The 143,394-nt window shown below is 44.3% G+C and overlaps 3 protein-coding genes across 23 annotated transcripts in view; 1 reads left to right on the forward strand and 2 right to left on the reverse strand.

Moving 5' to 3' along the window:
- Positions 1–3,190: 3,190 nt before the first annotated feature.
- TPX2 (TPX2 microtubule nucleation factor) lies at positions 3,191–60,523 on the reverse strand. Of its 9 annotated transcripts, none has more exons than XM_042980681.1 (18): positions 60,447–60,497; positions 57,379–57,512; positions 45,230–45,401; positions 43,247–43,369; positions 37,563–37,689; positions 30,782–30,910; positions 29,794–29,922; positions 28,142–28,263; positions 26,885–27,036; positions 24,520–24,688; positions 21,330–21,471; positions 19,824–20,040; positions 11,123–11,218; positions 9,674–9,850; positions 9,094–9,240; positions 6,470–6,581; positions 5,582–5,748; positions 3,191–4,017 (listed from the first exon to the last, which is right to left on the reverse strand). In XM_042980681.1, exons 3-18 carry the CDS (start codon positions 45,333–45,335, stop codon positions 3,907–3,909), a joined length of 2,226 nt encoding a protein of 741 aa, XP_042836615.1. In that variant the 5' UTR covers positions 45,336–45,401; positions 57,379–57,512; positions 60,447–60,497; the 3' UTR covers positions 3,191–3,906. The 9 variants fall into 9 exon arrangements, with proteins under 9 accessions (XP_042836615.1, XP_042836609.1, XP_042836612.1 ...); XM_042980675.1 differs by having other exon boundaries at positions 5,582–5,769; XM_042980678.1 differs by having other exon boundaries at positions 5,582–5,769; positions 57,352–57,512.
- A 12,029-nt stretch (positions 60,524–72,552) lies between these two features.
- On the forward strand, positions 72,553–121,809 carry BCL2L1 (BCL2 like 1). 10 transcript variants are annotated; one of them, XR_006215532.1, is made up of 4 exons: positions 72,954–73,893; positions 74,187–74,880; positions 110,427–110,580; positions 120,152–120,237. XR_006215532.1 is itself a non-coding variant. In XM_007073540.3 (3 exons), exons 2-3 carry the CDS (start codon positions 74,317–74,319, stop codon positions 120,287–120,289), a joined length of 702 nt encoding a protein of 233 aa, XP_007073602.1. In that variant the 5' UTR covers positions 72,553–72,651; positions 74,187–74,316; the 3' UTR covers positions 120,290–121,809. The 10 variants fall into 10 exon arrangements, 9 of the variants coding, with proteins under 9 accessions (XP_007073602.1, XP_007073604.1, XP_042836616.1 ...); XM_007073540.3 differs by lacking the exons at positions 72,954–73,893; positions 110,427–110,580 and adding an exon at positions 72,553–72,651 and having other exon boundaries at positions 120,152–121,809; XM_007073542.2 differs by lacking the exons at positions 72,954–73,893; positions 110,427–110,580 and adding an exon at positions 72,559–72,651 and having other exon boundaries at positions 74,205–74,880; positions 120,152–121,809.
- A 16,310-nt stretch (positions 121,810–138,119) lies between these two features.
- Positions 138,120–143,394, reverse strand: part of LOC102949741 — a 5,480-nt gene continuing 205 nt past the window's right edge. For 2 of the 4 annotated variants that reach the window (XM_042980688.1, XM_042980687.1), the window contains exons 2-5: positions 142,307–142,388; positions 140,558–140,722; positions 139,636–139,767; positions 138,120–138,366 (exon numbers count right to left, since the gene is read on the reverse strand). In XM_042980688.1, coding sequence (XP_042836622.1) covers positions 138,230–138,366; positions 139,636–139,767; positions 140,558–140,722; positions 142,307–142,388 — 516 coding nt within the window. In that variant the 3' untranslated portion in view covers positions 138,120–138,229. The other 2 variants (XM_015536653.2, XM_042980689.1) reach the window with 2 other exon arrangements.

Raw genomic sequence — 143,394 nt, forward strand, 5'->3', positions numbered from 1 at the left:
AAAGACCAGGTGTTGCTGACCTCTCTTTGGGTCCTTGGGACCTCAGGTCACTAGCCTAGGATATCATGCAGAGGACCTAGACCCCACTACAGGTCAACCTCCATGTCATTAGATTCTCCTAAGAGGCTTCATACTCCAGTCTGAGAGGAAGCCAGGCAGACATGCCCACATTAGCACCTGAACCACATCATTCAATCCAGAACACAAATGAAGAGAGCAAGGTACAGAGTGTAGAAAAGCAGGACGCTATTTGCATAAAAATAAAAGGAGAGAGGGGATAGAAACATGCATATGGTGATGTGATCTCTGCAAAGGAGCACACCTGGCAGCACGATCTCTGAGGGAACCGAGCAGCTGGGAGAAAAGCGGAGAACTTTACCTTTGTAGCTTTTGAATTTTGCACCATGTGAACGTATAATGTTTCAAAGGACAAATTAAAAGTAAAAACAAATGCAGAAGGCTATAATCTTCTTGTTACAAAAAAAGAAAAATGTTCTAGAAATCTGTGTGTGCACATAAAAACATTCTAGAAGAATATGCAACTGTTGTCAATGAGGTACTCCTGGAAAATGAGAGTAGGGAAATAAGGAGACTCGCATGGTTTATTTTATGTGGTTTGTATTTTAATTGTTTCCAAAAGACATTCGACTTTGGCAATTTTTACTTAAAAAAGAAAAAGAAAAAAAGAAACATGTTTAAGAACTGCAATCTCACCTCAAAAAGCAGGGTCTAAACTCCCCCTTTTTGTGTCTGGCGTTACCGAGTCACATCTTATCTTGTGTTACGATGCCTTGTGCATGGGTCTCATCTCCTTTAAACTCTGGGGCAGCTGCAACCTCAGCCAGTCTACCACTCAAGCTCCACTTTCCAGGGATAAAGAACCGGTAAGGAATAAAACAGCAGTCAAGATGGCAACACAACAATCACACAAGGACAAAGCGACCAACCAAAGTAAGAGTGAACCGTAATCTTACAAGTATGTTAATGATCCCAGGACTATTAGCAATGGGAAACTATGACCAAGTCAAAATAACATTGAAAACAGAGTCCTTCCCAGAAATTGTGGGAATTCTAACAATCTGCCTGTGTGCATGAGCTAGGAGATTTGCAAAGCTGCCAAGCAAAGTGTGACAGCCAGATTTCTCAGTAAAACTCAGTAAATTCCTATCAGAGGACAGGTTCTTTGTTTAGGAAAATCTCAGAATGACCTCTGAATGTTGAAAGAGAAGCTCCCTCTAGAATATGGCCTGAAGGGATAAAGAACTAGACTTTCTCTGTAAGACAGAAGTGGAGATTTTGAGCTTTGGAGGAAATGGGAAGCTGTATTAAAAATGAAGGTCACTTGAGGTGGTCCAGAGAGAACTCAACACTAGGCGGACCGTCCTGAGAAGTAGACAGCCACTGGGAAGCTGGGGAATTCTGGGAAGCAGGAGGCAATGGATGTCTGTGTCTCAATTTTAAGCTATTTGCTCTAAAGTACTATAATCCCACTCTGTTACCTCTACAGACTGTCACACATTACTACCCCGAAATGGACGTGTCTGGGTGGGATCATCCAGACTGGAGCGTATGGGGTAGAAGGCTCCCCTAAAGGTCCATAACTGTCACTAACCCTCTTTCCAGACCCTCAGCTTGAGGGCTGGATTTATTCTCGTACCTGAAAAAAAACAAAAAAAATGGGCAAAATATATTAAAAAAACTGATACCAGACGGAAATATATGAATGATTGTGAACGGTCAAAAAACTACTGATACGTGAGAGGGCGGAAAGCTACAGAGGACAGACAGACACAGAGGGGACCAAGAGATGAACAGAAGGAGAAATACCGTAACAAGAGGGGACCAGAAAAAATGAAAGCCCTCCAGGGATCCACAAGAGATATGAGGACCGCGGTAGAACTGGATTTCTCACAGGACAAAGGATGGAGAACTTGGTCTCTGGGGCCCTCCTTAATGACCCTCTTTCTCTCATTCCACGTCCAATCTGTCAGCAGATTGCCAGTTACAACTTCCAAGATACACTCAGAACCCAACCATTTCTCACCACCTCCACTGCTACCACCTAGCCCAACCTCCTATTAGCTCTCACCATCTTGTTTCCACCCTCACATGCCCCCCATCCGACCCCAGTCTACTTTCCACACAGCAGAGAAACATTTACCATGTGATGGAAGAGAAGACAGCAACTTGCTTATGGTCTGTCTGCCTTCCTAAGAGGTAAGCTCCATGAAGGCAAGTTCTTCTATTTCTGTTCAATGCTGTATTCCCAGAGACTAAGCAGTCCCAAGGTATGTACAGTTAGCACCAAATAAATATTTATTAAATGAATTACAGAAGTCATTATGGACCTGCATACTAGACTTCTGGGAAATGAGTAGAGGAACTGTATTTTGCATCAGTTTGTGGGTCTTCAGGAGGCTTAGGGATCTGCAGATCACGTCTTGGCTTTGTCATCAATTCATCCATCACTGAATCTACAATGACCTGTTCATGATGCTCACTGAATGAAGAAACAAAAGGAATATAAAATAGGTTTACTGTCTTCCTGGTGCCTAGGACTGGCCTGGGGCAGAATATGGATGCTTTTATATTCCTTAGCACAGGAGTAGATAACTAGTAGAATTCATAAACAGTATCAAGTCTAAAAGAAAATACACTACCTAACAAGGACCTAGTGAATTCTGTGCCAGCTACAAAAAATACAGAGATGACGAAGGTAATTTTTGTCTTTGAGGACTAAGAAAATTTTAGGTATCTGGGTCTCTACTAGTTTGTGAACAAGTACAAGAAACTGTTCTACTAGAGAAATACACAAGAAGCATTTGGGTGGAAGGAAGTGATCATCCTTACCTGAGGAGGTCAGGTGGTCAAGGAAGGATTTATGAAGATTTTACTTGAGTCTTATAAGGAAGTTTACCAGACAAGAAAAGGCACACTTAGGGAAGAAGGCACAGGACTATCTGAAGGCATAATAACAAACATGAGTGCCTTCCAGAGTGGTTCCTGGGAGGCAGTTAACAAAATATGGAAGGACAGAAAAAAGTTACAAAGCCTTTTCCTCTAAGAACAGAGCCTGTATTTTTCAATGTTCCAAAGTTCCTGGACCTCCTTCCTCTCAAAGTACTCATTTCCCCAGTAAGGTGTGACCTCCAAAGGGGCTTGACAGAATTAAAAACATCCAGTGACAAAATCAGGGAAGGGAAGACAAACATATTTATTCTACTCCAGTTTATTGGAGGACTTCAAACGTGTCCTGCACAGCATTCCCTGTTATTATCAGCACTGATGAGGGAAGAACGTGCCTTAACAGCAGTCCTGTCCCAAAGCTTGCCGATGGCTGCCACGAGGTTCCCTGTCAGTCCATGCAGTCTTCTTCATGGTTGTGTTATTGAGGCTTCTACCCTCGTAGTGACGGGTTCTGTAACACTAGATTCATTTTGTGCAGAGAAGAGGAAAGAACCTGATATACTCATTGTTCCTCAGGTAAGCCATGACTTAAATCCTACCTTAATATTTAACTATCTTTATTTTCTGATTAAAATAGAAAAAAGGGGGAGGGGGGCAAAGAAGCAATAGAAATTATACTGTGCTGATACAGAGACTTTAAAGTCTAGTCAGAGTTAAGACTCCTATCAAAGGTCTACTGATGGTTCACAGGAAATAACTACATGGGGTCAGAGCATGACATACATGAGTTGAGTCTCATTATTAGCTTCAATAATGTAGGAAAACAATTCTCAACAAAACTGGAGTCCACACTTGTCAGGTATGCTCTGTTTGGTATGGGCAGGTAAAAGTCTGGAGAAATGGATTCTCTTCATGCCCTGTGGCAAGGAAAGAAGGCTCCTGGTTTGATGAGAAGAGCAGCTTCTGTTCCCAGGTGGTGTCTGCAGCTCACAGCTGAAGTTAGCAGTGGAATCGAGTGGAGAACTTGGGAGAAACGGGCACAGTCAGAGGCTGGTCACTTGACTTTACTTCCACACCCTGGTACTTGCGTATTGGATTTGCCTTGTGCACCTGCAGAGTGAGGAAAGATAAAGTTACCAGTGATAAGGATGTTACAGAACTATGCTTATAGTTGTTTTTATTTTTCCTTCTTGAGAAAATGCTTGTATAATCTTACAGATGCAAGTCAAAGAGGGGAAAAAAGAAGGCAACACAGCATAATGGAAAAGCACATGTGCTTTGGAGCCCAAGCAAGTTTTGTTCAGGTCCTGCTGGGTCTCTCAGCTTGCACTAAAGAACATCAAGTCTATCTCCAGCTTGGCTGTCTATTACTCAGGTGTTAGCAGGGCTGCACACAATTGCAGCAGAGAAGAGATACCTGTTAAGAACCTGCCAGGGTACAATCTTAAGCTTACTCAGTCTTAATATTCACCAAAACCATGGACAAAAACCAAACAAACCAATAACCAGGAAGGGTTGCTGGGAGAAGGCCATCTCCCCTCCTGGATAGTCTAAAATCAATCCTGAATTAAGTCAGGTTAGTCGAGAGAACATTGACTGAACTGTGCTTCAGGATGCTGACATCAGCCTATACTGAGAATCGCTGTAACACCTCTATGATAGGCACAAACACAAGAGGCAGTACCAAGTGTTGAGAAAAAAACCAAAGAACTGGAAAAAAAGGCTGGTTTTGTGTGTATTTCTAGAGCAGGGACTGTATGGTTTTTCATCCAATCAGCAAATGGCAGCTTAAATTTTGCCAAAGAGCTAGTCCCTTTAATAACTTGTCCCTAGAGACTTCCTGAAGCCAAAGTCCTCTCTGCCAACAGCTGTATCAGCAGCTGGCCTAGCATTTTTAGGCAAAACCTCAACAACTTATATATTTCTATATTCTTCCTTTTATTAATCATATGAATTTCCATCTGAAACTCTTCTTCCTCATTAATGCAGTGAATGCCGCTTGCTGCCCCTCCTAGTGAAAAAGTCCTGTGAATTAAGCTTTCTTTCTGAATAACTTAATATTTAAATCATTATGTTAGTGTTAGCATGGAGGGTCACATGGACCAACATGTGCTATGACCCCAAGGAATTTGAGTCCAGTATTAAGAGGAAAATGAAAATACAGTTGCCACATTATTCCCGTCCTTCCCTACCTATGTATTCTTGTCTAATTATAAAACCACATTGATTTTCTTAAGTCTAAAGGGAATAATAAAAATAAATAAATAAACAGTCCTAGAAATGCATCATTGTGCATGTTACACTACATGATATCCTCCTTATGAAGACCCCTGGAGGAAATTCTGTCTGAATTCAGTATCAAGAATAAATGTATTTTTTTAACAACTAGCACATTATATCTCATGAACAGTGAGTTTTGTAACCAACAAGTTGGTTCCTAAAAAGGGCCAAAATCATGGCTCAAACTTCGATACATGGATCACAATGTGCACACCTTTAGCACTGTTCACATCACAACTTAGTCACCCTTCTTGGTTTGTGTGATTTCCTGCTTTCACTCTTCTTTTATGTGTCCTTGTAGGCCACCCTAGATTCTTCCTGGAACAAGGCAAGGTACAGGTAACACAAAACAGAGACAACTGTGGGTTAGTGAGTGCTCGTGCTGCTCAATTACCAGTTCTTTCCGTAGCCTGGCCAGCTCCTCCCTCTGCTGCTCTTCCTCCTGGTGCCTGGCCTCCTCCAACTGCTGGACTTTCTGAGCTTCTACCTCAGCCATTCTCTTCTCCAGCTCCTGCCGCTCCTTGGCTCTCTTCTCGGTGGCCAGCTGAAAAGGTTCCTGAACTAGAGAACCAGAAAGGCCCTCTGAGTACAGAAACAGAGAGAATATTGGTGCACAAGCAGAACCTGCATAAACTTAGCCTGCAAGGACGCAAGTGGTACTGACATGCAAGGCAACAGAAAGGCTAAGCTCAAGGGAAGCCCTGTTAGCAGGAAGGTGGAGTAAACCACATATAAAAAGTCCTAGAATCTGGAAAAAAGTCCTAACAGTTGGAAAACCTCTTGGAAACCACCTATTAGGAGAAAAGCAAGACTTATACAGATGAAACAGCTTGCTCAAAACTATATAGTGATTCTGAGACAGATGTAGGAGGAGAATCCAATTTTCTGACACTCTACCCAGTGCAAAGGAATTAAATGTTTTATATCTAAGGCTTGCTTCATGGTGAACGCCAGAAAGAAATCCTGGACCTTCCTCCCTCACTTAGGACTCTTTGGAGGAGTAAAGCCTATTGTAAAACAGTAGAGCTGCTGTTGAAAATGCCAGCTGCCTCTTCCCAGGCTCTTGTTCTATGAATTTGACCCCAACACATTCTGCAAACTCAACACAGCTGATGTGTTCAACAAAGACAAAAAAACTACTCTAAAAGGAGAACAACTAGATCCTCTACTAGGCAAAGGCTTCTGGTTGACACAGCTGATACTGACATAACTGAATCCCAACATCCTCCCTGGGAAGTCTGACAATTCTACCCCGATCCCCCAAGAGTACATATACTACTACCAGCAACGGATTTCTTCTCTTTCTTGGGAACAAAGGGCTCCTGGGAGATGACGGTGTTTGGACGAGCCTTGAAGCATGCTGCTTCTTTCTGCTGTTTCAGTTCTTCCTCCAGCTACAAGAAAGAGAGTCTATTAGATAAGCAACAACACAACTCTCCAGGACTACCTCCTCAGTGATTCAAGCATTAATGTTTCTAAACTGCTTCATCTAAGTAAAGATAGCAGATGGCTTCATCCAAACCTGTTAAAACCCTCTTTATAGGGGTGCCTGGGTGGCTCAGTCAGTTGAGCGTCTCTTGATTTCGGCTCAGGTTATGATCTCACACTTCGTGAGATCAAGCCCTGTGTTGCGTTCTGCACTGGCAATGCGGAGCCCGCTTGGGATTCTCGCTCTCCCTCTCAAAATAAATAAATAAACTTTAAAAACAAAAAACAACCCTTTACAATGAGTTGATCAGACTAACAACCTCTGAATCCAATGAGAACTAGAAAGTATCTTTAAGGTACTTTTAAGGCCTATCTGAACATCACAAAAATAAACATGTAGATATTATATACCCTTGGATGTGATCATCTATAAAGTATTCTTCCTTTCAACCCCCCAAAGAATCTAACTAGAATTTAATCAAGCCTCTAGATCTAACTACTCATTTATAGGAAATACAGAAGAGGTGACTGCCTGGCTAGCTCAGTCGGTAGAGCATGAGACTCTTAATCTCAGAAGAGGGGCACTTACGTGGCTCAGTCAGTTGAGTATCTGGCTCTTGATATCAGCTGAGGTCATGATCTCACAGTTCGTGGGATCGAGCCCTGAGTCAGGCTCTGCACTGACAGCATGGAGCCTACTTGGGATTCTCTCTCCCTCTCTGCCCCTACTCCCCCCCCCCCCCCCACAACATAAATAAACTAAACAACAACAAAAGAAACATAGAAGATACAGGAACGTATTAAAGACCACCATGGGAATGCAATGACCAAAATCTGGATTGTGGAAAACTTATAAGACAAATCCAGTTTATTCCACAAGTAATATATAAGTAGAGAAGCCTATAGAGAAAAAGGGATTTAGAGATTCATCAAACAAATCCATTATGTAGACCTTATTTGGACCCTGATTTGAACAATTCAACTGTCTAAAACAATTATGAGAGATGTGGGGTTATAAGAACACTATTTGTCACTATTAAGGGATTACTGTTAATCTTTTTAAAAATATACTTATGTTTGTAAAGATACACACTGAAGTATATTTACTTGCTGTTGTGAATGAAATGCGGTGATACCTAGAATTGGCTTCAAATTAATCTTTTGTTGGTAGAAATACCCAGTGTAGAGGTAAGTAGGTAGAAATATAGATGAAATAAGATTTTCCATGTTTTGATCATTATAGAACCACACGACAAGTTCATGGAAGATCATTAAGCTATTCTCTCTACTTCTGTGTATGTCTGAAAAGCTTAAAAAAAATTTTTTTTTTATTATAGTAAATGCCACACACAGACATTTTGTGTCGTGGTCCTTGAAAGAGAGATTCACTACTACTTCCAAAACAACAGTCCTAAGTTTTCCTAGGGAACAACACCAACAAGGGACGTATGTGCAGTCATATAAGCAATCACATCTCTTGAGCTTCAAGAGGGGTGACTTCCTAAAAAGATTAGCCCAGAGATCCTTTTGGACAGAGTCCAGGATAAATCATGATATAAAAACAGTGACAAACTTAGGGATTCAGGGGAATTGTTTTCCAATAGGGCAGCATTAGATCCCAATTATAACAGCCAACAATCAATTAATTGTTTTTAATCACCTGCCATCTACAAAGAGCAAATAGTACACTATGTTGAGGAAACAGCATATCATATTAAGGATCTATTTTCACCATACCGATTCTTATCAAAGCACCAACAGAAAGGAGTGAACAAGTAGTGAACAAGTCTAATAGATGAAATAGAGGAGATCTTAAAGAAACTCCTGATGCAAAAAAAGCCTGACGGTTCTCACATTCTCCAGACGATCACTTGGAGCAGAGATCAGCAAACTTCAGCCTACAGGCTAAATCTAGTTTGTAACTGCTTTTTGTACAGCCCTTGAGCTAAGACTGGTTTTTACATTTTCAGAGGGTTGAGACAGACAGACAGACACACACACACACACACACACACACACACCATATGCAACCTACAACATCTAAAATATTCACTATCCGAATTTGGGGCACTTGGGTGGCTCAGCTGGTTAAAAGTCCAACTTTGGCTCAGGGAATGATCTCACGGTTCATGGGTTCAAGCCCTGCACCAGGTTCTGTGCTGACAGCTCAGAGCCTAGAGCCCGCTTTGGATTCTGTGTCTCCCTCTCTTTCTGCCCCTCTGTCTCTCGCACTCTATCTCTCTCTCACTCTCAAATATAAAGACACATTAAAAAAAATAATAATAATACTAAAAATAAAAAAGTATTTACTATCTGGTCTTTTACAGTAAAAGGCTACTGACCTCTGATTTAGAGTGAGAGCCCCTGAAATAATTCAGGATGTTAGCTCCCAAATGAATTTCAATGTAGTGGGTCTATGTATTCTAACCAACCAACAATGAAGCAGTGAACATTTTGGCTGCTCTTCCCATCCCCCACCTGGTGCTTCCAAGTCTGTGCCTTCAGAGCACCTCTTCTGTCAGTCTCCAAGGAGAAAGGCTCAATCTGAGTTGTGTTCTTCACCTTCTTCTCTGGCAGGTTAATAGTGTCAAAATGAGGCAAAGGAAGTGCTTTGAACTTGGGCACCTAATAGAAAGGAAAACATAAGATTTAAAATCCTAAGGTCTCTCTAGCTAGAAAGCAAGAACTCCTCCAGAATATTTGAATGAATCTGAAAAATAGGAAAGGACGGTTGTCAAAGCAGTATGGTATGAACAGCAGAAAGAGTAATGGGCTCAAAAGAGCCCATTAGGGCTCTAGGTTATTCTCGAATAACCTAGGAGAATCTAGGTTATTCTCCTAATATTCTCCCAATAACTGGTAGCACAATCATGGGCAAGTCACTTAATCTCCTTGTGGCAGAAGGGTTATTAAAAACTTGCCCTATTTATACTTCATAAGGTTCTTAGAGGGATCAAAGGAAGTCAGTGATTTTCTAGTTAAAAGTGCAACATAAAAGATTATCTTTGACAGATGAAAGGATAGTATTATGTTACTTGCAGAAAATGGAAACACCTACCTCCCCTTTCTGCAGTTCTTTTATTTTCTTCTCCTTCTGTAACTGACGTTCTTTGTCTCGAGAATCAAAAGAGAAAGGGCATATTTCCACAGTTCTTGCTTCTGGGATTTGGGGCTTAAAAGGTACCCCATAATGGGGCACAGGTTGAGCTCTTATCACCACCGGCTCCTCCTCTTCCTAAGGGAAAAACTAGTTTAGACACAAGCTCTCTCTCACCTCCTCAGAATACAGAGTCAGAAAACACTACATGAGAGAAGAGGCATTAATTAAGGCAAGTCACTCAACCCCCTAGGTTACCTCGCTTCTTTTTTTTCTTCATTTTTTTTTTTTTTTTTAACATTTATTTATTTTTGAGAGACAGAGAGAGGCAGAGCATGAGCAGGGATGGGGAGAGAGAGAGAGACACAGAATCCGAAGGAGGCTCCAGGCTCTGAGCTGTTTGTTAGCACAGAGCCCGACACAGGGCCCAAACTCACGAACCGCAAGACCATGACCCGAGCTGAAGTCGGACACTCAACCGACTGAGCCACCCAGTTGCCCCACCTCGCTTCCTTTTCTATCAAAGAGGGATAATACCTAAGTTACCTACCACTTCTCAGGGGTGAGACCGGTGTGGAAACATTTGATGAAGGACTAACACAATTACTACTCTTAAAGGATCTCACGTTTTTACAAAGGAAGGTTGTAAAAATGAAATGAGATCAAACAACGTGAACAAAATGGAGAACAGAAGAGAGGTACTAACCAAGCATATACCTTGGCCTCTTCTTTGACCCAGCCTCCAGACTCCACTAAAACATGTGACTGGGAGTTAATGGTTGCCAAACCCAGAATAGGACCAAGTAAGTTGTTTGGGTTTAAGCTGGTAACATAAGATTACTGTGTATTTTAGTTTCAAATGAACCTATAAAAAGGCTTATGCTTGAGATCTGCTATAAAATTACCCTAACTCTGGATATTTATAGATAAAATGGGAGATGTAACAAGAAACTAGCCTGATCAATGACAGTTCATGTATTCCAATTTCATGAACCATCATCACCACACAGTAAGTAACCTTAACAACCCTTGGGTTGGTGGAGATTGGATAGGGCGGATGTAACTGCTTAGTGTGGATTTTAAGAGTCCCTCGCTGAATGGTGACAATAGCTCAGGCAAAATAAAATACAAGGCTTGGCAAATTTTGATTCAAGTTATGACAGGCTGATTTTCAATGCTATAGAAAAGGACAAGCCTCCAATAAGTTGCAACCAGTTACTACTGAAAGCCAGAACATTCATACCCTTACCAACTACTTTGCTCTAGAGGGGGAGCAAAAAAGATGATCTGCCACTGTTAAAGACAACTCCAGATAAGAGTGACTGCCTTTGAATTCTATTAAGTTTAAGAAAGAGGAATGCTTAGATGGATGGTGCAGAAGGAAGAAAAACCCTCCATCCCAGGAGTCACCTCATCTTCTTTGGTGGGCATTCGGATCCTGTTCTTCAATGCAAAGGCTGGTGACTTGGGGACAGTGATTGGAAGTACTTTCTTTTCAGGAACACCCTGCAAGGAGTAAGCAATTCAATTAGACATCCCAGAATAAGATCTACTAGGCTGTGTGAGAAGATTAAATCCCTTTCTTAAAGGGGAATTCATAGACCAGGAATCAAACAAAGGCTAGTATTATGTTGCTGTCTACCCAAGTAAGACAAAAGCATACTGGAACACAGTGGCACTCTAAAGGTGGCCTAAAATAATATAAAAAACATATTATGTTATATAAAAAATATAATAACGATAAAAAAATTTTTTTAAATTCTTTTTTAAATTGCAGTAAAGCCACACAAAAGTATATCATACAGCCATGAAAAAGAAATAAATCTGTTCCTGACATATTACAGTGTTCATAATGTTGAGAAGAGAGGAGGGACAGGTTGCTGAAATAGAGAATATTATTTTTTTAATATATTATTTTTTCTTTTAAAAATATATATAAGTTAAGCATAAAAAACAAAATCTGGGAAGAACAACTGTTAACTCACACATCTCTTTGAGAGTGGATTAAGAGAGGCAATGAATTTTCTATATTGCATAATTCTTTTTTTTAAATCCTTATTTATTTTCGAGAGAGAGAGACAGAGCATGAGCAGGGGAGCAACAGAGAGAGAGGGAGACACAGAATCTGAAGCAGACTCCAGGCTCTGAGCTGTCAGCACAGAGCCCGACATAGGACTGGAACTCACGGACTGCAAGATCATGACCTGAGCTGAAGTCGGACGCTAAACTGACTATAAACCCCAATATTCCGTAATTCTAATATATTCAACTACTTTGAGGATTTTTCCCTTCAAGATTCCAAAACACTGCCAACATTTCAAGTCTTTGCACACTGAATTATATGTACCATACTTTGCACAGCATTCAAAACTAACATGTTTTAGAAAGTCGTTTCATAACCATTTTCTAATTCTCACAGAATTTATACTCTATCGCAAATCTGGCAATTAATCCTAACTACAAAATGGTATCTCTTGGTCTCTTTTTTTAATGTTTATTTATTATTTTTTGAGAGAAAGAGAGAGAGAGAAAGCGAGCGCATGAGTGGGGAAGGGGCAGAGAGAAATCGGGACAGAGGATTTCTCCACGCTGCAGAGAGCCAATGTGGGTCTCAAACTCATGAATCATAATATCATGACCCACGCTTCTCTCTTGGTCTTTTTTTTAATGAAGTGGTCTTTTAATGAAGACCAGATCAATTGAAAAAATAATCAAGGGGTGCCTGGGTAGCTCAACTGGTTAAGCGTCCGACTCTTGATTTTGGCTCAGGTTATGATCTCACGGTTGTGGGACTGAGCTCCATGTCAGGCTCTGCACTGAGCATGATGCCTATTTGGGATTCTCTCTCGCTCTGCGCACACCCTCACCCCCTACCCGCTGCTCACATGTGCCCATGTGTGCGTACTCTCTCTCTCTCTCAAAATAAACTTTAACAAAAAGCAAAACCATGCTCTTTAAAACAAAAAAAAAAGATAAAAACTGCAGCATTATATACAATAGCCAAACCATGGAAGCAGCCCAAGTGTCCACTGATAGTTAAATGGATAAGAAAGATGTGGCACACACACACAAATATTACTCAGCCATAAAAAAGAATGATATCTTGCCATTTCCAACAACATGTATGGAGCTAGAGAGTATAATGCTAAGTGAAATAAGTCAGTCAGAGAAAGACAGATACCATATGATTTCACTCACGTGTAGAATTTAAAAAACAAAACAAACAAGCAAAGGAAAAAAGAGAGAGGGACAAACCAAGAAAAAGACTTAACTATAGAGAATACACTGATGGTTACCAGAGGGAAAGAAAGTGGGGGAATGGGGGTTAAAGAGTACACTTACAATGATGAAAAAATGAAATGATTAAAAAAAATCAAAACCCTAAGCCATCCTCAATCACTCCTTGTTACATTCACATGTGTATGTTGCCCACCCCCACCCCCCGCCCTCTGCTCTGCTTCCTCTCCACCAGCCGCACCACCTACTGCCTGTGCCACCCTACTAGCCTTGTAAGTCTTTCACCTTCTCATCTCACTCCTCTAATCCATCTTCTATATACAGTCAGAATTATTTGTCTAAGACACATTGGATCAAGTAACTTCCTGACTTAAATTTCTTTAATGGCTCCTATGCTACCTATAGCAGTATAACAAGTTCCTTGCCATGAAGTACAAGGCGCTTCACAATATGGTGCTCTGATTCCCCAGCCTTATCTCTCACCCTTCCCTACAGATTGCCCTCCAACCGCTACAGGCAATTGCCAAAATGTTAATGCTGGTTCTCTCAACACCTTTGTGTCATCTCTGAAATGCCCCAGCTGCTTGGAAACACCTAAGCTTTCTTTTCAAGCCTCCATGGAAGCACCTCCTCTTTTATAAAGGCTTTCAATTGATCTCTCCACTCCCAGAACCTATGAACTGACCTCTCTCTTTCCCTGTGTATGGTTCTATGACAATACATACAAAACTTCATAGCACTTGTGTGTTTAGATGTTCATCTGCTAGCCTTTGAGAGTGGGGACTATTATGCCATCAATCTCTAGTACCTAACAAAGATCATAGCAAGTATAAAGCAGTCAGTAAATGTTGAATAAATACAGTAAAAATGAAAACGGAATTTATACCTTGGACTCTACAACTCTTGGACTCAAAAAAATAAAATAAAATAAAATGAAACTCTTGGACTCTAATTTATAACTTGGGAAAGAGACTTCTTCTTAATCTCAACAATGCTGTCACTGCTCAAACCATGTTTGGAATGTCTTTCTTGGAATGGCCTTCACAGTCAGTTTTTAGGCAATGCGAGGTATACACCCAATCTTTTAAGCAAAACTTTCCACTCTATTATCTTGGACTATTTAGTTTTAGTTCCAAATTATTTAATACGCTCCTAAAAGCAAATTAATCTTTAAAATAAAAACACCTGCCATTGCTAAAGAGATCCAAAAGACTATGAGCCACAAGCTTCAAGCTTTCCCAAAAAAGCTTTGTACGGTATCAATCACTGGAAAGAATGTATACCCTGCCAAGGTGACTATTGTAAAGAGAATGCTCATTCTGCTGTGGAAGTTCTGTTTTCTAAAGAAAGCCGGGATCACTAGCACAGTGAAATCTCATTTAGCAGAACTTGTAATCATAGTGACAAAAGTCTGCGAAATGGGTTTTCAAATAATGCTTACTGTAAAACAACAGCAAAAGCCTATTGTTCTATACTGCCCTGGACAGGTGGCCACCAGCCTCTCTTACTTGAGCACACCCAGGGTATGTGGGAGCAGGAAGAATGTGAAGGAAGGAGCCAGAGGTTGGTTCTAGCCCAGTTCTGATTCCAACTGCATAACCCGGGGCACACGAGATAGCCTTCTAGGCCTTGGGATGCTTTTTTTTTCTTTTCCTAACATAAAGTAATAGAAATAAATACCTGAGAATTCATTTAGTTCTAAAATAATCCCTCTTTTCCTTCCCCCCACCCTTTCCATCCACCCAGCAGAGATGTGCATTTTATTTTCTTTTTAATTTTTTTTTAACATTTATTTATTATTGAGAGACAGAGAGGCACAGAGCATGAGCAGGGGAGGGGTAGAGAGAGGGGGAGAAACAGAATCCAAAGCAGGCTCCAGGCTCTGAGCTGTCAGCACAGGGGCTCGAACTCACAAACTGCGAGATCATGACCTGAGCCGAAGTCGGTCGCTTAACCAACTGAGCCACCCAGGTGCCCCCAAAGATGTGCATTTTAAAAGAAGAGCAATGGAAATCTCTAACAAATAAGCCTCGAAAGAGGTATTTATGAGTGGGCTCAATCCTCATTAATTGGGGGAGAGGAAAGGGTGATTTGTGGATATCAACTGTGCAGCAAATACCCACCCACACCCCATCTCCACTGCAATCAATGCCAACCAACTGGGGGCTCAATCAGAAATAAACATATACTGGGTTTCTAAAAACAACAGTCATCTTATTTTGCTATTTAAAAAATTTTTTTTAATGTTTATTTTGAGAAAGAGGGAGAGAGAGAATGCATGCAAGCATGGGAGGGGCAGAGAGACAGGGAGAGAGAATCCCAAGCAGGTTCTGTGCTGTTAGCACAGAGCCCGATGCAGGGCTCAAACTCACAAAGCATGAGATCATGACCTGAGCCAAAATCAAGAGTCAGAGGCTTAACTGACTGAGCCACCCAGGCACCCCTTGTTTTACTATTTTAAGTTTTCCTAGTTGTAAGCTCCTTGAAGGCAGGGATGTCCTCATTTACATCCCTTTGCATTCTTCACAGTACCTACGAGAAGTAGTAATTGTTCGATGAACATATGTTGATTGAACCGTGAAAGCTCTGAGGATGTGTGCTATGTTTTTCCCATCTTTGAATTCCCAGAATATAGACTGGTGCATTTCAGCTCTTACTCTTACTCAGTTACCCAACATTGGATGCTACGTGCAAGGGAATAAAAAATGAACAAGACAGACATGCACAGTCCCTGTTCTCAGGGAGCTCACTTTCTCATGGAGGAAAGAGACAATGAAAAAGTAACAAATCAGGTATTCCCTGATTTTCACAAGTGCTCTGAGGAAATCTGGCAGAATGCGGAGCTAAAGGATAACAGGGGAAGTTCCTAACAGGAAGCTCTGGGAAGGTACTGTAAAGTGATATGTGTTAGAAGTACGCAATGTGAGTAGGCAGAAGGTGCATTTAGGAAAAGCAGCCCAGGATAGGGGAGCAGGTATTAGGGGTGAGCACTTCTCCCTATGGCAGGATATGGCCCCAAATGCCCTGCCACAAAAGCAGTTAGGAAATTACTATGAAGCAATATTATCTCAGGGAGTATGGGGGGGGGGTGTAAAAAAAAAAAGCCTGCTGGTCTCCCCAAGTCATCCCTAAAATATCACTGCTAAAATTATTCCCTGGCCTCACCGACACCACATCCACCTCTGTGGTGCCCCGGTTCCCCACTAGATGTCGGCACCAAGTTCACATTTCACACCCTTGAGCTCAAGGTTTTCATCACTCCACCTCTGCCCCAAGAGCCCTTTTTTCATCTCTGCCTCACAGCCCACTGCTGCCCAAGCCCATCTCTCATCAGCCCCATTGTCTCCTTGCCACCTATCAACCACAAGTTTAAGAGCACAAGAAACACCATAAGGACACACAAAAAGAGCTTCAGCACTAGAGGGGCAAGGATGAAGAACAGTGGTGAACAGACCAGATGAATTTGGGCTCTGGGAAGCAGGCTCTTCTGTTCTGAGAGTCCAGAAGTAGAAGTTAAGGGACCTAATCTCAATTCTACCAGCAACTTTTAAAAATGATCCTATGGGCAAGCTACATTCCCCTTTCAAAGCCTCTCTTTCTAAAAAATGAAGAGGGTGAAAGAATACACCTAATGCTTCCTATGCTTTGCTTCTCTAGAAACCAAGAGTTGAAGTGCAATCACTGGAACTTTTAGAAGGGAGAGTTGCAAATGGCCAGTATCAAACTCAAAAACTGAGTTTGCCAAAATAAATGATGGTAAGTTAGCACTGTGCAGTAGAATAAGAAAGTATTCAAGGAGATGGTGGGTTCAGATCCTGGCTCTGCATACTAGATACCTCCTATTGTCTCTTCCTCATCTGAAAAACAGGAATAAAGATAAAACCTGCCTCTTAAGAATTGTTGCAAGAAGACAACAATCTACATAAAACGCTCGGCATGAGGAGAGCATGTGAGAAAATGACAGTTATTACTATTAACAACATAACTGCTTACTGTGTGTCAGACACTAATTTCTCACTGGGGCTCTCTCTAATCTATGCTGCACATAACAAATCAAAACTCCAGGGGTGGGGCCCAGGAATCTGTTTATGTAATAAGATCCCCAGAGGATTCTGAGAACCAGCTGGATTTGGCAAACACTTCCCTGGAGCGTACCACATCAATTCAGTTGCATCTTACTTACCTAGTGCTTTGCTGATATGTTTATCCAGAATTCTCAACAAGGCATAAACTAGTACAAGGCTACTCTAAGATCTCACTTAACTAAATCTTACCGAACTCTAGGCACCTTTCCCCACATACAAGTTCACCCTACCATGTCCAAAGTACAACAAACTGCCAGCCCAATTTCCTAAATCAGGGTTTCTAAAATCAAAGTTCAGGTAAGACAGATGTCATGGAAGAGGATGTTAAGTGGGATGCAGACTATTTTTTTTTTAATAGTCACATATTTCCCAAGACCTTTCTATTTAAAAAGGTACCTTCTATTTTAATACAAGAGTACAGACCCTGAAACCATATACCTAGAATCTATCCAGCTCTGCCACTGGCTAGTTAGTGATCTTGGGAAAGTTATTTAACTATTATATTTCCTAACTATAAAACAGACTGATAATAGGACCTATAGTGTTTACCTCAAAAGTTATTATGAGAATTAAGTTACTATATAAATTATGAGAATTAAGTAAGTTATTATATAAATTGAAGAGCGTAGAATAAAACTTGGCACATAATAAGCTTCATATATTAGCTGTTAGTATTATTATTCATGGCAAAAAGTACTGGTTTTCCATTTACACAATGATTTATATGCTCCCTTTAAAATTACTTTAGGGGCGTCTGAGTAGCTCAGTCGGTTAAGTATCTGACTCTTGATTTCAGCTCAGGTCATGATCTCATGGTCTGTGAGATTGAGCCCGGGTCGATCTGCTGACAGCACAGAGCCTGCTTGGGATTTTCTCTCTCTCAAAAACAAATAAATAAACATTGAAAAAAAAATAAAATTACTTTAAAAATTAGTCAATTTTAAGAATATATAAAGTCAATACTGGTAATATGAGATACAAGGATATAGTAAAAATCAAAAGGGTAAAAGTGAATTAAATAAAAACCAAAGCTTTGTAGCAGGGGGGAAAGCCAGGAGCTTAGAGAAAAAGATGTTACCAAAAGCAAGGTACTAAATGCATGTTACAAAAGCCTTGAAGAAGTAACTTCTCTTCTCTGGGCCTTGATTTTCTAGTGTGTAAAATGAAAACATTGAACCCTTCTGCTAGGCTCTAGGATTCTGAAGTTTGCATATAACCTACATTTCCCTTGTTACACTCAGAGCATTTTCCTCAGTGGGTAATGACAAAGGGCAAATGACAGCATAGGACTTGGAGAATGATCACTTGTGTGGAAAGAGGTTTCTTAGAAGTTTGTGCAACAGAGTTTGGCCTATAGTACTTGTGTGTCAAGGAAAGAAAAGGAAAAGGAAAAAGCATTGTGAATAGAAAAGAGGTCTCATATGCAGCAAGCCATAAAGGTGGGAAGAGGGGAAGAACTATTTCTAAGCATTACTGTGCTTTCTTAAAGCCTGGAAAATATAACTTTGGATTGCTTCTGACTTAGTGCTAAGAAAATGGAATAAACAGAAGTGCCTGGCTAGCTCAGTCAGAGCAGCATGCGACTCTTGATCTTGGGGTTGTGAGTTTAAGCACTATGAGGGGTGTAGAGATTACTAAGAAATAAAATCTTAAAAATAAAAACAACAACAACAAAACTAAGTACACGGACCAAGGTAATAATATATTTTGATGCAGTTTCACTTAAAACCATGGTGACTCAAAAGGGCAAGCAAAAAGAAAGAAAACAGAAAAAGAGAGTTCTTAGTACCTGGATATAAGTCAGTCCAATACAGGAAGAAGGTGTTTCCCTACCTGCACAGAAATAGATCTAAAAACCATCTTTGCACTTATGTAGATGAACCCTATTATTGATTCTTTGATTCTTTGTGGCATCTCTTCCTAATTGTATGTTTTCCCTAAATTCCTGACTATATGCCCACCATCACATTATAACCCACTTCTCTAATCTCATTTCCAGTTGCTCCTCTTGATATACTGTACTTCTTTTCTGTAGCTTAAATGAGCCACCCACCTGCTTCCCAGTAGCTACCCTGTGTTTTCTACCTTTAGGCTTTTACGTTACTTCCACTGCCTGGAATGCTCTGCCAGTCCATTTCACTTGTATTTCTACGAGTCCAAAATCTACCATACAATGGAGAGGCAATATAACGAAGTATTAAGATCATGAACTCTGGAGCAGAGTGCCTGAGTTCTTATCTTTGCTCCACTATTCACTAGCTGAATGGCCTAGGAATGCCACTTAACGTCTCTGTGCCTCAACTGCCTCATCTGAAACCAGTGATAATTACAGTAAATCACCTGAAGGCATTGTGGTTAAAATGAATGGGTTAATACACAGAAGGGGCTTAGAGGAGCGTTTAGCACATAGTGAAAGCGTCAGCTACTATGACAGTGACAACACATGATGAGGACGATGTGAAGACTCGGGTCATATGCTCTGTCCTCCACAGAGCATTCCCTGAACCTCCTGTCTGGAAGAAATCATTATCTCCTTTGAGTTCCTACAGTACTATTAACTGTCACTGCTCTTAGAATATTTCTAATTTTATATTATTTATACATGTTGTCTCCCTTACTTGACTTTAAGTTTCCTGAGAGCAAAATCCACCTCTGACTTGTCTCTTATCACCTACAGTTCCTAATACAATGCCCTGATCATAGTATCTACTCAAACATTTGTGAACAGGGAGATATTTGGTCATGAGCAGGATATTTCTGCCAGCATACAGGGCCTTAACCATTCTTACCACAACATCTTCCAAGATTTTAGTAGGGCAAGGTCTAGAATGAAATTCAAAGTGTTCATCCTCAGATTTCTTCTTGGACTCCCGCTCCTGGATTCTTTTCTCAATTTCCAAATCAAAGCCAATAGGCTGAGTGGGTGGCTTCACAGGTGGTTTCTTGGGCAAGATGGGCCCACCTTCAAGAATTCTGGGATCAAGTTCCCGTGCTTTGAATTTGTATCTGTAAGATAAGAGTTTAAGTGACACCACAAAAAAATTTTTTTAATAAAATAAAAATTACACAAACAACAAAGCAGGTCTAAAACAGAAAAATAATTATTATGATTACCCAAGCACAGCAAAATTTTGACTCATTCCACAGCCATTGTCTCTACCTCCAGAACAAAGAATAAAGGAGCCAATCCTAACACTCCTACCACTTTAAAGACTGGGATTTCTCTTCCCAGAGGAAGCTGCCCCTCCTCAAAAGAAGTACAAAAAGGAATGAAAGAAGGATACAGGAGACAAATTCCAGTGCTAACCACACTTTGTTCCAGTTTCCTCCACCAATAATAGCTGTAATGAGCCCTTGGGTAGCCATAAAGGGTGGGATCTACCTCAACTAAGTTCAGAGGACACTCCTTAGTTGGAATCCTGAGTAAGTTTGCCTACCCCCTTCGTTTTTACCACTTTATATTCCAGGATATCTGCATATTCCCACTTCTCTTTTTTTTTTTTTTTTTAATATTTTATTTTTAAGTAAACTCTACATCCAGCATGGGACTCATACAACCCTGTGATCAAAAGTCCCATGCTCTACCAACTAAGCCAGCCAGGTGCCCCCCACCCCACCCCCTTCTAATTTTTTTTTTTTTTAATTTTTTTTTTTACATTTATTTATTTTTGAGACAGAGAGAGACAGAGCATGAACGGGGGAGGGTCAGAGAGAGGGAGACACAGGATCTGAAACAGGCTCCAGGCTCTGAGCTGTCAGCACAGAGCCTGACGCGGGACTCGAACTCACGGACCGCGAGATCATGACCTGAGCCGAAGTCGGCCACTTAACCAACTGAGCCACCCAGGCGCCCCATACCCTTCTAATTTTTTAATCACAGAGGCAGGGGCACAGACTACAGAGCCTATAACTCAAATGCCATAAATTCCCATGACAAGAAAAACAGCAACTATCCCCATTATAGAACTGAAAAGAAAGCAGCCAAGGGCGCCTGGGTGGCTCAATCAGTTAAGCGTCTCTTAGTTTTGTCTCAGGTCATGATTTCATGGTTGATGAGTTCAAGCCCCACATCAGGGTCTGCGCTGACAGCATGGAGCCTGCTTGGGATTCTCTCCCTCCCTTTCTCTCTCTGGCCCTCCCCTACTTGCACTCTCTCTCTCTCAAAATAAATAAATAAAACTAAAAAAAACCCAAAACGTACATATATATGTACATATATACGCACATATATATGATTGAAAAGAAAGCAGGCAGATTCTTGGAACTCTTCCTCAAATACTGCCAGTTGGACTTACTGTTGCAGTTTCTCAAGCTCCTCAGCCTCCTGATCCGCTGCACTTTTGCAGGTCACTGGTCTTGTGCGCTGTTTGGTTTGCAGCACAGGAGTCTGTGGGTCTCTGGATATCTTGACCACAGCAGACTTGGAGGGTAACAGAGCTGTAAACCAAGATCACAGACATTCACCTAGCTCCCAAGACTCCCAGCACACTCTAGGTGCTGACTCAACTAGGCAGCCCAGAGATGACAAATCAGAGAGGCTGCCCTCCACGCTCAGCTCAGCTCATGTCAGTCAACCTGACAAACATGCAGCCCCTTCTTCCCTGTCACTCTTTACTGAGGGGTATGATGAAGGTAGTCTTTGGTTAAACTCTACTATCATCTTCTGAACTTAAAATCCATTTGTGTCTGATGGATTCCTTATCACTGCACAGGCATGTACTGCCTTTCTATTCACAATGCCAACTATTTTGCTTATTACTGACACGTAAGACTTTTGTTTATTCCAGCTTTAAAATAAGGCCTTTCTAAAGATCAAGTAATGACTCCCAATTTTGTGAATTTCCTAAATGCGTCTACATCAAAACATCACGACCTGTTCAAAGAAAGTCAAATAGAGAAAGTAAAAAGACTGCGTCAAAGCATCAATCTTAAGACCATCACTACCATTCATAGACAATATTGATTACCTGACCAGAGGCAACCTTGTCAATTTTCATAATTACGTAGAATGAGTCCTCTAATTTAGATCTGGCCACATAACAGCAGGAGATACAAACCAAATCTATTAATTTTAGAAATAAGTCAGCCTTCAAGTATACGTATAACAATTATTTATAACTACATAAAGTTTTAAATAATCATTGCAGAAAATACACCATCCACAAAAATAAACTCAAAATAGATTAAGGACCTAAATGTGAGATCTGAAATCATAAAAGTCCTAGAAAAGAGCACAAACAGTAATTTCTCTGACGTTGGCCGCAGCAACATTTTTCTAAATATGCCTGCCAAGGCAAGGGAAATACAAGCAAAAATAAACTATTGGGACTATGTCAAAGTAAAAAGCTTTTGCATAGCAAAGGAAACAACAAAACTAAAAGACAACCTATGAAGGGGAAAAGATACGTGCAAACAACATATCCAATTAAGGGTTAGTATCCAAAATACATAAAGAACTTATACAACTCAACACCAACACCAAAAAAACACACACAAAACAAACAAACCCACAAAAACCCAATAATCTAAAAATGGGCAAAAGACATGAGCAGACATTTCTCCACAAAAGACATACAGATGGCCAAGGGACACATGAAAAGATGTTCATCACTCATCATCAGGAAAACGCAAATCAAAAAACTACAATGAGAGATCACCTTACACCTGTCAGAATGGCTAAATCAAAAACATAAGAAATACAAGTGTTAGCAAGGATGTGGAGAAAAAGGAACCCTTGTGCACTGTTGGTAGGAATGCAAACTAATAGAGCCACTGTGGAAAACAGTACAGAGGGTCATCAAAAAATTAAAAATAGAACTACCATGTGATCCAGTAATTCCACTACTGGGTATTTACCCAAAGAATGCAAAAACACTAATTTGAAAAGATATATGCACCCCTATGTTTAATGTAGCATTATTTACAATACCAAATTATGGAGGCAGCCCAAGGTGTCCACTGACAGATGAATGGATATATATATAACAATATTACTCAGCCATAAAAAAGAATGAAATCTTGCCATTTGCAACAACATGGTTGGACCTAGAGAATATAATGCTAAATGAAATAAATCAAAGACAAATACCATTTGATTTCACTCATATATGGAATTAAAAAAAATAAAACAAAGGAAAAAAGAGACAAACCAAAAAACAGATTCTTAACTATAGACAAAAAAAAATGATGGTTACCTGGGGGGAGGTGGGTGGGAAATGGGTGAAATAGGTGAAGGGAGTTAAGAGTATACTTATCATGATGAGCACTGAGGAATGTATAGAATTGCTGAATCACTATAACTGAAACTAATACAACACCATATGTTAACCATACTGGAATTAAAAAAAAATTTTTTTAATTGCAGGAAATAATTTTTTTTCTATTTGCCAGGACCAAGATTCTAAAAGCAGGGCATATCAGACTCTAGAAGTCATATATTATTTGGAAAGTCATGTTTAATATTTAAATTTCCATTAGGATAAAAAAAAGACATTTCACTATTTTTGTAATCTAAAGTTTGACAAATGACCCCTGGAATATAATAACAATATTAATGCTGTATTTAAAGAAGCTTGCCTGGCTGCACTAAACAATGCCAATGCAAGGGCAGAAAACACTGAGACCTTCAAAGGCAAAACAACAAAATCCTGCTTTATCCAGAATGCTAGTCCTACATTCTAGACAACTATTTTACATGACTTCCATTTCTCAAACTTCTCTACTTTCCTTCTTGCAGTAATTATTTTCATAAAGACAAAAGCTAAGAGATTAGAATCCTCTCATGTGTTCATCCCAAACCTACAAACCCTTTGGCATTTGCACCCATTCTTCTCTCTTCTACCCTCCCTTCAAAGAACAAGCACTCCACCTGAGCTAAGTATCCCTCCTCCACCTGCTGGCACAGGGTCAATCACTGGTTATCTCCTTTCTGCCCTGGTTCTTCAACTTTTTTCACTGCCAGGGACTTCTCAGCTTACAGACATGCTCTACCTATCTCCCACATCTCTTCACTCTTGTGTGTCCCTCTACATTCGTTACACTTACCATAATCTATAGTGCTCTGTTTCTCTCACTGAATTAGAAACTTAATGTTGAGCAGCACCAAGTCCATTTTGTTCACTGCTATACCTGGTTTATAGTGGTGAAATTTGTTGAATGGTTGAACAAAAAGCACACAACCCTGAATGAATGGACTGCTTCCATTTTCTATAGTTAAGTAGCTGCACCAATACACCCTGACAAGTGGCAAAGGTACAATACCTGGCCAATTATTGACCAGGAGGATCAAGGTGGTTGATGTATATAAGTAGACAGATAGCCAGAGCGGGGAGTACAAAGATGCTCAACTGTGCACTTCTTGTCTGCATGTAGGCATATGCCATACTTTAGTTCAAAAGCTAGGATTTCAACTAAAGGCAAATTTATGTAAGCAAATGAAATCCTAGGGGAGGCTCCAACCAGCTATAATGTTGATATGAAACTTACTATCATCCTTCTTGCTCCTCAAGTGATATCTGTTAGGGGTTCGTTTATGAAAGGCTTCAACCTGCTGTGCGAGGGGCACGTACGTAGAAGTTGTTTCATCAAATGTTCTTTTCTTTCCTTGGGACAGGTTGAATGGCTTAATAATGGTGCACCCCTTAGTCACTCGAGCCTGTAAAGAAAGTTGGTCCTCAAATGAAGTGTTTTGGAAGAGCTCAGATCTACCATAAGCCGCATATTCAACACAGAGGATCAAAAGAAAAAAGGACTGTGGTAAAGTCAAGATTATTATGGGGCGCCTGGGTGGCTCAGTCGGTTAAGTGTCCGACTTCAGCTCAGGTCGTGATCTCCCAGTTCATGAGTTCAATCCCCGCATCGGGCTCTGTGCTGACAGCTCAGAGCCTGAAGCCTGCTTTGGATTCTGTGTCTCCCTCTCTCTGCTCCGCCCCTGCTCATGCTCTCTCGCTCTCTCTCTCAGAAATAAAGAAATGTTAAAAAAAAATGTTTTTTTTTAAAATAAAAAGTCAAGATTATTATTCCTAAATTTGTCAGTCCTTGAGCAAAGGTTAAAACTAGTCTGTTCCCACCTTTTAAAAAAGGGAGAAAGGGGCTGGGGGGGGCGCCTGGGGAGCTTAGCTGGTTAAGTGTCCAACTCTTGATTTCAGCTCAGGTCATATCTCACAGTTTGTGGGTTTGAGCCATGTGGCTCAAAGCCACGTTCATGGGTTCTGCGCTGACAGCATGAGCCTGCTTAGGATTCTCTGTCTCCCTCTCTTTCTTCCCCTCTCCTGCTTAAGCACCTGTGCATGCTCACTCTCTTCTCTCAAAAATAAACATTAAAAAGAAGGGAGAAAGGATCTAGGGCTTAACAAATTATCTGTTCTGTAACAGTTAATAAGGTGATTTTTTTTCTCCAAGCATGTCAGTGTTTTGAAGCCAGCAAGAACAAGTTTTCTGAAAATTAGAAGGGAAAAAAAGCTGCAAAGGTATTCCCCTCACCCTTAATCCCATTAAGAAAAAAATGATTTGGGTTCTGGGTCTGGATCAGGTCAGGCAACTGCCTGAATCAGAATCTCTGCAGACATCCTCCCCAAAACTGAGTGATGAAGGAGTCTAGTCCTTGGATGATTAACTTTCATAACATTAGTCTCTGATTAGAAACAAAACTCTTTAAGGACCTACATCTCAAAGGAAGAAGCACAACACCAGGGTTTAAGACTGCAAAGGACTGACTTCAACAAGTAATGATGCTTACTGCAAATGCAAGAAGAAATTCTTAGTATTAGAATTTTTAGGGATGCCTGGGTGGAGCAGTCAGTTAAGTGTCCATCTCTTGATCTTGGCTTAGGTCATGATCTCTCGGTTCATGAGTTCAAGCCCTGCATCCCCACATCAGTTCCTGTACTGATGGTACAGAGCCTGCTTGGGATTCTGTCTCTCCTTCTCTTTGCCTCTCCCCTGCTTGTGTGCCCCCTCTCTCTCTCAAATAAATAAAACTTACAAAAAATATTTTTTAGAATTTTTAAGTAGGATTCTTATCATTTTGTTAGATTTAAATGGTCTGCCCCAACCCCATTTCTTCCATAAGCCCTGTCATATATTGCACAAAACTTTGTTAACACAAGATTTTTTCAAGAATTTTGTAAGAGCACAAGCTGTAGCAAGCTGGCACCTACAATTTGCCACACAGAATTCTAAGTGCTTTATGTACATTCTTTTTCTATTTTTTTTTTATGTTTATTTTTGAAAGAGGCACAGAGTATGAGCAGGGGAGGGGCAGAGAGAGGGAGACACAGAATTTGAAACAGGCTACAGCTCTGAGCTGTCAGCACAGAGCCTGACGCAGTCTCAAACTCACAAACCGTGAGATCACGACCTGAGCTGAAGTCAGATGCTTAACCACCCATGCACTCCGCTTTCTTTTTTTTTTTTTTTTAAGTTTATTTAACTATTTTGAGAGACAGAGAGAGAAAGTGCATGTGTGCACAAGTGGGGAAGGGGCAGAGAGAGAGAGGGAGAAAGAATATCTCAAGCAGGTTCCGCACTGTCAGGCAGAGCTTGGTGAGGGGTTCAATCTCACAAATGTGAGATCATGACCTGTTCCAAGATCAAGAGTCAGATGCTTAAATGACTGAGTTACCAGGAGCTCCATATGTACATCCTTAAATCAGTTTTCACAGCAACTTAAGATGCTTCCCAGAGAGGCCACATGACTTCTCCAAGATCACATAGCTAATGGGGCAAAGTGAGGGTTTAGAGCCACCTTAACTCAAAAACACGCTTCTCTCAATTATAGTGACCACAAGTACTGCACCCGAAATCCTCCCTGAATTAGTAACAAGAATATCCATTTAGCCCATCAACTTACAGGAGACGGAGGATGCTTTCGCAGTTCAGATGTAAAATTCACTTCCTTATATTCCTCCTGGTTCTTAGGATGTTGTTTGATTCGCTCGTCTGTGCGGAAGTGAAAGTCAACTGATTTGGTTACCTGGCTCACTGATTTCTTCACAGGTTGCCCTGAGTAAGAAGCAGAGTAAAACACACAGGTAACACTAAGAATAGAGAATATCAGTAAATCCCCTTTATCCAGTCCTTTTGATATTTCTATCATCATGGATCTTAATATTGTTCACTCTCTACACATAGCCCCAAATTTGAATCAGTGCTCAAGGACACTACTTACTATATGTACCTTATTCATTGAGCACTACTAGTGTGAGGACCTCTGGTCAGAGGCAAACTGCAAAGAGGTAGAACAGGGGAGAAGAATCCCATCTCCTAGGTGTAGTTATAGCTCTGGACACACAGTAACTGGAATACTTTTGACAGGAAAGGCTATGAATTGTCTTAAAAAGCACACTTAACATGTCTATGAAGGAAATCCTATAAACTCCAGGGGTGCTTTTTCAACTCAGTATTCAGGGCTTTATAGCTTTGACTCCACCAATAATAACTCTATGTATGCCAGAGCAAAGCAGAACTCTGACCCTTTCGCTCCCTCAGTCCTACTTGTCCTCTGTAGCTACAAGTGGATTCGCTCAGCTGTCTTTTCCTCTGTCTAAAATTAAAATGGGAAAACAACAATAAAAAACTGGCATGCCCAATGGCTTTATCTTCTGTCTCAATCGTAATTCCTTCTTTTTCTAATACAAAGAAAAAGAATTAGAAAGGAAAAGGAGAGAGGAATCAGTTATCCTTGAAGAAATGAGGGAAATTTTCATGGAAAAGGGCCTCAAAAGATGGGTGTGAGTTCTACAGTTAGAGACAGAGAGCAACAGTGCGCTCTAAAAAAGGTCTGGTGTATGTATATAATACCCCCCCCCCATTTTTTTTTAAGTAACCTCTATGCCCAATATGGGGGCTTGAACTCACGATCCTGAGACCAAGAGTCACATGCTCTGTCAACTGAGCCAGCCAGGCGCCCTAGTCTGGTGTATATAAAACGTTCTAGGAAACAATCATTGGGATATAAAGAATATCCATGTCCAGCTTTCTAACAAACATACCTTTTTCTACTGGCTACTAACCAATAAAGACTTTTATCCTTTAGAGACTTCAAAAACCCTACCAAGATTATGGGAAGGACCCCTCATAAATCAGAATCAACCAGAGCCAAGCTGACCTATTCCTGCAAGGGCAAGTTTCTTGAATTCTTCATTCTTTTTCCGCATCTCCATCACCTCCTGTTGCATTTTCATTCTCTTCTCCAACTCTTGCTCCTCAGTACTTTTTAGAATCTTTTGCCTAAAGGGAAAATCAGTAAAGGAGGTAAGAGAGGAGAGAAGAAAGAGGCTCCTGATTCAAAACAGTCTAAAGGTATTACAGACAAGATTTTTAACCTGTGATAAAATAATCATCAAAGCCAAAAAGGATTATCTGATAAATCGATACTGACTTAATTATGTAACAGTATGAAAACAAACAAACAAAAAAAAAACCCACAAAAAACCAAGATGCACAAGTTATAACGATATTGAAAATTTTTCAAAAAGAAAGCTAAAATTGACTATAGAAGATATTACAAAAGACATAAATTTGACTATACAATGATCAGCTTTTAGGCCACAAGAAAAAGTAGGATTAAAATACCAGTAGAATGGGGAAAATATTTGCAAGAAATATGACAAAAGACTAACATATGTAAAATATACTCTGTGATGGAGAAGAGAGACTTAGGAGTGAAACCAGCTAGAGTCCAAATCCCAACCATGTCATTTCATTTTCTACCTATGTGCTCTTGAGAAAAATATTTAATCCCTCTGAGACTCAGTTTTCTCCACTGTAAAATGAGGAATATATTCATCCCCACAGAATATTTGGTGACTATTAAATCGGGTGTTTCCCAAGTACCTGACACATAGCAAAAGTTCAATTTAGAGTAATCATTCTTAACAATGAGACTATCGCTAATACCACATACAGATAAACAGAAAAGGAAATAGACAATCCACCCAAGAGGAAATATGGAAAAGATGTTCACAATAACAGTAATATAATCCTATCAGCAATCAAATAAAAATTAAAATAAGTTGATGCCATCAACATTTTATCAAGTAAATTTAAACAATTTTAAATGCAAAAAACAAATTCAATGTGGACAGGGTACACGGAAATAAAAATATTCATTCAAAGCTGATGGTATTGTAAATTCATACATTTATTTCAGAAATAAAATTGGCAATATCAACAGCCATAAAACTAGGCTTGATCAAGGAATTTCTCTTTCCTCAGCCTGAAGAAACTACTCAAAAAAAAGTCCCTACCAATAAAGATGTTCGCTGATTATTTCTAATAGTGAAAAATTGGTAACTACATTTTCAACAGGAAATGGTAAATATAATTTGATAGAGTATTTGCTATTGAAAAAGGATAAATGGGAAGATTTTATAGTATAGTATAGAAAAAGAGAAAAGAAATAGTCTTGTGGCAAGCAAAGAAAACAAATCCCAAAAGTTACTTATACACAGATTGTAAAAATACATTTTTTACTTGCGTAAAGACCTGAAGGGAGCTTGGTAAAATAGAAACTGTTCAATTCAGGTAGTAAGGACCTTTTTACTAACTTTTTCCTTTTATATTCCTTTTAATTTGCTTTAATAGTATATTTTCCTCAATGTTTAAGACTTGAGCATCCCCCAAGACATAAAACAATACACCTCACCATAGTTACAGCTTTATTAGTTTCCCAAGCTCCATGTGCTCCACACTACAGATGTACCTGCTTATAATTTTACTCTATTGACTCTAAAGTTTAAATTCAGGAAAGAAACATACCTCACAGGTGGTATACAAGACACAGTATGTCGGCCCTTGGCTTTCTCTGGGGAAGACTCATGTTTTTCAGAGGTATCTTGATGGGCACTGCTTTCTTCCTCTTCCTCTGGCTTCTTTTTTTTGTTAGAACTTGAGTTCAAAAGAACAAACAATAAATATTCTCAATTCCCTAAAGCATACACTGCTGTACTCTCCTCCCCAAATCTATCACATAAGGCTTAAATTTTCTCTTTCATTCGGACAAGCACGTCTCAATTGCAAGATTCTTTCAATAGTATGTACCAATGGATAAAATGGGTAAACTCTGAGAACACCAACAGAAGTCAAGGTAAGAGTTGTCTGATGATGGTTCAGGAGGGTGGGGAGAGATTCCAACTGCTTATCATAAAATGCACAAACGGCAGATAGCTAGCTGCCTTCCCAATATCTATTCCACTTTCTTTCTTATCCATAGAATTCTAATTTTGTTTGGGGTGGCAATGTACAAAGGCTGTACTTGTTTTGAGAGCTTCTCTTGCACTAGGGAGAATTCAAGCGACACAGTAGGGCACTGAGGTATAATCAAGGTTTCTGAAAAATTTTCACTTTTGTGATATGGGTGCTGCCCCTCTTCATCATACTCTTCTTCTTCTCTTAAACATGGATGTGATACCTAGATATATAGCAGCTATCTTGTGACAACGAGGCAACAAGCACAAGGAAGAAGCTAAGAAATACAGAGCTGCCATCTTGAGTAACAAGTATGAAAAAAAAGCTAACAATGCCCTGGCACTGTTCAGTCACTGAACCAAAGCCAACAGCAAACGTCTGTGAAGCAAATAAATCACTATTCTTTAAACCACTCGAGGTGAATAGGCTATTTCTTATAGCAAAATACATTCCTAACTGATAAAAATAAGAACAAGCACCATATATTCTGTTTGCTGTTAACCACAGGAGCAAACAGGAGTAAAACCTATGCCAACCGACAGAAGCTGTGGCTACTTACACTTTCATTTTTTTGGAGGGTGGAATTTCATTGATGATTAGAGGAGTAGCACATCTCTTAGCTTTCATTTTTACATGATGTTTTTCTTTCTGTTCCAAATCCTTCTGAGCAGAGAGTCTAGTAGACCGCCTATGGTACAGGAATTGACAAAATTTATCCAAAATGAATGTATCTACTACAGATATGCAATTGTGCCCCAGAAATGTGAAAGTATGTCAAACTGCCAATGGCTACAAAGAGTTTTGTGGTATTATTTCCACTCTAAAAACTTTTTACCTTACTGATAGCTTTTGAACCTCATCATAAAATGTTGGTACTTAAATGCAACGGATTTTTTTTCTTTTAAGACACAGGCAATCACCTAATACAACTCCCTCCTTTTAAATGTGAAAGTCGATAAAGATGAGGTGACTTGACCCTGTTACATAGCAAATTGCTATCAGACTTGAAATTTGAGATCAGATCTCCTGGTAGCTAAGGTGTTTATTTTCTCCTTTTAGTCACGCCCCCGTTTTTGGTAAAATATTTAACACATACCAAAATGTGCACAAAACAAAAATTAAGTTAAATGATTACAAAGTAAAGACTCATGAAATCACCACCCAGGCTAAGAAGTAGAACACTGGCAGGGGTGCCTGGGTGGCTCAGTTGGTCAAGCGTCCAGCTTTGGGTCAGGTCATGATCTCATAGTTCGTGATTTTGAGCCCCATGTCGGGCTCTGTGCTGACAGCTCAGAGCCTGGAGTCCGCTTCAGATTCTGTGTCTCTCTCTCTCTACCCCTCCCCAACTTGTGCTGTCTCTCAAAAGCAATAAACATCAAAAAAAACTAAAAAAAAAAAAAAAACCTTCAGGTAATATAATCAGACTACTGCAAGTATTGTTTTTCTGTCTTGTTTATTTCACTCAACATTATATTTGTGAGATTCAGCCACATTGAGTCATGTAGCTTTAATTCACTGATTTTTAATGCTGAATAACAGTCACTGTAGGAATGTACCACTATTTATCCAGTCCACTGCACAGGTGCACATGTTGCTGGCGGGTGTAGGCTTTAAGACCGTTTGTTAGGTCACAGGACGCTGGTTATATCAATTAAAAGTTGTTTCCAAAGTGCTTGTACCAATCTATGCTTACTTACACTGGCGAGTTGATATTATAGTCTGCATTGCTATACACCCTCCTGAACACTTGGTACTGTCAGATGTTTTAATTTAGCCGGTAGGCAGTAAAACCTTGCTGTGGTTTTAATTTGCTTTTCTGATTCCCAGTGAGACAGAGCAACTTTTCACATGTTCACTGGCCATTTGGTTATCCTATTTGATAAAGTACTAGTTCAAGTCTCTTGTTTGTTTTCCATTGGGTTGTCAATCCTTTCCTGAGTGATTAGTAAGAATTCCTTATATACTATGAACATAAGCCCTCTGTAGGTTTTATGTGTCACAAATATCTTTTCCCACTTTGGGGGTTGGCTTTTTACTCTCTTTATGGTACCATTTGACTAGATAAATGTCTCAAATACATCAATACCCCTCCCCATTATGGTCAGTGCTTTTCTGTGTGTATACTATTTTAAAAAAAATCCTTCCCTGTTCCAAGGTCATGAAGATATTCTCCAATATTTCATTATATGAGCTTTAGCATTCACATTTAGATCTACAATTCCACCCAGAATTGACTATTTTAGGGGCCCCTGCTGGTTCAGTCAGAGGAGCACACGACTCTTGATCTTGGGGTTGTGGGTTTGAGCCCCAACACTGGATGTAAAGAAAAAAAGAACTGACTGTTTTATATGCAAAGGGGGACCAAGTTTCATTCTGTTCTACCTGGATATCCACTAGCAAAGCATTGTTTTTAAAGGGTGGGGTGGGGGGGAGCACTGTTTCCCCACAGGTCTACAGTAACACCATTGTCATATATCATGCCCATAGATGGGTGCATGAATTTCTATTTGATTTCACTGATCTCATTAATCTTTGGATAATACCATAAAGCTTGAATTACTGCAGCTTCATAATAATATGTCTTGCTATCAACTAGCACTTTGAAAGTATCTGGCTATTCTCAGACCTTTGCATTTCTGAATAAATTTTAGCATCAGTTTATCAATGTCCACAGTGAAAACCACTAGGATTTTAATGAATATTACATTGAATCTATAGATCAGTTAGGGAGAACTAATATCTTTTTAATACTGATCCCCCAATCCATAAATATGGTATGTCCTACAATTTATTTAGATCTTGTTTAATTTCTCTCAACACTTTTTTTTATAAAAGTCCTAAACACTGTAAAGACTTATTACATTTTCAGGCTTTCATGCTACTGCACAGAGTACCAATTTTTAAGTCTTTATTACAGAGAATTTCAAGCATATTTTTAAAATAAGGAGAGGGGTGCCTGGGTGGCTTAGTTGGTTAAATGTCCAACTCCTGATTTCAAGCTCAGGTCATGATCTCACAGTTTGTGGGACTGAGCTCCGTGTCGGGATGTGCACTGAAAGTGTGGAGCCTGCTTGGGATCCTCTCTCTCCCTCTTTCTCTGCCTCTCTCCCATGCACATGTGCTTTCTTTCTCTCTCTCTCTCTAAATACTAAAAAACTAAAAGTGAGAATAAAATGGACTAGTGAGTACTCATCATTCAGTTTCAGAAATTATCAACTCACAGCCAATCCCAATCATGTATCAATTTTCCTTCCATCCATTCTATTGGATTTTGAAACGAATCCTAACTAAATGTCTACCTTTCATCTACAAATATTTCATAATCTCTAAAAGAAAGTACTCATAAAAAAATTACATGGAGTAATGAAGAGCAAATTTACTGAATTAAGGAATGAAGAAATGAATGTATTGAATGAGTAATGAAGAGTGCATATTACAAAATGTAGACAAGATACAATAATACAACCATTTGAAGGCACTGGAAAGTGACCAAAAGCAGGCAGAAAACAGAGGCACATTTATCCATGAAAAACAACTGCAAAGGGTAAAAATTATGAGTTGGTAGCTTTTTTGCCCGAGGTACTCTCCAAATGTAGCAGTTCTAACAGCAGAAAATTCCAGTCTCACTGGCTAGAGATAATAGAAGATAAAAATTCAAGGCCAGTATAACACCTAGAAATTTAGAAGAAAATCCTGAAAGTGAAAGAGCCACAGAAAAAATGTCACTCAAAATCTGAGCAAAACCTCTGCACAAATTCCTGCCTGACTGCTAAACCATGTATGTTTAGAAGACACCCATGGAGCCCAGCAAAAAGGCAAGCAGAAACTGGTGAGGTGTCCATCCTTAAAAAATAAAACCACACCACGTAAGACTGGTGAGTTTGCTGCTTTTTTTTAATAAATGTAACCCCCACTGTGCATATAGTAAGATGGCACAAAACTAACATCTTACTTGCTTGAGGTGTCAATAGACAAACATTGGAGCTGGCAGGAATTTAGAGACAAAATCTCAGAAACAAGAGAACCACAGAGAGGATGAACACTTAAACCTGAGGATGAACACTTAAACTCCACTCAAAGTCTTGGCTGACTTCTAACTTTCACAGGTCTGGGGGAGACCGCAGGGAACCAGACTAAAAAAGCAGCCAGCTATGTATGCAAATATATGAATGGCCAATAATCACATGAAAATATGGATCAACGTTATTAGTTATCAGAAAAATGCAAATTAAAACCAATGAAATATCATTAAAAAGACGGACAATACCAAATGTTGGCTAGGATACGGAGCAACTGAAACTCTCATATACTGCCAGTGGGAATGTAAATGGTACAGTCACTTTGGAAAACTTTCTGGCGTTTCTTATAAACATACATTTAACACTATGACCCAGCTATTGCAGTCCTAAGTATTTACTCAGGAGAAACATACATCCTCAAAACTACTCAGAGCAGCTCTATATAGCCCCCAAATGGAAACAACCCAAATGTCCATCATCTGGTGGATGGATAAATAAATTGTGGCATATCCATTCAACAGAACTTACTATCAGCAATAAGAAGGAACATATTACTGGGGTGCCTGGGTGGCTCAGTCAGTTAAGCATCTGACTTCGGCTCAGGTCATGATCTCACGCTTCATGGATTCGAGCCACACATCAGGCTCTGTGCTAACAGCTCGGAGCCTGGAGCCTGCTTCGGGTTCTGTGTCTCCCTTTCTCTCTGCCCTTCCCCCGCTCACTGTCTGTCTCTCTGTCTCTCTCAAAAGTAAATTTAAAAATTAAAAAAAAAAAAAAAAAAAAAAAAGGAACAAACTACTAACATGAAAGGACATGGATGAATCTCAAAAGCACACGCTAAGTGAAAAGAAGTCATATATAAAAGAGTACCATAAATTTCATTTATAAAAACATCTAGAATGGAAAAAATTAATCTACAGTGACAGGAATTAGAACAGTTTTGCCTCTGGGTAGGAGGTGAGAGAGTGAGAAGGTAGAAAAAGCAGTAAGAATTAACTATAAAGGGTTAGGATGAGAGAACTTTTGAGGTGATGAAAACGTACTATATATGTTGATTGTGGTGTTATGGTTGCATGGCGGTATGTATTTATCAAAACTAATCAGATCGTACGCCCAAGATCTGTACATTTTACTATATGCAAATTATTACCCAGTAAAGTTAGTTAACTTTTACCTTTTATAAAAAAATTTTTAGGGGCGCCTGGGTGGCTCAGTCGGTTATGCATCCGACTTCGGCTCAGGTCATGATCTCGCAGTCTGTGAGTTTGAGCCCCGCGTCGGGCTCTGTGCTGACAGAGCCTGCTTCAGATTCTGTGTCTCCCTCTCTCTCTGACCCTCCCCCGTTCATGCTGTCTCTCCCTGTCTCAAAAATAAATATTAAAAAAAAAATTTTTTTATTGTTTATCTATTTGAGAGAGAGAGAGAGAGAGAGAGCACGAGTGGGGGAGGGACAGTGAGAGAGGGAGACACAGAATCCGAAACAGGCTCCAGTCTCTGAGCTGTCAGCACACAGCCTGACATAGGGCTCAAACTCATTAACCGTGAGATCATGACCTGAGCTGAAGTCAGAAGTTCAACAGACTGAGCCACCCAGGCACCCCAAAACTAGTTAATTTTTAAAAACGGGACTGGGAATCATACAAATTAGAAAGGAAGAAGGCAAAACACATGAACACACGACCATTTTGGACATTATTTAAATTCAGCAATGATGTTAATGAAGTCAAGAGAAGAACTGCTGGGTGTCTTTAGGGAGAAATGACTGAGGGATGAGATGCCAAAAATTAAAACATGTATTTATGGTAAAGCAACACCTCCATGGAAAAATTATTATTACACACTAAGGCCTTACTGACTCTTAACTATTCTGTGTCAAAGAAGTTTTGGACATGTTTTAGCCTATCCATTGAGACCATGTGAAAATAAAATAAAATGGAATTTGTATGACTATCTACACCTTCCTATTCCATCTGCCATTCCTTTCTCGATTAGGTAACTCTGGACTCAGATAAATCTGAGATCTGAGATTAATGGCACTAATGTTTTACTTATTATGCATTTTCATAATGCAATATCGTTTACAAAGTACTGTCACATGCCATCTTATTTGGCCCTTTCTTACAAGGAGCCTGGAGGATACGATTATTCTCAGTAAACTGAAGTTTTGAGTGGTAGAAGTACCTGCCTTAAAAATAAAACAAAAAACCATTCAGGTCTCTAATAGTAGCTGGCTTCCTCTCACACTGTCATTTCCAAAAGGCATTCAGCATTCAATCAGGATGAAAGACAATTTTAGCAATCATATACATATACAGAAGAGAGAAGTGAAGACACTAAGAGTTTCCAGGATTCTGAAGCAATCTATAAGAATCTGTAGGCCTCAATTTACAATCTAAACATGGAACAGAAACCATAGAATCAACCAGTAGCAATCTCTTAAGACTCTTGTGATATATGCCTAGCTCATTGAAATTTCATAGAATTCTTTTTATTAAAATGGGCTTCTTTACCAAAAAAGTTTAGGATAAGCTTGTATGATACCAATCTCAAAAGGTAATACCTTTATACCAGCATGAGGCTTTGCAAATGGTAGTTTTATCACTTCTGAATATAAAATAATATTATCTGTCATCCTTCTTCCTTGAGGATATTCTAGGTAACATCAAAGTATAAAGCAATAAACGGTCTTACAATTTAAACTTTATGAGTGGATGGTAATTATTAGATGTTGAAAGTTTAAAACAAAAAAAACCTAACCTGAATATTCTTCTGATGAGTGCCATCTGAAGGCAACTAATACTGACAGCTCCCAAACATGGTATTTTTGTTATCAAAAAAAAAGATACTGACGCAAATACAACATTCAAAGACATTAACTGTTTTAAGTTCACCAGTGCCAAGATTGCAGCTTAACCCACCCATCTATTCATTCATCAAGCATTTAAATATTCAGTTTCTGCTCCTGCCAGACACTGTTAGGCACAGTAAGGATACATAATGCTTGCCCTTATGAAGTTTACTTGTAATATATAAATAGGAAAAAAAAAGTCTGTCATATATCCACACAAATAAAGTGCAATCCATATTGATAGTGCAAATAGCAAGGGTTCTGGAACCAGTAAACTTTAAGCAACTTAGTACCTCTAAGTCCTTATCAATAAGTTAAGCATATTACCTACAATTCATAAATGTTATGAAGATTAAATGAGGTAAAATAAAGAGCCTAATATAGTATGAGACACATAGTAGGTACCCTGACAGTAACTATTCTGTGAACATTATTAACATAAAAACCACTTTGGAGCCCTAAAACAGTCTTACCTCTGTGGCTGTGCTGGAGTATTTCTTGAGGTGTTTCCCTTGACTTCCAGGGAAGAAGCAGCATTTGATGGAATGGACTGTTCCACCAAATTTTCTTTTTCTGCCTCTTTGTAGTAAGTGTTGTCAACTGTGGAAGAGCAAAAACTAGTCAGCACTCAAATTCCAAGGAAGTAAGCTAGATATGAGAGACACATCTATATGTATGTGCATGTGTGTGTGTGTGTGTGTGTGTGTGTGTGTATGACAACATAGAATTCTAGACTTAAAATTATGTGTGTGTGTGTGTGTGTGTGTGTGTGTAAAGCCCCTCTAAGCAGTGGAACCTTTAGTTCCAGTGAAATCTTATACAGAAGATGAATTTATAAAATCTACTTTGCTTGAAGCAGAAACAAAGTATCCAGGGCCTATCTGCCAGCCTAAGTCATCACCTCAGAAAAAAGTATCTCTGCCTTTTAATGCTGATATAATCATATTATTAGGCATTATGGGTATAACCATTGGTTTTTCTCTCCTCCACAAATTAAAAACAGTTAAGAGTTTAAAAATACAGCATTTGGGAAAAGGGAATCTAAGGGTGGAAAGGGGAAGGAGATATTTTATCATAACGTATTCTGATGTTACCATGGCCATCATGAAACAGAAACAAAAAAGTACTATAAGAATAAGGAGACAAGAATAATCAAAAAAAAGTCTTCATGGAAGAAACAGCATTTTCTAGTATAGCTTATGAACTGAGAGCCTTGACAAAAGACAAAAAATTCAACCAGATAACAGGGAAGAAAAGTCAGGCTATGAAAACACATTTCATGCATTATTTATTCCAGAGAACAATCATTTGGCTCATCGCCTAAAGAAATTTTTTCCTAGAGGGAAGAAAAAGAAACAAAAAAATGATAATATATTGTGTCAAGGCTATAACAGAGGCACTTACCCCATTTAAAATCAGAGAGGATTAAATTTTAAAAATTTAATATAAAATATTTAACATAAAAAATTTTATAGGGGTGCCTGGCTGGTTCAGTAGGTACAGCATGTGATTCTTCATCTCAAAGTTGTAGGTTTGAGTCCCATGTTGAGTGTAGACATTACTCAAAAATAAAATCTTAAAATAGAATAAAAAAATTTATATTCTCCCTACAAAAAATGTTCTTAAAATATCAACACACCATGTTAACACTAATCAAAATAAAGCTGGGATGGCTATATTAGTACCAGACAAAGCAGATTTCAGAGCAAAGAAAATCAGAGATAAAGACAATCATTTCAAAATGATAAAATGGTCAATTCTTCAAGATGCGGTAACAACTGAAATATTTACGTACCCAATAACAGAGTTTTAAAATACAAAAAGCAGAAAGTACAAGGAAAAATAGGCAAATCCATAAATGTCGTCTGAAATTTCAATCTCTCTCTTCTAATTTATGGAACAAGTTGACAGAAAAATCAGTAAGAATATAGTAGTCTTAATATATGAGCAAATGTGCATGGCTGTATTCCAATAAAACTTCATTAACAAAAATATGTTGCAGTCCACTCATCAAGAAAATGTAACAGTTACAAACATACATACATATGTGGTATGCGTATATATAGATATACACACACACATACATACATGATGACAAAGCCCCAAATACATGAAGGAAAAACTGACAAGATTAAAGGGAAAAACAGTTCAACAACAATAGTTGAAGATTTCAATATCCATTTTCAATAATGGATAGTACACTTAGAAGATCAATAGGAAATAGAAGACTTGAGCAACATCAACCAACTTGACCCAATTGACATTTATGTAACTCTCCACCCAATGACAGCAGAATATACATTCTTTTGAAGTGCACACGGAACATTTACCAAGACACACCATATTCTGGGCCATGAAACAAGTCTCAATACAAAAAGATCAAGTCACACAAATATATTCTTTAACCAAATGGAATTAAATCCCTCGAGAAATCAGTAACAGATTTCTGGAACTGCCACCCCCTGCCACATGTATTTGGAAATTAAATACACACTTCTAAATAACACTTAGATAACTTGGAACTAGTAGATAAATCCTGGAGATTACAGTCAACAATAATAGTCATAGAGATTATAGTCAATACTGTATTATAAACTTCAAAGTTGCTAAGAGACAAGATCCTCATTGTTCTCACAATGAGAGAAAAGAAATAATTATGTGATATGATAGAGGTGTCAGTCACGTTGCAATATATAAACATATCAAATCAACACCTTAAACTTACACAATGTTGTATGTCCATTATATCTCAATTAAAAAAAAAAACACATGGATCAAGAAGATAGCAATAAAGAAATTAAAAGTATTTTGAATGGAATGAAAATGAATACAGAGCACACCAAAATTGTGGGATGCCACTAAAGCAGTACTTAGGGGGAAATTTATAGAAGAAAGATTTCCAATCAATGACTTCAGCTATCTAAGAAACTAAAAAAAAAAAAAAAAAAAAAAAAAAAAAGAGCATATTGAACTCAAAGTAAGTAGAAGAAGGGAACTAATAGATCAGAATGAAAATCAATGAAATAGAAAAAGCAATAGAAAAACAACAACAACGAAACCAAAAGTTGGTTCTTTCAGAAAATCAGTAACACTAATAAATCTCTAGCCAGGCTGATTAGGAAAACAGAGACAAATTACCAAGATCAGGAATGAAAGAGGTGATACCACACAGAATCTGTAAATATTAAAAGGATAATAAGGGAACATTATGAACATTCAACAACTTAGATGAAATGGACAAATTATTTTAGATACAAACTACCAACACTCACTCAAGATGAGAGTGTTAAAGAATTTGAATTTGTAGTTAAAAACCTTTCTACAGGGGCGCCTGGGTGGCTCAGTCGGTTAAGCGTCCGACTTCGGCTCAGGTCATGATCTTGTGGTCTGTGGGTTCGAGCCCCGCGTCGGGCTCTGTGCTGACAGCTCAGAGCCTGGAGCTTGTTTCATTCAGATTCTGTGTCTCCCTCTTTCTCTGACCTTCCCCTGTTCATGCTCTCTCTCTCTCTCTGTCTCAAAAATAAATAAATGTTGGGGCGCCTGGGTGGCTTGGTCGGTTAAGCATCCGACTTCGGCTCAGGTCATGATCTCACGGTCCGTGAGTTCGAGCCCTGCATCGGGCTCTGTGCTGACAGCTCGGAGCCTGGAGCCTGGAGCCTGTTTCAGATTCTGTGTCTCCCTCTCTCTCTGCCCCTCCCCTGTTCATGCTCTGTGTCTTGCTGTCTCAAAAATAAATAAACGTTAAAAAATAAATAAATAAAATAAATAAATAAATAAATGTTAAAAAAAAATTTTAAAAAAAAATTAAAAAAAAAAAAACCTTTGTACAAAGAAAAGTCCAGACCCAGATGGCTTTAATGGTGACTTCTACCAAACATTTAAGTAAGACCTAATATTAATTCTACACAAATTCCTCCAAAAAAAAAAAAAAAAAAAGAAGAGTAGGGAATATTTAGAGTAAGGTATTTATCAAAACAAGCAAAGGTATCACAAAGAAAACTACAGACCAATATACCTCATGAAAAATATATACAGAAATTCCCAACAAAAATGTAGCAAACAACCTAAAAATGTATACAAAGAAAAAATACCATCATGACCAATTGGGGTTCATCCCAGAAATGCAAGGTTGGCTTAACGTTGGAAAATCAGTGTAATTCAACACAGTAACAGACCAAAAAAAGAAAAATGATCATATAATCATCTCAATATAAGCAGAAAAGGCATTTGACAAAATCTCACATCCATTCCAAATAAAAAATTATCAGCAAATAGGAATAGATGGGAATTTCCTCAGCCTGATCAAGGATATTTATGAAAAAACTACAGTTAACATCATATTTAATGGTAAAAGCCTGAACGCACAGGAATAAGACAAGCATGTCTACCTTTTCCACTCCTATCCAACATCCCACTAAAGGTTCTAGCCAGTACAGTATGCGAGAAAAAGAAATAAAAGGCATATTTGCAGATGATATGATCTATGTAAAAATCTGATGGAATCTATTAAAAAAAACTACTAAAACTAGTGAGTTTAGAAGGTCGCAGGATAAAAGATTAATATGTAAGAATCAATTATTTTTTTTGTATTAGCAACACAAAAGAAAATTGAAATTAAAATAGAGGTATGAAAAGTGCTTTGAGAACACAGTAAGAGGAATCAGAGAAAAAAGGGTATTTGAGCTGGACCTTGAATGATGAATAGGAACTTTTCAATTACGTTAGGAATTGAATGCAGAGGCAACAACACTCATAAGACAGGTGAAAATATGTAATATGAAAGAACACAGACTCTGAGGGGCCTAAGGGGCATGCACGTAAGCAATGTGCATGGTTTTTGCCACATGACAGACCCAACAGAAGTTTCTTGCTTTGGGGCACACTGTTGACAAAACAGTCTTCAACTGAAAGTGGTCCAGACAAATTAGGTAACAGTACATACTCTTTCAATTCAAGAAGAGCACAAAGACCACCAAGGCAACAGAAAATCTGCCATGCCTAATGAACTAATGTAATTTACCTGAGGATGCAACACTGAGGCCACAGGCATTCCAAGCATGGCAAGTGAAACATGCCATGCAGTTCTAACCCCTTCTGCAATTAAGACGATGGATGCAAAAGTTCAGGGTCCCTGCCCTAATCCCAAATTCAATAGATATCATCTGTACTCATGAGTTAATTATTTGAAAGTCATCCTAGCAGCTTAGACTTTGTAAATTACAAAAGTTTGCTAGAAATACAGCTATTTCCTGGTATGACTCCTCTACTTAACGGTCTAATTGGAGCCAGTTTCAGATTCATCCATCAAGAGTAATTTTCAAATGTTCTAAATTGATTGTGGTATTGGTTGTACAACTACTCTATGACTGTACTGTGAAAAACACTGATGGAGAGCCTGAGTGGCTCAGTTGGTTAGGTGTCTGACTTTGGCTCAGGTCATGATCTCTTTTTCGTGGGTTTGAGCCCTGCATCAGGCTCTGTGCTCAGAGCCCGGAGCCCGCTTTGGATTCTGTGTCTCCCTCCCTCTCTGCTCCTCCCCTGCTTGCACTCTGTCTCTGTCTCTCAAAAAATAAAACATTAAAAAAAAATTTTTTTTTTTAAGACTGAAATGTACACTTTGGGTGATTTGTTCATGTGAATCATATCTAAATATGGCTGTTACTTCAAAAAAGTAATTTTTAAGGATTTATGATCTCTTAAAAATGCTTCTTTTGTTCTGATCAAATAGAAAATATTCTGCAGACTTAGTAACCACCAGTTTAAATGCCAATTATCTTTTAGAATCAGATACATGACTCAAAGAATTCTTGTGCAATGACAAGCAGTACATTCTTCTCTCCTACTGCTTTGTTTCCCAGCCAGACTCAGGTTATGTTATGTTATGTTAAATCTTGTCATAAAAAGAAAAGAGTTTTATATCTGGCAGTAAAAGTCTATGTTAGCTTAAGTTCCAAGAAATAAAAAAAAAAAAAAAAAAAAAAAAAAAAAGTGTAGTACATCATTAGTGTCACATTCACCATAAAGTGAAACTGGCCCATTTCACCAATAATAAACCAAAGGATACAACATTTACATAATTCCCCCAGATCCCTCAGGCCCATAACACACTGTTCCACCATTCTACCAAAGAGCTTTTTCCTAAGATGTTCTTTCTTACCTGGTCTTAAAGGTGTGACAATAGCTTGCTGAGGATTAGGCTTCCTCAGAGGGGTTTTGCCCTGAAAAAGCCCTCCTATGCCATTCTTCCCAGGAAACTTGTTCTCCAAATTGGCTTTCTCTTCTGTGAAAAAAAGAGCATCATTTAAACAATCAGCAAGGAAGCAAAATAAATCAGTCCTATGCACTTGTAAATGGGGCCTAAAGCCCCTACTAGTACGCTTCCAGCACATTTGGCAAGTACAAAGTTCTTGTGATCAAAATGAAATGAGTACACATTATACGTCAGAGATAGAGACTATAAAAACTATCACTGTAACACTGGCAACACTGAACAATGTATTACAGAAAAGGAGAAGTGCAGACTCTGCATTGTGAATAGCTACTTATCTTTGTTTGATACACATTTAGGACCATATAAGCATGAACTGGCCTAATCTACCACCTAAATACATCATGTTCCTCTTAAAGGAAACTGTAGCTATTAAGATCTGCAGGGCTTACAAGAGACATCTTATGGTCTATTTGAGTTGAGGTTCTCTTTCAACTGGTTGGTAAGAAGTGGGTGTGTGAGGATGGAACAGAGCTAGGCTCTCCCAAGGGATTTGACCTTAGGTTCTCCTGTGCCCAAAAGTGAGGGCAAAGCAGTGAAACATCCGTTCTACCAACTGCCTACCAACAAACAGAAGCTTCAGGAATGTGGTGAGCTCCAGCAATAACACTGTGCATGTACAATCAGAGTGCAACTGTATAAAAAGATATGATTATTTGGAAGAGAATTAGAAAATAATGTATTAGAACTAAGGTGGTTTTGAAAGAATGGTAGGATTAATTTTTTTCTTCGACATTGTATTTACCAGTTTCGCTGTACAAATATTTTCTATCTTGTTTTTAAAGAAACTTAGAAAAAAAGATAGACAACCCAGGGTTGTCTTCCTCAAGGTTTCAGTAATGCAAGGACGTGAGAAGATCCTTATAGGGCAGCTGGTCCTCTTCACCTTTCCTCCACACCACTTCCAACAGACCCCTTCTCCAACGGATACCATTAAAGGCCTTTTGCAAGAGAAGGGCATGTGCCACCACACGTGGACACTGCATTGTAAGTGATAAGTGCAGCTGTAATGGACTCATTTTTTTTCTCCCATCACATTTTTTTTTTTTTTTAATACAGAAGATAAGTATACGAGAAAGAATAAAATGAAGAGACCCTAGCAACTACTAGCCTGACATATCACTGGTCTCACCATATTATCCCAAAATACTATAAAAACATAACCACATCCTTATTTATTATTGGCCTGGTGTCAGGGTTTGCATCAAATCATATGACTCAACACCAGGCAATCCCATTTCTGTTTGAGGATTGGGTTCTGAGTAGCATAATCCCTCCAGCTAAAAATGAATCAGTGAGGGGAAGCAATAGGGCAGTAACTGTAGTTATAAAAAAGCAACACAAGAATGCCTGTGATGTTAGAACTGTTCAGTATCTTGACAGTGGAAGTAGATACACAAACCTACACAAGTGATAAAATTGCATAGAACTTACTACAGAAATGAGTATGAGTACAAGTGAAACTGGGGAAATCTGAGTAAGATGGGTAGACTGTATCAATGTCAGTATCCTAACTGTAATACTAGATTCTATGCCCAATGACAGTAGAGCAAGTTTTTATGTGGCTGCTATCACTACAGACATGTTTTGAATCTTAGAGTTTCACTCAACTTTGTTTCATCTGGATTTTTCCATATATCCCTAATGCTTAAATATTTACTATTCCTAACTGCAAAATAACACTGATAGCCCACTCCTAAGACACTGGGCATTTCAATTATTTCTATCATATCATAAATGATAAAATATCTTGGTGTAGAAAATAATTTATATTTTAGTTATTTTCTTGAAATTCCTACTATTTTTTTGAAAGGTACTCAGAACAAAGCGAGCTACTAACCCTTAAAATGGCCTGAAAAAGCAGACACTTACCAAACCAAGAATCTATGTTTTGGGTATCTTCCTCATCATCCAAAGAGGTAAAATTGATGAAGTCCGTGGGAGCATCATAGGAATAAGAAGTTTTAACTTGTGACATTGTCCTCTGCCTTGGCACAGAAGAGCAGGTTTTTCCCAGTACTCACTCTTCTCAACAGATCACCTTCTAATGAAAAGAAATGGTTCAGAAACTTGGTTGTGCATTAATCTAAGGTACTAATTCCCCAGCAATTACTTTGATTTTACTACCACATTTGCAATTCTGAAAATAACCTGGACAAGACACCTTATTTTTCAAACCAAACTAAAAGTTAACTTTTCTTTTTCAAAGATTTTTTTTTTTTTAAGCAATCTCTACACCCAACATGAGGCTCAAACTCACAACCCCAAGATCAAGAGTTTCATGCTCTACTGGCTAAGCCAGCCAGGTGCCCCAAAGTTAACTTTTCTTTTTTGGTAACTTGAAGATATTCCTGAAGATAAATGTGTTGGAATTAGAAGGAGGCAAAGTTTGATGAGTGCCTACAACATGCCAGGCAAAGTACCATACTAGGTGTTTGACATTCATTATTTTATTTTCCCTCAACCTACCATTTTTTCATTTCTAGCCTCTCCCACATCCCACTACTCTTTCTCTGCCCTGAATAACCCATTCTGAAACACACCATTAAATTTTACACCTACTAACTAAAATCTTACTCATTATTCAAAGTCCAATTCAATTCTCTACAAACTTTCCCAATTTCTACCTATCATACTAATTGCTACCTCTCCAAGGCCATAATGCTTTGTTTACCATTCAATTTTATATTAGTTAACTATGCAAATGCCTCTCCTAGTAGACCGTAAATTCCTGAAGACAAGGACGGATTTTATTCACTTGTGTATACCTCACCCATCAAGGTTCTCAGAACGGTATCTTATACCTAGTAAAAACTTAGTACGTTTTGCCAACTACAGGTTTTCTTTCCCTGGAAATATTTTCATAGGCACCTGGGTGGCTCAGTCAGTTAAGTGTCTGACTTCAGCTCAGGTGACGGTCCCTCGGTTTGTGAGTTCTAGCCCCACGTCGGGCTCTGTGCTGAGAGCTCAGAGCCTGGAGCCCGCTTCAGATTGTGTCTTCCTCTTTCTCTGCCCCTCCCCTGCTCACACTGTGTCTCTGTCTCAAAAATAAACAAACATTAAAAAAATTGAAAAAAAAAAAGAAAGAAATACATAAAAGGAGGCACCTAGCTGGCTCAGTCAGTAGAGCATGCCACTCTTGACCTCGGGATTGTAGGTTTGAGCCCTACGCTGGGTAGAGAGATTGCTAAAAATAAAATCTTAAAAAAAAAAAAAAACACACACACACATAAAAGGCACGACATGTAAATTAGGTCAAAGAAACATGTAAATTAAGTCAAAGGTATGGGCCCATCCCTGCTCCGGTGTACAAAGTTTTACACTCTCCTGTAGAAACCTGTGTAGGTTTAAAGTCAGCCCCCACTCTAGCCATTTACGGTTAAGAAACTATCTGGAAGTAGTTTCAAAAACAGTCTGAAGGACACACTCACTGGCAAATAATTTCCCTATGAAATCCAATGAGCCATTTGTCTTCATCCAGGGAACAACATGTACTTTAAAGTATTCTGTATCTTGGAAGAGAAGTAGATACCACTAATTACTTGCATACACATTTATTAAATTAAGTACCTTTAAGCCTTTATTATAAAAATTCATGCTCATTAAAGAAATCATAAAAAAACTCCTATAAAAAATAATAATCTACAATACCACACTATTCCAGTCTGTCTCCCTCTCTCTCTCATTTTTTCTCTATATACACACATATATTTGAAATCTGCTTCACATATTATGAGCATTTTCCATGTCAATATATATATAGATATTTCATCAACTGACAGCTATACTATAATTTACATACCCCCTATTTTTAGGCATTTTCCAATATTTTCACTTTAAAGATACTACTAGAAGAATATCCTTGTAGTTCAATTTCTGTACACATCCTTAAGTATGCCCTTAAGATAAATTCCTTTTTTTTTAAATGTTTATTCATTTTTGAGAGAGACAGAACATGACTGGGGGAGGGGCAGAGAGAGAGGGAGACACAGAATCCCAAGCAGGCTCCAGGCTTCAAGTCGTCAGCACAGAGCCCAATGCGGAGCTCGAGCCCATGAACCACGAGATCATGACCTGAGCTGAAGTCGGACACTCAACCAACTGAGCCACCCAGGCGCCCCTACCCTTAAGAGAAATTCTTAAAAATGGAATTGCTGACTCTTGATACAAACTGTAAAACCGTTCCTAAAAAGGAACTTATATCACCAGAGGTATGCCACAATGTCACCAATTCTGGGCACTAATAACCCTCAGCACTCATTGTCTTTATAGTATACAACTATACCTATGCTCTGAGATAAATCATAAGAGTAGTTACACCCAACTTCATTGCTCAGTGGTTTGGCCAGTATTTCGTTAGCTTCTCTCAGTGGTTGGGGTAATTCAGAAGGTACTTGAGTGCCTGAGAAACATTTATTCTAATAATTATTTGGTTTACATAGTGACATCAATCCACACACCAGAGAACTTCATCTTTCCATGGTCTCTCCTATGAACTCAATGCAGCCAGAACTCCACAGATACCTTTATAACAATGCCCCAGTTGAGGTACTTAGTGTAGAAACATGATTATTTTGGAATCAGAAGGAATCTTAATAACTAACTTTTGCAGTTTATAGATAAGGATTAATTACAGCAAAAAGGCTCTTCCAAGATCAACACAACAATAATACTAATGATCATGGTAAAAACAGTTACCAAAAGTACTTATACATTATACATGCCAGGTGCCATGAAGTAGTAAATACACAGTATTTCAAATACTCTCCAACAATCTCGTAAAGCAGCAATTATTATTCCCATTCTAGAAGAGGAAGCTGAAGAGAGAATGATGTGCCCAGTATCATACAATTATGTAAAGGCAGAACTAGATCCAAAACTGAGGCTCCTAACATCAACACAATGTTCTTTCCACATTGTTCTGCCCTCTCACCCTATGAATTAAAGAGGCATATTAACATAGTTATGGCCTCTATTTGCATAGAAAAGAGGACTGCATATCCAAGTAAATCCATTCTCCATAGTCTTTTGCCCTGAATAGAGGAGTCTTTATTATTCTCATTTTAAAGTTTTCACTATGTCTACCTTCATTAATCAATTTAACTCACTAAGTTATTTGTTAGCAGTCCACTCTTTTTTTTTTTAAAAAAAAATTTTTTTTTTCAACATTTATTTATTTTTGGGACAGAGAGAGACAGAGCATGAACGGGGGAGGGGCAGAGAGAGAGGGAGACACAGAATCGGAAACAGGCTCCAGGCTCTGAGCCATCAGCCCAGAGCCTGACGCGGGGCTCGAACTCACGGAGTGCGAGATCGTGACCTGGCTGAAGTCGGACGCCCAACCGACTGCGCCACCCAGGCGCCCCAGCAGTCCACTCTTATACACTCACTAGGGGCCTTAAATATGGGCTTAATGATATCGGAGCTCCTTTCTCATTAATACTCAAGTTGAGACTATGTCTTACACAAAAAGTAGAAGATCTAGTCTCAGACACAAAGGAATTTAAAATCTAGATAGGAGCTAAGGTTCTGGCGCACTCAAAAAATAAGATAGTATACAATATTTAAATTATAAACTCTAAATATAAAGAGAATTAGAAATTGGGGCGCCTGGGTGGCTCAGTCGGTTAAGCGGCCGACTTCGGCTCAGGTCATGATCTTGTGGTCCGTGAGTTCAAGCCCCGTGTCGGGCTCTGTGCTGACCGCTCAGAGCCTGGAGCCTGTTTCAGATTCTGTGTCTCCCTCTCTCTGACCCTCCACCGTTCATGCTCTGTCTCTCTCTGTCTCAAAAATAAATAAACGTTAAAAAAATTAAAAAAAAAAAGAGAATTAGAAATTAATATCACTTAAGTCAAACTGATTAAATATGTTTCATTGAACATCATCAAAATAGTAGGAAGCACACCATAACAAAAGTCACCTTTTAAGCTTAGTGTAGCCAGAACAGTTCTGGCCAATGAGAATGAAGTAGGAATCTGCTGAGGGATTTACAGAAAAACTTACTTTCCTGATATAGCCACAGCCCTTGTTCTTGCCCTTTCCCTTCAACCCTTCTTCTTGCCTTAAAGGCAAATGTAATAGCTAGAGATAGAGCAGCTATCGCGTATACAAGTGGATGGCCAAAAAAGTAACACTGGCCCTGATATTGCTGAGCTACTGACCATTGATCAAATATCAGCAACCATCTACCTCCAGACAATACTCTTTTTGAATAAGCCATTACAGTCACATTTTCTGTCACTTATAGCCCAAAACAATCCCAACAAAGAAGTCCAGAATTCTAGACCTGTCTCTGGCATTTACTACATGTATAGAACAACAGGAGAGGCACTGTATCTTTCTGCCTACTTACTTCCCATAAACATGAGAAGGCACTTCAAGTACTATACAATGCACTACTATAAGATATCACTGCCTCTCCTCCCCTTGACCATATCTATATTCAAAGGACCCTCACTGAAAGATTCCCCAGTGACGGACAGTGGTTAAAATTCCCCTGTTGCAAGGAAGTTTTCCTGTTCTTGTGAACAAACATGCTGGAAGACATGGGAAAATCTTGGATTCCCATGATCTTAATGCCTAACCCAGGTCACTGGGAACACTTCCCAGGCAGGAATGCAATGAAGACAACTAAAGCTGGGGGAGGGAAGAGGCAGGAATGTAATATGCAACAACCCCACTTAGCTTCCTAAAAACCATGATTCCACCAAAGCATGCCACTGAAAAAACCACCTGGAAAGTATTCAAATATAACCCCTCACATTCTTTTTTCTTTTTTAAATTATGGAGCTACATGGCTACCCTCTTTGGAGAGCAAGTGCATGTTTTCGATAGGTCTTGCCAAGTGTAAAACTTTATCTTACAGATATGTACTTATGCATACGTAAGTATAAGAAAGTGCACGATAGCATTGTTCATAAAAGCAAAAAAACTAAAAACAAAAATTCCACCAATAGAAGACTGTTTGAATAAATTAGGGTACAATCCTATAATAAAATATTAGAGAATTTAATATTAGATAACTTTGCATATGTGGTAATATGTACACAATGAGCTCCAAGGGCTATTAGGTGAGAAAAGTAAACTGTAGAAGTGCATACTCTCATTCATGTTAAAAAGAAGGAAAGGGGTAATATATACTCATGTATACTTTTGTACATACATAGATTATTGTGGAAGGAGACACAGAAGTGTTAACAGTATTTGGGTCTGGGAAGAAAGCTAGGAGTTCTGAGTCAGGGGAAGACTTTTCACTATATGAACTCTTTGAATACATCTTATTATATAAATAAATATCTTTTTAGTTTTTTTTTTTTTTTTCAACGTTTTTTATTTATTTTTGGGACAGAGAGAGAGACAGACCATGAATGGGGGAGGGGCAGAGAGAGAGGGAGACACAGAATCGGAAACAGGCTCCAGGCTCCGAGCCATCAGCCCAGAGCCTGACGCGGGGCTCGAACTCACAGACCGCGAGATCGTGACCTGGCTGAAGTCGGACGCTTAACCGAGTGCGCCACCCAGGCGCCCCTCTTTTTAGTTTAAAGAACTGGTTAAGCAGTACTTATTTCCCCCTAAAGTGGCATTTACAGTCCATAAGTCACTGCACTTTCTGGGATTTTTATTAAGTACCCTTGGTAATCCAGCAATAATTGTTAAATCTATTGATTTTTGGAAATAAAGTTTCCCATTTACAGGGTCTGAAATTGGCTACTAACTTCACTTATCTAAATGTTACACATTATTTCTTTTTTTAATGTTTCTTTATAAAAACAAAATGCTCCTGAGTATTGACTTAATAAAAAGTACACAAACTTGTGGGGCACTTGGGTGGCTCAGTCGGTTAAGCTTCCAACTTTGACTCATGATCTTGAGGTTCACGAGTTCAAGCCCAGCATCAGGTGGCACTGTGCTTACAGCTCAGAGCCTGGAGCTTGCTTCGGATTCTGTCTCCCTCTCTCTCTGCCCCTCCCCGCTCACGCTCTGTCTCTCTCTCTCTCTCTCAAACATTAAAAAAAAAAAAATTTTTTTAAGTATACAAACTTGAAAAAAAAAGTTAAAAATAATAGCTAATGGGGCACCTGAGTAGCTCAGTCAGTTGAGCATCTATCTGACTCTTGATTTCAGATCAGGTCATGATCTGTAGTTTGCCAACTACAGCGCAGAGCCTGGAGCCTGTTTCAGATTCTGTGTCTCCCTCTCTCTGACCCTCCCCTGTTCATGCTCTGTCTCTCCCTGTCTCAAAAATAAATAAAACGTTAAAAAAAAAAATTATAAAAAAAAAATAATAATAATAGCTATTAATTACTGAGTACTTATGACATGCCAGACACTCCTGGCGATGTTTTACATGTATTAATTAATTCACTAAATCCTCACAAAAATCCTATGAAGTAGGTACTATTGTTGTCTTCATTTTATAGACAAGGAAACTGAGGCAAGGAGAGATTTACTACTTACTCATGATCACACAGTTAAGAAATAGCAGAGCCAGCATCTGCATTCAAGTAGACCCTAAAGGATATGTCCTTATCCACTAACCTCTCTTATTTACTTAATTTTTTTTTCAGTAATCTCTATGCCCAATGTAGGGCATGACCCCAAGATCAAGAGTTGTGTGCTCTACCGACTGAGCCAGACAGGTGCCTCTTTGTGTGCGTGTAAGTATATATTTTTATTTATTTATTTATTTATTTATTTATTTATTTATTTATTTCCTCTCATATTTATTTTAAAAAATAGAGATTTATGTAGATCAATGTGAAATGTCAAGGCACAAAGGATAAAACCATTTATAGATAATAACTTCCAAATACTATTTACTACAGGCCAACCACTTTATTAGGCACTTTACATAAATCATCTCATTTGGGGCACCTGGCTGGCTCAGTGGGAGGAACACAGGACTTTCGATCTCAGGGTCATGAGTTCGAGCCCTACAGGGGGTGTGCAGATTACTTAAATAAATAAAAATTTAAAAATAAATACATTTTTAAAATTAAGAAACCATCACATTTAAAGTGCATTAAAAATATACAAGGTAGATATCATCATCACCTTTTTACAAATAAGGAAACAGGCCCAGAGTAATTAAGTCACTCCACAATCACCAACTAGTATGTAGCAGTGTTAAGTTTTAAGACCAGGTCTGTGGGATTCCAAAATCTCAGGTCGCTATAATGTACAGGTGTTTCCTATAAATATTCCTTCAAAGATGAGGTAGATAACCAAATCATACTGTCAGTCAAATGCAAAAATTAACTCTGCTTTACACAAAACTAAGCATCCTGAGAAGCTGTTCATAAAAGAACACTGCTAAATTAAAAACCCTATTCTAAATACACTGGATAGGGGGTCTGGGTGGCTCAGTTGGTTAGCTGTCCAACTTTGGCTCAGGTCATGATCTCATGGTTCATGGGTTCAAGGCCGGCGTCGGGCTCTGGGCTGACAGCTCAGAGCCTGGAGCCTGCTTGGGATCCTGTATCTCCCTCACTCTCTGCCCCTCCCCTGCTTGTGTGCTTGCTCACGCTCTCAAAAATAAACATTAAAAAAATTATAAATAAATACATACATACACCGGGAAAGCTCTGAGCTAAATCATCCCATAAAGTAAATCACCACCTCTTAATTTCTCTTTTATTAGTTTGTACTCTTGCATATAAAGTTTTTGCTATTTATAAGACGGAAGTTAGTCTGAACCTCTCGGTGGATATTATAGAGTAAAAGAAACCATGAATACAGTATTTAAGCATCAGAAGGAGAAATGTCTTCTGAGGTCTAGGAGTGCATTTGATTGATGGGGGTCAAAAGGCAAGGGGCTCAAACCTAAACATGCTTAATCTTTACTTAGGTGAAATTTTAAAACTGAAATACTATTTTTCTAACATGACCATTTTTTAAAAAAGCTTTTTGGGATGCTTGCGTGGCTCAATCAGTTAAGCATCCAACTCTTGATCTCAGTTCAGGTCATGATCTTGCAGATCATGAGCATGAGCCCCACAATAGGTGAAGCCTGCTTGGGATTTCCTCTCTTCCTCTCTGCCCCTCCCCTGCTTGTGCACACTCTCTCTCTTTCTCTCTCTCTGTCAAAATAAATAAATTAAAAAAAAAAAAAAAAAAAGCCTTCTTTTAAAAGCTATTTTTGGTCCAGTATGGCCAACTCAGGAGACCATTCCCACCTCCCCAACTCCCCCAAAAAGGGGAAAAAGTAAGCAAAATACAAATCCATTTAGAAGTCTGACTCTCTTCAATAAAAGGTGATAGCACAAGTACATGAACAAAACCAAAAGTAACTACTCGGCTATGCCAGTTTTACCACACTGCTTCTCCCATAAATAATAAAATTAAGATGTAAAACCTTCAAATATTAAAAAGCACAAGGCCTAGTGGGAAATGGAACAGGCCAGAGTCTGGGCCAACTGTTTAAATGAAAGAGACCTAGGCATGATGGGAACTGGATGCCTTCCTGCACCCCTTTATCAAGATTGAATTTCTGTCAACAGGTCTCACTGAAGAAAAAAAAAAAAAAGAAAGAAAGAAAAAAGGCACATGCGTCAACCACATTCTCCCAAACAAATCAGACTGCCAAGGAAGAGAATCAGCTTCACATTTCAAAATTATCTGAATCTACCACAGCTCTAGATTCCTGCAAAACTAGAAACCATCTGAGTGAATAGCTCTTTCAGACCAATAATCCTGCAACAGAACTGAGGAAAAAGCCTCTCCCATATTATGAACCACTTAGCTTCCTTTTAGAACTGCCTATTAAGTGCCATCATCATATCACATAGCTCATTTTTGTTTCCAAAAAACAAAGACTAAAAGCATATAAAGAGTCTCTTCCCTTAAGAAACTCACATTTGAGTGGAAAATACAGACAATTGTGATACAGGGTGATCCGTGATATAACAGAAGAAAACCAAAGGCACTATGGAAGTGCAGAGAAGGGGAACAGGAGGGTCAGAGAAGTGTACCTGGTGGAAGTGATGCATAAAAGATACAAACAGTGGTGAGCATAGCATAACCTACAGAGATGTTGAATCACTATGTTGTACACCTGAAACTCATGTAGCATTGTGTGTCAACTATACTCAAATCAAAATTTTAAAAAAGAAAGAAAGAAAGAAAGAAATGCACAAAGAACAACAGCAACAACAAGATAAGGAGATACAGACAGACCTACAGAGTTCTACAAGGATGAATACTGACTTTTTCTAAGGGAAGAGATAAATGGAAAAGGGAAACAAATGAGGGAAAAAGCACACAACCGAGGAAGATTGCAAAAGAAGCAATGTAATTTGTTTCCACATTCGTCTGAAATTAACCTCAATCATGTCCTGTCCCTCTTCACTCTCAAACCAAAAATAACTAGCCTTGACAAGCTCTATAAATCAAAAAGCACAGGTTCAGGGGAGGTGGGGGAAAACTGCAAAAGGGTAAGTTCTAAGGAAAGCTGGAACAGTGGACTGGCAGCTCCTAAATAAAACAAAGACTTTGGTGTGACAGATGCTCTCAAGCACTTCACTATCCAGTTTGGGAGCTGCATCTTAACCTGTTCCTATTGGAAGAAAAATCATGACTTAAACAACTGGTAACATAGTAAACAAAGTAAGTCAAGACTTCATTAGAAGTGTAGTTAGTAAATGGTCCCATCCCAAATGGTGCCATTCCCCCAGGGACACCCTCTCCTACTTTCACAAGGGAAAAGAGATCCTGTTACCAAACCACAAGTTAAATAGAGTTGAGTTATTTTCATCTTACCTACATTTTTTTTTTGTACATAAGGGATTAGCAGGAGTCAGTAAATGGCAACATAATCCAGCATGTCATTTTAACTGTTAATCAAAGTCACAAACTAAGTCTGAAGGAAGTAAATGGACTTTGTGTTTCCACATTTATGTTTGCTAACTTCTACGTTGAAATTGGATCTGTTTACCGAAACAGATCCATGAAGCTTCCAAAATTGGGTCAATTTAAAATCCAATGACAATCCCTCACTGTCTAAGCACTCAGAAGTCAGCACAGGACACATGGACACTTGTTGTAATTCATCACTGTCCAGAAACCTCAAGCAAATGTAGTTTTTTTTTATCGACTCTCTCCCAAACTTGTGAGTTATGGATTACAAACTCAGTTCTGCTTTATTTAATTTATCCACAGAACTTTATAAACCCTAATCTACTCTTATACAACTAATAGGACCTTGATAAAAATCAATGATGCCATTTACCAAATAATGGCAATATTATTACCAAATAATAACACAGATCTCTGTAGAATACTAAAAGGAAATCTTTGTAGAATATCCAAGTATTCTGCTGTTCCGACACAAGAAGCTGAGTTTTGTAAGGGTTGACAGTGGGGCTACAGGAGGTTACAATCCTAGTCAAACCTCAGTCACTCAGTCTTGTAAAGATTTACATCCTTCAAAGGGTATGTTTCTTGGGATGTAGATACACATGTACCTAAGAACCTCAAAAACTGATTACCTATTAAATGCCAGGAAGTGAGACAGACAGTGACAGAAGATTTTTAACTATAAATATTTTTATATTATTTTTATTTTTGTGCCACGTGAATGTATTACATAGTTTAAAAATATAAATTTGTGCCTGTGTGAATATACACTACTAAGTGGGTATGTTTATCAGCACAATTCTCCCATGAGGCAATTGGTATTATGTACCAAAGTCTTGAAAATATGCATTCTTTTCACCAAGGATTTCACTGCATAAAATACTATGGTAGAACCATCTAATGGACTACCATGTAGCCATTAAAATTATGTTGTAGCAAATTTTATTGACATGAAAAAATGTTAATAACCTAATCAGGTTAAAAAAAAAATAATGAAAGTTTTTAGTGTATGACTTTTTAAAACCAAATACAGGCACAGAAAAAAAATTGGAAAGAAATCTATCAAATGTTAGCAATAGTTTATCTAAGAGGTAGAATAGTGAATCATATTTATTTCTTTTGCTTTTCCATATTAAATAAATTTTCTGGGGTGCCTGGGTAGCTCAGTCAGTTAAGCATTCGACTCTTGATTTCAGCTCAGGTCGTGATCTCATGGTTTGTGGGCTCAAGCCCTGGGTCGGGCTCTGTGCCAACAGTGTGGAGCTTGCTTGGGAGTCTCTCTCTCCCTCTCTCTCTCTACCCCTCCCCAACTTGCACTCGCTCTAAGTAAATAAACTTAGAAAAAATAATTTTTCCCCAAATATGTTACTTTTTAAGATACATTAAACACCTTTAAAATATTTTTTTAACGTTTACCCATTTTTGAGAGAGAGAGAGAGACCAAGCAGGGGAGGAGCAAAGAGGGAGACAGAACCAAAGCAGGTTCCAGGCTCTGAGCTGTCAACACAGAGCCCAAACAGGGCTGGAACCCACAAACCATGAGATCATGACTTAAGCCAAAATTGGACACTTAACCGACTGAGCCAACCAGGCACCCCTAAAGTTAAACACTTTAAAACAATTTTTTTTAATACTTATTTATTTTCTGAGAGAGAGAGAAAGAGAGAGAGAGAGAGAGAGAGAGAGAGAGAGAGAACGTAAGGGGGGAGGGGCAGAGAGAGATGGAGACATAGAATCTGAAGCAGGCTCCAGGCTCTGAGCTGTCAGCTCAGAGCCCGATGTGGGGCTCGAACCCACGAGCTGTGAGATCATGACCTGAGCCGAAGTTGAATGCTTAGCTGACTGAGCTACCCAGGCGCCCCTAAAGTTAAACACTTTTGATGCTAATATATTAATGTTCCTCTTATTCCTTTTTTTTTTTTTAATTTTTTTTTTTTTAACGTTTATTCATTTTTGAGACAGGGAGAGACAGCATGAACGGGGGAGGGTCAGAGAGAGAGGGAGACACAGAATCTGAAACAGGCTCCAGGCTCTGAGCTGTCAGCACAGAGCCTGACGCGGGGCTCGAACTCACGGACCGCGAGATCATGACCTCAGCCGAAGTCAGATGCCTAACCGACTGAGCCACCCAGGCGCCCTACCTCTTATTCCTTTTTAATGTAACTCACTGTAGACTCAGCTTTACTTGTGGTTTAATCCATCAGTCAGTCCACCTGCCTATAGACTTGACTCAGAGTTGCAACGTACTCTTTCACCTCTCTTCTGAAGTCCTGAAGTCTAGCAAGTACTTGTTATCAAGAACCTGGAAGAAACAGAAAGGTGATATAACAGGTTCATGATCTCTGTAGTAAAGATGGTTAACAGAGAATAGGAAGGGGCTGCATAACACCAGAGATAGCCAGCCACTCTCCAAACCAAAGAGTGCTTCTGAGAGCTAAGTTCTAAATAGCATAAATCTACCCCAAATGCCAAACTTCTTAACTTGTCATTTCAGCTTAAATTTTAGTATACATTTGCTGTCTTCTGGTGTCTTTGACATTATATATTCCCACTTTAAAACTACCTTTCCAAATCTTGCAATTTAGGAACACTGACACCAAGGAGTAATAGAGTGCATTTCTATTCAAACCTCAGGACAAATAGTAGGCACACTTATAGTAAGTAAGCACACTTATAAAGTAGGCACTTATAAGTAGGCACACTTATAAAAAAACTTTTACTACCTTTTTCTATTTAAATGAGTAGATATAGTATTTTTTATATGTTTCCAAAGTAAGCTCCTTTCTCACTAATCTTTAATTGCTCCCCAATCAAGTTTCTCTGTGCAAACAAACCCAGAACCCCTCCCAGTTATCTATACTTTTTGCACCAAGTACCTTAAAACCTCTGAGCTCTATGTCTGTCTCAAATACAGATCTATTTACAGAACTGAATGGGCTGTTCAGTCTCCCTGTAGTCAATTAATTCTGTTTCCTAACTTTACTCATTGCAAAGACAATTCAGTTTGCCAAAGGGCATTTAGGTCTCTCCTCTTCCTTCCTTCACCAGCAATTCAAAAAGGATTAGGGAAAAGACCCAGGAGAGGCTGAAAGGAAAAAATATATAGGGGACATGGAAGAACTCATCATCTCCTGGCACCTAAACAAAAAATGAAGGACTTTCTCACCTAATCCTGTCTCCCGGAGAAGCTTAATTGCAAGTGCAGGATAAGTCAACTTTATTAACCTTGGAATACACAGACTTAAGCATCATTTAAATAATTTTAAAATTTAGGGGTGCCTGGGTGGCTCAGTCGGTTGAGCATCTGACTTCGGCTCGGGTCATGATCTCGTGGTTCGTGAGTTTGAGCCCCGCGTCGGGCTCTGGGCTGATGGCTCAGAGCCTGGAGCCTGTTTCAGATTCTGTGTCTCCCTCTCTCTCTGCCCCTCCCCTGTTCACGCTCTCTCTGTCTCAAAAATAAATAAACGTTAAAAAATTTTTTTTTAAATAAATAAATAAATAAATAATTTTAAAATTTAAACAAATTGACCGACCTAGCTGAAGTCATCCAGTTTTTCATATCTGCAGTTGTGTAGTCAATTTAGATAATGCCCTCTTGCCTATCCAATACAGCAGATATTAAGTGGGCAACTTCTGTGCACCAAGACTGTTCTAGTTCTTGTCTAACCACACTCTGCTTACCAAGAGCCAGTATGTGTCCTCTCTGCTTCACAAAGACACGCCTTGCTTGTCTGAAGCCTCACTGATCTCCCTCACCTCTACATTGCCAGGGCGCCTACGATACATAACACTAGAGGACTCCAATTCGGTCGCGTCTTGTTCAGATTGTCACGTGTCAATCTGAATCAGTCTTCTGTCCTCAAACATACCAGAAAACCCACGAGAACATCATACATCTGAATACCCATAGCATCTAATACCAGTCTGAGCACACGGTACACCCTCAAAAAGTCAATTAATTAGCTAAGTGAGCTGGGAGCAACAGTAACTTTTATCCCGAGAGTGGCAACTTAACGCTGAGCTAACACACCACACCAACAGTGTTACTCCAAAACAACCAAGGCTGATCTAGGGGTGGCTGGACAGGGGTTATGATAGGATACACTGACGACACAACAGAAGAATATCCTTATCATAGTAGTAAATAATTCAAATTCTGGCATCCGATGAGTGAGACAAATACAAAGAAAGGTCATAGGATGTCAAGACAAGGTAAAACGGAATGAACCTGGGAGTACATAAAGCAATGACCTCAGAGCAAGATCAGGAGAGCGATGGACGCTGTCTGGTCCTAAGCAAGACTGATTGGGGAAAGTCCTGGGTACTTAACTACTAGAAAACTGTATGTGAGACAAAGAAACCATACATCAAAAAAAAAAAAAAAAAGGGGGGGGGGCTGCTTTTTATAGTCTGGCTCACACTTTTCCTTTCCTCTCCAACCTATAAACGTTCTAGGATAGAAAATTAGAAAGGAAAGAATACCTAGTTATTCGTTACAAAGGGGGAGGGCTAAGCAGATACAGATAAAACAGGATGAATTTTAAACCCCAAACAGAAAGACAACTCCAATTGCAATTAACCTGTCCCGCAATTCTCACACCGTATCTATTACCTTTCTTTCTTACACAATAGTTTTTAAATGCAGTTGCCTGTGCCCACATCAGTTTTCCTCCACCGAAGCCACACTCCTTGAGGGCGGGGCTACTGTTGCACCCATTTCTTGAAATCTGGGCCTGTTTCCTCCTCTATAAAGTGGGGGTTACGAACAGCGCCTGCTTCATCGGCTTGGTGCGAAAATTGAACGAGAAAACGCACGCAGAGTGCTCACTCCAGTGAATGCTTATTTCATCCCTTCGTGGTAACAATGGTCGTTACCGTTATTAGCCTACAACCTCCCACCAACCCTCCTTCCCCCTATTTCCCACGGCCGGCCTCCGTCTCTACCTCGAGACGCAGCCCGCCAGCCTCGGTCCGGCCACACTTCACGGGAAAATCCTGTCACCAAGAAAGCGGTGGTCCGAAGTCTAGCTCCCTCTCGGCCCGGCCAAGACGGAGCCCACACACACCGCCGCCGCCGCCGCCTGTGAAGCCCGGGCCAAGACGCTCGGGCCGCACTACGGGCTTAGAGGCGAGCCACCTCCAGCCGTTCGAGAACCAGGCAGAGCAGCAGACAGCAGCAGAGAAAGCAGCCCCGCACCCCTAGCTGCTCCCCGTTTCTCCCCAAGGCTCACCTCACCTCAGCTCTGACAACCGAGCGTCCGGAACACCCGCCGCGGGCCTCATTCAGTACCGTTGAAAATTTGAACCCAGGCTCTCTAGTCGAATGCACCAATCAGAGGGCCAGGAATGGGCAGTCTTAGCCTCCCGATTGGCCCAGCAGTGCGCCGGGACGCCGGAAGTCATGATGAGGGACAAGCAAACAACCGGCCCGGGAGGCTCCTGGGAAATGTAGTCTCAAGCAACTGCGCGAGCCCCGTGGAACAACTCTAATAAGGAAATTACTACAAAGCCCAGAATGCTCGACTACAAATTATTCGGGAGAGGTGGTACCAACTGAGGAGATGAGGAGTCGCTTCAGGTAACAGAACGGCGCGCACCTGGACCTCCCCAAAACTTTAACCGAAGAAAAATATTTATTATTCTCCCTATAGTGGTGTATGGTGCCTTGAATGTTCATCGAAATTCTCTTCGTTCTAACATAGAGTCCCCTGTGTACAACATAGACTCGCCCTCAGCTTCTCTGCCAAGGAGAGGAGTCTCTCAAAGTCTTCCTTAAGTCCAGGCCCTGACGTTACTGGCTTAAACTCGCCGTTTATGATTGCTTGGTCCTTCCCTTTTAATTCCATTTACGTCCCTTGCTTTGTCATCCTGGTATTATAAAAGAGAAAACAAAGGCTCAGGGAAGTTGAGTGAATGTGTCTAAAAATCAATAAATGGAGGAGGTGGAATTTGAATTAAGGACATCTGGTCCTAAAGATCATCGATAATCAGTTAGAAAATAATAGAAGCGAAAAGGGGGGAAGATCGCTGTAATAAAAACTACAACATTTAAGAAAAGATACCTAAGACCTTTATCTGAAAATTAAAACCTGTAAAGCTTGGTTGAATAACTATAAAAATAAGTAAAAAATTTTATACTTTGTTAGTGGGTGGGGAGGTCCAATATTGTAAAGCTTTTAATTTTCCATATGAAGGGTTCAAGGCAATTCCGATGAAATTTCCAATATAAAACGTTTTGTCATGGAACTTGCCAAGTTGAGTCTAAAACTCATATTGAATAGGGGCACCAGGGTGGCCCAGTCGGTTAAGCATCTGACTTCGGCTCAGGTCATGATCTCACAGTTTGTGAGTTTGAGCCCCGTGTCTGGCTCTGTGCTGACAGCTCAGAGCCTGGAGCCTGCTTTGGATTCTGTGTCTCCCTCTCTCTCTGTTCCTCCCCTGCTCGTGCTTTATCTCCCTCTGTCTCTCAATAATAAATAAACATTAAAAAATTTTTTAATTCTGTTTGACAAAAGGAAAACAAACAAGAAAGACTGAGTGAAATATTTCCAACACATAGTACAAAGAATTAGAACCCAATATATAAATAAAAAAATCTCCTATGAATCAGTGAGAAAAGGACCAAAACTCAACAGGAAAAAAAAAAAAAATGAGGAAGATGGGCAGTTCTTAGAAGAAGAAACAAAATTGGCCATTAAAGATAATGCAAAGGGACACTACCTCTCTTTGGTAGATGGGATGCTGCCAGATTCATGAACCCCTTAATAAAGCCAGTTGGGGGGCGCCTGGGTGGCTCAGTCGGTTAAGCGGCCGACTTCGGCTCAGGTCATGATCTCACGGTCCGTGAGTTCGAGCCCCGCGTCGGGCTCTGTGCTTACAGCTCAGAGCCTGGAGCCTGTTTCGGATTCTGTGTCTCCCTCTCTCTGACCCTCCCCCATTCATGCTCTGTCTCTCTCTGTCTCAAAAATAAATAAACATTGAAAAAAAAATTTTTTTTAATAAAGCCAGTTGGACCTTCAAATTAAAAAAGAAAAGACATGCAAAGGTGGTTGGCCTCAACTAGTAATACTGAAATTTAAAATAAATTTAAATTTAATTTAAGCAAGAAGGTACCATTTTTCACCCATATCAAACATGTATGCCCTGTGACCTAGGACTTGTATTTCTAGGTTTAGTTCCAAGAGATATTCATCTACTTTCACATAGAGGTACAGAGGCACGGTTACTACAGCATGAATTGAGCACCTACCATGTGTCAGTCACTGTACTGAATGTGAGGATAGAGTAGTGAAAAGACAGACAAAATCTCTGTCCTTGGGAACCTGACATTCCACTAGAGAAGATAGACTCTAAACAAGGTAAATAAATGATGTAGTATATTAGGAGGTGGTAAATGCAAAATCATTTGCTCTCCAGGCCCCAAGGGGCAGATAACAATGACAGGAGGAAGGCAGGGGCTGGACAGAGACAAAGGAAGGACAGGGTCTGCCTACACTGTGGCCTCCCACTTTCAGCAGACACATCAATCACCCAGTTACTAGGGACCTGCAGGGCCACGGAGTAGCCAGGCCCAGGCTGGGGTGGAGGTAAAGGGAGCTCGCTTTACATTAGGAGAGCAGGGGCAGCAGACCTGTGCTGGGTCCAGGGCGTACTAGACAGAAGGTGCTCAGTAGGTGAGTGAGTGAATGAGCAGTGCCTCGGGCCAGGATGTGTGTGAGAACTTCCCAAGTCGTTCCAAGGGGTGAGCCTGACCCAAGGGATTCATCTCCCGTCATTCCTTCTGCATTGATGACATTCTAGACGGAGTCTCAAGTTCCCATTCTTCCTGTATGGCAGACTGTGAGGTCTGAAATCACCAAAGCAGCATTTTAGAGCTGAAAGGGCAGACACATCTGGTCCAGTCTACCCACAATTTCACCATCACTGTTTTGGCCTCCATGTGAAGGAGTGTTGTAATTTTAAGTAGGGTAGTTCAGGGACATTTGGACAAAGACTTGCAGAAGGTGAAGAGTGAGCCATCCAGATAGCTGAAGGAAGAGCATAGCAGGCGTGTTTTAGAAATAGCTAGGAAGTCAGGGTGGCTGAATCAACTGGACAAGGAGGAGAATGTCAGGAGATATTCTGGCAGACCAACTGGGCTATTGTGAAGACTTTGATCTTTACTCTGAATGAGGTGGGAGGCCTGAGAGGGTTTTGAGCATTGGTCAGCTCTCTGCTTTTAATGGGATAATTCTGGCTACTGTGCTGAAAACAGAGGGAAGGAGAACAGGAATGGAAAAAGGGAAATCAGTTAGTAGGCTACTGCATTGTAGTTGTGAGAAATTGGAAACCACCTAAATGTCCGTAAGTAGGAAGGCATTTTAATGAACTGGGTATAACATGGGATACTAAGCATCAGTTCAAAAAGAGTTCGATTGATCCGGACTGACAGGGAAGTATTTTTGAGACACATTTTTGGTTAAAAAACAAATTGCTGATTGATATGAATTCATTCTGAAGCCATTATGGTTTTGTTACATTTATTTTTTTAAGTAAACTCTATCCCCAACGTAGAGCTTCAATTCATTACCCAAGATCAAGAGTCGCATGCTCCACAGACTGAGCCGGCCAGGCCCCCCTGAAACCATTATGTTTTTTAAAAATATGCAAATACAGAGAACAAACTAGGGGTTGTTAGAGGGGAGGTAGGTGGGGGGGATGAGCTAAGTGGGTGATGGGCACTAAGGAGGGCACTTGTTGGGAGGAACACTGGGTATTCTATGTAAGTGATGAATCATTGGGTTTTACTCCTGAAACCAATACTACACTGTATGTTAACTAACCTGAATTTGAATTAAAAAAAATATGCAAAACAATGCTGTACTTTTTCTGTGGGTGTGTATAAATAATGACATCTAGCACTTACCTGGCACTTACCATATACCAGGCACTGTTTGAAGTACTTTATACTTATTAACTTATTTCATCCTAATAATAACTCTATGAGGTAGGTAATGTCCTCATTTTCACCTTATAGATTGAGGAAATTGAGGCTCAGAGAGGGTAGACAGCTTCTCTAAGGTCACACGATTTGAATGTGACAGGCCAGAATTTGAACACAAGAAGTCCAACTCCAGAGGCCAAACCCTTAACCATTGCCCTTCATTGCCTCTTCTAAACACAGATGTATGGGCCGCCTGGGTGGCTCAGTTGGTTGGGCATCTAACTATAGCTCAGGTCATAATCTTGCAGTTTGTGAGTTTGAGCCCCACATGGGACTCTCTGCTGTTAGCACAGAGCCTGCTTCGGGTCCTCTGTCCCCGCCCCCCGCCCCTCCCCTGCTTGCCCCCCCTCAAAAATAAATAAAAATTTAAAAAATTAAACACAGATGTATATATGACAGAAAGGTATGAAAGAATTCACAACAAACTGACAAATGTGGGAACTTCAGAGGGAAGGAATTAAACTGGATTGTGGACAGAAAGGATAGATAATGTGGGTTTTATCTTTGCTTTAGAAAAGAATGTGGCCATGTATTATTTGTGTGATTTGAATTTATTGTTTTTTATAATGGAAGTATGGTAGGGGAGAGAAGTCTGCGAAGGAGAGAGGAGGAGGAGGAGCCAGTGGGGTGGAAAGTTACTCAGACTCTTCAAACTCTTATTTTTTGAAAGTGAGAGAGAAGAAAACAACCAACTTCTACCTTTGCCTCCCCAAATCTGCTCCTTCATTCTGTGCCATTAGATGTCAGTCCCTCCGACATCTAACCAGTGGTCACCAAACCAAAAATCTGTACTTGCCTTCCAGCTTGATGGAGTCCTCCTACTTCGTGGAGAATAGACACCAGCCAGTCATTGGCTATGGGTGGTGACTAACTCTCAAATACCTCCAGGCAGAGTGGCTACAGTCACCCAAGAACACTTGCCTGGAGAAAGTTGCAAGTGTGAGCCATTGGTGACAGCCATCCAAAGGATCCCTGAGAAGGGGGCACCACTCTGTCTTCCATAGTTCCCATCCACCCAAGCAAAGGGAGCTCTACAGGTGTTTCCTGGTCTTTTTCTTCATGCCTGATGTGGAATTCCTCTTGGGGAAGGATTATAGAGATCTTAGGAATCTGTGATTAAAAACAACAGACTATAGGAAACAACCCAAATGTCCACCAACTGATGAATGGATCCATAAGGGGTGGTAAATCCATGCAAAGGAGTAGTATTTTTTAACAAAATCAATTGTACTGATACATACTACAACACAGATGAACTTGAAACATACAAGTAAAAGGAGCCAGACTCAAAAGGACAAATCGGTATGACTCCATTTACAAGAAATTTCCTGAAGAAGCAAATCCATAAAGATAGAAGGTAGATTGATGGTTGCTAGTGCTGGGGGTGGGGGGGAGGGAGTGACCGCTGATGCAAGGGTTTCTTTTCAATAAGCTCATGTAAAATCAGTGGTAGCGAGGCTCAAGTGGGGCCTTTGTCTTTTGGGAAGAGGAAAGAGAGAGAACCCCTTGAAATTCCATCCTCTTCATTTGTAGTGGCCACTGGCTTGGTCCGTAGGCCAGATACTTCAATATGTGAGATCTTTTCTGTTTAAATAGGTTTTTAAATTACAAAAAAAAAAAAAAAAAATGCTTATGACAGAGTGGAAGGTATATATAAGGTGCTGTACATCCATGACTTCACTTAATCTTTGCAACAACCTTGCCAGGTAGGTGCAATTATATCCAATTTCCAGATGGAAAAAACGGAGGCTCAAGAGAGGTGACATGAACGGCCCAAGGCCACATACCAGAGTTAAGATTTGCAGCGAGATCCATCTGGGTTCATAAACATACATGAAGTAAAAGTGAAAAAGCCCTATGCCTCTTACCACACCCCATCACCAATCCCTCTCCCTCAGTTAAAAAATTAGTGTTAAAAGATGAGTACGTATCTTTCAGAGATCTTTTCATAAATATAGCAAATCCTCATATCTATATCCTTACATGCTCATATTTATGTATTTTTGTATTTTTATATGTTTATTTTAATTTCTCATTTTAAAACTAATGCTTTCTTACTTGTAATATATTTCCTTCCGGTCTTTTTTTTTAGTTTAGTTTTTTTAAGATTTTGTTAAAAAATTTAGTTATTCTGAGAGAGAAACAGAGCATGCAAGCAGGGGAGGGGCAGAGAGAGAGGGAGAGAGAATCCCAGCACACAGCTTGAAGCAGGGTTCTATCTCACAAACCATGAGATCATGACCTGAGCAGAAAGCAAGAGTCAAACACTTAACTGACTGAGCCACCCAGATGCCCCATCCTTCCAGTATTTTTAAAATTGATTGTATGAGATATTGAGTAGGTACAAATACAAATATATGTATGTATAAAAAATGAGGCAACAAATTCTGAATATACATATACAATTCAATTGAATAAGAACATTTCCATTATCTTTCAAACTTTGAATCGTATCTGATTCCCCAGTTCATCCTGAGCCCACCCCTGTTAATGTGCAATGGCTATCTTGAATTTTGTGTTTCTTATTCCTTTACATTTTTTAATAATTTTACCACATAGGTATATATCCCTGCATTAGTTATCTATAGCTACAGTGCAGCTTAAAATTACAAATACTATCTTTATACAGTTTCTTAGGGTCCTAAATTCAGCTTAACAGAGTGGTTCTGGCTCAGGGTCTCAGATGAGGTTGTAGTCAAGCTGTTGGCTATAATCACCTGGAGGCTGGGGCAGGAGGAGTTTCACATGACTGTTGGCAGAAGGTTTCAGTTCCTCACCACACATGGGCCTCTCTGTACGGCTGCTCACAACATGGCAGCTGGTTACCCCCAGAGTGCGTGATGAGAGAGAGAAAGAGATAACCTAGTCTGGGAAGTGACATACCATCACCTCAGCCATTTGCCATCAGTAACATAGAACAGCTCTGATATATTGTGGGAGGGGACTACACAAGGACGTGAATACCAGGAGGGAGGGATCTTTGGGGGCCATCTTGGATGAGGCTGGCTACCACAAATCCTCCGTAGTATGTAGATTAGTTTTTCCTGTTTTCAAACTATGTATAAATGGAATCATACTTCATTATTCTCTTACAGTTTTTTCATACAACATGTTTCTAAGATTCTTTCATGCTGTATGTAACTAAATCCACTTATTTTCTGATCGTATCATATTACTATGTATAAATATACTACTATTTGTTAAACCATTTTGCTATAATGGACACTTGAGTAGTTCCAAATTTTTGCCATTATAAGTAGTACTGCTATAAATGTTCTTTTAAATTTTTTTTTTAAAATTATCTCTACACCCAACGTGGGGCTCAAACTCACGAACCTGTGATCAAGTCACATGCTCCTCTAACTGAGCCAGCCAGGCATTCAGATGCTATAAATATTCTTATACTTGAATCAGTACATGTGCAAGGGTTATTTTAGAGCACGTATCAAAGAATAGAATTGCTGGGCATCATCAATTCTACTAGGTAGTAATCCATTTTTTTCCCCAAAGTTGTTCCATATTCTTGGAACCACACTTGATTTTATTGGATTTTCTCCTTTTTGCCAGTCTGGTGGGTGTGAAATGGTATCTCACTGAGGTCTTAGTTTTCATTTTCCTTGATAACTAGTGAGGTTGAGCATCTTTTCAGATTTACTGACCACTCTGTACCATTTCTCTTTCGCATCTGTGTAAGCACTTTGTCTTTATCACATTGATTTTCTAGCCTTTCTCCTATGCATGGTATTTAGAGATGAGATTGTATCACATATCTAATTTTGTGTACTTTAAAAAAAATTTTTTTAATGTTTTATTTATTTTTGAGATAGGGCACAACCAGGGGAGGGACAGAGAGAGAAGGGGACAGAAGATCTGAAGCAGACTCTGCGCTGAGAGCAGCAAGCCCCAGGCGGGGCTCAAACTCACAAACTGCAAGATCATGACCTGAGCTGAAGTTGGATGTTCAACTGACTGAGCCATCCAAGGGCCCCTAATTTTGTATACTTTTATTTTCACTTAACATTACACCACAAGCATTACCTCATCATCTAAATCTCAGCAAACATGTTTTTAAAAACATGTTTTCCAGGGAGCCTTGATGGCTTAGTGGCTTAAGTGTCTGACTTTGGCTCAGGTTATGATCTCATAGTTTGTGGGTTCAAGCCCTGTGTGCAGCTGTGTGCCGACAGCTCAGAGCCTGAAGCCTGCTAAGGGTTCTGTGTCTCCCTCTCTCTCTGCCCCTCCCCTGCTCACGCTCTGTTTTTCTCTCTCTCTCAAAAATAAATAAACATTAAAAAAAATTAAAAAATTAATCATTAAAAAAACAGTGTTTTCCAATGAAAACAATGTAGTCATGTTAGGTAACACAGAAAAGTATTTAAAAAAAAAAGAGAATCACCCATAATTTGACTACTCAACAATAACTACCTTTTGAACTCTGGTATAATTCCTTCTACTACATCTTGCATGTAATATATATTTTTATAAATCACAATTTTTGTAATTTTTAAGTGTTATGTTTGGAGCCTTTTCCCACTATATTAAATATACCTCAGTTAACAATCTTAATGTGGAATTTAACCCATGCAAACCGTCACCCTATTTATTGCCCTTCTTAGTTTTAATGTTTCTTTCTGGTGTTATAAATAACCTTGCACAGGGGCGCCTGGGTGGCTTAGTTGGTTGAACGTCCGACTTCGGCTCAGGTCATGATCTCACAGCTCGTGAGTTCGAGCCCCGCGTCGGGCTCTGTGCTGACCGCTCGGAGCCTGGAGCCTGCTTCTGCTTCTGTGTCTCCCCCTCTCTCTGCCCCTAACCCACTCACATTCTGTCTCTGTCTCTCTCAATAATAAATAAACATTAAAAAAAATTTAAAAATAAATAAATAAATAAATAACCTTGCACAAACATCTCTGTGGATAAATCTTTGGATGCATTTCACTTCTTAAATTCAATTCCAATCAAAGATCATTTCTCAATGATCTTCCCAGACTGGTGTTTAAGGCTTTTGGTAAATATTGCAAAATTCCCTTCCCAAAAGGCTCTATCCATCTTTCCAAAATATAAATCTCTTCACGTCCTTTCCTGGCTGGCTCCTCCAGTGTCTATGCAGTGTCCTGAACACGCATTTACACATTTACATTCAGTCTCTGCTACCACCACTCCCTTCTCAGCCATCCCAATTTATTTCTAGAACACACCATTGACTCTCAGGTTAGACCTCCGTGCCTTTGCTCAGGCAGTGCCTGCTGCCTAAAATGCCCCTTACCTCCCTTCTATTCTAGGCAAAATCCTATTCTCCTTTTAAGGACCAGTTCAATAAAGCCCATGTCTCTGGGCTGGGTTGATCTGCCCTCTGCTGGACCCCCAAAGCACATCATAGACTTCCATGATGATAATTTTCATATTGACACTGGAGGTTTCAAAAAGGAAAGCAGATCACATCCTGCCCCAGTTTAAAACTCTCCCAATGAACACAATAGAAAGTTCAGAAATTGGCCCCATACACTTGGGAATGTAGATTATGATAATACAGACATATCAAATGAGTTGGGAAAAGATGATAGTCATGGGGTAACTGGGTATTATTTGGAAAAAAAAAATTGTGGATTCCTGCCTCACAGCCTATATACCAAAGTGACTTTATGATGGCACAGGATTGAAATATAAAATATGAAGCCAAGTAAAAGCTAGATGAGTACAGAGAATTTTTTTTCTAATATTGAATTGAAGAAAGTCTTCCTAAGAATGACATAGAACCTGGAAGCCACAAAGGAAAAGACTGATACATTAAAATACACACGAAGTAAAAGTTTGTCCATGGTAATAAATAAACTGGAAAAATATTTACAGCTTAGATGTAGAAAAAAAGGATAAAAATTCCTATAAATCAATGAGACAAAGCTCAATGGAAAGACCAACTGAAAAAAAGGGCAAATGAAATGAATAGAGAATTCACCACAACAAACTCCCCCCAGAAGAAGACTCATCAATACGAAAAATTGCTCGACTTCACTCTTGGTGAAAAAATAAAAAGAAGAAAGAAAAATAAAAGTGCCTCTTCGTTTTTATCTATCTCAGTGGCAACACGCTGCAGTTCAGGATGTGAGGACAAGGCACTCTCATATTTCACTGACAGGAGAGGACAAACTGGTACAACTGATGGGAGAGGACTTTGCCAATATCCATTATAACAAAACAAAAACAAGTTCGTGTACTCACTTACTGGCATTCTACTTCCAGGAATGTACCTAACATAAACTCCCACGTACGCAAAATAACGAATGGATGAGTTATAGTATTGTTTGTAATAAGAAAGGAATGGAAACTACCCAAATGTACCCAAAGAGACTATTAGGCAAGTAAATTAAGGCAGGTATTTATATAAAGTTGTGTGTTAATTTTAAAAATTGAGGCAGGGGCGCCTGGGTGGCTCAGTCGGTTAAGCGGCCGACTTCGGCTCATGTCATGATCTCGCGGTCCGTGAGTTCGAGCCCCACGTCGGGCTCTGTGCTGACAGCTCAGAGCCTGGAGCCTGTTTCAGATTCTGTGTCTCCCTCTCTCTGACCCTCCCCTGTTCATGCTCTGTCTCTCCCTGCCTCAAAAATAAATAAAATGTTAAAAATTTTTTTTTTTTAAAAATCGAGGCAGACCAAAAATGTAGAGCTCAGCCAGAAGAGCAAGATGTAGAAGTGTCTATAGCAAGCTAGCATTTGTGTAAAAAATCTGTACACATAATTTGCTTGTGAATACAGTGACCATCTCTGAAAGACTACAGAAGAAAGTGATTGATGTGGGGGGAGCTGTGGATTGGAAAGCAGACGTGGGAAGAGGACTTACTTTTCTCATTCTATGCTCTCTGTATATTTTTATTTTTTAAAAGTAGTTTTTTTAGTTTATTTATTTATTTTGAGAGAGAGAGAGGGAGGGGCAGTGAGAGAGAGAGAGAGAGAGAGAGACAGAGGGAGAGAGAGACAGAATCCCAAGCAGGCTCTGCGCTGTCAGCGCTGAGCCTGATGTGGGGCTTGATCCCACAAACCATGAGGTCATGACCTGAGCCGAAATGAAGAGTTGGTTGCTTAACCAACTCAGCCACCCAGGAGCCCTTTGTATATTTCTAATATTCAGTGTTCCCGTATACCTATTTTTAATTAATTAATTTAACACAAAACACCTCTCAATGTTTAATTTTTTTTTTTAACGTTTATTTATTTTTGAGACAGAGAGAAACACAGCATGAACGGGGGAGGGGCAGAGAGAGAGGGAGACACAGAATCGGAAGCAGGCTCTAGGCTCCGAGCCATCAGCTCAGAGCCCGATGCGGGGCTCGAACTCGCGAACCGCGAGATCGTGACCTGAGCCGAAGTCGGACGCCCAACCGACTGAGCCACCCAGGAGCCCCTCAATGTTTAGACTCAAGTCTAACTCACTTCTATGGTCAACTTTCCAACCTCCTGCCATGCCACATTTCTCCTCCCTCAACTTGCTTCTCCAGTTTCTGGAACATGCCAACATCGTCCTGTTCTGAAGAACATTCTGCATTAAGCTGTTCCCTCTACCGAGGTTGCTGTTCTCTAGTTTCTCACCATGGGTCATCATTTTCTTATATTTTAAGTCTTGGGTTCTAGGTCTCTTTTCCAAGAGGCCACCCCTGGCCATCCCACATAAGCAATTGTTGAACAAATGCCTCTCTCACTGGGCTGGCAGGGCAGGGTTTACATCCCTGGGTACCCAGTCTAAAGCAGCACACTCCCTTCACTCTATGACAATAACCTGATTTACTTCTTTCATAGCACTAGTCACTATTTGAAATTTCCTTGTTTGTGTATTTTCTTAGTTGTTTACTGTCTCCAGCTCAAGGGTTTAAGTCTTCATGAAAGCAGGGATCATGTCTTGTCTTGTTTCTATCTTCAGCAACCCAAATAATAAACATTTGTTGAATACATTTATGCAGCATATACTATGGACCACACACTGTGCTACAGATTTTACAAACAACAACTCTTTCAATCCTCACAATAACTCAATGAGGGAGGTTGTGTTTTCACCTATTTTACAGTTAAGGAAATTGAGGCACAGAGCAGTTGAATAACTTCCCCAGCTGACAGAGTTGGAATCCCAGACACAACGTTCTTAGTTATAACGCGACGCTTTTTAGATATATAAACACAGATAGAGGACACTGACTAAGTGAACGCACCGAAATGTGAATATAAACGTTGACTTTTTTGGGGTTTTTTTTTTTTTTTTTTTTGCGTCTCCATATTCCCCAGATCTGCCGCAAGGGGGCGCTCCCTCCCAGGTCTTGACGCCAGTCCTCAAGGCGCGCACTCCCTTTGCGTCTCGGGCTCGCGCGCGCTGCCGCGGCACCGGAAGTGACTGAGCTTGCAAGTTCCCCCGGTCTCTTCAGGGGAAACTGAGGCCGGCTCGTTCGGAAGAGACAGCACGAGCCGTCAGCCAGGTAGGCCGGCCCGGGTCCGCAGCGCGGAACTTGGCTACGAAGAGCCCTCGCGTCTGGAAACTACCTGGCCGATGAAGGGGGGACGTGGCCCCCCACGGCTCGCGGGGCTCGCAGGTGAGAGCACCGCCTCCCCTGTGCGTGGCAGGCGCTGCGCCCAATGAGAGCCCCCGCCGTCTCGCTTCCGTGCCGACTGGACTTACAGATTGGCTACGCCGGGGCGGACCGCCGGGGGCGAGACCCCTCCTTCTTGAAAGGGCTAGGGGGCGCCCCTGAGGGAGAGCGGTTGCCTGGCAACGGGGCGGTGGCCCGGCGGGTACCCGGCCTAGCGCGCGGGAGAAGCCACCAGGCCGCAGCCCACCCGCCCCGGGCTCCGGAGAGGTGCAGCCCCCGGCCCCCAAGGCCTCCCGGGGGCGCCAGGAAGCCACCTTGGGCCTGTCCTCAGGAAAACGTGGTCTCAGCTGGGCGGGGGGTGGGGGGGAGACGTTCGAGCAGGCCTCAGGCCCTCTCCCTGACCTGAGGAGAGGCCCGGAGCCTCACCCTCACCCCCTCTTTGTGCAGGGCGCCGGCGGCCATTGTGTCCGTGCGGGGAATGGAGGACCCGGCAATCCCCCACCACCGCCGCTACGTCCAGGGCCTTTGGGGAATTCAAAGAAAATCGGCGGTGTTTCTGGGGGGTCCCCGGCCGTCAGCCTCCCGGAAAGGCCCGGGGATGGCCTTTCCGAAGTCAGACCGCAGATCCGAGGCAGTTTCCCCCTCCTTCTGTCCCTTCTCGAAACCTTGAACCCCATTGAGAAGTACCTTCAGGGTTTCGGAAGCCTTACCCCGGGCTGGTACTTAAATAGAAACGACAACAACAACAAAAAACCTAAACCCCACACCAGCCACCTCCGGGAGAGTTCTCCTGGCTCCCAGTAGGCGGAGAGCCAAGGGGCGTGCAAGAGCGAGGGGGCTGGGCTCTCGGGTGGCAGGAGGCCGCTGCCGAGTGGCCGCCCTCGATCCGGGCGATGGAGGAGGAAGCAAGCGAGGGGGCCGGTTCCTGAGCTTCGTAATTCCTGTATCGCCTTCTGGGCTCCCAGCCTGCCGGGTCGCATGATCCCTCCGGCCAGAGCTCCTTTTTTTGCCAGCCGCCGTGAGGCCGGCTGAGTTGCCGGCATCCCGGCTGCCACCTCTTCTCCCGACCTATGTTACAAAAGATCTTCCGGGGGTTGCACCTGCCTGCGGTCGCCTGAGACGGATTTGAATGTAGGTGGTGCGGGGGTGGGGATGGGGGGCAGACTGCCCGTGCGGGTGACTTTCTGAGGAAGGCATTTCGGAGAAAAAGGGGTGGCTGGAGTAAAAAAAAAAAAAAAAAAAAAGCCTGTGTGATGATTCAGAAAGAGCCCACTGGTGCTTTCAATTTGACTTCATTGAAGTCTCCTGGAAGCTAGACCCAGACCTTCCTAAGAGCCACAAAGAAACCAGTTCTGGTACCTCCAGGGGGAATGGGATATTGTAGGGTAAATGGCATGCATATTAATTTTTTTTTTTTCCTGAAGCTCTTTCTCTTCCATCAGAACCTTATCTTGGCTTTGGATCTCAGAAGAGAACCACCAAGCAGAGAACAGACTCAGTGAGTGAGCAGGTGTTTTGGACAATGGACTGGTCGAGCCCATCCCTATTATAAAAATGTCTCAGAGCAACCGGGAGCTGGTGGTTGACTTTCTCTCCTACAAGCTTTCCCAGAAAGGATACAGCTGGAGTCAGTTTAGTGATGTGGAAGAGAACAGAACTGAGGCCCCAGAAGGGACTGAATCGGAGATGGAGACCCCCAGTGCCATCAATGGCAACCCATCCTGGCACTTGGCGGACAGCCCTGCGGTGAATGGAGCCACTGGCCACAGCAGCAGCTTGGATGCCCGGGAGGTGATCCCCATGGCAGCGGTGAAGCAGGCGCTGAGGGAGGCCGGGGATGAGTTTGAACTGAGGTACCGGCGGGCATTCAGCGACCTGACATCCCAGCTTCACATCACCCCAGGGACAGCATATCAGAGCTTTGAGCAGGTAGTGAACGAACTCTTCCGGGATGGGGTGAACTGGGGTCGCATTGTGGCCTTTTTCTCCTTCGGTGGGGCACTGTGCGTGGAAAGCGTAGACAAGGAGATGCAGGTATTGGTGAGTCGGATCGCAACTTGGATGGCCACTTACCTGAACGACCACCTAGAGCCTTGGATCCAGGAGAACGGCGGCTGGGTAAGGACCACGCCCCTTGTGTGTCCCTTTCTCTTGGCTTCTGGTCAGAGAGATCCCTAACAGCCTCTCCCCTGCTTCTCCATACTGTCGTGCCGGGTGATTATTGGAGGTATTGTTTGTTAAGGAGATGTGACCGGCCTCCTTGCACCACAAGAGGTTAGCTGTTCTCAAATACAGATGACCTAGATCTTGAAGGACCAGGCAGCTTTCATTCCGGTCACCCTCACGGCCCCGCTCTTTCATACTCGTGTTCCAGTTTCCCAGCGGAAGAAAACAGCCTGTGTGTTTATTTGGCCCCAAATCTTTGCGAGTGGGAAGTGAGTCCAGTCAGTGCTCCCCTCACCACAGAAAGGGCTGCTGAGCGTAACGCCTGTGAGCTCCTCCATTCTTACTCCCCCCGGGATGTCAGTCCTGTCCTGGGCTTCCCTCCCACAACTCAAGTTCCCCTTTATTTCAGAGGTTGCATACATGTTCCTCTCCTCTCAGAACAGGGCACGGCCGGGCAGAAGTTCCCACTGGCATGGATGGCTGAGGATGGTCAGATTCTAGGGCAATGTAAGCTGTGCCAGGGGGCTGGCCGTGTTTGCGCTGCTCCCCTATGTTCCTTTGCTCCCAAGTGTGTAACTTTCTGCATGGCTGGCCTGTTTGCCGAGCTCTTGCTGTGTCACGCATTAAGCCCGGGGACTTTGCACCTCGCTGCCTGGGGTCGGTTGGGGAGCTCCAGCTGTTCTGCCTGTTGCTTTCCGGCCAGGGCCCTGGGGCCTCTTCATGGAGCACTGTGTGCTGGCAAAGCAAGAACCCGGTCTTCAGGACATTGAGATTCAGTGACAGGCTTCGGGAACAGACTGACCTAGGCTTGAGTGCCAGCCCGGTCACTTAACCAGCTGTGTGACCTTGGACAGGCCAGTTTACCTTGAGCCTCGGTTTCTTCCACTAAAAAAAACGTGGCAAGCCCTCTTTGCCTTGTAGGATATTGTAAATCTCGGAGCTAATGTGCGCAGTGACTGGCACCAGCAAGTTTCCATAGTAGTAGTTGTTACTGGTTCCAGACGCACTTTCTAGGCCCAGGAGTCATGCCTCATTCCTTTCTTAGGGAGGAAGAACTCTCTTGCCCATCACCAAATTAGGAGGAGACAGTGGTGAGAGGTTCTTTACCAATGGTCATTGTAGGCAGTTTTTGCTCTTCCACAGTGAGATGGGTCCTAATTTCCTTGCTTCTCTCCCTGCGTAGGGGAGGTGCAGGGCTTATGAGAGGTATTGGTCCCCTCGAATACCCAGAAAATTGAGCAGGCTTTGGGAAATAAGTCATCTATTGAAGGAGCTGAGGTGGAAGGGGCCTTGCACCGGGGACTCTGGAATGTCAAGAATGCAAATTATCCATAGGCTGGGCCTAGGGCGTGGCACTTCAGTTTACCTCTGAGCAAGAGACCTCCTAGTTTGCCCTGGAACCCTTCCCCCGTCTTATTTCCCATTTCTTTGCAACTTCATTAACTCTTCCTGCTGCTAGTTCTTGTAAAATACAAAGGGGTCAAGTCAGTAGAGGTCAGATGACTGGGGTGGGGTTGGGGAGGTAAAGGTGGAGAGCTCTCCAGCTAAGGCCGACCAGACTTGAAAGCCATTCTGTAAATGAACTCCCTGGGGGGATAAATGATTAAATAGTTCCTGTTGGTTTGTGTGATGACCTCGCCGTTCCCTCCTGCTTTGATTCTCTTTGGGGGCAAATATTTGTTCAGCTGATTCCAGGAGGGATGGGATTCCAGCGCTTTAGACACACCCTCTGAGGCATCTCCTAGTAGACTTGGGCCTTATGCCCACCTTGCCCAACTATTGTCTTTGGCCAGTGGTGCTAATACCAGGTGGGTTGTTGCCAGCTATTAACAAAAGACAGTCTGGGAGAGGAGCCTGTTCCGTCGGCCAGCCTCTGCAGAGGGCTACGTGGATCAGAGAATTGCCAGTCGCCCGGTATTGTACGTAGAAAGAGGTTTTAGACACAGCAGCATAGGGTGAGTTCATCAGATCGCCCCTGGATTGAAATTCCATCTTCTGTCTCTTTGCTCAAGGATTTTCAGAGCCCGTTAGACAACATACCGTATGTTACTTCCTCTTGGTGAACAGAGGGGTTGTGTGCAGAAGAGCAAGTTATGTCAGCACCATTTCTCAGCACACATGCTCCCTGAGGCCAGGACATAAAGAACATTTGGCTGGGGATCCTTTGGATAGAAGCTACCCACCCATCCTGTTTGAGCTGCACAGACTGGCTGCTGCAGTGGCATCTCAAAACCTTCCTGGAGGCTGTGGTGGATCCACGAGTGTAGGACTTATGGGCCATTACCACCTTGGGGTATGCTCTAAATTTAGCATCCCTACCGGAAAGGGGAAGGAAATGAACCTTTATGGAGTACATCTTATGTATGAGGCATTGTGTTGGGTCTTTTATTTACGCAACCAAAATTTATTGAGCATCTACCATGAGGCAGGCACTGTGCTGGCCATAAGCTGCACGTGGTATCTTCCCTCGTGGAAATGACATGCTATTTCATAGAACCCACACAGTAACTTTCCAAGGTAGGGGGGGTTTATTCCCAGTTGACATGTGAAACTCCTGATAGCTAAATGACTGGCTCCTGGTATCCCTCAACCAGTTAAGTGACTGAGTGAGAGTTTATACCTAGGTCAGCTTGACTCCAAAGCTTGAAGTCTTTTCCATCCCATATCAGGTTGTCCTGGGAGTAATAAAGTGACCCAGACATGCTGGCACAGAAAGCCAGAGATGCAGTAAGGCCAAACAAAACATGCCTGTGGAGGTACTCACTCTGGTCTGTGATGCTGGCATTGTGCAGGTAGAACAGTGCCTTTGTTGGCCATAACAGGTCCCAGGTAGTCTGATTCTGGCACTGGTAAAACTCAAGTGGGCATTAAAGGTTTTGCCTAGCCAGAGTGACCTTCTTGTTAGTTTTTTCATTGTTAAACCCTCTCAGGCTTAGATAAGAATCGTGTGCATGTGGGGAGAAGGTGGCCTGCTTCAGATCTGTCTACTTAATTGTGGGTGGTTCCAAGGACTGGAATTTCAGTCATAGCCACACCACGGCCTTACTGGAGTCACATGGCAAGATGCTGAACCTGTTTGTCTCTGTTGTCCATCCGTCTGTCTCACCTGTAAAATAGAATAATGATAGCCACCTGCCATAGCTGGACTCTAGTAAAGGATCTAGAACAAAAGCCCTTCCTGGCCTTTAATTGTAGGATGGAAGAAGCACCTCTTTAATGAGTGGGCTCTCTTCCTCAGAAAACTGAACTTTGGCCTCAGAGTTTCTCAAGAAACAAAGCCAGCTCCTGAGATAATCATCTAGATTGGAATATGATGTGTGTGACCTTCTCTGTAGGACAGAGTGTTTCTGGGGCTTTCAGTGGAATGTGGACAGCTTTAGGGTGAGGGCCCAGGTAGACTAGGCCATTTTGGGATCTCTGTGCCTGGGAAACCCCTAAGCCTGATGGAAATACCATTGCTGAGAGCAATGAACAGTGTGTGGGGAGAGGAAGCGTAATTTGGCCTTTCCCAGGTTGCATGGCTCTGTGGTCTTCTAGTTTCTATAGGTTTCTTCTTGCCTATTCTGGCTTCTTTGGCATGGGTATATGATTAGCTGAAGCACCTCAGTGACCTTTGCAGATCTCAGCAGCTGTTGGCAGTTCTGCGGTTTTCTTGGGGAAACCCCATTAGAAACCCCAAACGTGGAAATTTTTAGTAATCTCATTCAGGTCCCAAAGTGAGGTAGAAATATCTCAGGGACTCCACCTCAAAACACCCAGTTCTTCTGGATGTGCATTGACGTTGCTTTTAAAATTCTGTCACCATCACAGAATTTTCCAGACTTCCTGGGACTAATTTCCCCAGTGGCCCCATGGAGCCCTTCAGCCTCTGCTAGAAAATTACCCAGGTGTTTTTTCAGGGGGTCTCGACAGAACCCAGAAGATTTTCTTTTCTTTTGTGTGGACAGTCACCACATTTGTTTGGGCTGCAGGAAGCAGCGGTTGTCAGCTGTCCTTTCCCCAGCAGGTATCTGTCCTGAGTCCGATGGACTTCAGCAATTTTGAGTAGCCACAGCCTTCCATCATGGGGCTTCTTTCAGCAACTATGGTCTTGTCCGGGTTTAGCCTGGATAGATTTAGGGGTAATTCCCAGTGAGCTGCTCTTCGACAGAAGCATAATCTCCTACTACCTTAATTAGCAGGGCCCTGTCCCCACCCCCAACCTCCAACCTAATTCCACAGAGTCCTCCCTCGGGACTCCCTCTTTTTTCTTTGAAGGAGTCACTCTGCTCCTGGAGCCACTTCTCTTCTGTCCCTATAGCCGACAGTCTGTCTTCCCCGTTCCCAGTTGGCAGACCTGAGTCAGACAATCCCACTGGGTCTTTTTGTTTAGCCTGGGGAAGAGAAGACTCAGGAGAATATGATCACCAGTTTCAAATATCTGGGAAGAGGGCCTAAGCCTTTTTTTATTGGTAAAATACCCAGCAGAACTCGAATAAATGAGAGAAAAATAACAGTGGTAGTGTTAAATGAGTGTAAAGAAGACATTTCTAACACAATCACATCTCTGCCAGATTTAGGAGTTTTCCTGAAGGTCAAGTCTGCGTCTTGCCCATACTTGTTTCCTCAGCACTGACCAGAGGTCTTGGGCATAGCAGGCACCTAATGAAAGAGATGCCCACTAAATTTCTGAAGAAACACAGCTATCGAACCAGAAACCAGAATAATAGTAATGGAAACTCCTTTACCTGATGGTTCAGTCATTGATTCAAACAGTGTTTATTGAGCTTCTATGCACAGGCTGTCCTAGGTACTAGGGGTACTGCCTTAAGTAAAATGAAGTTTTGCCCTTGTGATGCTCACATTCTAGCGGGGAGAGACGGACAACAAACATGTCGTTATGCGTATATAACATATCAAGTGAGAGTAAGCGCTGTGAAGAAAATAAAGCAGGTTGAAGTATAGGGCATGCCTAGCAAGGGAGGTGGGGCTGCAGTTTTAAGAGTGGTTAGGGAAGGCCTCACCAAAAAGTAATATTTGAGCCCGAACCTGAAGAAAGTGGCAGGAGAAGAGCTAGCAAGAGGGAGAGTGGTTGGGATTGAAGGGGGAGAGGTGGCCAAAAGCCAGATTGCACAGGGCATTACAGGCCACGATGAGGACTTGGCTGTGGTTGAATGAGTGAGAGACCAGAAAAAAGTTTGGAGCACGGGTAAAGTGATCTGAATTCTGCAAGGGCTGCAGCCAGGAACCCTGTGATGAGGTTGGTGCAACTGCCAGGTTAGAAAGAATAGTGGTTTGGATCAGGAGACGGAAGTGGGAGTTGTAAGAAGGGACTAAGAGCAAATGGCCAAGCTTGCACATGGCATGTTGATGGAGGCCACATTTTTTAACCGCTAGGAGGTCATGAAATCAAGGCTAAATAAGCTAGATGTTCTTCAGCGATAGTTCTGTCCAAATGCGGTATCCTGAATGGTTCTCCTCCATTCTAGCAATATTTCTGTTTGAAATGTTGTCTGGGCCTAGGTCGTAGCTCACCCACATCTAGCTGTGTGACCTTGGGCAAGCTTCTTGAATTCTCTGAACCTTGGGGCAAATGATATCTGCTTCATCAGGTCATGACAAAGACCTTATGAGGCATGCCCAAGATGTGTAGAGCCTGGCACAAGTTGTTAGCATAATTCCTATCATTTTTACCCCAGAACTCAAGTCAGAAACCCATTCAGCATGCATTCTCCTTTTTTGGGCTCCATGCCCCTCCAGCACATCCTCAGGGCAGGGTCCTAGCAGTGTTTTTGTCATGGTAGGAGTCCATGGTGTTTCTGTGCTGTGGTGGTACAAGCACTGGTCATAGAGTCAGGATCCTTGTTCTGTCATTCTGCTCTGACTCACTGTCTTTCCTTGGGCAACTCACTTCACCCCCAGGCTCCAGTTTCCCCCAAATCTGTAGGACAGAGGGTTGAAGTGGACAGTCTAGGTAGGAATCTGGTTGTCACTGGCCTTAAGCCTTGTGGCCAATTCCACCATTAAGGCATATTAATTACATTTGAGGATGGCTCTTTCCTATCAACAGCTACAGCACTTGAGCTATAAAAATTAAGTAATTCCAGTGTCAATGCAGGGTACTTTCTCACTGACCCCACAGTAATAATATTCTACATTTATGTAGCACTTTGCAACTTCCAAAGCGCTTTCATATCCACCTTGCCTTTTTGATGCATATAGCCACGCAGCGGGGTGAGCCGGAGGGAAATCAGGCTGAGAGAGGTGAAATGGCTTGCCCAAGGTTACACATCGGGAGGAAGAGGCAGGGTTTGGATCTGTGGATCACTTGACCACTTACTTGCTGTGTGACCGTGGACAAGTCTTTTAACTTGTAAATAGCCGCAATAATAGTGCCTTGTTCTGAAGACTCAGTGAGTTAATCCACTTCTTAATGTTCTCAGAGTAGTGACTGTCGGTATCAGCAGCAAACAGCAGCCACATCCTAGGGCTCCTTCTGGCTTCCCATTTATTACATATTGATTTTTGCAAATAGTGTTTTTGCAGAAAGAAACTGCCTCTGGGACCTTCTGGTACTTGGTTTCATCCCTGATGAGACTCTCAGGCCAAGCTGGAGCCTTACAGCTAGCTCCAAGCTACAAGGCTTTTTGGGCAGACTCCAGAGCTCCCCTCGGAACTAGAGGTTTTTCTCTCGCTCTTCAGGAAATGCCATTGCAATGACTTCCATGGACTGCTTCCTGTCCCAGCCCTGCAGCCGATTCCTGCTGGTGAGAGTGTAGAAACTGGAAAGTAATGTCCCTAAAGACTCCCCCCTCCCCACAAACTACTTTTTTTGGACGTGTCCCTCCCTTTCCTCTTGTCAGTTACTTTCTTTGCTCCCTCCCCCTTCACCCTTCACCTAGCTTCTCTCCCCAGCCCTTGGTCAACCCTTTAAGATTTGAAAATGCATTTCCAGTTAGTTCTGTCAGAACAGTTCTGTTCTGGGGGCTGGCCAGAACTCCATCTCTCTCCCAGGCTCCATCACTCAGTAGCAGTTTCAGTCTGGGACTCCCCCTAGAGGGACATTAAGCCTGTCACTTGCAGTGCCTTGTGTCATCCATTAACCCCGAGTTTCCCCTGAGGTCCCTACCCCCCCCCCCCCCCCCCCCCCCAACTCCATCCCCCCTGCACAGGATGGAGACTCCTAAGAGAGATCTTAGAGGTTTGGCACATATAAATCCTGCCTCTTGGAGACTGATGACAGAGGATGGAGTGAAGTGGAGTCAGCCCCTCCCCCCTTCACCTTTCAAGAGGAAGCTAGAAGGTTGAAAACCTTGTTGGACAATCATCTGAGGAATGGGAGCTAGCTTGGGAGGGGATTGGAACGCACTCAACTATGCCTCAGATCCTTTGTTCCGCTCTTGAAAGGGAAACATTCCCCTCCCTCCTCCCTGGCCACACACACGTGCCTTTGTTCCCCGGTCAGGCCAGGCGGAGCCAGGAACACAGTGTCCCTTCCAAGGAGCCTGACTTGTCTCCCCAGAGGCTGGCTTCCTGGTCAGCAGGATTGAGACTTTTGCTCAGGAACCCCCCCCCCCCCACTCCGCCCCCCAGCCTCCTGTCCTTTCCATGGAAGAGTCTTTCTCTCAGCAGCTGAAAACTTGACTACAGAGCTGTCCAGGGACTTCCCTGGAATTATTCCATGGGATGCCCACATCCCAGGATTAAACAGTCCCTCCCTCTTATTCCACTTGGTGATTAATATTATTGTTAACATTACTATTAATAGCACCTAACATTTATCAAGTGCTTACTCTATGCCAGGCATTGTTCAGAGGGCTTTATATGTATTTATTTATTCCATTCGTCTAGCTGCACTTTGAAGTTGGTACTGTTATTAACCCCATTTTACAAGTGAGGAAACTGAGGTACAGAGAAGTTAAGCAACTTACGCAAGGTAGCACAGGTAGAGGTAGTAAGTGGCAAAGCCTGGGAGAGTAGTTTCCAAGCTCCCACTTTTAAGTACTCGGCCCCTGCCCCCCATTGTACCAGTGTTTAGACAATGGTGGGTATTTATCCAGTGCCACTTACGTGACAGGCCTTTTACCAACATCATCTCTTTGTTATTGTCCTGACAACTTTACCATTATAGGACACTGAGATTTGGAGGGTTTACTTAGCAGGAGGCAGAGTCAGGATTTGAAACCAAGACGATCTTACTCCAAACCCTGTGTTCTTTTTCTCTACCCTTCTTAAAAGCCCTACAAGGTTATCTTCATTCTATGGTTGAGAAAAACTGAGGCTCGGAGAAAAGTGACACGCTCTGGGCCTCATAAGCTAATACCAGGGCGACCTGGGCTTCAAACTCGAGGTGACACTTTTAACACTTTACTGCCTTAGTAGTCTGTAGCGTGATGATAGTAGCTTTTATGTGCGTGTGAACGCTGTGTCATTTACCAGCCTCCTTTGTATACATCATTTCACAGCGAGGTAGGTGAGGTGGGTATGTTTAGACCCATTTCAGGAAGGAAACTAAGGCCAGGAGTCTTGTCCCACAGTAAATGGCAGCATCAGTCTTACAAGTCTTTTTCTGGCTTTTAAGGCCTGAATGTTATATATAATGTCTGCCTTCCCTAAGACTGTTCATTGCTTGGAGCTGTCCTTAGAGTTTGATTTCATTTGTTAAAGCAGCAAGTACTGATGAATGCTTTACATGTGCTAAGTGCTGGGGATACTGTGGGTACTGGGGTGAGTAGACCTGGGTCCCATCCCTCAGTGGTCTGTTTCCGTGCCCCACACCTGGGGCCTTGCTAGTATCCTTCTGCCATCTGAGTCAGGCTATATGTATCACCCGTCTACCCCCTCTATCGCCAGACACACCAGGCAAGGTTCATTATAGTTGGTGTGTACTGATCACCTTCCACACACCCATAGATAAAACTCCGGACTCAGACTTGAAGCTTAGCTTGATTTCTTGCTCTACTACATAAGTACTAGGCATATCAGTTTCAAGTTCTCACCTTTAAATCTGAGAGAAGTAATACCAACTCATCAGAGTAAGGGAGGCTTAAGCAAGAAAGTGAAATTTAAAAGTGCTTTTTAATAATAATAACAGATACTGTGTGTTGAGTGTTTGCTCTGTGCCAAGTGCTACATTTATGCCCTTGACGTTAATCATCTTGTTTGGTCCTCACAACTGTGTCAAGACAGAGAATCCAGAGCTTCAAGAGGCTCTATAGGGGCGCCTGGGTGGCTCAGTCAGTTAAGTGTCTGACTTCAGCTTAGGTAACGATCTCACAGTTCTGGGGTTCAAGCCCCGCGTCGGGCTCTGCTGACAGCTCAGAGCCTAGAGCCCGCTTCAGATTCTGTGTCTCCCCCTCTCTCTGCCCCTCCCCAGCTAGCACTCTGTCTCTGTCTCTCAAAAAAGAAAATAAAAATGTTGAAAAATAATAATAATTAAAAAAAAAAAAGAGGCTCTATAACATGTCCACACTAACATACCTTACAGGAGGCAGATCTGGGTCTCGCACTCAGATGTATCTGGTGCCAAAGCCTACCCTCAAGCCACTGCGTCATTGCTTCTTTGCAGGTCTGGACTGGCTTATTTTACCCTGAGTTCCTGGCACAGGGCCTGAGGTTGGGTAAGGGCTTGGCCAGCATCTGCTCAATGAACATGAGGTTATTATTAGATGCAGGTTAGGTGACAAAAATGTCTCTGTCCCTAAGGAAGCAAACTCATTTGCAGCAGGAGGAGTAGACCCGAAACACTTGGTGAATGGCTCCAGGCAAACTGTGCCAAATCGGTGCTGTCGTTTCCAGAAGCAGAAGAGGACAGACCCACTGGCTGCATCCCACAGATGCCCTGGAACTCTGCCAAACCAGGCCACTCACTTCCACCATCAGCTATTCAATTGATGACTCGGTCCAGAGGCCTCCACTCCCAGGCTGCATCATCAATATGCGCCTTCTCCCTTGCCAACTGCACTGCCAACCCAGACCCTCTCCTGCGCCAATAGTGGAAAGTGTCAGGAGGGGAAAGATCACCATAGGCTTGAACAATAGCCTTCTCAGCAGTGTGGCTTTGTGCAATGCAATGCACACTGAATCCTCAGTTTCCCCAGCTGTAAAGTGAAGATAAGAGTCATCCCTTGATGAAGATAATAGTAGTAATGTCTTTCTCATGGAATTGCTTTTTCTTCAGCCTGGGTCACTCTTCTCCTAGATCTGATCAGGGCTGTCATCTTACCATTTAAGTCTCGACTGAAATTATCACCTCTGGAGAAGCCACCCATGTTTACATGTTTACCGTCTGTCTCCTCCAGTAAAATCTAAGTCCCCTAGAGTGTAGGAGTTTTGTCTCATTTTTTTCCTTCATCCCCAGCGTCTAGCAGAGTGCTTGGCATGTAGGAGACACTCAGCAAATATTTGTTAAATGAGTGAGTGACCCTGTAGCCCACCTAGCACAGTGCCTGACGCGGTATACTCAGTCAATGTTAGGCATCATTATTACCTATTAGGAAGATGTGGACCATGAAGGCTTTCAGTAGTTGGAAGGAATGTGCAAGGGCAGCCTTGGTAGATAAGAACCACTCGGGCAGATCTGGAGGGTAGAAAGTGTATGATGCGTTTGGGAGGTAGCGAGAGGGCAGACTGGCTGAAGAGGGTCTGGGTTGTGAGTAAAGCTGGTCAGGGAAAAGGGAGCAGTGACTGATGGCAGAAGTCTCTGGGCAGAGGGATAGGGATGGTTGACAGTACAGGTGGGCCCAGTGGGGAGAGGCCCAATACCAGAGGGATGCAGCCAGGTCTCCGGTGACGCCTGGGAAAGAGAATCTCTTGCCAGCTGGGACACAGCAGGGAAAACTGCAGGGAGATAAAAGCCAGAGGCACCTGTGACCTGTGGATCAGGTAGGCTGCCCGGGTTGTTATTTTGGGGCTCTGGGGCAGGTGCAGATTCAAAGGCTTGATTGAAGCCTTTTGGCAACTCTTGTGTCAGTAGGGTAAACATCACCTGTCTCCTGCCACCTGTGGCAACAATGCCAGGAAGGTACCCTAGGAAGGCCCAAAGGGGCCCAACTTTTTTGCTGCCCTCATGGAGCAAGAAATACCCACCATGACAGGCCACTTCTTCCCTGTCGTACAACCCCCTTTCTGAAGGGCTCAGGTGGCAATAAGATACCTCCTGCCCAAGAGGCCTCCATGGTTCTGGCCCATGGAAGGCAGGGGCAGGGCTTTGGGAGCCGTTGACAGCTGGGCCCAGCTGGGGGAAGGGATCAGTTTGGGAGCAGGTGCAGATTTCAGGGAGGGCGGGGCCTGAAGGGAAGTAGGGATCTTGGTAGACTACAAAATTGCCCTCCCCATCCCCCAGCCACAGCTGGCTTCTCTAGGAACCTGATGACCTAGTTACAATGCTTAGAAATTGTTAGCTTGCAATTTAGGGCTGTACCAGTCTCTCCTTTCTGAGGCTTCTTAGGTCCAAAAGGTGCCCTGGCATTCCCCCAAGGGGGTTCCATGTGAAGGATATGCACTGTATCACATGTACGGGCTTCTTGTCCAAGAAAGGAAGGAACCAATCAGGTTTCTCCCTTCTTCCTTGATGTGCCCTCCACCCACCCAAGGGAGAAAAGACTCCCCTGCCCCCACCCATGCCCACTTCTTTCTCTCTCTGGGGGGTTGATGGGTGGCAAACAAAGGTCACAAACTTCTTACCTGGAGGTTCTGTAGAGAGGGAGACTCCTATGCCCCTGGAGATAGCTTGAGCACACCTAACCATTTCCTCCTTACCTTCTCATCTGTGTGTTGTTAAGGCTGGATGGAAGGGGGTGAAGAAGAATCTTTTGGGGGCTCTGGAGGCTCCAGCCCTGCCAGGCAGTAGCTGCTCCTGGTGTTCCTGGTGTCTGCCTCTCCATGGCCTCCTTCAGACAAATTTCATCACTGTTAAGAGGCACAAAATTTGGCAAACCAGTACTGGAGCCTACTTGCCCTATAGTTATCCTTGGACAAATTACTTATCTCCCCTAGCCTTAGTTTCCTCATTTATAAGAAAGAGGTAATAATATATAGTGCTTTTCTTGAAAGACTCTTGGGAGCATGAAAATAACTGGTAAGATACATGGAACACTTAGCATGGGGGCTGGCATATAGTAAATATACTAAGTATGACAGCTACTATTACTGCTATTATTATCAGAGTGTCTTCACAGGTGGTCAAGTTGCTGTGGTCACTATTGGCGCTACTCTCCAAGAGAAAATTTCTAGGTTGAGAGAGTATGTGGATATCCTTTGAACCAAGAGCTTGGAGATTTTAAGATCCTGAAGCTGAGGACAGTGGTCTATAACCTTGTCCTCCACCTCCTCCACAAGTGCCCCAAGTCATGCTCTGTTCACAGTAATCGTGGCTAACCTGGCATTTGGCAATAGGGCATATTTGATCTTTGCTGAGTACCTCCAGGAAGGCAGGGCCCTCCTCCTCTGCTTTATTTACCGCTGTGTCCCTAGAACCTGCCACAGAACCTGGAACATAGAAAGCACTCAATCATTATTTGTTGACTGAGTGGAAGGCTTAGTGAGTTGAATATTTAAAGTATATAGAAGTTGGGGCGCCTGGCTGGCTCCATCTGGAGCGTGTGACTCTTGATCTTGAGGTTATAAGTTTGAGCCCCACGTTGGGTGTCGATAGTACTTAAAAATAAAATATTTTAAATAAAATAAAAATAGAAGTGCAGAGAAGCACACCTAGCGCATAGTAGGTGTGTGACATGTTTGAACGATTAAACAAAGTGTTGTGAGGCCTCTGAGTTTTTCCAGGATGGCTCCACTCCTTGTTTGCTGTGTGGCCATAAGCCTCTTGCCCAAGCTCTGCCCGTTGCCTCATCTGTTGCAGAAAGATAACACCCGCCTTGCCTCCCTCGTGGGCTAGCTGTGAGGCCCAGGGAGACGATAGATGAAAAAGCACTTTGAGAACTATAAATATTTGGTCTTGTTGCTGTTCCTTGACGAGGTCACAGCCATAGCTGTGTCATTCATTCATTCGTTCATTCATTCAGCCAACAAGCATGTTTTGAGTGGAAGCAATAGCTGGCTCGCTTATCTGGCTTCACGAATTTGGACAAGTTACTTTACTTCTTTAAGTCTGAACATCCATAAAATGGAAATAATACTCTTTTCACAGGATTGTTGGGAGGAAGCCGAAAGCAAGGCCCCCTGAACTTACCGAGGCTGAAAACTGTCTCTCTCGCTGTCATCAACTATGATGAGGCCTAGCACTTGGTGGCTGAGGGTTTAGTGACATTAAGCCATTACTGCCTTCTGTAGTCAAATTACCAGACAAGGCCAGAACTCTTGAGTGTGACTCAAATGGGAAGTAGAAATGAGTGTTCCCTCCTAACCCCAGGATGTCCTCGCCTGCCTCGGCTGGACTGCTGAGTGGGAGATCTGACCCAGCCAGGATCAGTACTGCTTAAACATAAAACCATGAGGCACAGTGGGCCTCACCCCACGCTCACCTCTGATTCAGAACAAGAACATCCACCCCTCGTTCTACCCACTTCTCCGTCTGCTACTCAGCCAGAAAAATTTCCCTTTGTTCACAGCACCCACATTCATATGAAACCCTAGGGGTTACCATATCAAGGAAATCTTCAGGGAGTCCTCAGAAACAGCCCTTTGGGGCAGGGTCTAGTGAGGGAGCCCAAGTCTAAGTTCAGGGTCTCCTGGGACTGGGTCAAGCAGCAGGTGCAGGCATGAGGCCCCAGGCTGGTGGCTAAGTGACGAAACTGAGAGATGTATAGGGCCAGACAAGAAGCCAACCTAGAGGAAACTGCCTGCCTGTCCATGCAGGTGTGTGGGCACCTGGGGGCAGTTTCTGGTTTGAGTTAGTGGTGGAAGTTGGCTTTCGAAATCAGTACTCCAAACCTCAGTGAGGGAAGCCCATGGAGCTCCAGGGCAAAGCCTGCCGTTGGCACCCAGTCTGGGCTATAGAGTCAGACACAGCTGAATTTGAATCCAGGCTCCATCACGTACCAGCTGCTTGTCCTTGGGCACATTCCTCCCCTTCTCTGAGCCTCTGAAAAGTGGAAATAATAATACCTGCCTCAGTTTTTCATAAGGATGAAATGAGATCATACATGTCAAGCTCAACACAGATGTTAGAGTAATTTTAACAATAGTATTTTTTGTGCAGTTCCACTTAAGTGTTCATATGTATTAATTCTCTGAATTCTCAAAACAGTAGCACTGAGGTAGGTACTCTTATTATTCTCATTTTACAGAGGAGAAAAGTGAGGCATAGGGAAGTTTAAGGAATTTGCCCAAAGACACAGCTACTAAGTGGTGAAGTCATGAGTTGAACCCAAGCCTGCTGGCTCCAAAGCCCACGTGTTCTACCTCTGGATAAGGAGGGCCCAGTAAATGTTGCTGCTGTTACTCTTGTATCCTTCATTGTAGCTGTCTGTGGTTTTGGCCTATCTGCTGAATTCTGAGCTCAGTGAAGGCAAGAAACCCATCTTAATCACCTTCCATCCCCAAAGACCAACATAGTACTCATAGTACTCATTAATATGTGCTTAATGGCTGAGAATATTCCCCATCTTCATTAATCAATCAGTAGCTCTTTATCGACCATTTCCTGTAGGCTAGATTTGAACTAAATCCTGGGAGGAATGCAAAGTACAACTGTGTCTCTGTAAACGGAAGGTTGGGTGTGTGTATGGTTGGGGGGGAGAGGGGGAAGCATTCCAGAGCACTGTGTCATTGGCAGAAACTTCCACACAGGAGGCAAAAACAATACAGGTGGCTTGGGGATGTTTTGCAAGCTGGGATTCCCACCCCTCCCTGACTGGGCCACTCCCTCCATCTTCTGCAGAACAAGGTGGCACAGATTCCCTACTACTGCCCTAGGCAGAAACCGCTCCTTCTCTTTGCACTCCTTCTCTTTGCGCCCTCTCCAGTGAGGAGGGTGCATCTTTCTTGATCATGCAGCTAGTTCGTGGGAGCCTAGAATGACAGGGAAAGAATCAGAAGTTTGGAGCTGGGAAGGGACCTTAAAAAAAACACTACTGCCAAACCAGGTTGGGGGGGGTGGGGAGGGAGGGGGGCAGGGTGGCTCAGTTGATTAAGTGTCTGACTCTTGGTTTCAGCTCAGGTCTGATCTCACAGTTTGTGAGTTCGAGTGGAATCTGCCTCTGCACTGACCGCGAGGAGCCTGCTTGGGATTCTCTCTCTTTCTCTGCTCCTCCCCCACTGGTGTGTGTTTGTGTGTGTGCGTGTGTGTGCACACGCGTGTCCACACTCTTTCCCTTTCAAAATAAATAAATAAACTGAAAAAAAAATTTTAAAAACCAGGTCCAGATCTTACCACATTCTTGCTTGTCAACCTCTACCCACTTAGAATAAAACCCACAGTCCTTACCAAGTCTGCTAAGACTTGCATGATCTGGTCCTGGCTGCCTCTCCCATCCTCCATCCATTCCTCCACTCCCTCTCTGTACCCTGACCACAGAGGCTTCTGCTGTTCCTTGTTCCCATCACACTTGTCCCTGCCTTCGGGCCTTTGTAGTTGCTGTTTCCGCTACCTAGAATGCTCTGCCCTGGTGTGTGCCTTGCTGGTTCTTTCCATTGACTCAGCTCCCAGGTCACCTCCTCCAAGAGGTTCTCTTTGACCTTTTGTCTAAAGTAGCTGAGCTACTTTGTTTAGTCTTTTACCTGCTACATTATCTAGTCTTTCACCTGCTTGTATTTTTTGTCATAGCACTGATCTCTGACATTTTCCTTTTGTGTGTTTACTTGGTTTTTGTTTCTTCCACTGGAATACAAGTGTCATGATTATAAGGACTTTGGTTTGTTCATTATTTTATCTGTAGTTCCTAAAACTCTAAAACAGTTCCTTGCAGGTAGTAAACATTCAGTGAATGATTTTGGAACAAATGACTAATGACTGAGCAAATGAACAAACTTGAGATGTTGTTTTCATTTTACACATGAGAAAACTGAGGCCCAGAGAAGTGAAGCCAATAAGAATTGAGAGTGTTGTTTCAGCTCATCTTTTGAATGCTAAGTGCCAAGCACTGTGTTTAGTGATTTACTTGCATTATCTTTGTTGCTTCTCATAATGAGTTGTTTGGAACATCATTTTTTGTACACTATTATAGCATTTACAAGAAAACTAGAGGAGCGGCTTGGTCGATTGAGCATTTGACTCTTGATTTCAGCTCAGGTCATGATCCCAGGGTTGTGGGATCAAGCTCCATGTTGGGCTCCTCACTGAGTGTGGAACCTGCTTAAGAGTGTCTCTCAGGGCATCTGGGTGGTTCAGTCGGTTAAGCGTCCAACTTCGGCTCAGGTCATCATCTCAGTTTGTGAGTTTGAGCCCCGTGTTGAGCTCTGTGCTGATAGCTCAGAGCCTGGAGTCTGCTTTGGATTCTGTGTCTCCCTCTCTCTCTCTGCTCTTCCCCTGTTAATGCTCTGTGTCTCTCCCTCTCTTTCAAAAATAAACATTAAAAAAAATTTTTTTAATAAAAAAAAAAATTCTCTCTCTCTCTCTCTCCTGCCCCTCTCTCCCACTACTGCTCTTTTTCTTTCTCTCTCTCTCTCTCTCAAAAAAAAAGGGGGAAAAAAAACCTAGACTCTTATTTTTTTTATTGGAACCCCATTCTGTTTTACAAAGAGCTGGATGCAACTTAGGAAAATTCATGTAACTAGAAGGATTTAGCTAGAGATGTCAGGTGAAAGAAGAGTATGGGTAAGAAAACAAGAGCCAGAACTAAAATAGGGTCCACAGAAATGGATACTTGAGTCTCTTTGAACTGAGCAGTTTTTCTACTGTTGTTATGATTGATTACTAAATTATGCCCAGATTCTTGAAAATGGTTTTTTATTTTTTAATCCAATCACCAGGCACTTAGCTGGCTCAGTCGGTGGATCACGCAACTCTTGATCTTGGGGTTACGAGGCTGATCCCCACATTGGGCATGTAGCCTACTTTAAAAATAAAATCCCAGGGGCGCCTGGGTGGCTCAGTCGGTTGAGAGTCCGGCTTCGGCTGAGGTCATGATCTCGCAGTCTGTGAGTTCAAGCCCCACGTCAGGCTCTGTGCTGGCAGCTCAGAGCCTGGAGCCTGCTTCAGATTCTGTGTCCCTGTCTCTTTGCCCCTCCCACACTCATGATCTGTCTCAGAAATAAATAAACATTAAAAAAAAAATTAAAAATAAATAAATAAATAAAATAAAATCCTCTCACACACTTGACCTTGAGATTGTCCCGACTGCATATAATAGTCCAGGATTTGTTGGCTTCCTCACCACCTCATCAGCTGGACTCCTGGACTAAGGCAGCATGATCTCTTCCTTCTCATTTACCAAAAGAGCCAGTCCAGCAGGGAGGAGCCTGGCCCTTGCCTCAACCCCAACTTTGTCTCAAAGAGAGCCTTTTCCCTAAGAGATTAGTTGAGATATCACCCAATTGAAGACCCAGTTCTTTTTTTTTTTTTTTTTTTTTTTTTTTGTTATTTATTTTTGGGACAGAGAGAGACAGAGCATGAACGGAGGAGGGGCAGAGAGAGAGGGAGACACAGAATCGGAAACAGGCTCCAGGCTCCGAGCCATCAGCCTAGAGCCTGACGCGGGGCTCGAACTCACGGACCGCGAGATCGTGACCTGGCTGAAGTCGGACGCTTAACCGACTGCGCCACCCAGGCGCCCCTGAAGACCCAGTTCTTAAGACACTTTGAACCAAATTAGAGAGAGAAGACATCACATGAAAAGAGATGTTGTGAAAGCCACCAGTAAATGCTAAATGCCAAGTAAAAGAAGCACATCACAGCAGAGGGGCCATTAAAGCTGGAGCTTACCATAGAGAGGGAGAAGAACTGGTGCTCCCAGCAGGGGGTCATGTGAGCTAAGATGTGCCAACTGGGATGGACTCTTGAGAAGAGACCCATGAGCAGCAGTAGTCCAGTTGGAAGTATGTGTGGACTGGCCCCTCTCTTACTAGTTGATAAAGCCAGAACGGTCAGTTGGAGCCAAATTTGTGGAAGCTTCAAGTGCCAAGAAAAGATTCTGAGGCCCTCCTCGGCAGCCCTGGTATCCCAATAGATGAGTCATTGCCAGGCATAGATGCCCATCCTGGCTGCCTGTCGGTCCACTGATTCCCAGGTAGCAGTGCCAGCATCTGAAATGGGAGCCAGGACCTTGAATGGACAGTGAACAGAAGAGTAAGTGTGGGGCATTTGTCAGGTGAGACTCTGACCATCCTGGGTGCGTTCCTTCATTTTGGTGATTCAGCAAATGTTCATTGGGCACCATTTACATGCCAGGCTTTGTGCTAAGTGCTGGGGGTGCTGTGATGAGCAAGACAGTCAAGGACACTGCTGTCACAGAACTCTTATATTAGTGGGGAAGACAGCTAGCCTGTAAAACAAAATCATTTCAAATAGAAGGTTAAACAATGTAAAGAAAATGAAACTGAGTAATGGAGTATCTAGGGAAGCAACTTTATGCAGGGAGATCAAGGAAAGCCTCTTTAAGGAGGTGACAGTTGACCCGAGTTAACCTACTAGGTTAAGGGGAAAGAGCCAGCAGCCTGGAAAGATTTGAAGCAAAGATTTTGCAAACAGAAAAGCAAGGCAGGGGTGCACTTGGCTCATCCAAGCTTTGGGCCAGTGCAGATACTCAGCTCTGACAGCGGCGTGCCCAGTCTGGGCCTTTGTTTCCTTTTGAAATGTTGTAGATGAAGATGTTCTTCACACCTCCCTCACAGACATCCAAGGGGAATAAGGGTGACTGCCATTTATCGAGCACCTGTCGATAGCCGTGTCAGGTACTCTGTGCATTTTCTCATTTAATTCTGCCACCCAGCCTGTGTGGTACATGGTCTGTTGGCCCCAGTTTCTCTTCCAGTGAGGAGACTGAGGTCTGGAATGGTAACGTTCCACGCCTAGGATCCTGCAGCTTGTGCACAGTAGAACCTGGATTCAGATCCAGATTGGTGTGGCTCTAAAACCAGAATTCTTTCTGTTGCCCCACCTTTGGAATGAATGAAGCATTGTTAGTTCAGGATGTGCAGAAAGCCACTTAGCAAAAACAGGGTAGTGGAAGAAGCTTGGGATAAGGGTCTTGAATGATACCTACTATCCTTGCCAACTGAGAGGACTCTTTTTGCTCATCTTGAGGATGCCTTTGGAGCCTGGGGTTACTGTTGGCCTTTGCCAGAGGCATGTTCGGACTTAACCAGCTGAGTATCCCCCAGTTTCCTGCTTTTACCATCTCAGCTGCTGGTCAGGAGGTTTGGGAAGGTGACATCATCTAGCTGAATCAGCTGCTGCTTCTAGACACTTTAACAGGAACTGAAAGTCATTGCTCCTTCCTTTCTGCTCTGCAAGTCTCTTCAGAATGAGGCTGGGGTACAGGTATTCCACCTGTCTGCAGGGGGTTGGGTGGAACAGTGCTTCCACTTTTAGAGAGCTGGAAGGTTCATTTTCTTGGAGAAAGCTGTCCTCAAAGCTTCCCAAGCTAAAGGATCAGTGTTCTTGGGGAATAGAAGGATTCACAGGAGGGTGAATGTTTGTAGTACCTCTATTATTTATTTATTTATTTATTTATTTATTTATTTATTTATCTATCTATCTATCTATCTATTTATCTATCTATTTATTTATTTATTTCTGTGTCAGTGTGGAATTTTTTTCTAATTTTAATTCTTTTTTTTTTTTTTTTTTGAGAGCAAGAGAAAGCATGTGTGGGAACGGGAGGGGCAGAGGGAGAGAGAGATAATCTTAAGCAGACTCCACACCCAGTGTGGAGCCCAAACAGGGCTCAGTCTCGCAACTCTGAGATCATGACCTGAGCCAGAATCAAGAGTCGGATGCTGGGGTGCCTGGGTGGCTCAGTTGGTTAAGCGTCTGACTTCAGCTCAGGTCATGATCTCACAGTTCATGAGTTCTCACAGGTCATGAGATCTCACAGTTCGTGAGTTCGAGCCCTGCGTCGGGCTCTGGGCTGACAGCTCAGAGCCTGGAGCCTGCTACAGATTCTATGTCTCCTTCTCTCTCTGCCTCTCCCATGCTCATTGTCTGTCTCTCAATAATAAATAAACGTTGGGAAAAAAAAAAAAAAGATGCTTAACCACTGAGCCACCCAGGTGCCCCTCTTCCACCTTCCCTGAGCCCTGTGACCTCGGCAAGAACTCCAGACCCTTCTGATCTCTTTCACCTAAGTCCAAGGTCCAGGCCCAGCACTGTAGGATGGGCAAACAAAATGTTATTTGTGGACTTCAGCCTTCTGGCATTTAGAGTCTGGTCAAGGGGACAAAAACCTTAGATTTCAGAACAGAGCAGCCGCCACACTAAGATCTGTTGAAATACCTGCCTTCGCCTCTTGACCCAGTGGTCATAAAGGAGAAAGATAAGTGAAATACATTTAAGAAAGGAAAACAATCAAAAGAAAGTAATAAAAAGATGGCTCAGTGCCAGGTAAGTAGGACAACAGATGGCTTCTTTGTGCTGTGACTTTGCCTCTCTCAGCCTTACTGTTTTCACATGTAAAATGGATTTCACCAGGGTTTTGGCTCCTTGGGTCATTAGAATATTACGTAACACGTGGAAAGCATTCAGCAGTGCACCCAGCATCCAGGGAGTATTCATTAAATGGTAGCCCTTTAGATAGGTTCTCAAAAGAGAGCCAGCCCATTGGGTTAAGGTCAGGGAAAAGGTGGGCTTAGAACTGGACTTTGGAGCTTGGATACACTTGTGGATGGATGCTGATCATCTGCTGTGTAGTCTTTGACAGTTGACTTTTTACTTCTCGGAGCCTCTGTTTTCTCTGTAAAACATGGGTCCTGTTAGAACTCACTTCACAGGGCTATTGAAGGGGTTATTAAGGTGCTATATTAATGGGGCACCTGGGTGGCTCAGTCGGTTGAGCGTCTGACTTCGGCTCAGATCATGATCTTGCAGTTTGTGAGTTCCATCCCCGCGTTAGGCTTTGTGCTGACAGCTCAGAGCCTGGAGCCTGCTTCAGATTCTGTGTCTCCTTCTCTCTCTGCCCATCCCCCGCTTGTGCTCTGTCTCTCTCTGTCTCTCAAAAATAAATAAATAAATGTAAAAAAAATTTTTTTAAGTGCTAAATTAATAGTGGAAACCACTGACTAGAGTCCCTCTCCAGTATGTGCTATTGCTGTTTCTTAATTTGGCAGGGGAACTAGCCTGGGTAAAGACTAGAAATGGGACGTGGGAAGGCCCAGCTATTGCTCATTCCCTCTCTCACCTGGGTAACTGGATCAGCTGTCTCTCTGCTTCTGCCCTTGCCTGCCGCACCCCCCCCCCCATCTGATATCTATATAGCAACCAGTGATCTTTTTTTTTTTTTTAATGTTTATTTCAGAGAGAGAGAGAATGCGCACACGCAAGTGGGGAAGGGGCAGAGAGAGAGGGAGACGCAGAATCCAAAGCAAGCTTTATTTAGGCTCTGAGATGTCAGCACAGAGCCAGATGTGGGACTTGAACTCACGAACCATAAGATCATGACCTGAGCCGAAGTCAGACGCTCAACCGACTGAGCCACCCAGGCTCCCCACAACTAGTGATCTTTCTAAAATAGAAATCAGGTCCTGTCGTTCTTCACTTCAAGACCCTCCAATGACTCATCATTCGTGAGAGTAAAAACTGAAGTGTATACAGTGCAGGGACAGATGGAGGACAGTCCCTCAGAAATAAGTGGCCTAGGCTTATTCCTTCTCAGAAGCAGCCCTGCTCCTGTGTCCCTGTGTGTGTGCGTGTGTGCAGGCACAAGTGAATGACACAGTGATGATGCTATGCACCCAGGACATTTCATAATAGGGAGGACATTGACCACTGCCTTGGGGCTCTTGAAGGTCATCAGGGCTGGGAAAGCTAAGGGCACTCCTCCGCTCTGAATCTGAGTCATTTCCTGAGAGATGTTGGTCATTCATTCATTTGTTCATTAACAAGTATTTACTGAATGCCTGCCATGCATTAGGCACTGAGCTATAGGTTCAGTACACAGAGTGAACAAACCAAAGCCTCTGTTTTCACTGTACAAGCAATGGCAGAAGCAAGAGACTAATCAGAAATTGGGCAGGTGAGCATGGACAGCAGCAAGAGACCAGTAAGAAGCTGGCTGGGTGACAGTAGGAGTTTGTATCAGGATGGAGGTGTGGCAAAAGTAGTGAGTAGGGAAGTCAGAGCTTCAGTATAATTTGAAGGTCGGGCCAACTGGGTTTGTTGATGATTGGATAAGAGGTGTGAGAGAGGAGTCCCAAGTTTTTGGCCTGAGCAAGTGGAAGGAGCTTGCTGCCATTTAATGAGAAGGGGAAGATGTCATGGCCAGTGGAGTTAGACTGCCTGCATTCAAGTCCTAGGTTGCTTGCTGTTTGACTTTTGGCAAGTGTTTGACTTCACCAAGCCTCAGTTTCCTCAAATGTAAACGTGTTTCGGCTTTAGGCAGTTGGATGCTGCGAAAACTTCATGTTTCTGAAGGGTTTAGGACAGTGCTGGCATACACTAAGTCCTCAGTAAGATTTTAGCTCTGATTATTATTATTGTGCAGGGCAGGGAATCCCGTGACCGAGCAGGCAGCAGGTCCCACCCCACCTCCGCCACCCCCTCAAGGAGCCCACCCTCCAAGAGGCAGCTCAGACACCATCTGTCCAGCAGAGAAAAGCCACAGGGAGACAGCTTTCAGGGGGCATTAGATAGATGAGCCCTTCCCAAGAAACTTAATCTCATTCTCAGCAGGTGCTAATCCCAGCAGCCTCCCTTGGTATCTGAGCCCAGCCCACCCAGTTCCTTTTCCACCCCCACCGTGAGTCCCAGACCCTCTTCCCCTTCTCACCAGCCCCAACTGCCACCAACACACTTCCTTACCAGATGGAGAGGCTCCAGTAGAAGGAAACTGCCATCTATCTGACTGAACCGAGTCCCTGACATGTATCAGGTCACCAAGGGCTTCAGGTGCCACCTGTCCAGAGCCCCATCCGCCTCCCTCCCCAGGTGCCAGTTCCTGGGCGTGGTGCTTGATCCAGGCGGATTCAGCCTGGAGCCAGCTGGAGCCGGGGACTCCCATTGTGCCCCAGCTGCTGCCTGCCCTCCTACCCACAGGCCAAGAAATAGGCTTAACCCTTTGGACACCACACATGTAGTGAGAATTAGTGGTTGCAGTTCTGACTGAGAATTGCATTATTTTCCAGCACACCATTTTTGTTTGTTTAAGAAAGTTATTGTAAATACAACAGTGTATGTAATGTGTATATAAGGTTTCAAGAATAGGAAAAATGATCACCTGTAAACTCATCACCCAGTTTGAGAACTCAAACATTGGGGCACCTGTGTGGCTCTGTCGGTTAAGAATCTCCTGATTGTGGCTCAGGTCATGGTTCTTGAGTTCGAGCCCTGTGTCGGACTCTGCACTCACAGTGCAGAGTCTGCTTGGGATTCTCTCTCTCTCTGCCCCTGCCCCCCCACATGCACGTGCTGTCTCTCTCTCAAAAAATAAACTTAAAAAATTTTTAAATATTTTTATTTTTAAAAAAAAATTTTTTTTTGACGTTTTTTATTTATTTTTGAGACAGAGAGAGACAGAGCATGAACGGGGGAGGGGCAGAGAGAGAGGGAGACACAGGATCGGAAGCAGGCTCCAGGCTCTGAGCCATCAGCCCAGAGCCCGACGCGGGGTTCGAACTCACGGACCGCGAGATCATGACCTGAGCCGAAGTCGGACGCTTAACCGACTGAGCCACCCAGGCGCCCCTAAATATTTTTAAATAATGGAAAAAAAGAACTCAAACATTCATGAACACCTTGGAGCTCCCTTGTGTTGCTGTCTCTAGTCACAGCCATCTCCTCCCATTCTCTTGAGAGTTGTATTTACCATTCCCTTGCGTTTAAAAAAAAAAAAAAAAAAACAGTTTTACTATATAGAGAGTATTTTGCATGCTATTAAGTTTCATTTAAACATACTATGTGTGTATTCATCTGTACTTCGCTTTTTTTTTTTCAACGTGGTGAGATCCATCAGTGTTAAGTGTACATCTGTAGTTGGTTCGCTTTCATATCCCCTTGTATGATTATGTGTCTGTGTATCCATTCTACTGGCAGTGGTTATTTGGGCTGTTCCCTTGTTTTCACTATTTCAAATGCGGTTTTGAATGCCCTGTGTATGTCTCCTCCACATGCACATGTTCTCCAGTGCAGTGGTTCGGAGACTAGACTGCCCATCAGAATCACCTGGAGGCCTTGTTAAACCACAAGTTGCTGGGCCCCACCCCCCACAGTGTTTGGTTCTGTGTGTCTGGGTTGGGATCCTGGACCACACTTTGAGTATCATTGCTGTAGGGAATGCACCCAGCAGTGGAATTGCCTGATGGAAGGTCATGCCTGGATTGCTTTCCTAGCTCTGTGTTGGTGAGAGTTGACGCTGCCACCAGCAGCATGTGAGTTTCCATTGCTTTACATCTTTGTTAATACTTGATATGGTCAGACTTTAAAATTTTTGTAGACCTGGTGGGTATGAGATGGTATCTTGTGGTTTTAATTTGCATTTCTCAGATTACAAGTGGGGTGGAGAAGCTTTCCTTACTTCTATCGATCATTCATGTTTCCTTTTTTTGTATAATACCTGCTTAAGTCTTTGCTCTGTTTCTTTTGATTGGCTTTTTTAGGGATTTGTAGGAACTCTCTATATATTCTAAATACTAATCTTTTGCCTACATGTGTTACAAATCTAGATTCTCAGTTTATAGTTTGTCTTTTCACTTTCTATATGTGTCTTTTGATTGTTAGACTTTCTTAATTTAATGCAGCTTAGTCTTTTCTTCTGTGATTTATACTTTCATGTTTTGTTGAAGAAATCTTCCCTTAACCTGTGGTCCTAAAGACATGTGCTTATATTGTCTTCCAAAAGTTTTAAAGTTTGGCTTTTCACATTTAAGTCCTTAATAGATCTAGAATTGACTCTTTTGTCACCTTAAAGTTTTTGCTGGCGGGATACCTTTATTTCTGTGGGTTTTAAACATCTACAGATCTGAATTATTTATAACTTGAGTTGTACCTGGAGCTTATTATGTACACTGCATTAAAATTTCATATTGAACAAAGGTGCCCTCTTTGGAAAAGAGTTTTGATCACATTTAAAGCCCTTCCAAGATTTTTTTGATTTTTCAGATCTTAGATATAATGGTATTGAGTTTTTTTTTTTTTTTTCTTTTTAATATTCCTTCTTTTTTAGAAATACATACTGACCTATGTCTGGACTTTGCTACAAAATAATACCAGGGTGAAAGAGAGTGTTTGGGAGCAGATGAAATCACATTGGTATTGAGTTGATCATTGTTGAAGCTGAGTGAGTGATGGGTACATGGTGGTTCGTTTTATCATTCTGTCTACTTTTGTACGTGTATAAATATTCTCATAATGAAATATCCAAGGACTATTTCCAGAGTTACTTATGGAGTAAAGCATCTTTTCTTATACTTTATCAGCCATTTGTATTTCTTCCAGAGCCAGTTGGGTCTCCCATATACTACCAGGAGTCCCCAGTAGTGTTCTCAGCAGGAAAGCAGGAGATTAGTTGTTAAGAAAAACAGGAGGGACTGGGAATGAAGGTGGGATGCACCAAGAGCCTGACCACCCCCACTCCCTCCAGGACTAGCTTCCCTCCCTTCCTTTTTTTCTTCCAGAGCTATTAGGGATAATTTTTATTTTAACCAGAGCCTTCTTTCCCTGTTATTCTACCTGGATAGCCTTAACCCGGGGGATAAAGGAGCGTCCTCACAGATGCTGGTCCTCCCCCATCTTAACAGGACCCTGAGACAAAGGGTCAGAGATGGTGGCAACCCTAGTGCAGTTAATCACATAGTAGCAATGCTGTTTTGGCATCCTAGGATGCAAATACCTGAGTTGTCATTTTTCTTCTCATAGTGTAGTAACTGGCCAAAGCGTCAGTCTCTGGGGAGCCCCAAATGCATATCATGGGAGAATCAAATTTTTTCTCTCCCACTCTTTAATTTTGATGTATTTTCTTGGAATAGGTAATATATTCAAGTGTTTCAAAATTCAAAAGGAACAAATGCCTCCCTCCCACCCGTCTCCTAGCTGCCCAGTTCCCTTGCTAGGAGAATAGACTCAGTAGACACAAGCAAATGCCCATATGTTTCACCCAGTTTTTACACAGATAGTCGTGTGCTATGCACACAGTACCTTGATTTCTCACTTAGCAGTGTCTCAGAGGTCATTCCATATCAGTCTATCGAGAGCTTTCTCATTCTTTTTAATAGCTGCATAGTATTCTGTACATGGTACTATCTTCGGCTTTATTTAATGTTTATTTATTTATTTATTTATTTATTTTTTAATATTTTTTTTCAACGTTTTTTATTTATTTTTGGGACAGAGAGAGACATAGCATGAACGGGGAAGGGGCAGAGAGAGAGGGAGACACAGAATCGGAAACAGGCTCCAGGCTCTGAGCCATCAGCCCAGAGCCTGACGCGGGGCTCGAACTCACGGACCGCGAGATCGTGACCTGGCTGAAGTCGGACGCTTAACCGACTGCGCCACCCAGGCGCCCCAATGTTTATTTATTTTTGAGAGAGCAAATCCATGCACTTGAGCATGGGAGGTTCGGAGGGGGGTGGGCAGCAGATCCTCACTGACAGCAGCAAGCGCAATGAGGGGGTCGAACTCACGAACCTTAGAGATGATGACCTGAGCCAAAGTCAGTGGCTCAACTGACTGAGCCGCACAGGTGCCCCTCTACTCTATTTAACTAGTTCCCATTAGTGGGCACTTTTTTGCAGTCTCTTGCAGTTATAATAGTGATACTCAGTGAATAGCCCTGTCATATTTGTCATTTGGCCCATCCATGTATGAATATGGGGTTATCTGTGGGGGATAAATTCCTAAGAAGTGGAATTGCAAGGTCAAAGGATAGGTGCACCTATGATTTGATAGATATTGCCAACGTGGGAATATGGCAGTGGTGCCAGTTTACAGGAGCATCTTTTCTCTATGCACCCCTTCCACTGAGGCTGGGTTTGATTCAGCAGGTTTATTGAGTGCCTTACAGTGCTGGGTCCTGGATACAAAGATAACACTTTCATGTATCAAGTAAAATGGTTACTATGTGTCAAGCACAGGCAAATACAGCCACAAGGAAGCCAACAAGGAAGGTTTTTAAATGAGAAAACTAAATAAAGCTCAGAAAGGTTAAATAATGTGCCATAGTCACTGGCCCAAGCTAGTAAGTAGCAGAGCAGAGTTTAACCCCAGGTTTAAATCCTCTAACACTTGTGCTCTTAAAGAACACCCTTGACTGCCTCTCAGGAGGAATAACATACGGTCTTAGAGTCTAACACAGGTGAGGAATTGGGCTCAGAGAGAATAACTGGCCAAAAGAACACACAGCCAGGAAACTATGGAGTCCCCAAGGGGGAACCCCCATATGTCCATTTGAGGCCTATGGTCTGTCTGTACTGAGCTGCCTCCCTTCTTTCCATGGAAAGAATGTCCAATCTCATTAGGATTCCATGAAGAGAACTTTCTCCATCCAGAGCTCCAGTTGCTATAGAGAGCCATAAATCACTGGTTCTCTATGTGCATGTGTTGACCATTAGAGGTGCCTATAGACAAAACCCATCTATGATTAATATACTAATGACAATATAGTTGCTGCTGTTTATTGAGTACCTATTGTGTGTAATATGCTATATAAAAGGTACCCTGTGTTGTATTTTTAACTCTCACAATAATCTTGCTTGGGAAACATTATTGTTCCCATTGTCCAAATTGGAAAACTGAGAATAAGACAAGTTAAGTAATAATCCCAAGGTCAAATGCTAATAAGAACAGAATGCAGATCCAATCCGCTAGACTCACAATCACTCATTCTGGTGTCCATGGTCTTCCCTTGGCTCTCTCTTTCTCTTCCACTTGTCCATATCATTTGGTGCTCTCTCGGGAGGGTGAGTCTGGCTCACACTGAATGCTTTAGAGAAGAGTGCCCTTTAGCTTCCATTCACCCTCTCCCCCACACCCAACTCCTACCCCAGTATAGGGTACTTAGCATAGGGTAGCCAAAGAGCAGGCTGCCACGTGATGCCTGAGGATTGATGATGCCCACCCCCCCCATACTGGCTTAGAAAGGACCAATTGTGTAGCAGGTGTTCTTTGAACACCTGTCATGTATTGCTCCAGTGGGAGAGAAGTATAAAGTACAGGCCTAGTTCTCAATAACTTAAATCATAAGACTGCAAGTACCAAAGTAAATGGAACAGACTAAAAGAATCAGAAGGGTTCACAGGAAAGAGGAAGCATAACATAATTAATAGCAAACATTCATGGAAGACTATCGGGGGTAGGGCTTCTGCCCATTTTATAAACACTCAGAGTTTGAGTGATAAGCCCAGAGTCGCACAGCAAATAAGTGTCAGAGCTAGGACTCTGAACCCTCCACGGCCTCTGAGGGGAGGGCATTGTGGGCTCTGTGCTGGGTGGCCAGGTAATGGGAGTCTGGAAGGATGGGCCTGATATGGATGAGAAGGGAGGTCAAGATGGAGGATGAAAGGCCGAGAAATAGGGCTGTTATATTCCTAAGATATTATGGCTTGCACTTTAAGCTCTCCTTTTGAATGTGGGGAAACCCAGGCTTGGGTCATAAAGTAACGGCGCAGGATCATTAACTAAGGTTTGTCTAGTGTTTCTTTGTGTCCATACATTATCTCATTGAGCCTCTCTCTGACTATGCTAGGAAGCAGAGAAGGTCTTACCATGGAGAGAACTGGGGTCTTCTGACTTTAAGTCCCAAGTCCTTTCCACCATCCATGCCACCTCCACATTTCTATAGTCAGAGAACTTAGCCTCAGCAATCAGACACACCTGGGTTTGAATCCCTACCTCCTCCATTCTGTCTCTAGGATCCTAAGGTTTGCAAATTGGGGCAATTCCAAGTAAAGAACAAGCCCCCAGGGAGGCAGGCAGATGGCTAAGGGATGAATGACACAAGGGAGACACAATAACGCTAAAGTTCTTGTAGTGCTTTTTCTCAGTGCACTTTCAAGTATTTGGTTTACATATGAAGAAAGTGAAGTGACTTGCCCAAGATCACGGTGAGTTAATGAAAGGCAACCTGGGGATTAGAACTCAGGTCTCTTGTCTCCTAAGAGAGCTTTTCCCTTATGCGACACTGCACCTCTGAGGGGGCCCAAGGGGAAGGCCTAGGAATAGAATCACGGCCTTGAAACTACTAGAGCCAGAGAGATCATCTGGTCCATTGTCTACACTTGATAGATGACAGAAGTGAGGCCCAGGATGCTCTGTTGACATGTCTGCAGCCAGATGGAACCACCGCAGAGCAGGAGTAAACCCATGTGTCCTGACTCTAAAGTCCCAAGCCCTTTTTACATTACCATGCAAAACTTCCAAATTGCTTCTTTTCTGTGTAGATCGAAAAGCCTCCCTCCAATGCCAATAATTGACAGTTGGAACAACTGTTTAGTTTGGGGAGTTCTTTTCCAAATAGAATCTCATTCCCTCTGTCTGTGTCGCTCTTTCTCTCAATTCTTAGGGTAATATGCTAGAATAGGAGGGAAAAAAAGCTTCAGTGGAAGATTTGGTAGAAAAAAGATGAACATTTGATAGAGTCTCCGAAATCTAGGGAGGTCCTCAAAGCCAGGAAATAATTTAGAGGCCAGCCCCATCATCTTTCCCAGCCAGCTTACCACTTGCCCCGCCCTCCTCACAACAGGCCTTCAGAAGGCCCAGCCTTCCCTTGGCAGCTGCATCTGGTGAACACCAACGGAAATCCCTGGTATTTTTCTTTGCATGCAACCAACCATGGAGATGTAGGTCAAGCATTGCTGGCCTGGCAGTTAGCTTTACTCCCTGCAGCTGCAGCCATGTTTGCTAAGCCCCATGAGGATGGGAAAAGGATGTTCCCCTCCACACAGATAGTGAATCCTCAAGGGCCTGTGTAGGTGGAGCCGGCTGGGACTTAGGAGGGTGCTGGAGAAGACCATCTGGAATGTGAGGACTAGGAGGGTAGCTCTCTGTCTCTTTCCCCCTGAACGTCTGCTGTGTGTGCCTAGTGGTAGGATTGGCAGTGCCTCTTCTCCACTCAGCTTATCATCAGGGATAGAGGAGGCTGGGAAGGTCCCATCCAACTCCCTGAGCTCAGCTGGGCCCCAGGCCTGCACCTGAACCCCCACGCCTGTCTGGTGTTTACAGGATTGAAGCTGCCACCCTTTGGGACCCAGCCTGTTTTCATTTCTTGCTCTCAGCTGTCTGGTCTCCATGGACCTCACCTACAGGTTTGTGCGTGCCCGTCCCCCACAGTGCAGCCCCATGAGATTGCTGTAGCCTGGCACACTTCTCTTTGGTCTTTGTTCTCTCCAGCAGAGCCTCCAGTTCTGTGCCTGGTCCAGAGGAGAACTTTTCCGGCCCCTCACACAGGCTCTGTTGCTTCAACCTAGCTGTACCTTTCCCAAGACTTAGTTGCTTTGTGTACATTCTGGGGGGGTGGGGCTGTGGTTTTAAGGCACTAAGGGGTTTACCTGTGTGGTTCTTCTGGACTGATCTCCAACTGGCTGGCTGCTTCTGTCCTGAGCTTTCTCCTGCTCTGGACCTCCTGTGTCTCTTTTGTAAAGGTGTGAGCCCAAGATCAATAGATACATGTATCACTGACCTTCAAGGTAACTTATAGGTGATAAGCAAATGGACATTCTTTTAATAGTGTTTTTATTTTATGTTGATTTCCAGTGCGGCAAATGATATTAGTGTTCGAGTTATAGTAGTAATAACTTAAGTTGCCTTTTCATTTCGTTTATTCACTTAGCAAATATTTACTGAGTGTCTATTCTGTGCCAAGCACCATTCTAGCTACTGGGAATATCTGCCTTCATGGAGTTTATATTCTAAAAAGATAGAGTGGTGGTAGGGAATGGAGAGTGGCAAGGCAGCATTTGGGGTTTGGGGGGTTGTTTTTTTTTTTTTTTTTTTTCTTTTGGTTTCTGTTTCTTTTGATCGGGAAGGACTTTTCTGAGGAGGAGACACATGGACAGAGATCTACATGATTTGAGGGAATAAACCATGTATCGATCTGTGATACATTGAATTGCTTTCAATCTGTGGTGAGGACATTCCAGACAGAGGGAACAAGTACAGAGGCCCCAAGTTGAGAAGGGTGTGCTTGGCGTGTTTGAGGAAGAGCAGAGGAGGTAAGTGTGGCTAGAACGGAGTGAGCAGAGGTAGAAGGTAACGGTTTGTGCGAGCCACCACGGGACACTCTGGCTCCTCCTCTAGGTGAGATGGGAAGGCAGTGGAGTGTTTTGACCAGACAGACTGTGGACGCTCTGGTAAAGGACCGTAGCCAGAGGGTAAGAAGCTGGGAGACCAGTAAGGAGGTTGTTACAACAGTACAGGCAGAAAATGGTGTTGGTCTGGACCAAATGACAGTGGTGGAGTTAATGAGAAGTGGTAGGATTCTGGATAAATTCTGAATATAGTTGCAAAGGAATTTGCTGACAGATCAGTACTAGGGAGGATATTTAGGAATGACTCCAAGGTGTCCCACGCTTCAGCACCTGGAAGAGTGAAACAGCTACCGTTTACTAAAAAGGAGAAAGATTGCAGGGGCGCCTGGCTGGCTCAGTCGGTGGAGCATGCAGCTCTTGATCTCAGGACTGTGAGTTTGGGCCCCACGTTGGGTGTAGAGATGACTTAAAAAAAATCTTTTTAAAAAATAAGTAATAAGTAAATAAATAAAAAGGGAAAAGATTACAGAAAGAACGGCTTTTTGGGGGGGAAGAGTAGGGATTGAGAGTTTTCAATACATTTATTTAAAGTTTTTAAAAGTGAGTCAATTGATAGGAATGTTAATAATAACAATGATACACGGAGAAGGCCAAAACAGTGATGGTGAAATTGTGGGTAGACTGGACCAGATGTGTCTGCCCTTTCAGCTCTAAAATGCTGCTTTGGTGATTTCAGACCTCACGGTCTGCCATTCATGAAGAATGGGAACTTGAGACTCCGTCTAGAATGTCATCAATGCAGAAGGAATGACAGGAGATGAATCCCTTGGGTCAGGCTCACCCCTTGGAACGACTTGGGAAGTTCTCACACACATCCTGGCCCGAGGCACTGCTCATTCACTCACTCACCTACTGAGCACCTTCTGTCTAGTACGCCCTGGACCCAGCACAGGTCTGCTGCCCCTGCTCTCCTAATGTAAAGCGAGCTCCCTTTACCTCCACCCCAGCCTGGGCCTGGCTACTCCGTGGCCCTGCAGGTCCCTAGTAGCTGGGTGATTGATGTGTCTGCTGAAAGTGGGAGGCCACAGTGTAGGCAGACCCTGTCCTTCCTTTGTCTCTGTCCAGCCCCTGCCTTCCTCCTGTCATTGCCATCCAGCCCTCAGGGCCTGGAGAGCAAACTGCTTTGCCTCCATGAGGGCAGAAATGATTTTGTCTCTTTCTTCATCCCGTAGGGTTCCCAGAGTTATCAAACTGGAAAAACATCCTCAAAGGCCTCTTTCCCTGCCTGTTGTAGGTGAGAAACAAGGCCAGAGAGACTAGCAACTCCCCTAGCCCACAAAATCCATCAGCAAATCCTTTCAGCTCTACTTTGTTGTTGTTGTTTTTTTAGTTAGTTTGTTGTTGTTGTTTTTTAAGTAAGCTCTACATCCAGTTGGGGCTTGAACTCGTGACCTTGAGATCAAGAGTCGCATGCTCTACCAACTAAGCCAGCCAAGTGCCCATCAGTTCTACTTTTAAAAATAAACTCTGAATCTGACTGCTTCTCACCGGCTTCCCTGGCACCATCCTGGCCAAACCACTATCATATTTCTCTTGGATGACTACATCACCTTCTCACCAGACCTCTTGCTTCCACCCTTGCCCCTGGAGGTCTTTACCCAGCAGCCAGAGGGACTCCATTAAAACCAAAGTTAGGTTGTGTCCCTGCAGTGTTCCCTTGTCACTCAAAGGACAAGACCACGTTCTTGAATTGCATTCAAGGCCCTGCACAGTCTGACCCTTGCCCACTGCCAGACACCATTGTTACCATTCTCCCTCATTCATTTTCCTTTAGCCATACTGGTGTCTCCTGTTTCAAGAGTGCCCAGGTATGTTCCTGCCTCAGGGCCTTTGCGTTTGCTGTTCCCATTGCTTTCCTCACATCCTTGTGATGCCTGTACCCTCACTTCATTCAGGGCTCTGATCAACTGTTACCTCCTCAAGAAGCTTTCCCTGACTATGGGTTCTAATTCTCCTGTCTTCCACGTTTCTGTCTAACCCTTTTTTCTCATTTATTTTTCTTCTTAGCACTTGCTACCATCTGACACATTTATTTATTGCCTGTCTCTTCCCATTAAATTGTAAACTCATGCAGGTAGGAATTTTCATCTGATTTAGTCACTGCTTTATCCCCAGTACTTAGCATAGTGCATGGCATTTAGTGGGCACTTAATAAAGATTTATGGAGTGAATGAATGTCCAGAGCCAGCAGGACAGCTTGTCTGGTCCTTCCTGCAACCTCACAGCTCAACCCACAAAGGGGTCATGATCTGTCTTAGAAAACTCAGATAAGGGGCGCCTGGATGGCTTAGTTGGTTAAGAGAACGATTCTTGATTTCGACTCAGGTTATGATCTCAAGCCCTGCATCGGGCTCTGTGGGCTCTGCACTCAGAGTGTGGAGTCTGCTTCAGATCCTCTGTCTCCCGCTCTCTGCCCCTCCCCTGTTCATGGTCGTGCTCGCGCACTCTCCCTCCCTCTCTCTCTCTGTCTTTCTCTCAAAAAAAATAAATAAACGTTAAAAAAGAAAAGAAAACTCATATAAGAGTGCTGCCAGAGCTACTTGGCATCACTTTTGTTTCCAAGATAGTGGCCAGATAAAGGGAGGGACTGGCCTTGCGGGGGATGGGTTGATGGTTGGGGGGGGTGGGGGCTCTAAGCAGCCACAGCACACCTCTCCCTTTCCCATCCACGAGGCACCAGGAAGCATGCCACTTCTCTTCCATCTCCTCAAAATAATTTCTGGTTCATATGGCCTAAGAGTAGCAGATCTTCACTAAATAGCAGGCAGCTATGTGGGTTAAAGGGGGAAGGAAGAAGAGCTTAGTAACATCCCCATGCATCTGCCCCATTGCACTCGCAAATTTAATATGCCCTGGAGTCAGACCCCCTCGTCAGCAGCTGGTGATCTCAGACAAAGCCTTGTCACCTCTCCGAGTCTTAGCTGCTTCCTTAGTAAAATAAGGACAACACCTACTTTGCAAGATTTTGAGAATTCAGGCAGGAACTCGGTAAATATTAGCTGTTTTTGTGTATTTGTTTGTAGCTGTAAATAATGAGATGGACCATGAGAAACACAAATGAGGCCCCTCTTTTGAAACAGCTAACTCATTGAGTTCTATGGACCATTTTCTTCTTGCTGCCAAGCCTGTGATGTTAAGTACAGTGCTCTCATGGAGGAACCCTGGTTTGGGAAGGTAATGGGTCTTGCCTTAGGTCCCGCAAGTAGGCAGTCATAGAGCTGAAGCCAAAACCCACACTGTCCAACTCCAAGGGTCAGGAGGCCTTGCAGGGGAGTCCCTTTACCTCCTCTGGGTCTCAGTCTTCCATCTGTTTAGGGAGGAAGTTGAAGTATACAGCTCTGTAAGCCACAGATCATGACACATGAATTCTTGAGTGATCCACATGTCACATCAGGTGGGACAGCGAGTTGCTTTGGGGCCTCCTGGTGGTGGTGCTCTTCTGCAGTTTATGGGTGCTCTGGGTGTTGACTGTGAACAGTAAACCTCCTGGTGGCCCCCACCCCGTGTCACCCCGCTGCAGAGGCAGTAGTCCGGCTCTCCTGGCACTATTTCAGGCATCTTGCTATTCTGTACCTTGAGGCAACCCATGGACTGGGGTGAGAATGAACTGAGGAGAAGACCAGAAGGAACCAGAATGTAGGAAATGCAACTCAGCGGGAGCCTTCAGCTCTGAGTTTTTGGTTTCAAGCAGTGTATATGTGAGCATTCATATGTATAGGGGGGAGGGAAGGGTGTTGCTGGGATTTCTCCCATCCTCAAATCCTCCGGAGCTGTTGGCCTTCTGCTGTGGAATTCCAAACATTTCCGATCAGATAAAGGTGGCTGAAAATACCCTGACTTGTTTGGACTAGTCAGAGGTAGTGCTAGGGTGAAGAAAGAGGTTGAGGCCACAGGGACAAAGCCCGGCAAGATCTGGCCTCTCTGAGGAGCTTGCCCTGGGTCACAGATGTGCCCATTGCCCTTTTCCCCTAGAATCCTACAGGTTAGAGGGCAAGACTCAGCAGGCTCTGAGGTGGAGGAAGATCAGACTCTTTTATGGCAACAAGTCCTTCTACTCCAGAATGTTGCCTCTCACCTTCCACACTAATTATTGGGTCGTCTGAAAACCCGTCAGAGAGAACTCAGGTAGTTACTAATCCATCCGTGTGTGAGCTACTTTCATCCTCTTCATGCTGTAGCACCAGTAGGAGCCCTTGAGGATGACCCCCCCCCCCCCCTTCATTTTACAGATGGGGAAAGTCCCAGACTTTCCCAGTATCCCAGACAGGGGAAGAGACTCAACCCAAGCGAGCCATTGATAGAGCTGGAACACAAAACCCACATCTGCTGACTCTTGGCCTGGTGTCTCTTCACAGCACACAGCGTTGATCAGCACCAGACAAGGTAGTGGGGATAGCTTTGGGTGGAAATAAGAGGGGGGTGGCTGCTTTGGACCGTGGAGTACTTTGAGGCATAGATCCCAGAAGAAGGAGTTTTAGGGAAAGGGTTGGCCCCAGAGACCAAGCCCCTATTCTTTGTAGGTTGCTAACCCTGGTCCCTCCTGCCTGTTGCCTCAACACAATTCAGATGATGTCTTTTCCAGAACCTTCCCATAAACTTTCATCATCCTTCCTGAACCTGGAAGAACTTGGTTATCTAGGGAGTTCTGGTCACCCTGCCCAATCACCTGGTGTCTCGGGGCTTCCTTCTAGTTTCACCAGGCAGTTAGGATGGGGATAAAAAGAGAGGGAGCTGGCCTTTTCTTCCTTACCCTCTTCACTGTCCACCAGTCAGCCATACTCATCAGCACCTTCTCTGAGACCAGGCTGGGCTAGGCCTGAAAGAGCTCATGGTGAAAAATGAACAGCTCAAAGCAAAATAAGTCAGTCAGAGAGAGACAAATACCGTATGATTTCACTCATATGTGGAATTTAAGAAACAAACAATCAGAGGGGAAAAAAAGAGAGGCAAACCAAGAATCAGACTCTTAACTATAGAGAACACACTGATGGTTGGGGGGGGGGATGGGGGAACTGGGTGATGGGGGTTAAGGAGTGCACTTGTTGTAATGAGCGCTGGGTATTGTATATAGGCATTGAATCACTAAATTGTATAGCTGAAACTAATATTGCACTGTAAACTAACTGGAATTTAAATTAAAAAATGAACAGCACAACAAATTGGTAAGAGAGCTGAAGGAGACTTAGAGTCAGAAAGCAGGAGGCCTCCTTGAAGAAGGAACCTGTAGGTGAAGACTTAAGAGATAGGAGAGACCTTGGCAGAGAGACCAGCATAGGCACAGGTCCCGAGGCTGAAGAGAACATGGTATGTGAAGAATGAAGCAGCCTAGCCCTGGACAAAGCTGAGGAAATCCTGCAGGGTCTTGCAGGCCACAGAGAAGGCTCTAACACTCAAGCTGAGCCCTGGTCTAATAATAAGACCAGTAGTAATAGCCAACATGTACTCAAAGTTTGCTCTGCACCATGCAGAATTCTAAGAGTATGTGTACTACTGTTAGTAGTAATAGCCAACATGTACTCAAAGTTTGCTCTGCACCATGCAGAATTCTAATTCTATGTGTATTACTGTTAAATCTTCACAGTGTTCTTGTGAAATAAGCACATCTTTAATCTCCATTTTATAGACAATGTCCAAAGCTAACACCTCTCAAGTCTAATGGCAAGAGTTAGTGGGTAAGGTGCTGGCAGCCCAACTTGGTAGAGAAATAGAAGAAATAGAAATAGAGCCTTGGCCTCATCCAGATAGCACTGCCACTTTACCAATGAGGAAATTCTACTCAGAGAGGAGCACAACCTGGCCCAGGGCGCAGAGCAAGGCCAGCAAAGCTTCCTCTGCCAGCCCCTGGTGATTTCTTGGGCAGCCCTCGGGACAGAGCTAGAGGAGAGAGAACCATATCTGATGCCAGCCAGTGGGGGGAGATAGAGGAAAAGAGGCAAAGAGAGCTTTCCAAAAGTGAAGTGCTCCATGAGTGTATAAGCAGAGATGCCCTAGAGATGACTGCGAACTCCCACGAGGATGGACCGTCGGGAGTGAAACACACCTACCACATGACCTTGATGTTCCACCTTTCTGAACCTGTCTGGGAAATCAGGATGTTAGGGATGAGCTTCAGCATCACATGAGAGGTTGGGTAGGTATGTTATGAGGTCACTTTTGAGTCTCCGACTCTTTTTCAAGGGTGAACCTTATCTCCCAGGACACTGGAAGAAGAATGAAAAGCTATGGCCATCCACTCATGAGACAGTAGGGGGTTAGCAGGGGTGGGATGAGAGACAGCAAAGTGAGGGAGGTCTTGGATTTCCAGGGAACGAATGCATATGAACATGCAGCAGCCTCCCAGGAGCCATTCAGTGCTTGGGCTCTAGAGCCAGACTGCCGCATACAAGCCCTAACTCTGCCATATGAGCCGTACGTCCTTGGCAGGGTCCCTTGACCTCTGAGCCCATTTCCTCATCTGTAACATGGAAAGTAACAATAGCACTTCATGGGGTTATTGCTAGGATTAAGTGAATTCATATACATGATGAAGCTCTTAGCACCATGCCTGGTACACGGTAAGTTCTCAGTAAATATCAGTCATCCCAGGGAAGGAGGTTGTAAGCCTCTAAATGAGCATCTGTGCCCCCAGTAAACGTCTCTGCCTCTAAGACTAGCATCCTGGTTCTGAGCTGAGGAGGTGGAGAGCCCACGCTTGCACTGCTAGGCCCGATAGCTTTCTCAATTCCCCAGCGGAGGTGTTATCTCCTCCCGGCACAACCACTTCCTTTTCTGAGAAATGAGCACATCTGTCAGGCTTAGCTTCTGAGAACTAATGGTGAGGGAGGAGGCGGGGGAGGAGAGGCTGGCAGCTGACAGGGGCAGAACTGGAGAAAGATTAACGTGAAGTTTGCTGCAAGGATGCCTCCAGATATTCCCTGAAGCCCAGAAGGCTTGAGCCTCCTCTCCCCCCCGCCCCCCCCCCCATGACACACTGTTGTGCCAGTAACACCGAGGTCACCTTGCTTTTTAGTAAGTGCTAAGTGCTTTCCTCCCCTTATCTCACCACCACTGTCTTGGGAGGTCAAAACAGGAGAAACTGAGGCTCTGAAGTACAGAGGTTTGCTATGGTGCCCACAACTGGGCTGGCTAGACTGGGGTCACCCTAGCATAATCTGGTCACCCGTCTCTGCCTCTGCCCTGAGCTGCCTCTCTGAATTGCCCACTCCCAGTAGAGGAGAAAGGCCGTGTTTCTTTCACATTGCTGACCCCAACGGCTCCCCCGGGAAAGCCAAGGGAAGTGGATTCCAACCACAAACCTCACTTCTTCCGAGTCTCCGCCTGCAACTCCCTGCCAAGAGAGTGATAAGGCCTCTCCTTTTGCCCCATCCCCCCTTCCTGCCATCTCCCTGGGATCTCCTAACAAGGCCTCATTTATCTATTCAGCAGACATGTATCAGCCTCTCCTTCAGGGAAACTGAGGCTAGCAGCAGAAAGTGACTCTGCAAGGGATCCCTGGCCTGCCCATGCTGGGCCGTGATGAGGCCAAGGGAAGGTACAGTGCTGATGTCTCTGGCACTTTCTCTGGGCTGCTAGGAGCCCCTTCCTCTTCTCCACCTACCTCTTTCCCAAAATAACCAAGCAGGAAGGAAGTGGTGGGCCTGGGCCTTCCAGAGTCACCCTAGAGGAAGGAAGGGCCCGTCTGGCACAAGCACTTGTTCCCCACTGAAGCCAGGACGGAAGGGTTTCACTTTCCCTCCTGGTCTTCGTCACATCCTTTTCCTGTGGCACCCAGTTCCCCTCAGCTGGCTGGGGGCCAGAGCTCATTCATTCAGCTGGTGGCCTCGGGCAACCTTCCCCCTCCGAGAGGGACTCAGGACTATAACTCTGGCCCAGAAATGGGGTTGCTGCTGCACATGCTGGAACTTGCAACCAACTTCCCCACATACCCACTTTGGGCAGGTCTCTCAGTGTCTCTGAGCCTCAGTTTACCTGGGTGTAGATTGAGGTCCTCCTTCAGTAATACAAGTGCATGCACCTGGACCATGATGGGGCTTGAAAAGTATTGTCCTTTTGAAAGTAAGCATAGTCCTGTATGGAGGTTGGGAGCAAAGATACTGCAGTCAGACTGCTAGTGCAGTCAACCCAGCCGCTGTGTGACCTTGGGCAAGTCACAGATCATCTGAGGGCCACAGGGCCATCAGCTGTATGATGAATTAACAACAGTACCCACTGCCTGACAGTGTGGGGACAATTCAGTGAACTGATCCACACAAAGGACCAGGAGGAGTGCCTTCTTGCAGGTTAAGTGCTCAGGAATCATCTCCCACCACTGCCACTGTGTAGGTCAGGTTCTCTGTGGGCAGGGGCAGCAGGGACTGAAGAAGGCAGAATCAGATATCAGAATGAGCAAGAGGCCAGAACTCTGACAAATCCCAGGTGAACTCTGAAGCCTCCATTTTCACATCTGTAGAATGAGGCTATTGATAAATAGTACGAGGATTAAACGAAAGTAATCATTTGTTCATCTAATGATGTGTACATCATGTGTATATATATGTGTGTATATATATAATCTACGTGTGTATATATATATAATAGATTCATTTAGAATGGCACCTGCTGTGTTCCAGGTACAGCATCAGGTTCTAGAGGTATAAGGGATAAAACCACACACAATCTAGTGGAGGAGACAGGACAAAACATAGTCACTCAACTGTATGTGATTGTGCATGTAATCAGGGAGTATGGCCCAGTCTGGGTGAAGTGCTTTAGCTCAGTGCCTGGCACAGCTAACATTCAAATGTGTAATAAAGGTCAGCTGCCATATTAGCAGTTGTTATTATTTTATTGTTATTTAACAAGTGAGGACTGGGCTGCTCAAAGTCACACCGCTGTGAAGAAGGATGGAAACGTGGGAGGTGAGAGAGAAGGGTGGGCATCAGAGGATTGATCAGTCTCAGGTGGGTGCTGCACTTCAGCCCCTGGCAGGGTGGATGGGCCGCTGCTTGAGGGGCATTGTGCCAGCCTTTTTCCTCACTTCACCAGGGTTGCAGATGGCTGCAGGGTAACCTGCATTGTTCAGTTGGCCTCTGGGCAGAGATCTAGCTTTAGTCCGTCTGTGCCTGTCTGGATGGGCCTGGCTTCAGACGTATGTCAGACTTGAGCCCGCTGACTGAGGGGGGAACTGACACACAAATGGGGCTCAGCCTAGGGACACCTTGCCTCTCATTCTTGCCTCAGGGCCTTTGCACTTGTTGCTTCTGCCGAAACAGGCTCTTTTTTTACCCCAGGTTTTCTATCCTCTCTTGGCTACTTCCACCTTGCCATTCAGCTCTCAGCTCAAATTCCCCAGGGAGACCTTCTCTGACCACTCCACCTATATCAGTCCCCCAGCTATTCTCTGTCACCACCCCGTGACTTACTATCTTCAAAACCCCATCATCTCTGAAATTGTCTTGCTTCTTACCTTGTCTGCTTTCCACCAGGACAGTGTTTCTCAACCTTTTTTCCTATTGCCATCTGCCTCAGGCATCTTTTTCGACATTCTTGTCCTTGTTGCCTTCCCGTGACATTTGAATACCACAGCTGTACTCCGTATCTCTTTATGTGCTGTGACCCCGTGGAAAGCCACAAACCACTGTAATATCCAAGAATTTTTTGCTTTGCCCCACTGGGAGTGATAGCCCTCCCGTTGAGAACACACAGACTAGAACAGAAGCTCCATAAAAGCAGAGATCTTCTTTGTCTTGTTCACTGCTGTGTCTCCAGTACTGGGCTTGGAGCATGGTTAGCACACAAGAAATAGTTACGGTGTGGGGCGCCTGGCTGGCTCAGTGGGTAGAGAGAGCATGCACTCTTGATCTCAGGATCAGGAGTTCAAGACCCACATTGAGTGTAGAGCTTACTTTAAAAAAAAAAAAAAAGAAAGGGGCACCTGGGTGGCTCAGTCGGTTAAGCGTCTGACTTCGGCTCAGGTCATCATCTCGCGGTCCGTGAGTTCGAGCCCCGCGTCGGGCTCTGTGCTGACTGCTCAGAGCCTGGGGCCTGTTTCAGATTCTGTGTCTCCCTCTCTCTCTGACTCTCCCCAACTCATGCTCTGTCTCTCTCTGTCTCAAAAATAAATAAACGTTAAAAAAAAAAAATTTAAAAAGACATATTTATGGTGTAAATGAAAGTCCAAAAACCCTGGAAGCACAAAGGAGACCTTTGTCATGGAGTCTCATAAGCTGAGTAGTGGTTGGCTAACTGAGGAAGATGATACGGGGAGAGTGACCAGTTAAGAGGACACATGGGTGAAAAGCACCCTGGAGTATGTTGGGTGGAGCCCTTCCATATATGTGGCCAGGACTGTTGGAGGCAGGATCTTGAAAGTGGTCCCAGCTTTGGCTTCTCCTGGGGACCCTGGTTCTTGGCTCACTGCTCTAAAGGGTCCTGATGCCAATTAGGGAGACACCAGTTCCTAGTCCAGGCTCTACCACAAACTAGCCGTGTGAAACTATAGAATGGGCAGGTGCATTGGTCTTACTAACTTGTGGGGGATCTGGCTGGCGGGGGAGTCCATGATCCTCCCATGGAAGTCATTAGCCATTGCCTATCCCCGGTGGCCCTGAAAACTCCTGCATGAATCCCATGGCAGCGGTCACAGCTACAAAGAGAAAACTTCCCCCACGTTGCTGTCACCTCAGCTGAGAATGCAGACAGCCTCATGCCTGGGTCTCTTGAAAGCCTCTGTGACATCAGAGACTTCCCTGCCACTCACCCTTGCATCTCACCCTCCTGCCCACCATGCCAGCTCTGGCTGAAACTAGTGGGAGCCATTGAGGAGCACCGGGGCTTATCTCTGCTTTTCCAGAACCAGGCTGCTCTGCAATGCTGCTTGTTTATCCAGGGCAACCGCCCACTGAGAAAATGGCTGTGTTTGTTTCCAAGTGTGTCGTGTGAACCTTGAGCTAAATATACCCACACCACTGTCTCCCCAGCACCCGCCCTGCAATGGCACACCCCATTTTGCTCATGCTCTGTCTGCAAAAGCAGTCCCCAGAATCCGTGGCCCCTGGAAATCCTACTCCCCCTCCCCAGGAGAAGGAGCTCCTAATGAAGGTTGTCCTGGCCAGGAATGCATGAGTCGGGGGGTTGGGCAGGTCAGAGTCTTGTTCTCTATGGCACCGAAACGAGAATGTTCCCTCCACCCTGGAATGACTGTTCCTGGACAGTGAGTGCTTTGTGCCCTTGCAGGGACAGGGCCTGTTTACTCCAACCCAGCCCCAGAGAGGAAAGTTTCCCGTGGCTGCCAGCCCTCTACTTTAGGAAAGTTCCCATCGAGAGAGCCAGGCCTCTCCCACTTTGGCTGCAACCCCAGTGTCCCTGGTTTCTTAAGAGACATCGGGCCCCTTGGGAGAGCCAGTTCCTTCTGGCCTTGGCCTCACTTCTCCCATGCCCCCGATAGCCCAGTAGTCTTCCCCCATCACAGATCCATCTTTTTTGTGACTCCACTTGGGCCTACTTCACTTAGGACACTTAGGACCAGAAAAATTACAACTCCTGTAAGAATTTCTTTGTCCACCAACACCCATGAGGCTAGCCGGGATGAGGGGGGAGAGACGGAAGCATATCCACACGGCGATGCCTGGGCAGCGACAAGGCCAGAGAATTAGGAGGCTGGCTGCTGCCACACCACTGCCCTTCTCTCTCCAGACCCAGGGCTCCTCCTCAACTCAACCCCCTCTTTCTAGAATCCCATTTTAGCGCTACTGACAGGACACGTCATCCCAGCCCCCCACATAGGGAAGTGCTATAGCCGTGCTTCCTTTGGAGCTGAGTGTCCCTGCGTCCTGATCCCTGGCTCTGCCACCTGTTAGCCGGCTGACCCCAGGCAAGGTCTTCCCTCTCCAGTGTGAAATGGGGCTCAAATCTAGCTGATGAAGGTGAAATGGGTAACTACGTGGCACTTAGTAGACTTGTAGTACCTTCATTCTACTCATGTGTTTATTGAGCACCAACACGTGCCAGACGCTGTTCCAGGCACTGGGTATATAGAGACAAGACAGGGGCTCTGCCCTCGTCAAGCCACACCTAGTGCAAGAGACGAAACAAAGTGTTGAATCTGTTCATTATGCACCGTTATGAGAAGTGCTGGGGAGAAAAATAAAACAGGGTAAGAGGACAGGTAGAGAGGAGGATGGGTACCATTTTAGACGAGGTGGCCAAGGCAGGCCTCTCTGAGGAGATGACATTTGAGCAGTCGGGAGTGAAATGAGGGAGTGAGGTGGGTGGTGATCTGGGGTCAAGTGCTCCAGGCAGCGAGAACAGCAAGCTCCCAAGCAGATGTTGGAGGAAAAGCAAGGAGACCCGTGTGGCGAGTGTGCAGCAGGGAGGGAGGAGCAGGTTCCTCGAGACCTCGCTGGCCGTGGTGAGGAGTGAGGGCTTTATTCCAGGTGTGATAGGAAGCCTTGTGAAGGCTGAGAGCTTGGGATGAGATGGGAAGGAGTGACATGGCCTGAATGGAGGGACTTTTTCTAGTGGTTTTCCCCCCATACATCGTAAACTATCTGGTAAGGGCTGCAGCTTCGGTGTCTCTGCTGTTTCCCTGATGGCTTAATAGACTCAAAGGCTCAGGAGTCTTTGAGTCATCTTGGCAGTTTGGTGCACAGGGCACTCTGCTAGGTACCAGGATGTGAGCAAAAATGACACTGGCTTTCTAAGTGCAAGGGAAAGCTGTTGGAGGACTTTAAACCCAGGCGTGCCGTGATCTGATCTATGTTTTTAAAAATCCTCTGTGTGGAGCATGGACTGAGGGGGCTTGTCAAGACCAGAAGGAAGGCCAGGCACACATCACAGTGAGCAAACTGGCCTGGTGGAACTTGGAACCAACTGGTCTGAGGGAGCAGCCACCACTCGGCCAGTTGGGACCAGGTGGACATGAGGGCCCACCTTCTTGGTGGAGAGGAGGAACATGGGCCCTGGGACCAGCAGGTGATCCATTCACACTCTAGACACACACCTCCCTAGGCCCAGAGGCTCCTGGTCTGTAAATGGGAAGAGAGGGTCTGTACTGCAGCATTGTTGGGAGAATTAGAGGACAAATAGGGAGCAAAGCTGACTCACTAAAGGGTACTGCAAACCCCCTCTCCCTGCCCCACAGGCTGGCTCCGCCCTGGGCTGGGTAATTTAACCCACAGCCCTACCTTCCCCATATCATGTGCTTCCCTCCTGACTGGCCTCAGGGCTGAAGGCTGTTGCTCACCTCCTCCTGGGCCCAGAGTCACGCCCCCTGGGGGCAGGCCGAAAGACATGGACAGGGCCTCCTAGATCCTGTCCCAGTCCTGCATCATCATTGCTGCCCCTCTACTCTGCCCTGCTCTGTCTACCCATCACTCATCCTGGCCAGAGGCTCCCTCCAGAGGGAGAAGGAGCCTTTGGCTCATAATCCCCAGACTTGACCTGCCCCTGAATCACTGGGAATTTAGCCCCATCTCCTCTCCCTCCCTGCCCCCTCCCTCTGTCACAGCAGTGGGAAGGCTACTCACAGACTCAACTCCATGCTCCTCCTCTGCTTCCAGACCACACAGCCAGCCAGCTCTCGCTCACCACTTTACCCTCTTCTCCCCTGTCCCCTTATTTCCTGCCCTCTGCTCCAGCCACCTAGCCTCCTGTCACCTCCCTGCCCCTGCCTATCTCTTTCCCGCAGGTTCTCCAGTACCACTTTTTAGCCAGCTCACCTTGGACAAAGCTCCTTCCCAGCTTTGCACCTGTTATCTCAACAATAATGTGTGTTGGTCATCCCCAGCTGGGCATCAGGAAGAAGGGCCACCTTTAACCCTGTATCTGGCCCAGGGGAGGCGCGGATGGCTATAGTTTTTCAAATCACCATTGCAGCAGATGGCCCCCTTCTCCTACCCCCCCCCAAGTTACTACCCCCCCCCCCCAAGTTACTGTCAAAGGACTCAAATAGCACCTTCTCTTCTTCTCCCTGCAGGACACTTTTGTGGAACTCTACGGGAACAATGCAGCGGCCGAGAGCCGGAAGGGCCAGGAGCGCTTCAACCGCTGGTTCCTGACAGGCATGACTGTGGCTGGCGTGGTTCTGCTGGGCTCACTCTTCAGTCGGAAATGACCAGACACTGACCACCCACTTACCCTCCCTGCCCTACCCTGCCCCCACCACATCCCTTTATCCAGCAACCATTGCCACCAGGAGAACCACTACATGCAGCCTGTGGCCACCTACCCATCACAGGGTTGGGCCTAGACCTGGTCCCCTGCAATTAGTTTTCTAGAAATCTACCATGCTTCTGTGAAAGCCGCCTTCACCACACCTCTGTTCTCCTGGCCTCAGAACCCACAGAGTTTCCCCAAAATCTGCCCCATGGAAGCTGGCCGGTGTGGGGGTGTATGTGGTTGGGGGCTGGAGGGCCCTGCCTGTTTGGTGGAACCCCCCAACCCCTTAGCCTCCCTGAGAATGCTTTCTTGCCAGGGAGCTGGAAAGTTTTCTGACCCTTTTCCCCAGGAGAGACTAGATTGCCTTCGTTTTGATGTTTGTGGCCTCAGAATTGATCATTCCCTATCCCTTCCAGGATCTAGGTCCCCTTCCTATCATCCCCACCTTCCCAAGAGCCACTTAGGGGCCACTTTTGACTAATTAGGGATTCAAGCTGCTTGGGATAAAGAAACAAGGACCAGGACCCCCTCTCCACCTCTGGCCTGGCCAAAGTCCCTGACCCCAATCCCAGTGTCCTCCAGAGGCCTCTGGCTAGAGGCCAGCCCCACCCAGGGTGGGGGGCTGTAGCTGCAGGAAGCACCCCATGCCAAAGCTAGGGTGGCCCTTGCAGTTTAGCACCACCCTAGTTCCTTTCCCCTTCCTTTCCCTTGGCTCCCATGACCATTACTAAGGGACCAACTGGGCCCGAGGCAGGTGCCCCAGAGCTGTTTATGGCCTCAGCTGCCTCACTTCCTGCGAGATCAGCCTGTGGCATCTTTGCCTTGGGCTGCTGCCCACAGAGTTCAGGGGTTCGGGGGCCTCGGCCCAGACGTGAAGGGGAGCTACAGGGAGCAGCTGTGGGAGCCCTAGAGTCTTCCCTACCTCAGGCAGGAAGGGCAGGAAGGAGACCCTGATGCACGAGGTGTAGGTGGGGGTGGCTGGAAGGGCCAGTCCTACCTGGTCAAACAGGTGTGTGCCCCACCCCCATTCAGTCTGGGTCACCAGGCTGCCAAGGTCAGAGTGGCCTGGCCAGGAGTCCTTCAGGCCTCCCTCTACTCCACCCATGGCCTGTCTCATCCCCGGGGGTCCCGGCCTACCCCTAGCCATCCCGGGCTCTCTGCTGTACATATTCGAGACTAGTTTTTATTCCTTGTGAAGATGATATACTATTTTTGTTAAGCGTGTCTGTATTTATGTGTGAGGAGCTGCTGGCTTGCTGTGCGTGTGCACGTGGAGAGCTGGTGCCCGGAGACTGAACGGCCTGATGCTCCCTCCCCTGCCCTGGTCTGGGGAAGCCAGCTGGGGGTCCTGGCTCCTTAGGGGCAACTGTCCCCCCCCCCCACTCAGCCCCCACCCCACACTTGTTCCAGCTCTTTGAAATAGTCTGTGTGAAGGTGAAAGTGCAGTTCAGTAATAAACTGTGTTTGACTCAGTGAGCAAAGGACCTGGGCTCTTGTGTGCCCCGGGCTGGGGAAGGAGGGGCTGTGCGGCTGGCTGCTGGGCAGGGGTGCTGCAGGGGAGCTCCCTCTGGGCCTGATTCTCTCCACCAGCCATTGATAGGGTTTTTATTGAGCGCCTGCTGTGTGCCGAGCCACTGGGGCTGTGTGTGAACAGGATGGACACAGTCCCTGCCCCCAGGAACTGACATTCTAGGGGAAGAAACAGCCACTTGGCAAGTATTTACTGAGGCCTGCCTGGCACAGGCACAGTCCTAGAGCACTGGGGATTCTGCAGTGAACAAGGCCCTTCCTTTATGGAACTCCCATTCTTGGGAAAACAGACAAATACAAGGATGGGTCTGGCTGCTGGAGGGCAAAGGTGGAATCTGGGTGACCATGAGGAAGAATGGCAAGACTAATGAAGGACCTAGTGGGGACGGAGGTAGGAAGGAGTCAGACTTGAGGTAACATTTTAATGGTAGATCCCACAGGATTTACTGATGGGTGAGAAATCGGTCAAGAAAGAGGAATCAAGGGTGATTGGGAGTTTTTGGAATGGTGACACCATTATAATTACAAAAGTGAAGCACATTTCCGAGGCCAGTGCAACTTAAGAGGCTCATAGTGAGTGCCCCAACAGTATTCAATGTGGAGCCTGAGCTTGTCTGGGAGTCAGGAGTCAGGGAAGCCTCCCTAGAAGACGTGGTAATGAGATCTAGGGCTGGAAGAATGTAGGAGTTAACTAAAAGAATGGGGGAAGCAAGAAGAGTGGTCCTGGTGAAGAAGAAGCAAGTGCACAGGGTGAATAAGTTTTCTTCAGGCTGAAGGAAAATGGGTGTGTCGAGTTGAGAAGGCCTCCTGGGTCAAGGTGATGCCAGAGCGGTGGGATGAGGGGGCTGAACTTGATCCTGAGGGCAGTGAGAGCCAGAGGGAAGTTGTCAGGGAATGATATGCCCCCATAGGGCCCCAAAACACCCTCTCGCAGCTGTGTGGAGAAGGTTCTGGAGGGGAGCAGAGTAGAAACCTGGAGACCAGTGAAGGAGCCATGGTTTGATAAGGTTCTGGTTCTCAGGGTGGGCAAGTCAGGTGTGTTTCCTGGGTCACCCTTCCTGGGCTTGTGACTTTGGGCAAGCTACCTACCTTCTCTGTGCTCCCAACATTCACCTCCATAAATGGGATTGATGGCAGTACCCATCTCACACGACTGTGGTCCACATTGAATGAAATAACCCAAAAGAGCTTGGGGGAGGCTGGTTGAGGGAGTGGGGAGGGTGCGGCAGCGATGACCCCACCATCGGGCGGGCTTCCTATACAGTTCCACCTGTAGCAGCCGAGGTCCCGAAAGGGTCTGGGAAAACGAGGACTCTATGGGCGGGCGCTCCAGCCGGGGACGGAGCTTGGAGGCGGGAACCTGCCTCGGACGCTCCGCCCCTCACGCCTTCAGGAGCAGGCTTGGCTGCCCCCTGGTGGTCGAGGCTGGTGAGACCTGAAGCCACGCCCACTGCCTCTGCCCTTCCGTAGCGCCCATGACCTCTGTCTCCCACCTGGCCAGCTTTCCCCGGTGTCCTCCGTCCTCCGCCCGGCTCACCAGAAGGACCTCTACACTTCCAATCGTTGGGTATTAGATTCAGAGCTTGCCACTGCTGTCCCTGTGCTCAGGGTCATCATTCTCTTTAGTTCAACACCCAAGTCTCCAGCATTTCCCCCACCCCTATCCCCACAATGTGTCCCTTGCCCCTGCTCTTTTACCTTAGCCACTCAGGCCCCTCTTCAGATTTTTGATCCTTCTTTTCACATACAGACAAATACATAGATATAAATATACTTTTATCCTCCCTGCCTTTTTTTTACACAAATGGTAACAGACCTACACTGCCTTGCATTTTCTCCCTAAGTAATGTCTGATACACGTTTACATACTCATACAGGAATCCCCGTGTACTCATCATACAGGTTCAACAGTTATCAATACTCATGACAGCTTCATGATTTATTCTAGCTGTGTAGTATTTTAACCAGACCTCTATCTAACTCAGTGATTTCCAACTTTATACATGCTATGGCATGTGCATAAAATACTGGAATTGCACACTGAGGAAAAGTTGGAAGGAGTTTCAGACTGTCCATGTGGGTCCGGGGAAGGGGACGGAATTCATTTCTATATACTATATCTATAATGAGAAAAATGAAATATATTTCATAATGAACTTTGAAACAGCAATATACCTATTTTAAAATTTATTTCTTAAGAGACAAATATTTTATATGAGCTTTTATAATCAAAATGGTTCACACAAATTCCAATCAAGGCTTATTAATGATGATCTCTTAAAATTCTTGGTAGTTGACATCAACAAGAGACTTCATAGCTGCAAGTAGGTGCTAAAAGAAAAAATTTAACCATCCCAAAGCTTACAATTGAAATTATATTTAAGCATTCCAACAGCTCTTCCCTTTATTTAATTGACAAATATAATATATTCAAGTGGATTTCAAATCCAAATGAACTTTTTCATTTCAGGTATTTAAAAAAAATTTTTTTTTAACGTTTTATTTATTTTTGAGACAGGGAGAGACAGAGCATGAACGGGGGAGGGTCAGAGAGAGAGGGAGACACAGAATCTGAAACAGGCTCCAGGCTCTGAGCTGTCAGCACAGAGCCTGACGCGGGGCTCGAACTCACGGACTGGGAGATCATGACCTGAGCCGAAGTCGGACGCTTAACCGACTGAGCCACCCAGGTGCTCCTCATTCAGGTATTTTAAATTAATGATGAGTTCCAGAACACAGGAAATGACATAAAGCTTTCCAGTCTTTTTTTTTTTTTTTTTTTTTTGAGAAAATTGTGACTTATTAACACTAGGCAAGGCTGCACAGCACATAGGAAGAGAGGAAAGGAGGCAGGGAAAGAGGGAGAAAGGAAGGAAAGAAGGCAGGGACAGACTTTGTGGTAAAACCATTTAAATTTCATAAGAACTCATGGGCTGTTTGCACGGAATTGTTCAAGCTAAGTGTTCATGTATGAGCCCTCAGGAATGGGGCAGTTTCAATAATTTAGGAGGGAATTAATACTTCATATGACCAGAATTCTAACATTAGAGCATGGATATTTATTAAAAATCAAATAAGACAGGGACACCTGGGTGACTTAGTTGGTTAAACGTCTGACTCTTGATTTTAGCTCAGGTCACGATCTCACGGTCCAGTTTGTGGGATTGAGCCCTGTGTTGGGCTCAGTGTTGACAGTGCAGAGCCTGCTTGGGATTCTCTCTGTTCCTTTCTCTGCGCCTCCCCCACTTGCTCTTTCTGTCTCTCAAAATAAACATTTGAAAAAATCAAATAAGACAAATTTATAGGGATAATATTTGCCAATCTTAAAATTTGAGGAAGTCATTCTTAAAACATCGATACTTAAAAGTATCAAGGTGTCTGGCTGGCTCTTGATCTTGATCTCGGGGTTGTGAGTTCAAGCCCCACATTGGGTGTAGAAATTACTTAAAGATAAAATATTAAAAAACAAAACACTGAGGTACCGAGAATATAAGCATAAGAAAGAAAAAGTTCTGAAAATAAAAAAGGAATATAAACAATGCAGTGGCTAGCCAACAAGATAGTTTGTAAATTTGTTGCTGAGTGGGGAAATGACCAGTGCCTAGTCAGGAAGGCTCGGCTCAAATTGCACTGATGTACAAAACAGTGCCCCCCACCCCGCCCCTGCAAAGCAGAACAACTGTTCAGTGCCCCCCACCCCGCCCCCTGCAAAACAGAGCAAAACACCTGTTCGCTGTCCTAATTGCCTTGTAAAAATAATAGCAATAAATAAAAATAATGATAAAGCCCTTATTTACAAACCATTTATGTGGCAGGACATCTTTCTGCAGCTGGTTGACCATCCCTTCTAGACACATCAGTCTCACCTGGACTTCATGCCAAGCTCCTGGGGCACCTGGAAACAAATTTCTCCGGTGGCTCCACAGACTTTGTGTGAAGGTCCTTGTGGAGGATGGGTGGCCACGTGCCCTGTGGCTGATCCCTGCAGTAGACATCCAGGAAGAAAGAGCCCAACCTTCGCCGTGCTCAACCCATCCTGGTGGAGCGGTGAGGGCCAGAGGAGACACAGGCTGTGTAGCAGTTAGGAGCAGGGCTCTGAAACCATACTTCCTAGGATAGCCCGGTGCCCTTAACCTCCCTGTGCCTCAGTTTCTTCACCTGTAAAATGGAGATGATAATAATGGGTGGTTATGCAGATTTAGTGCAGGTTTTATGCTTGTGAAGTGCTTAAGAATGGCATCTGGCACCATAAATGTACGTGCTTTTAGGCTAAGCTGTCAGACCACCCCCTTCCATCATCCCCTACCACTGCTCTAAGGACCCCTGAGGGGACTAGTCTTGGGACTCCAACTGCCCAAGCTCTGTGTCTTCTTATGGATATCCACTAAACGCGAAGTCTAAAGTAAGGATTCAGGTGTAAAAGCAGTTTAAGTGGTGATCCTAGGACAGCAGGGACAGCGAGGCAGGGCAGGCCAACACAGGGTACAATGGCACGTAAATTGCCACTTGAGACAATGGGGCTCTTTTCCAGGGCATCCTTTGAAAAACTTGTAGAACGCTCTAGGGACAAGAACCTCAGTGTACTCATTGAACGACTCCCATCCCTCGTTGGCTGAGGGCTGCTCCTGTGTATTTCTCCCCAGCATTTGGCACTTCCCGCCTGCCCCAGGCTTGGGCCCGGCATCAACCTATGGTCAAAAGGACAAGGCAAGGCGCCCGTTCCTTGAATGAGAACTGTCCACCAAAGTTACACATGACTTCTGAGGACGGGCTTAAGGGCACATGGCCGGGGCAAAAACACGTCTGCCACAGCTCACGAAACTATGTAGCACACCAGCTGGGAAACTCTCCTGGAGGCAGGAACAATTTGGTAGTTCTCAACTCTTGCTAATCCAAACAGTACTGCAATCAACAGCCTGGTGTATCCGTCATTTTGCACATACACATGTACACCCACGGGATATTCATAGAAGTAGAATCACTGGGCCAAAGGATATATGCATGTGTTATTTTGACGGAGACAGCCAAAGCTGTCATCCCGTGGAACTGCGTGTCCCCTGCACCCTTGCCAACATCCGCGTGAACACTCTTTGATCTTTTGTCAATCTGGCTGAGGAAAAAAAAAATAGTACCCTATACTTTAAAATTTCATTTTCAAAACTCTAATTGAGGTTGGCGTCTTTTAATAATTTGAAAGCCATCTGTGTCCCTGATAAGTTAATGAATCCACACAATGACCGGCAGGGGCTGCAAATGGCACCCAAGGACGCTGCCATCGTGCGCCTCCTGGTCAGAGAACACAGCACGCCCCTGAAGTGTTCTTGTCGAAAGTCGGCTCTGCGTGTGACCAAAGCTTCTAAATGTAACCACCATGGATGGAAAATACAGGGGCACAAGAAAAGCTGCGTGGAACGCAATCGGTAAAATGCAGCCTGGCAGAAACTCCTCCGGACAAGTGACCCTGCTTCTATCTATACTCACACTTTTCGGAAAATGAAGCAGATCTGCTTTTTCCTTTTTCACCTAACGAAGCTAAAAACCCTGGACATTGCATATAAACAAGCATAAGAAAACTGAAAAGTGAAGAGAAGGCAGACAGGCCAGGGACCTCAGGACCCCGGGAATGGCCCAGCGGCAAGTCCTCTGGGTTTTCTTTTTGCCTCAGAGATCCCAGACTTGGAGCCAAAGAAGCTGGAGCTGGCTTTTTTGGCTACCCCAAAAAAAGCCAATGGGCACAGAAAAGACAACACAGCCCCAACAAAAGCCTACTTTGTCTAGTCAAGGGATTAGGAAAGGAACAAGCCAGCAGGGTAGAACGTTTCTAGACAGTAAGAGCTCCACTCCAGCCAAACACCATGGGAAAAACAGTGGCCTTATCCACATCAGCGAAGGCCAAGTGGGGATCTGGTGACTCCGTCCAACGTCATGAGTCAAGGTGCCCAGACACTCCCACCAGTGTGGGATGTCGTAAGGCCAAGGGAGCCGGGACTTTCGTGTCTGCTGGCCAGTAACGAGCCCTCCCCGCCTGCCTCCTCCTTCCCACACGTCGATGCAGACACACTGGGAGCCCACGATTCCACCCCCACCTGGCAACAACGAAAGTGGGTAAAGGGATGTGAAGAGGGTAAAGTTTCTACACTTCACTCAAATTGCAAAATGACGGCGCCGGTAGACTGTGTTATGTGCACGTGATGTAATACCTACGGCAACCACCATCACGGTTTGTGGGTTCGAGCCCTGCGTCTGGCAGGCTCCGCTCTCCCTCTCTCTCTCTGCTCTTCCCCTGCTCACTCTGTCTCCAAAGTAAGTAAATAAACTTAAAAACAAAAACAAAACAAAAAACCTCACTTCAAACGTATAGGCAGATGGAGGAAAAAAGGATAAAAAAGATCACGCAAGCAGCAAAAACTGATGGAAAAAAGAAACAGACAAATCCACAATTAACAATACACTTCTCTCAACAACTGACAGAACGACTAGACAGAAAATCACCAACAATATAGAACTCTCTACAGCACCATCAACAATGGAATCCAGTTGACATTCAGAGAACGTGACATTCAACAGCAGAATACTCACTCTTTCCAAGTGCCCGCTGAATATATCTCAGTATAGACCATATTCTAGACATAAAACAAAAAACAAACCCCAACAAATTTAAAAGAATGGGAATCACACGATGTGTTCTCTGACCTCAGGAGACTCAAACTGGAAATTAACAACAGGAAGATGAGACGAAATCTCCAAACACTCAGAAAGCTAAACAACGCATTTCTAAATCATGCACGAGTCAAAGAAGAAGACTCTAGGGAAATTTAAAAAATACATTGAATTGAATGAGATGAGCGCATGACATGTCAAAACTTGGAGGACACGGCAAGGGCAGTGCTGAGAGGGAAGTGTGTACCAGAAATGCACACATCAGAACAGAGAAAAAGTCGGGGCGCCTGGGTGGCTCAGTCGGTTGAGCGTCCGACTTCGGCTCGGGTCATGATCTCACGGTTCGTGAGTTCGAGCCCCGCGTCAGGCTCTGTGCTGACAGCTCAGAGCCTGGAGCCTGCTTCACATTCTGTGTCTCCCTCTCTCTCTGTGCCACAATCCCCCCCGCCCCCGCCCGCTCATGCTCTGTCTCTCTGTCAAAAATAAATAAACATTAAAAAAAATTTTTTTTAAAGAACAGAGAAAAAGTCTCCATTCAACAATCTAAGCTCCCACCTCAAGAAACTAGAAAAAGAGCAAAGTAAACTCAAAGCAAGAAGGAGGAAGGAAATGATAAAGAGTACAAATCAGTGAAATTTGAAGACATATACAGAAATAAAGAACTCTGATAAAGGTAACTACATAGATATAAAAGAAGCATTATTATATTTTGCGGTTATAACTTTCTTTGTCTCCTACATGATTTAAAATGCAAAGGGATAGGGGTGCCTGGGTGCCTCAGTCAGGTAAGCGTCCAAGTCTTGATTTCAGCTCAGGTCATGATCTCATGGTTCGCAAGTTCAAACCCCACGTCAGGCTTTGTGCTGGCAGTTCGGAGCCTGCTTGGGATTGTCTCTCTCTGCCCCTCCCCCCGCCCCTCTCTCTCTAAATAAATAAACTTTTAAAAAATTATTTTAAAAAGTGTGTATTTTAAAAATAAGAAACACAAATGGATAAAAAAAAAAAGGGGGGGGCATCTGGCTGGCTCAGTAGGAGGAGCAGATAACTCTTGATCTCAGGGCTGTGAGTTCAAACCCCATGCTGGGTATAGAGATTACTTAAATAAATAAATATTTAAAAAATAACATACAAATGCCTAAAAACTTAGAACTCTATGTTAATGGGCACACAATGTATAAAGATACAATTTGTGACAAAATAATAGAAAAATATTAGAATGATAGAATAATTAGAATAACGGAAAGGGGGAGCATGGAGCGGTTTTTATATGTTACTCAAATTAAATGGGTATCAGTGCGAGATTGTTCTGAATTTCCTATGTTAATTGGAATCCCCATGGTGACGGTGAAGAGAATATTTTAAAAATATACACAAAAGGAAATGAGAAGAAATCGACAATGTAAGCATCACTAGAAACCAACCAGCCCTACCAGACATCTATAGAACACCCCACCCAACAACAGCAGAATACACATTCTTCCATACACATGAAAATGTGCTTCAGGGTAGGCTGTGTGTTCAAGCACAAAACAAGTATCAATAAACTTATTTTATTTTTTTATATTTATTTATTTATTTATTTGAATGTTTATTTTATTTTTGAGACAGAGAGACAGAGTGCAAGTGGGGGAGGGGCAGAAGAGAGAGAGACACAGAATCTGAAGCAGGCTCCAGGCTCCAAGCCGTCAGCACAGAGCCCGACGCGGGGCTCGAACTCACAAACCGTGAGATCATGACCTGAGCCGAAGTCAGACGCTCCACCGACTGAGCCACCCAGGCGCCCCAATGTTTGTTTTTGAGAGAGAGAGAGCATGAGCGGGGGAGGGACAGAGAGAGAGAGAGACAGAGGGAGACACAGAATCCAAAACAGGCTCCAGGCTCTGACCTGTCAGCACAGAGCCTGATGTGGGGCCCAAACTCGGGAATGGCAAGATCATGATCTGAGCTGAAGTCGGATGCTCAACTGAGGTGCCCCAATATTTTTTTAATTTGAGAGAGAGAGTGAATCTTAAGCAGAATCCACACTCACTGCAAAGCCCAGAGCAGGGCTCAATCCCATGCCCTTGGGATCTTGACCTGGGCCAAAATCAAGAGTCGGATGCTCAACTGACTGAGCCATCCAGGTGCCTTTTTTTTTTTTAAGTAGGCTCCACACCCAATATGGGTCTTGAACTCACAATCCTGAGATCAAGACCTGAGCTGAGATCAACCAACTTAGCCACCCCAGCACCCCAGGTTTGTTTTTTGTGTTTTTTTTACATTTACTTATTTATTTTGAGAGAGACAGACAGAGAATCTGCACTGACAGTGTGGAGCCCGACTCGGGGCTTGAACTCACAAACGGTGAGATGATGTCCTGAGCCGAAGTCAAGAGTATGACATTTAACTGACTGAGCCCCCCAGGCCTCCCCCAGGTGTTTTTTTTTTTAACATATTAAGGAAATCAGCCCTCTGTGTCTCATACAGATAAATACTTGTTAGTTTCTTATCTGTCTTTGCAGTCTCTCTCTCTCTTTCTTTGTTTTTACTGATAATTTTACTATTACAGGACATTTTGACCTCATGGTTGTGTTTATCCCAAGACTATTTTGACTATGAGTTTTGACTCCAAATATTTTTATCAGAATTACACTAATTCTAATACATCAAGAAAGGGCTTTTTTTTTTTTTAAGAGAGAGCTTTCTTGAGCAAGCTGCCTGAAGTCAATTTTATTCCTCAATCAGTTATTTTATGACCAAAGTCAAATTCTTTCCAATGTTTGCCATTTTAAATTTAATTTTACAAAATTATTTTTTTCATTGCAATCAACTTGACCTTGTGGAGTAAATGCTGCCAACAAGATGTGATTCTCCCCTCAGTCATTTTTACCCACATTTCATTCCTTTTTTTTCTTTTTTAATTTTTTTTAACATTTGTTCATTTTTGAGAGACAAAGAGAGACAGAGCACAAGTGGGGCTGGGGCAGAGAGAGAGACACACACAGAATCCAAAGCAGGCTCCAAGCTCTGAGCTGTCAGAACAGAGCCTGATGTGGGGCTCGAACTCATGCATCATGAGATCATGACCTGAGCTGAAGTCGGATGCTTAACCAACTGAGCCACTCAGGCGCCCCATCCACATCTGATTTCAAGGGTTTTCTGCCATTATGCATTGTCTGCTAGTATCCATTATTTCTATTTGGTCCGATTTAAAAAAAAAAATTTTTTTTAATGTTTTATTTTATTATTTGAGAGACAGAGAAAGACAGAGCATGAGCAGGGGAGGGGCAGAGAGAGAGAGAGAGAGGGAGACACAGAATCCGAAGCAGGCTCCAAGCTCTGAGCCGTCAGCACAGAGCCCAATGCAGGGCTTGAACCCACGAACCATGAGATCATGACCTGAGCCGAAGTTGGACGCTCAGCCCACTGAGCCACCCAGGCGCCCCTCGCCCGAATTCTCAGGTCTAAATTTGACTATCTAAATGTCAAAATGTTACCGTTTGAAGTTTTGTCGACATCCAAGTTACTGTGGGTCAGTTTTAGCTTTTATCAACATGACTGTGTGTTGGTTACTTCTCCCCATCTGTGAGAGGGGGTGGTATTTGCTCACAGTTTCCCTCCACCCCACGCTCGCCACGTGTACTCCGACGGAGGCTATTTCTCTGCCCGTCGATGTTGGGCTTGGCTGTGGGTGGCAGACTATATTGTCCAAAGGTGGCCACAACCATATTTCCCATCTCACGTGCATCTTACATCTTACACTGTGACCATCGGGTAGGGAAGTCTATGTCCGCTCCCTCTTTTTTTTTTTTTTTTTTTAATTTTTTTTTTAACGTTTATTTATTTTTGAGACAGAGAGCATGAACGGGGGAGGGTCACAGAGAGAGGGAGACACAGAATCTGAAACAGGCTCCAGGCTCTGAGCTGTCAGCACAGAGCCCGACTCGGGGCTCGAACCCACGGACCGTGAGATCATGACCTGAGCCGAAGTCGGACGCTTAACCGACCGAGCCACCCAGGCGCCCCTGTCCGCTCCCTCTTGAACGCGGGTGGAGCTTTGTGAGTGCCTTGACCAACAGGGTTCGGCAGAAGTGATGCTATGTGTCTTCTGAGGCTAGATCGTCGAGAGTGCAATACCCTTTGTTCTTGTTCTCTTGGAGTGCTCTCTTGGGATCCGCCCACCAGGCTCTGAGGGAGCCCAAACTAGCCCACACAGAGAGACCACCCGGGCATGCCACAGAAGAAGGATGTCCGGTTGACAGAGCAGGCCGGCTCGGCCAGCTGACAGCCAGCGTCAACCACCAGAGTGAAAACACCTCCAGAACATTCTGGCCACTGCCTCTGGAGTGTTCCCAGCCGAGACCTCAAACATTCTAGAACAGAGGCAAACAGTAACCGCTGTGCCCTGCCTGAATTGCTGACCCACAGAATTGGCGAGCAGGATAAAATGGCTGCTTTGTGCCACTACGTTTTGGGGTGGTTTGGAAGGTAGCAACGGTAACCGGAACACCAGAGGACTTCTTGGGCCAGTGGAAGGTGGTGCTGATTCTGTGCAGCCCGGGCTTTAAGAGCATCACGTGTCCCTAACCATCCCCCTGCCCCCTCGGCAGTCTCTGACTTCTGCCAAGAGACAAAAATGCCCTCAGTGCCCGCAGCTCCCAGAACAAGGAGACACATGGAATCACTTTGAACCCAACTCTTGTGGGTTGAGTCACGTCTCCTCTGAATTCGTTATGTTGAAGCCTTAACTTCAGAATGTGAGGGTATTTGGAGATAGGAATTTTAAAGAGGTAACGAAGTTAAAATGAGGTCATTAGGAAAGGCCTTAACCCAATCTGACGGGCGTGTCTGTAAGCAGAGGAAATCTGGACATACAAAGAGACACCAGGGACGTGCATGCAGAAAGGAAAGAACATGTGAGGACGTAGCAGGAAGGTGGCTTTGCAAGCCAAAGAGAGACGCAACAGGAGAGACCAATCCTGCCAACATCTTGGACTTGGAGCCTCCGGAACTGTGAGAAAATACAGTTTTCTGTTGTTTAAGCCACTCAGTCCGTGGTATTTTGTCACGGCAGCCTGTGATGTTGTGATCTATACTAAGAAATCCACCTATTTGGCTCCTGGCACAGAGCTTCTGAAACCCTTGGAATTTCCTGAAGTGGTGAGAGCCACAAAGGTGTCTCTTTGTTATGTCAATGATGTGATTTTTTTTTTTTTTTTGGACCCCATCTTGGGACGGGTTGCCCAGAGAACAAACCACATGATTAGAGGGTTGGACTTTCAGTTCCCACACACCCCACCCCCAACCCCATCCCACTCCTGGGGAGGGAGAGGGGGCCCCCCTGGAGGTTGAATCGATCCCCAATGGCCAATGATTTCGTCGATCATGGCTATGTAATGAAGCCTCCATAAACCCCCAAAAGGACAGGGTTCGGAGAGCTGCTGGGCTGGTGAGCACGTGGAGATGTGATGACAGCAATGCCCGGACAGGACATGGCAGCTCCATGCCTTTCCCCATGCTGTCTTCCATCTGGCTCTTCCTGAGTTATGTCCTTTTATAAGAAACTGGTAATCCAGTAAGTGGGTTTCCCGAGTTCCGTGAGGTGTGCTGGTAAATTAATCAAACTCAAGGAGGGGGTCGTGGGATCCTCTGACTTATAGCCAGTCCGTCAAAAGTGCAGATAACAACCTGGACTTGGCCTTGGGGGGGGGGGGGGTCTTAAAGTAGGGGGCGGGGCAGTCTCGCAGGACCGAACCCTTAACCTGTGGAAGCTGACGCTATTTCCAAGTACACGGTGTCCGAATTGAGTTGAATTTTCATACACCCACCTGGCGTCCAGGGAATTGTTTAGTGGGTCCAGGAACCTAAAAGACGCCCCAGAAAACCAAAGTACTAACCCGCAGTCCGGAACTAAACCTGGCTGATCCCGGCAGAGCCTCAGCCAACCCACAAGCCCATGAAAGTAGAAATAAATGCTCAACGTTGTGAGTCACCAAGTTTTGGGGGTTGTCGCACAGCATTACTGCAGGCGAAAAAACTGACGAGTTTAACATCTGATTTGTTTGCCTTGGCCGAGGGGCTGGGTCAGAACAATGGGGTCAAAATGTACTGCTGACCATTTCTGTAGCTAATACCCCAGGAGCCTCCAGCTGGCTGTGTCCATATCAGTCCTGCCCAGCTGGCTGGGGGATCTGGAGGGCAGGGCTCCTGTCGGCTCCGTCTCTGGGTCCCTAGCATCTCTCATGCTAAGGCAGTGGCTAATACAATGGGTCTCATACCACACAGAGCTCAGGACCAGGCAGTTGCCTTTCAGATAAAAACCAAATCGATGTGCAAGACTCCCCATACTCTGGCCCCAACACACTCTCCCAGCTCCATCTTTCCCTGCTTTCCCCCACATGTGTCTCTTCGGTAGGGGCAGCAGGGCCTACAAAGCCCTGTGTGAGTCTCCTACTCCCCCACCCGTCCTAGTCCAGATCTTCCTTCTCTTCTGTGTGATAGCCCAACGGGCTTCCTTTATTTCCTCTATCATGCCGTGGTCCTCACTACCACAGGGCCTTTGCACATGCTTTTCTCTGCCCAGAATGCTGTTCTACCACCCCTGTTACCTAGTTATGAGTCACCTTCCATATCTCAAGTCTGAGGACACTTCCTCAGGGAAGCCGTCTCCGACTTCTCTAGATGAGTGCAGTTTCCGTCTGTTGGTCAGTTCAACCAGGTACCGCCTCTTCTTAGCATTCATTTGCACTATAACTTATTAAAGTGGCCGTCTGGCTAATGTCTGTCTCCCCATTGCAGCATGTCAGATTCATAAGGACCCGGAATTCCTGACACTTGAATGAGGTCTCATCTGCTCTGTACCCCCCTGGTACACAGTGGATGCAAATAACCATTTGGTGATTGAATAAATATTGTTGTCCTGACTGCCCTGTTAAATGCCTCCAGTGGCATCGAGGGTGTCCATGGAGATGTGCTGTTCGGGTCTCTCTCTGAGAGAACCTGCTGTAAGGTGGGTGGTATGATCACTTCCTGCCACTGCTCTTTCAGAAGTGCTGCAGTGCTCGCCCGCTGAGGCTACTGTCCCCCAGGGCTGCTCCCTGCTGAGGACGGAGCACAGGGGTGTTATTAGGGAGGAGTCCCTTTCGGCCAACACAGGACTCCCCTAATGGAGATTTTTTGCTCTGGGGCTCCCCACTGGCCTGGCGGAGACTTTCACAAAGATGCTGCGCGGCTATCGACCTCTCGCTTCTCGGCTCCAAATTCACCCTCCAGTACCTGCTCTGCCATAACGATCTGGACTCGGCATTTCCTCCTTTACAGTGAGACGCTAAGCTTTTTGCCAGGAGAGGGTGCTGGAGGGGACGTTTCGGGAGGAAAGGCTTCTCTTTCTGGTTCTGGGATGTGTGTGTGTGTGTGTGTGTGTGTGTGCACGTGCACAGCCGTGTGATTAGTCAGCAGTGTGTGAGGATGCCCGGCGATGATCTGCCACAGCCATGAGCTCAGTGTTCACAGTCTCTCAGCACCTTGCAGCCCTCGGGCCTGAGGACCATCTTCTTGCAACGCTCCTAATGCAGATACCACACGCTCCAAGCCTCACATCTGCAAAGGTGCCCCAATCCCACCTGCCCACCGGCCTCGACTCGCTCGGGCCTCTGAGGGTTGCTTTTTGCCTGCCTGCTGACTACGGACCAGCTCTGGTCCGGGTGACCCAGCAAAGTTCCTTGCGCTGCCCTGGGCTTCAACCACACCTGCTCCAATGAGGTCTAAACCCCAGCTTGGGGAAGGCACTCCACTTCTAAGTTCAACCCTCCCTGGGTGCTCTCCGTAGGATAGCGGTCACTGCTCTCTTTATGTCTTTGTAGAGTCGCTTGCTTGCTTATGCTGACGACTTCCTATTAAACAGCGCCATTTTGGGGCACCTGGGTGGCGCAGTCGGTTAAGCGTTCGACTTCAGCCAGGTCACGATCTCACGGTCCGTGAGTTCGAGCCCCGCGTCGGGCTCTGGGCTGATGGCTCGGAGCCTGGAGCCTGTTTCCGATTCTGTGTCTCCCTCTCTCTCTGTCCCTCCCCCGTTCATGCTCTGTCTCTCTCTGTCCCAAAAATAAAATAAAACGTTGAAAAAAAAAAAAGAAAAAAAAAAAATAAACAGCGCCATTTACGTTCCCGTGTGGTTTCCGACTCAGATGGAGACAGCACAGTCGAGTCTGAGGCCCTCCCTCCCCTGCCCTCCTTCCTCCCTCCCCTCCTCCCACAGAGCTCAGACCTGCACCACCGCGCCGCTGTCTGAGGGTTCTCGACACCTGCTCCCGCTCCCTCTCTTCTCTATCCTTCACAGACATCAGCCCCTTAACTCTCCACATTTAATTCCTTCTTGGCATTTGCTTCTCGGAGGTCTTCACGCTTAGAATAAAACCCCACGGGGGCGCCTGGCTGGCTTCCCCCAGGCAAGTCAGTAGAGCACATGACTTGATCTCAGGGTCGTGAGTTCAAGCCCCACGCTGGGCACGGAGAAATAAATAAATAAGTAAATAAGACTAAAACCCCGTGAGGCCCCGTATAATCCGCTCTCTGCCCCAAGCCCAACCCTGTTCCCCAGCACACACCTTCCTGCTATTCTCTAAGTCATTCCGCTATAGCCCCTGTGGCCTCTGTGAGGTCCCCCACACGGACCAGAATCCCACCTCGGAGTCTTTGCCCTTGCTCTTCTGTCTTTTTATTTTTTTTTTTTAAAGATTTTATTTTGGGGGCGTTTGGGCGGCTCAGTTGGTTAAGCGTCCAGCTTCGGCTCAGGTCACGATCTCACAGTTCGTGGGTTCGAGCCCCGTGTTGGGCTCTGTGCTGACAGCTCAGAGCCTGGAGCCTGCTTCGGATTCTGCGTCTCCCCCTCTCTGCCCCTCCCCCACTCTCTCTCTCTCTCTCTCTCTCTCTCTCTCTCTCAGAAATAAACAAACATTAAAAAAATTTTTTTCAAGATTTTAAGTGATCTCTACACCCAATGTGGGGCTCGAACTCATAACCCCGAGATCAAGAGTCGCACGCTCCACTGACTGAGCCAGTCAAGCGCCCTGCTTTTCTGCCTTTGATACAAGGTTTGTTCCTTCATGTCATTCAGACCTCTTCTCAGATGCCACCTCCTCTAAAAGGCCTCCACCTACCACCTCCAGTCTCCTTTTAACTCTGTCCCTTTACCCTACTTTGTTTCTTCATTTCTGCGTAACATACTGTATGTTATACTTACACATTCATTTTTGTGTCTCCCAATGCTGCCACTATGCGGCCAGAGACTTCGTCTTATGCACTGTTGGGCCCCCATGGCCTGGGTTAATACCTGGCACACAGTAGGTGCTCAATAAATATTTGTTAATTGACTGAATAAAGGAGTGTATTTGCCTTTGCTCAAGCCACTCCCTCCACCTGGAAAACCTTCCCTTCCCCTTCCTCCCTTTCCTAATGCCACATACCTGTTAAGACTCAGCCCTAGTCCCTACTCTTCCATGAAGCCCTCCCTGACTACCTGGGCTCTGGGCCCCCGGAGGTGGCTTATTCCTGTCCTTCCCTCACTACACTGCTTGATTTTAGATGTAATGAAGGGTTTGTGGCAAGTAAAGAGGTGGAGATTGAAGGCAGAAGAGAACAGGCCAGCTTTATTGGGATTAAGAGGAGGAAAGGGCCGTCCACAGGCTCTGGGCCAGGGTGGAGCTGCAGGGACAGCAGCCAGGATGCCATGTCACTTCTTCCACTCCTTCTTCTCATAGTCCCACCGGGAGGCCAGCCCTTGCACGGGGTTGCCCTTCATGTCCAGGATGCGCTGGAGCTGCTGGGCCTTCCACTCATCCGTCAGGGTGACGGGCTTCTTAGGGAACACTGCGGGGAAGGCACAGGTGGGGGGACAAAGGCATTTTAGATGCCTCGAGGTGTGCATCAGGGAAGGTCTGGGGGCAGAGCTCCCTACACAGCTCATACCTTACTTCCTGGTCCATTTGTCCCTGAGGCTGACCCGGCCTGCCTGAGTCACTGGTACTTTCTACCCCAGTGTGTGGTAAAGAAGGAAAATATCTTTATGGGCACCTCTTAGCCCCAAACACTGGGCTAGGATAAATTTTTTCCCAAAGGCTCTCTCATTTCATCCTCAAGCAAAGCGGGAATTCACATCACACTCTCGCAGAAGAAGAAAGAAGGTGAGGCCATCAGAGGTGAGGTCAGCTGGCACAGAGACTGCCAGCTCTTCCCCAACATCCCCTCCCTTCTTCCAGAGTAGTGCCTCTCCAACCTGAGTGGGCAGCAGAATCACTCTGGAGAGCTTGTTAAAACACAGATTGCTGGGCTCCACCCTCAAAGTGTCTGACTTGGTAGATCCAGACTGGGGCTGAGAATGTGCATTTCTAAAAGTTCCCAAGTGATGGTGTTGGTCCAGGGTCTCACACTCTGAGAATCACTCTTCAGTAGTAATAGACAGCTGGGCATGTGACGGCCTCGCTGAAAACTACACTTCCCAGCTTCCCTTGTGGCTAGACCCAGTCATGTGATCGCTTCTAGCCAACGGGTGGTGAGCAGAAGTGGCGTGCGCAACTTCTGGACCTTAAAGAGGTCTCTCTTCTCTCTTCTTGGGTGGAATGTAGGCGTTAATGGCTGGAGCTGGGGCAGCCACCTTATCAAGAAGAAAGCTTCACGTTAAGGATGGCAGAGCAGTATGACAGAAGGAGCCTGACACTGCAGTCTCGATACTCCCCCAGGCCTTTTTTGTGAGAGAGGAACAAAACCTGTATCTTGTTTAAGCTCTTGTATGTTGGTGACTCTTTGTTACAGAAAAATCCATGGCTAATAACAGCAATCAGTAACATTACCATTCATGATTATGTGCCAGACGCTGGCTTTGGCTCTCTCATTAAATCCTCACAAACCCTGTGATGTGGGCACTGTTATTTTCATTTTACGGGCAAGGGAATTGAGGTCCAGAGAGGCAGAGCCCCTACGTCCCAACCGAGGCAGCCGTGCTCTGCCCTTCACCCTACACCCCTTTGGGGGACTTTTCAAAACTCTTCAGACGAGTTGCCTTATAAGAGCGTGGCTGGTGGCTCTGACCACAAGGGCGCGGCCCCGGGCGGTAGCGAGGGGGGGGTTGTTGCCACTCACCATAGATCCGCTGCCACCAAATCATCAGAGCTGTGAATCCAAAAAAGAAGAAGACACAGCCCATCACTGTCTTCCACTCATTGGAGCGACGGTTCATCTCCGCGAAGGTCTCATGGAACTGGAGCCGGTACACTGGAGGCAGATGAGGGGTGAGGAGGTAGGGGTCTCGGGCGCATGGATTCCGAGGACCCTGGACCAAGTCTTGGCCTCAGGGATTCCCAGCCTCCCCGTCCCTGAAGCAGGTGTTGTCCATTCAGCAGATTCTTATTGAACATCGACCGTATGCAAAGCATGGCCAGAAGCAGGCTCCAAATAGGAGTCCTTCGGGGGCACCTCTGGTGGGCAGGACTCGGGATCGCACATCCCTCCTGTTTCCCGGGGTCAGGCCCCTGCTCTCCCACCCACCTGCCTCTCTGCTCCTTCCCCCCACACCACTCAGCGATGCCCACACTTTCCTGCTCCTACATCCCTCTCCATGCTACTCCCACTCCCAGGCAGCACCCTCGTCCTTATCATTCAAGGCCAGCCAGAATGTGCCCTCCTCTGAAAGGCCCGCCAGGATTCCATGTCTCTCTCCTTCCGGTCCTCACAACCCCCTGGACACATCTCGCCCTAGCCGCAAAATTCATATTACGGTTATCTGGGTTTGTGTCAGTTCCCCCACTGGCCTGAGAGCACCCTGAGGGCAGGAACCATCTGGGTGATTCACTCCTGTATCCCCAGCATCACCTCGCATCTGACTGTGCACAAATAGTTGAACGAATAAAAGAATAGATGAACAAAGGGATAAACTTCACCCCTCAGGTATGAGTTCAGGCGTTTAGGGGTTTCTGGCTGTCTTGAGTGGGGGCCCTTCTTTTCAAAGTCAACCCCCCCAGCCCGCTCTCTCCAGCCAGCCCCCCCCACTCCCCCTGATACCTACAGGCCACCTTCTCGTCATGGGTCAGCTGGGTCCAGCTGCCCTTCTCTTTCTCCTTCAGGGCCCGCTGCTCAGCGTTGAGCTCTGTGCAGAAGGGCTCATCGGGCATGGGGTAGGAGCGCTGGGCATGGTAGTTAGTGTAGGGGGGCATCTTCTCCTTGCTGTGGGCTGCAGGTACAACAGAAGAGCCACATTCAGGCTGCACCTGGGACATCCCAGCTCTAACCATAATATTAAAAAAGAGGGCTGCACCGGGGCGTCTGGGTGGCTCAGTTGGTTAAGCATCCCACTTCGGCTCAGGTCATGGTCTCATGGCTCGCCAGTTCGAGCCCCGCATCGGGCTTCCCGCGGTCGCCACTGAGCCCGCTTCCGCTCCTCTGTTTCCACCCCAGCCCCCTCTCTGCCCCTCCCCTGCTTGCTCTCCCTCTCTCTCAAAAATAAATAAACATTAAAAAAAAAAAAAAGAGGGCTGCATTTATTGAGCACTTACTGTGTGCCAGGAGCCACTCTAAGGCCTTCAGGTGAATTGACTCATTTACTCCGCGTCACTCTGAGCCAGGCGAGACTGTTATCTGTCTACTTTACAGACAGAGAAACTGAACAGCTAAGTGACTTGCTGTAACTCACAGAGCGAAAAGGAGCAAGGCAGCCCCTCTGGGTTCAAACCTTGTGCTCTCTGGGAAGAGGTGAGGTGAGGAGGGCATGGCAGGCAAAGGCAACGGTGGGACGAAGGCTGAGGGAGAGGAGCCTGACGTGGTGGATGTACACCTGCTCTGCAAACTGTAAAGCGCCAGCCGCGTGCCTTTGACCACCGGTCAAGGGCACGGCTTTGCAGTCAGCGGCGTTTGAACTCCAATTCCACCCACCCCGGCTCCAGCGAGCCCCTTGACCTCACTGTGCTTCAGTGTCCTCATCTGGAAAGCGGGGACAGTAAGCTCCCGCCGCACGCTGTCGTGGGCAGCCTCAAGATAATATACTTGAAAGGGTTAGCGCCGCGCCTAGCAGCGGACGCTCGGTCAATTCCACTGCTAGAGGGCCGTTTTACAACTGGCTTCCTTCCTAGAAGCTTCCCCTGGTGGCTAAGCATCAAGGGCTCCGTGTGGGTGTCCAGGGTGTCCAGAGCAAGGCTGGGCACCAAGAGGGTCTCCATCAAGCTTCTGTTTATTGTCACCAGAGGTGCCCACATGGAGGGCATTGGTACCACCTTGCCAGGACAGTGCTGGAACTGCTTTGGGCTCTTTTAACACCTAGGCCTCCGGGCCTCAGTTTGTTCATCTGAAAAATGGAGATAACAGCCCAGCATCCACCTCACACGGTTGCTATGAAGACTGAGTGTTTTAGTCTGTGTGAAATGTTGATCACAGCTTGGGGCACATAGTAAGGGCTCAGTGAACGTTATCCGTTATTCTCCGGAGGGTCAAGAAGGCCCTTCTGCTATGTGGCTGAAGTCTCTCCTGCTTTAGGCCTCTTTTTTTCTGAATAGGGTCTGGAAAGGAGGTCCAAGGTCCCATCAGCACACTCCACCTCAGGACACAAAGGCCCTAGGAGCCCAAGGTGTGGGGGTCAGGCCCCGAGGAAGCTTGGGGTGGAAGGGGACCCTGTCAAATGTGAGCTCCAGATCCTGGAGGCATGTGGCCCAGGCCCAAGGGGTGGGATTGTGGAAAACAGTCTAGGGCAGGCCCAGGGCAGCTGACAAGCAGGAGCCCACCCTTAGCCTTGGAGTTGGACAGGGGTGGGGTGTGCGGGTCTTACCAGCGCTTCCCGGGCTGTGTATCTGCCGCATCCTGGGTCCTCCTTTCCTTAGCACCAAGCTCCAGACAGCTCTGAAGAACATCTGTGTGTGTGTGTGTGTGTGTGTGTGTGTGTGTGAGTCCTGCCCCACATTGCCCTCTGCCCCTGCCCTCAGGGCCCAGATACAGAAACCCTTTTTCACAGGTGGTGGTGGGGCCCGTCTGTGGATTTCAAGGTCACCCTCATGCCCCTGACCCTTCCACTTTTGTCTGCGATCCTGGTGGGGGGAGATGGGGGTCCTAGACATTTGGAACCCCACTCGGGAGACCTCAGTGAACCATCTGAGAAGTGGGAGGAGGCCTAACTCCCAGAGGCAGGGTCCCAGCGGTTTGGCGCTGTGGGCCAGGGTTCTGGTCCCAGCTCCAGCTCAGCCAGGCCAAGTTGGGAAACCTCCCTGGGCTGTTTGCTCTCCCTCCCTGAGGAAACTGGGTGGGAGTCCAGGTAGGGAGGGAGCAGGGCCTGGGGCTACCTCTCTTCCTCACAGGGCCATCTGCCAAGGTCTCTGCACAGAAGGTCTGGCCCCCACCCCTTCCTCCCTAATTGGCTGCCTACGTGCTCACAAAGCCTGCTCTGCGGTGGATCTGGTGGGGGAAGGGGACAGGCTGAGCCCAAGCCCCCACCCCCCAGGGAAGTCTCAGAGTCTGGCTCCCATGGGGGTGGGGAGGGGCTTTAGAGGAGGGCAAGGACCAAAGTGGGTCAGAGGGAGAAGAGGAGCACACGTTTTGGGGAGAGGAAGGGGGTATCTCACTTCTGGACAGAAAAAGCACACTCCCCTCCCCCGCTTCCCGCATCTGGGGAGAGAGAGGGGCACCCAACAGAGAGAAGGAGGGGGTGTACCATGTGTGGTGAGAGGGGGCCCCCACATCTGGGAAGGAAGGGCTCCTGTCTGTAAGTGGGGAGCCCCACATTTGAAGAGAGGGAAGGAGTCATCTACATTTGGGGAAAGAGATGGCGCCCCACATTCGGAGAGAGGGTAATTCCCAAGGAGTCCTCAACTCTCAGCTGCCAGGATCCGCCCCCCCCCCCAACCATCCCCCGCTCCTGACCCT

This window comes from Panthera tigris, chromosome A3 (assembly GCF_018350195.1).
Source record: "Panthera tigris isolate Pti1 chromosome A3, P.tigris_Pti1_mat1.1, whole genome shotgun sequence".
Classification (NCBI taxonomy): domain Eukaryota; kingdom Metazoa; phylum Chordata; class Mammalia; order Carnivora; family Felidae; genus Panthera; species Panthera tigris.

Excerpts from the sequence above, each read along its gene's own strand:
- TPX2 (XM_007073544.2), bottom strand. The coding sequence starts at position 45,335 with ATGTCACAAGTTAAAACTTCTTATTCCTATGATGCTCCCACGGACTTC. Across the intron at positions 6,582-9,093 it reads CACAGACTTGGAAGCACCAG|CTGGAGGAAGAACTGAAACA; the intron begins GTGGGGGATGGG and ends TCTTTCTTGTAG. Across the intron at positions 4,018-5,581 it reads CCAGGCTACGGAAAGAACTG|GTGCACAAGGCAAATCCAAT; the intron begins GTAATTGAGCAG and ends CTCACTCTGCAG.
- BCL2L1 (XM_007073540.3), top strand. The coding sequence starts at position 74,317 with ATGTCTCAGAGCAACCGGGAGCTGGTGGTTGACTTTCTCTCCTACAAG. Across the intron at positions 74,881-120,151 it reads TCCAGGAGAACGGCGGCTGG|GACACTTTTGTGGAACTCTA; the intron begins GTAAGGACCACG and ends TTCTCCCTGCAG.